Raw genomic sequence first — 144,179 nt, forward strand, 5'->3', positions numbered from 1 at the left:
AATGTGAGTTCAGTGTGATAACGGCACAGGTTGTTACGTTTCATAGCAAGTAACTGAAGAACAAAACAAATAAACCATCAGACATACTGACTTTGTGTTGTACCACTGCAGGGATAATTGTTTGAAGCTTCCCTCGCTCAGAGCCTAGAATTAAAGGGAAGGGGTTAATACACTTTGGCCTGGAGAGGAGGAGGAAATCAATGATGCTCAGGTGGAGGGGAAATCCATCCACACTCTCCTCTGTGTCCATCTAATCTGTTCAAGATGTAAGCAGTTCATTACATCCCTCATGCAGCGCGCATGGGAGGATAATTAGCATGCTTCTAGTTTGAAATAATGAATTGCTTAGTAATTAGTGCAGAGTGCATGTTTTATGGTTCTTGAAGTGATTTGTGTTTTCAGTATTGGTTCAGAAAGGACAGCCAGTGGACACAACTCTAAAGCTTAAGATAGAGGCTCACCCAAAGAAACAAATGGTCACTACATTGCAGAAAGTCAAACATTGAACATTTTGCATAGGTTAGATTTAATATGAATCATGTGAAATATTCCCAATGAAATACTGAATAAAAATGTAAAAATACATGATATCAACATTTTCACAAGACCAGGTGTTTTAATGTTTTTCAACAATAGAGACATGATTTGAGGAATCAAAATTTAAATATCTCAAACTTTTTAATTTATGTGATATGATTTGAAACACACCACAATACAACACAGCATGTGACTGTGAGGTTGGTGGAAACAGAAGAAATGAGGAATATATATCTATTCCTAACATTTCTTTCAACGATGTCTCAAAGAATTATCCGTGAATCTAAAGAAAAAAATAGCTCAAAAAACTAAAAAGAAAGTAATGTTTTGCAGCTCTCATAAGATAAAACATTTAAAGCGTTAAAATGATAGTTTTTGCTTGTGATTTATTCCGTGTTTTCTCCAAAGCGGTGGGTTGAGTGGACCACACTGTTGAGTGCCACGTGCTGACACGGAGTAGGAAACGAGAGACATCATAGGTTTGTACGGCACTTGTTGGAATGTTAAGAAGCTTAAGTCAGGCAGTAAAGTACCCACCCAATTCAAATCTGTGCAGCAGAAAAGTGTCTTTTTTTTTTAAATATTATGAAGCAAATCTGATCTTCAAATTAGATTAAAAGTTTGATGTCAGTCACTGATATCAATAGAATTCTTTTTTATTTCTTTTCTTCTTTTAATCACTCATTGCAAACTTGGTCAGCGAGACATTGGCGCACATGAAGTGAAGGCGTGTGATGAATACATGCGGTACCACCTCCCAACAGCATTAAGGTCACAGGTTTGTACCAGCCGCTCCTCAAAGTTGAAAGTGACCCATATACTGTGTGGTCTGCTCCACTTTTTAAGAGATATAGGAAATTGCACCGAGTTACATTACTGGTCTGCAGAGTAACTATTATTACCTTGGTCTATGTATGGAGGAGACTTGCCGGCACAGTCAATCCCTCTCTTTTTATCAGCTCTCATTTCCTTGTCCGTTTCCACCCCATTTATCTTCGTCACACTGCTGGGATGTCTGACATCTGCCCATCATTCATCTGGCTCCTTTAACTCTGCGACACATCATTGCATTAACACACAGTGTTCAACGTGTCTGTGCAGCAATGCCTGGCTTATCTGTTTTCTCGGGAGAGTCTCGGCTGCTCTGTCGGCGTCCCGTCTGTCATCGGAGCAACAGGCTGGACGTGTCGCCACAAAACCACTCTGTTTGCGTGTGTCTATCCTCTGTCTCTCTCTGCAGAAAGGACCGGGGCACGCTCTGCATCTGACACATGCCACACCCGGGTTGACTCTCCCTCTCTCCTTTCTTTCAGCCTCCAGAACCCTCCCGGAGGGAAGGCGTTCCGGGTGTTCGCCGTGATATGAGTGCCCCGGAGGGCGGCTTCGCCAAACAAAAAAAAGCGCACTCGGGTTGTTGAATAGGCGGCAATCAAGCCATGTTGTCAAACTCAATGACTGAGATGTTTCTGGCTTTGCTACACTTCAGGGGTTAGAGGTCGTCACCATGACAGCAGAAACCCACCAACAAAAAACTTGACACGTACACAATGAGAACCTTTCTGTGCTCACATTCATGACATTCTTGTCAGCTTAAGCAGGACATTTTATAATCTGTAAATATAACTGAATATATTGTTGTACATATTTGTTAATAGCATTACATCTCTATTATTTCTGTGCCGTTGCCTTGCCTTCAGTAAGGGTAACCTGGTTAGATGGACTTGTTTGCCTTAATATGCTACAATAATTCTTTTGTATTCAATAAATAGCACATTTCTGTTTTTTTTAAAGAGGTAAATTACTTTACCGCATGAAGTGGATCTTGTCCAGCTGATGTTGAACTTACCGGTAAATGTTATTTCTACTCAATTGCTTAACTGTGAGCAACTTGAGGCTATAGTGTCAATTTGAGCTACATTTGGTTTATTATTCGTTAAGCGCCTGCATTTTTCACAGCTATTCTGCAGATATCAAGAGCAGAAAAGAAAAACATTTCAAGATGAACAATCTTTGTTGTATATGTCAGTGTGCATATGCAACGGCAGTGTTTGAAACATTGGCCCTTGCAGTATAAACAGTAGCCAGAGATCAACCAGATGAAAGAGTTCTGTAATTTAAAGTGGTCGTAAGAATAAAGTTTTAGCTTCTATTCCTGGCAAGTGAATGCAAGAGGTCAAAAAAACCCACCAGTTTTATTTGCTGCCCACCTGCTGAGTGAGGTAAAGGCTGTTATCCCATAAGCCAGTAGTGGCTTCAGTCCTGCAGAGCGAGATCCAGTGTCCCTGCCTTCTCCTCACCACAGTCTGGAGGCTGAAGGCAGGAAAAGTTAACAACTGGAAAAATGGTTTTGGATGACATCAAAAAGACGTGTTGCTGTGTCTTCACCACACTGCTGATACATCTGACACGTTTCGAGGAGGACTTTTTTCCCCCTCTCCGGTTCCAAAGCTGCTGCTCGTGTTTGCGGATAACTCTTTAAGCTTCACGTCTCAGCTGGACAAGAGGCAAAATGCTGGATTCGGTTTGTGATTTAGATAGTAGCAGCATTTTTCGGAGGGAGCCCATTCCTGCAATTTAAAGCGTACAAATGTAATCTCTTTTCACCTTTTATGGTCCACATTTGTGTGTGCTGATCCCTGGCCACTCTCTATACTACCATAATGAGTCACTTGCTCTCTCAAGCAAACTGCCAAGAAAATACACACAGTCATCACTACTTTTAGCCTTCTGACTCAAAACTACAGCATCAATCAGGTTTGTGTGAGATTGCATCAGCTAGATATATTTTCAACTTACAAGTAAAAAGTTAAGCTGCCTTATATTATTGTGTGAAAATATCCAGCATTTATTAAAAGATAATAATACATATCATTTGTTAATATTCGTGTTAGGAAGGAAAAGATAAAGCATATTAAGGCCAACCTGTCAATATAACTTGGGTTATTTTTAACAAAAATGTATGTGTAATTATTATAGAAATCCTATAATATAACATTGTAATGGCACTTAATTCATATTTTATTGTATTAATTCTGGCACATTTTTTATTGGTGCTTTGGAGAGTGTTATTTTTTGTCATATTTTCTACTTTTGTGATGATTGGGGAAAATGGTTTGCAATTATTTTTATATGATTATGCTTTGTAACAACATGGTTTGTAAAGATTGCTGCTATATGTTTTGTGTATTTGATGAAATTTGTTTGTTTGTTTTTTTTTCCTCCACAAAAAGTTAATAGTTAGAACTCCCTGCAGGTCGGGAAGTACACTCCTCCATCATGGCTGTCGATTTCTAAACAAAGCTTGTGTGCCTTTATCATGCATTTCACTTTACCCAGGTTCCAATCCAAAGATGTTTTCATGTCCTCAATAATTATCTCCCTTTGACATTAGTAAACAAACAAGAATATGCAACAGTTTAATTTCATCCACTATGGATCTCAGTCATAGTTTTTCTTTGAAGCTACAGTTATTACAACATGCATTTAACTGTCCTGATGTCTCTTTCTTGTTGCGTCAGAATTTCATGCCTCAGGTTGTTTTTGAAATAAAACAATGACCAGAAAGTCATTTTATTGAGCATTTAGATGTCATGTTTCTCTCTTTTTAAAGTTCATTGATGCTTTGATTTCAAGCATTTATACACAATATATGTGATTAATACATAACCAATGGTTTTATAATGTTGTATAGTGTAATCTTTAAAGTTATACTATTTTACATTTTTTTTGTCAAATGTAAACTTGAATAATCTGTAAAATGACAAAACAGTCAAAACAAAATTGTTTGTGATATGTTGGCTCATGTATATATGAAACTTCCTGCAGCCTGTTTAGTCTTGCAATACAAATTTGTTCCATAAGATGGTACATTGAGTCACTCACAAGCGGAACAGCTAAAATAGCAAAGGCTGAAGGTCTTGCTATTCTACTATGGTATAGTCTCTGTGATAAGCAGTTACAGGTCTTTTACTGACTCCATCCAGTCTGGAACCAAGGCAGCTATAAGAAGAGGTTAAGTGCCAAAAATCTGAAAACCATGGAAAATATAACTGAGGTCACTTAACAGCACTTCCCAATGTAAAACGTATGCGTGACTTATATTGTTATATTGACCCTTTAATGTTATTCAAAACATTTTTAGACCTGCACTATGCTGTGACTCAAACTGACAGTCTTTGTCATCTCCTGTCATGTTTTGCTAAATTTTGCATGAAGGGCTGAATGTGCATGGGTGGCACCAATGAAATGAGATTATGTATGCTATCTATTCCAATTAATATTCTATGAAACGTGTCAGAATAGTGGTCGCATAACATATCTGCGTTGATAAATGTCAGCACACTCACAAGAAAGTGCTTACTTAGCACATGCAGAGTAGACCCTCAACATGGAGATTAATCAATGATAATGAAGCTTCAAGGGGTAATATCTGTTCTATTGTCATACACTATAAGGAAAATTCCTGTACAATATCTTTTATATTTCCTATCAAACATTCTGGCTTTCTTCCAAGCATGCTTTTATTCAAGCTCATAAAAAAATTTAACAAATTCTTAAATCCAACTTGATCATGTACAATTGGCTGAGCTGTGCAGAAGAAGGCTGTCAAGAGATTGATTGAGTGTCCATGTCCACCGGGGTCCTGTGAGGGAAGAGGGAGGCACACATCAGACCGGTGTCAGAATTCACAGCGGGGTGTGGTGATGGGTGGCATTCGGAGGCTCTGAAGACTGAAAGGTAATGGGACAAGCTGGGGAGTTAAAGGCAGACAACTGGGGACAGAAGAAAGGGCAGAGATGAACTGAAAGTACAAAAAGCATTGGGAACTTTTCTTCTTGTCTGAGCATGGCATTGGGATACTTTCTGCAGAGTTTCTTGCCTTTTTCTAACTTTCCCCCTAAGTTTATAAAACTAAAGTTGAACATAAATGGTTTCTGAATCTTATTGGTCACATTTAGTCGTTGAAAGCGTTGCTGTGTGCCTTCAAAATAAAAAAATAAATGGATCATCAGTTGTAGTGATAGATTATTGCGTGCTCTAATATGCAACTCAACGAAACTGTCCAGTGGACCCACCAGACAGAGGAGGATACATTAGGAGCGGGCTGACAGAGCGACAGCCACGGGCCCATTAGCACCAAGGAGACTCAGTGCCGCGAAGACAGATGGGATGAAAGACAAGCTTGCAGCCAGCGAGGTCTGCATGCTGCCACCCGTGTTTTCAGACTGTCGTTTAAAATAAGGAAGACCATTAATAACCTCCTCACTGTGCTCTGCTCTGCTGCAGTCTGGCCCTTCTTGCAGAGCTAAACGTGGCGCTGCATGGCAGCAGACTGGCAGACTGTGTCAAAGAAGCCACATGTACCTGAGGAAGGGGGAAGGTGAGGGGAGCGGGTAGACAACACAGCGCTATGAGTGTGTGTGTGTGTCCTGTTTGGGTAAATTGTATTATTTTTTTTCTTAACTTACTCACCAGTTTGTTTATGCATCTGTTGCGTGTGTGTCTAAGCCACTGTAGCTGGATGAGAATCAGATAGCAGCAGTGCAGCCAGAGAAGCCGTCAGCACCAAGGTGAAAAGTCACGGTTGCCAGTGGTAATGACTGTGTTCCTTCTTGTCGAACCTTTACTTTGGCAGATGAATAAAACATAACATTTGACAGCGAGTGGGCTTTTTCACCCGCTTGATCCAAAAATATTACATGTACATAACAACGTTGTGAATGAGTTTTTTGCAAAGTTAGAGTGGGTACTCTGGGGGGAAAAAAATAAGCCTTTCCTGAGTGGCAAGGTGACTCATATAATTATTGAGTTATTTTAGGATTCTGTGCTTTTCAAACAAACCTCTGACAAATCTTGGGCATTTGATTTATAATAACCGTTCATTAGCAACTGGCTCTCCGGTGACCAACCCACCCAATTACTTGACTGAACCTGGAAATTGTAAAGCAGACACTGAAGCTGGTGCCACCATCCATTCAGCTCGCGAGTTCTACTTGATGACCTGCTTTTAAATGTGTGTATCAGAGGCGAAAATGCAACGTCTGGACATGTGTAACAACGACCATCTTTCATACCGCTTCATCCAAATCAAAGCAGTGTTCACTCTGAAGGTGGTCACCAGTTCACCACAGGAAAAACACTTTTATTCAATTGTAGGAGCAATTTAGAATCACCAACTTGCCTCAAATGCATTTTTTTTTGTCTATGGAAGGAAACTGAAGAAAACCCAGGGAACATGCAAGCTCGATGGAAAAAGACCCCCAAACCCAACTCAAATTTAAATGAGAAACGATCTTCCTCTGAGGCGACACTGTGCTGCTCAAATTTGAAACATGAAACACACACAAAAGATTGTCTTATTTCCAGCTTTTAATCAAGACCTACTATATGTGGTAGCTTAGTAATGTGAGCAAACAGTGTTACACTAATGGTCCACTTTGTGTGTGCTGTGCTGCTTATTTGAATCCCAGAATAAAACGAAGCACTGGGGAGAGCTGTAGCTCCGGCAGCTACACAATGTCAACACTCAGGCTTAGCCAACGTGTTGTACCAGGTTAATTGTGGGCCGCCTTAACAGATCAAACACTCCCTCAGTCTTCAGATCCAACACAAATAAAATAAAAAAAAAGCTGTTTCCACAAGAAAAGCTCCCTTTGTTTGACAGAAAATGAGAAAATGTGAACTTGTGCTGCAGCAAGATTATTGTGCTTCATGTATACTCAGGTGAATAAGCTAAGGTGTTGAAGTTAAAGTTGTTCTGTACAGAATAACCAAAATACAGTATTGTGCATCCACACATTTACATGATGACTGTTGTGTTGTCCTCTCTCTATGCGTGCTACACTGGCATCTCTGTATCCACATAGTCATTAACATACATTCATCTTACTTTCCTCTTGACAAGGCTACAGCTATATTTTTTTTTAAATGCTTCACTGCCACAGGGAAAGGAAACTGCACACAAGATGATTTATTGTCAACAATTTGCACCCATAAGACACCAGTACTGACATTTGTTTCTGTATAACTATGTGTCAGCGAAACAGTTTTATGCTGTGAATGCAGATGTGGGCCACATGTAGGAGTCTTCCTAAAACAAGCACAGTGGAATTGGGAAAGTGTGATTACAGTGCTTCTCCAGGAGGGGCTGGCTGCCTCCCAGACTGCACTGCTGTTAGATCTGTTCCCACCAATAAATAATGACAGATCAAATCTGGCCGTTGAGAAAATAAATGAAATTATACTTATCTGGGTGGTGCAATTCATAGTTTGTGGAACCATTTTCAATTTTTTCCCCCCACTTTTCTCCAGACTCAAACAAAACGTGCTTCTACAATTCGCAAAAGCCGAGGGTTTCTATTTATTCATCAGATGTGGGTCATGTGCATCAATGAATTTGAATGAAAACGATAACAATAGACCAGGTCGGAAATGTGGCGTCAGTCTCCCAACACACAAAGTCATGGAAAATGGCAGAAATGGATTGAGATTCAAAAAGGTGCACTTATCTGAGTCTCGCTCGGCTGACCTGTGAGTAAAAACAAACAAAAAGTTGAGAAAGTGGTGCAAGGCAACATAATATGCGCTGCCAATGAAACATGGAGCAGTCGGAGAAGCCACATGGCCCGTTTGATGGTCATGGCCAAACAATAAGGCCACGCATGGCAGATGGGCACACACACTTCTTTACAGTCAGTCATAATACAAGATAAAGGAAGTGGTAGAGTCTTGAGCCAAGGCTTGGAGCGCCTGAGGGTAGAGCAAGTGGAGCGCAGCATGAGAAGTAAAAACCGAGTAAACTCATGAGAAAAAAAAAATAATTTATTATAAAGTACTTCTGAAGGAATCCAAAAATATCTTTGTTTTCAAGTTTTTCTTTTAATGCAAGTCAGCAAAAAGGAAAAAAAAGTTCTTTTTGTAGCTGCCTGCAACACATGGAACAGTCAACAAAGTGAGGAGCAGAGGGAAAGCACGGCTCTGTGACACAAGCTGTATTTATATTGGGATCATGGTCAAGGTGCACGGAGTACAACACATAAAAAACTGCAGTGAATCAGGTGATGATGATGATGATGATGGGCTGCAAAATCACAGACGGGGCCTTCCCCGGACTCTGACGTCATCCCTGACCTTTCATGTATTTATGGGGGAGGTTTGATTTCCCCACTTTTTTCCATGCTCACACATGAGCTGTTGTGAGGAGGGAGCTGGAGGTAAAAGAGAAGCTTTGTTTCGACCTGGATGGTGAACACCGGAGTCATGTGCTCCTGCCAGCCCTGAAGAAGGGCACACAGGCCCAGGCCATCGAGGAACGCACAAGGATCACCTGTTTTATATTAAATCTGTTAGATTAAATACGGAAGTCAACAGGCTGCAGGGCTTCAGGTACAGTGTAGGTCAAGTTTGACTCAATGTTTGAGCGTTGTGTTGTGCAGAAGAAATACATTTGCAAATTGAGTTTCTCTAATGAGATGCATATTGATAAAGAGCCAGTACCAACACATCACTAAGTAACTTTCCTTCAAGAGTGATTAAGTTTTCACACAGCTTTGAAATGCAAATAACTTATCACTCAATTTGTGACTGATTTTTGTATTTAAGCAGCAATAGAGGCAATCTGCAACACAGATTATGTGTTTTCTTCATCACCTCCTGGAACTGCAGCACAAGTAGGGAGATCCCATTATACACGAGGAGCATGAAGACATTTAAACAGCCATTTCAAAGCTCTCTGAGCACTGCAGACAATATTGCCCTCTACAGGGCATACACATTAGTCACGCTTGTCTATCTCTACTCATTTCTCTCTTTGTAGGAGGGCTGTGACGACTACTTGCCAACCACAGTTGCCAGTGAATGTATATTTACACAAGGTTTACAAAGCTTGAGGACCAGGAGCTGCTGCCTGGCAGGACAAGGAGCGGTATCATGATCCAACCTTCAGACCTTGAATTGTACCCTCTTGACACAAGCATCCATCTTACTGAAGCGTCCCCAGGCTTCAACAACAACAACAAAAAACTTGTCTAGATTAATGTGTGGTGCTCTGTAGTTCACCCCGATCTTTGACCTTATGAGAAAGCAAAGAGAAACAAATCTCTCCAAGAAAAAAAAAAAAACGTAATCTCCTTATTGGAGACTCTAATTTAATTGATTGACCTAAATCACTGTTAAGAGGTAATTAAATAACGGATCGGAATATTAACTACAGAGATAAGCAGATGTAATTTAATTCTCAGAGGAGAACGTTTTTTGTTTTTTTTTCTCCATCAAGAGTGTCTTAGAAGAAAAGATTATTAAAATGAATGAGGTAGACTCATGAAGCACCTTGTCAGTGATCCAAGACCAGACTCTCCTTTACTGAGAAAAAGGTGATGAACTCAGCCTCCGGTCTCCAAATTAGCTGTGCAGCACCAACCACAAAAGAAGGCAAAACAGACATGTCATCACTCTTGTGGGAGTGAATCGAGGCACCTATTTTTCCTCCTCTTGCTTCTATAAGGAGCTGAGTATGATGAACTGGGGATTCAGTCTCCCCCGTTCGTTTTCTCAGGGAAACGCCGCAGCAGCAGTATGACTGAGGCTCCAGAGATTGGGCTGGAGGTTCAGCTTCATTGTGACACAGGATGCTCCGCAATTTAGGACACAAAGAATGGGTCAAACCAGCGGGAGGTGTCTCTCTTTCCTGAAAGTGATCCATTCCTTTTTGTATTTACGTGCCCCTGCCCTTGCCTCATATACCCCTATTTCTTTTTTTAATTCTCTCTTTGGCTTCATCCACATCAGCTTGGATCCTTTGCCTCACGACCATCTCAGTTTTCTTTGTGTTTTCAATAATCCTCAGCTTCCAACATAGTTGTCATTATAAGAGCTCACCTTCAAAATTCATTGTTCGACTAATCAACTCTTTATAAAACTTTTCAAAATGCAAATGTAATACTAATTTAATACAATTTGAATGCGATAATGAGAGTAATATATAAATGAAGATCTGTTATTTTCTATCCTTGACCTTGATGAGCACCCACAAGACAGTAGGAACAGTAAATAAAGAGTTTTGAAGTGTGAAATCTGGTGAGACCTTCCTGCACAAGCTTATTGCGACACATGCATCCACACCATGGAGATGAAGTTATATCAAATTGGTTCAAATATTTATGGGATAATAAGTAATTTAAGTTGAGTTCTGACACTCAAAGGGTTTTTAAGTTATTTGTCAACCATTTTAGAGCCTTAACATTAACACTGACAATTACAATTTCTGACTGCTATCAGGTGAGAATTTAAAAAAAATTATTATTTCGGTGTTGATTCTACACAATTTAGCAACATTACATCCAAACTATGTTCTAAAAGTGTCAATAACTTCTTGATTTTATTTTCATCGTCTTGACCTCATACACTGTGATGGAGTGGTTGGGTATCAGGTTGTAATTACCTGCTCATGTACATTTCCCTGTGTGTGAATGGGTTTCCTCTTGGTACGTTTCCTGCCCCATTCATTCCTGTTAGTTATTGTTATTTATAAATTAACCATACGTGGGAGTGGTTGTGTTATACTCTCTCTCTCTCTGTCCCCCTTTATTGAACCGGTAGCCTATTCAAAGTGTATTCTGCCTTTTTCCCATCGTAACCTGGGACCAGCTCCCGCCCTACAAATGCAGCCATACATCAAAAGATTTCAAAGCCCTCAATGCTTTTGTTGCAGCTCAACTGTAATAGAGAAACCAATTCCCTTTACTCAACAAGACTTTACACCTGAGCTCAAAACTATTCAAAACCAGTTTGCTGAGTGTGGTAAGGTGTTTGATTGCTATGACAATTCCCCTAACCTGAACCCGACGGAGACTGTGGAGAAGCCAGAGTAAACAATTCAAATACTTGGAAAGCCGCTATCAAAGCAACCTGTGCTTCCTTAACTTCTCAGCAGTACAGTGGCTAATCGCCTTCACATCATTGGTGCAATGATTCATGTAACAAGAGGCCTGATCCAAGTATTGAGCGCATAAATTACTCCAGTTTTCACAGGTTTTCTTAACTAATGAGTACCTTTTTTTTTCCATTTTCAGAAATGAATTTAATTAATTGCTTTATAGTAATTGTATGCAAAAAAAAGATATATTGTCCCAAGCTTAAATGTTTCAATTAAAAATAAATACAAAAGCAAAAGTTTTCATCCATCTTCTATGAAGCTTAATTTAATTAACTTTAATTAATTGATATTTAAATAACATTGTTTAATATGTTTCACTTTAAAACAAACTCAATAATACAGCCTTGTTCAAACTAATAATTTTATATTTGTTTCAATGGACAATGGACTGCGAAGTGTCTGGACATTGAGCTGTATTTGCTCTACAGCCTGGCTGTTGTAAATGTCTGGTTTAGTTGACCTGTACTGCATGGAGAAGTCACTGTGACCTGACATCTGAAAGACAGGAGACAGACTCCTCTTGAGTGGTTAAGGGACTTACTGCATGGGTGTAAATGCCAAGAGTAGCGTGTCCCCAGTTTGATTCCTGGCCAGTTAGACCTTCACCGAGTGTCATTCCAGTGCTTATTCCTCTTCGATTTTCAAATTAATAATATGCATGTGTGTATGCTAATATCCCCTGTACTCTCAGAAGTAGATAGATATCCATTCGTAATGTTATCTTGTAATTGACATTTTCGAATTTTCGGAATCGGGGCTTATTCACACTTCTCATACTCTCATGTGTGGCAGAAGCACAAGACCCTCTTGGCGTGCCCACACACCCGATTCACCTTCTCCAGAAGGACAGACGAGCCCTCCAACCACTTCTACCGCGAACTGTTTGAGAGTAAATCACAAACATGTTATGGCCCGGTCCTCTGGGACTACACACAACCTTTTGCTGTCCTATACTGGTATGACTAACCAACGTCCTCCTTGCATGGCCAAGGACCCACTGAGCTAAGAACAACCCACATCTCTTATTCTGAGAAATTGGCTCTTTTCCCCTCTCTGCCTCTCTTTCCACACTAGCTTTTCTCCTCCAGGCATTGACATTTAATCAAACCTAAATCCCATTGTGCCTATTAACATATCAGGCTGATACGAGTTGCTGTAAAAAGCTTGAGTACAGGAACCCGGAGCAGAACATTACCATAATTCTGCCTGTGTGATCTCTATTTTCTTTCCTCCGCCTACACGTAAAAATGCTTACCTGGCAAACAACTGAGCACGAAGAAGCTTTTCTCTCTCTCCCTCTCCTCTTCTCCAACTCATTCACCCCTGCTTATCTTTTTAACATGTTAATTATTTAGCTGTTTGTGCTTGTGAATGTTTGCCAAATAGCACAGAGACAAACTAAGCATTTAATGCATTGGCTGTTTTAATATTTCACCAGAACCATCAAGCCCATCAGGGCTTCGTTTTTTGCCTCAGCAATGACTGAATAAACAATTCACAGCAGTTTTTGGGATACTTAGTGCTTTAATGGATGCTGCAAGCAGTTCAGTCTTCCTTGTATTAATCATCAGGCGTGAAGGGACTTGGATGCATGATGCAAAAAAGTGCATGAAAAATGGTGATGATTATGAGGTCAATACCTGATAAATTGCCACGTTGGACAAAGACTTGTTTTCTCCAGCTCAGCAGATATTGGCTGCTTCCCTCGTGACCTTGGTGAAAGTCTCTCCCTCTCTCGTCTCTTGAGTGGGTCTCTACACATCTGACCCTGCTGGCAGCCGTTCATGTATGTCAGGGCCATATGTTGGTTTGTGTGGCTGCCAACACGCTGAGCGCGTCGGCCTCTATACCTGAAACCAACACGAGGCCGTGCTGGTTGTTGGTCTTGTTATCGCGACATGCAATTACTTTTCCCCTCAAAAGTGGGACAGTTCCTGTTGATGACAGCCACCACAGCGCAATATTTAGGACCATGAAAAGAAAATGTGGCTGTCAGCATTGTTTTTTTCGAGAGAGGATGACAAGGCAGCGGGAATGGAATGGGGCCATGTTGTACAAAGAGGATTATGAAGACAAAACAACTTTGACAAGTCTGAAATTTGAGGACACATCCAGGGAGATATGAAGACTATCAAAGTCAAGCTGTTGTCGGAGGGGTGGCAGCTTGCTGTTGTGTGTGCCCTTGTGAATGGTGACGAACACAATGGGAAATACAGACATTGAGCCTGAGCTCTGGACTCAGGCGCTGACACTTGACAGAACAGCACTTCTCAAAGTGGCAGCCATCAATGGCATGTCTGAACAAAGCTTTCTCTCGGTGGAGGATTTTTTATTTATTTTATATATATATATATATACACACATATTTCGACGAAACGCAGAGAATAAATAAATTAGCACGAGGAACAGGATCGCTGGTGTTGCGATACAAAAGACGGGCTGATTTGGAACATTTGTGTCTGTCCTCTGTCTTCTCATTGTCAGACATGTTCGACTGTGACAATTAAATCTGACATCAGATTTCTTAAATTTTTTGCTTGAATGCAGGATTTCTTGCTGCTTTTCACAATGTAAAATAAAATTGTCAACAGACATCAAAAATATTGTTCTAAACGCACAAAGCAAAATGCTGTTGATTTGAATTATCTGTGAAATCTATTTAGATGTCTTGCAACCTTCATAGATATACCTTGTTAGATGTTTTATAACTGTAAATCATTTCAATTATAATTACAATATATTAAGATCTAAGACAAGTGTTGTCCTTCTGAAGGTCTCAGAAAGCCCCCAGGAGACTCGCAGCACATTTTCAAAATTCAATTCAATTAAACTTTATTGACACAGCACCAAATACAACACAGTGATTTCTAGGTGCTTTTAACAGAGAAAAGAGAAAAACCCAACGGATCAACGAAAAATCACTTATACATAATGTTTTTATGACCTTATTATATAAACCAATTATTTCGTTTTCATATTTTCAGCAAAACAAGTAATGGCAGCCCCCACCCATGTCAATGTATTCGCCATCTGCAGTATAATACCAAGGATTTTATTTTCTGTGGTTGCACAACCCGAACTACTCCTCCCACTACGTCCTGATCAGGATTACAGGTTTGGCAGGGATCAAAATTCGCTTCTGCTATTTTATTTTTGCCGATTTTTGATTACCAATCTGCTGCATTGTCTCCACTATGCACAAGCTGTGGGGAGTGGCTGTATGCTGAGCAGATTCTGGTTTGCTTACAATTCATTTGATCCTTCAATAGGACACTGGACAATCGAGTTTTATTATTCAGCAAATCAAACAACATCCATTCAGAGGCACCTAATAATGACAAAACACTGTGCTCGCGCACTGACAATCTCCAAACAGTGTTTCCTTATTAGTGGACTGTCTGGTGGAAAAATATGGAAATGATATTCACGCTCAGACAGGTAATAACCAAAAGGCAAAGTACAAAGTGTGTTGCAAATTAGTCTGAACACTGGGCCGAAGCTCTGTTCTATATTTGCATATTTTCTTTGAACATGTTGTTGAGGGGCGGAAAAGCGGAGGGCTGAATTTGAATAGGTGTTTCAGGTTTGTGAAGTTACCCTGAAATTCACTAAACGAGCAGCCTGATTAAGAACAATGAGCGTTAGCAAACATCAAGGGGAGCGCCTTGATCTTGAACCAGAGCACGAGCTTATGTACAAATTTAGTTCTCAAAAGGATGAATGAAGAAGGCATAAACTGGGCTAAACTAAAGAGTCTGGGTCCCTGAAGGCTGCAACCAAACAACAAAATTTACTTTTCTGGTTCACAACAGGGACGATCGGCCTTCAGGACGATGTAATATAAGGTGATTGTTGGTTCAATCTTCAGATGCAAATGCAGTACAGCTAAAACATACCCCAACTAAATAGCCCAAACCTCTTGATTTTCTGTAGACATTTTTTTTATATAATATTCTATTCATTCTTGAAACATTTATTTCAAAGTCAGAGTATTATTATTATTGTTATTAATATATAAGACAATGGTAAGCAGCAAATCCTAATATCAAGGAAGCTACAAAAACAGACTTAAATAGATTATAAGATACATTTTTTCTTAATCTGACTTATAAAACAATAACATATACGATGAAGAGAAATATAATGATATAGTCTTTCTTCATCTTAAAACCTTTTGGTGTTGAAGCGGAAGTGAATACAGATATTTGGGGTGGAAAATGCAACTAAAGGAACATCTACATTAAAATCCCATTTGTCAGAAGAGTAAAGAACATGGAAATAATACAGTGATTTGATTGGTGAAGAAAATAAATCTGATAAGTCTTTAGGATTGGATACAACAATGGTCATCATTTATTCTTTTATAAAGGTTCATTTCAATTGGAATATATAAGCTAAATAAAAAGTTTCTTTCACGCTAATTTTACATTATGTTAATTTCTTACATTGATGGTATTATTGTCCAGATCAGTTGGTTTGAATACAAATGCATTATGCTGAATTACTTAGTAGTGACTTACAATTGATGCAGGTGCATCTCAAATAATTACTATATATTGGAAAAGTGACATTTTCTAATGATTCCACTCAGTAAATAAACATGTAAACACCTATATACCTGTTATTTACACTGACATATATCAAGTATATCTTCTTCTTATGTTTGCATGTCCTCCCTCACTACATGCATGAATCTCTTCACCGATCGCCCTCGTCTGTATCGTCAGCATTGTTTTCTCTACAGAATGATCATCTCTGCCACATAACCAAAGCAAACCAATTGTTCTTCTCATGTATTCACTTTTGCTCCCAAATTACACTTTCCAGTTCAACTTCCCATTGACTGGCGAGTGCCAGTGTTTGCTGACTTTGCAACAGAGCTTCTCTTAATACTACCCTGTTGGCCTTTCCTTTCAAAATAGCTTGGACTCTTCCATCAGAGTTCAGTCTGGACACTAATTTTAGTTTTATAACTCCTCAATATCCAAAATAGAAATAGACTATGTCAATATTCATCCAACCTTAGTGTTTTAGAGCCCTGCAGACAGTCCCAGCTGGTCACAAGTGAAAAGCAGGGTACACAGTGGACAGGTTATGAGAGAAAACCCACGCTATTGCGTACTGGAAGAACATGCACACTCCACACAGAAATGCCCTCGACTTGGGTCTGTCAGGAAATTTCTGGCTGTGAGAGGAAAAGTTTTAACCTCTGCATCACCATGCATATCTCAATGTAGTAGCATATTTCATTACAAGTAGTGCTTTTCCTATTTTTTTAATCAAAGGCCATCATTATCGCACAAAGCGCTTAAAATATCAGATATTGTATGACGTGAATGTTGAAATAACACTGACAGAAAACCGACCTTTACAGCACAACTTGAATTGAGTAAAATTCCATTCAATAAATAACAAAATAAATAAATACTCAGGAAAGTTAAAGCATCCATAAACACTTGTGTTTTGTTATTTTTGCATGTGATTACAGCAACACAAACACAATAGGTTATAATTATAGCGCTTGGTCAGAATACGAATGACTAATAGAGTTAAAAATATCCGTTTCCAACGTGACTAATGCTATAATCCATCTCTCTACCTCTTGTTACAGTTTCCATTCAATCAATACAAATTACTCTCATCAGCAGCAACATGATGTATGAGAGTAATAGTAATTATAATGGGGGCAAAGTGAGTGAGTTTTGGATTGAATCTGTAGATGAATGAATGAATGAATGCATGAATGAATGAATGAATGAATGAATGAATGAATGAATGAAAGCTTCCTTGCTCCCCCACCCCACCCCCCCCTCTGTTGAGGGGATGGTGTGGTCCAGGAAGCGCCGCTGCTCTCCGGTGAATCAGCTGATGAATGGTATCTCCCTCCTCTCCCTGCGCTCGCGGATGGATCGCGCCGCTGAAGCCGGCCAGCCTGAGCGCGAGCCCACACCGGAGCAGGTCGCTCGCTCTCCTCCCCGCCGGATGCGTGACGGACCCTCAGAGGGGCTTTTCGCCGCTCCAGACTTCTGCCACTTTTGCTTTTTAATATTTTCCACACTCTTCCTCGCTCTTTAGGACAGGGAGCTCGCGCGCTCCCCCCCTCCTCCTCCTCCTCCTTCTCCTCCTCTTCCTCCTCTTCCTCCTCACCATGGCTTCTAACTTCAACGACATAGTGAAGCAGGGATACGTGAGGATACGGAGTAAGAAGCTGGGGGTGAGTACTGTTGCACTTGCTGTGGGGTGAGGGGGAGGAGGAGGAGGGGTAGTTCCAGTTGTTTTCAGTCAAGGGCAGCTGGATTAAGAAAGAGGCTTTAATTGCTCCATAGGCGGCCGTCCTGCTGCGAGCTCTTCAAGAGGAAAAACAGATTAGAGCAGCACGAGTTGCAGCCAAGTTTGTGCACGAAGACTTGAGCCCACACTGAGTTGTTGATAAATCTGCATGACTGACAGCTGCTGTCAGCAATCAGACCCCCCCTCTCCCCCTTGTTGTTCTTTCACTTTCTCCAGTTTGTAAATTATTCTCCTCATACAATGAAACAACTTTTATGACTGTGTTTGTTTTTTTTAAAAAGCGTAAACATTGCTATTTCGGCACTTTTGAAAGTGCACGCGCCTCTTCACTTTTGATTGACATGTCTGGCTGCTAATGGTTAGATCAATATTTATCTGATCTCTCACAACAATCAGATGAGAGTATAAAAATAGACCTATGTGTATTTACAAATAGAAATCAATGTTAAGCTCACTAATCATACTACAGTTTCTATCTAATTTAGGAGCTGATTGTTGGAAATGGCTGGACATTTCACCAGTCCATCACAGGGCAGACACAGTGAAATACAGTCATATTTATATTTACTCATTATGTAGTGGAAAATGAAACAAATAAATAAATACTGAAGAATGAAATACAACTTGAATGAATTAACAAGTACTTAGAGTAAAAGGAAAAACTGAACATAGAAATAAAATAGAAATAGAAATAAATAAAAATAAAACTTGGGTTTGAACCAGTGGCATTAACCAGTGGTTACTCTCATCTTAAAGATGAGAGTAACAACCTCCACGGAATCATGCCAGTGTATTTTGTACTCTAATAAAGCCAACATATACAATTGGAATACAAAAAAATAATGTAAAGTACACAAAGAAATGGGCACTGTACTAATGAGAAAAATATAGAAACGCTGGTGACCAAGCACCAACATAATGTAATCTTACATTTATAATATGCAAATTATACAGACTGTAACACGGACTACACAATGGAAGTACTGTGAATGAGGAGGATAATCAGTCAGCACAGTCTTACTGTAGTCTGCCTCAGCCTCGATGACTGAATCATGGAAATGAAAAATCTCATTCAAGTCCAGCTGATTCAGTGTGGTGGCAGCTCCTCAATGCCCTGATAATGGATTTCCATTGAGATACAGCAAGGAGGGGAAAAAAAGAGAGGCTTGGCTGCTTAAAGTGAAATGGATGATATATATTCAATTATGACCGCCTTATTGTCTGACTCATACAGCCATCTGCTTTTGTTCATACTTCCAGCTCATTACGCTAACAGAGCGGGCTCACTCCCTCTCCTCTGATGAAGTGTGATGATGGGGGCTAATGATATCTGCCTCCTCACATCATCACCTGGCTTCATCAACACTATTCTGCTATTGTTTGCTGCTGTTGAGGATGTCTGTGATCACTCGTTCACTGTAAAGGGAAATTCACTTTTCAAGTCTGTTTCAAGCGAACAAAACCCCAAAATCTGTCGCGTTGTTTACATGCGAAATTGGCTTTTTGGTACACGGCGGACTTTATGAGTTGATTTATTCCTTGCATATGTTGTCGGCTTGACGCGTCCAGGAAAAATGTGGCGAGGCCCTGACTTTGCAAAGCAAGTGGGGGTGCACGCTGTGCTGGCAGTGCTGGCTGTGCTTGAGGTATGGATGCTATATCGCTGCCAGCTCTGCATCTCATCCTGCTGTTTATGGAGAGAGAAAAAAGAAAAGAAAAGAAAAAGGCAGTTTGTGTCCTGATCGCCCACTCCCTCAGCCTTCCACAGCTTGCTGCTGTTTCATCATTGAAAAGTCATGCTGCGATAGCCTCAGAGAACCCCAGTGTGGGTAGACAAATAGCATTTATCCGTCCATGCTAGGGTTAGTTATTCCAGGACAAAATCAAATGGAGTGGAAGAACAAAAAAAAACAAAAAAAAACAACAACAAAGAAGCAAATTGAACCAATCAACAGGTGCTATTACATATCTATGATTATTAATCTATTTTGGGTAGAGGACTCGTCGTCATCATCAGTGCGAAACGTCATGATTTCAAGTCTTTTCTTTCATGTAGTTTTTTTTTTTGGAGATGAAAATCCCAAAGTGTGACAGGTGTGGGCTGACTGGAGAGATACACGTCTGGGTGGAGGGGAATGATTCATAGTTGGATAGAATACAAAAAAAAGACTTGCTTTTTCAATCCAATTGCAACATGAACCAAAACGGCCCATTCATTATATTTTATTGCTATTCAAATATATATATATTTTTAACATAGGAATCAGTTGTTTGTTTGGACTGTGGATTGTGAACTACGTACAGTAGCCTTCGTTCTGAAAAGCTGTTGAACATTTAGGACCATAAGGCCGACATAATGCTATTAGTTTCTGTAGCATAGACAAAAGAGATGCACTTGATCTTTGTTTGTTTTAAGATCCTTCCTTTATAGAAATTCAGAGAGGAATGTATAATGGATGCCTGTGCAGTGGTCCATTCTACCACTGGTTAGTTATTTCCATCTGAAGCAACCTTGTTTTTTTATTTTTTCTACTGAAGCAATACTTTTCTTCCAATTTTAGTTGGAAAAATTTACATTTCTCTTCTATATTCTTACAAAAAAAACTTTAACTTCCCCAGTGCAGCTTTACAGGGTAAGGCCCTTTTGAAAAAAATGTTTCCAGTGAAAACAGAAAACTTTCATTGCTTTTGGGAGGTTAGTTTAAAACACAACAGTAGTCGGAGCCACGGAAAATGCAACTTTTTGAAAACGACTCCCAAGGTGGAACTTGTACTATTTGCTAGAGCTGCGTCGCGGCACGAATGTCCGTGTACTCGCCCATTGTTAATGTTTATAGTATTGGTCCATAGTACTATAGTTCTATAGCTCTTTCATATTGCACGCGTGAGTGTGGTTTCAATACAGAAACAAACCTACTACTGGCCCTTTGTGGTAACTACATCATTTTCAGTGTTATTACTACTATAGGGAAATGCACATCATTTTCAAGAGGCTGCAGTGTAAACACAAAACCTTTTTGAAGTGACGTGGCAAAGACGATGCGTTTTCACTTGAAACGTTGTCATGTGGGGTCTAAGTTTAAGTTTATACAAGTAATCGAATACCCAATAATATACAGCTTACTGTCATTTAAGAGCAAAGCAAATTGGTATTTCCCTCACGTCAGACGGTTGGGATCCCAGTTTGACCATAACTATGTGATCAAATAGAAACGAGATCAGATCATAAAACGTGACAGACGTGTGATCCCAGGGTAAGATCGTGTTTCATGCTCCTGTCTTTCACGCTGCTTCAGAGAGTATTGAGGTTTGATGTCCAGCTCAGCCTGTTGCAGAAGCTCATTTCTGTGTCAACTGTCTCTGCCCTGCAGGACCTTCAGGGCCAGAAAGGTCCTTGGTGTTTTCCTTCTCATGTGATGGATATTTAATGTTGTTTTTTTCCCCCCAGAGCTTTAAAGGTCCCTCAAATATCACATACCAAGCGTTTGCATCACAGGTGACCTTCTAATGCTCTCATATCAGTCTCTATTGTAATGTTGTGCCATTTAAAATGTATTCTACATTATGTTTTATTGGAAAGTAGTACAGTCGAATGGTTCTCCTTATGTGATATGTATTAAATTGGCCACGGCAACACCGGCAGCTTTGGCTGAACTCATCAGCATCACTCACTATGATTGGCTCATTTCCAAGCCCCGTCATGTGTGAAGGTTGAGGCCATGAGGTCAGGGCTGTTTTCTGCAGAGTGATCAAAATTACCAACTGAGGCACTTTTTCACCCATTTTTTTTCCCTCCACTTTTTTTTTTTTTTTTTTTAGTTTTGACACAAATGTCAACAATTTTCTACATTAGCCAACTTCTTTGTATCTTTGTCAGCTGAAGAGACAACGGCGCAGTGTTCCTGAATGCACAAGTAGTCGGTTTTCCCTCTCCTTTCTCACGTTCCCCCGCCTTTCCCTCACCTCAAAACCCTTCTGTCACCTCTCAGCCCCCTGCATCTCACCTGTACTCCCCACACGTATCAGTGTGGCTCTCATCCCCTCCCCCTACTGCTTTCCCTCTTTATCTCTCTTCCTCTCTTCTTCCCCTTTATCAGGTTATCTCTCTCATCCCCCTTTTCTCCCTCACCTTTCTCTCCTTCACTGGTTAGTAGACAGCAGTGGGACAGAGCACAAAAGCATCCTATTCATCACCCCACGCAGCACCCTCCATAACCCCAATAGGCTATTCCCCCTGACACAATGCAATGGCACACACACACACACACACACACACAGAAACTGGCATGCTTCAACACTAAAGAATTGGCACACATGCAATCGACAAATAAGTAAACAATCTGCTGCCAGAGAACAGTGTGTGGATTCTCAATTAATTTTAATCCTGTGGCTTTGTACCATTTTTTCCCTCTTTTTTTTTTTTTACTACATGAAGACAAACTAAATGCTCACAAGAGCCAAAAACAAGTCAAATATCTCTGTGCAAAGAGGAGGTGATCCTGGCTGTGCCCAACAAACCGCCGCAGTGATATTGCCGTCATCTGTGCCGATTCTTTGTTAGCTTTCAGCAGAAACAACCGATGCTATCAGAGCGATGGACTCCTTTTGAAAGGCTGAATAACATGACCTTTGAGTAATTCGTGTGTCAGTCTCGGCCCAGGTACATGTTTCGAAGGCTTAGGATCACGGCGGTAAACAGAAAAGGTCAGCTGTTGAATATTTTCTCCCAATCCAACTTTTCTCGGAGCCTTAACAAAAATGGTCAATTTAAGTTTGCTGCGGGTGAGTTTGTCTGCTATTCTCTCCATTCACAAACATGTTTTGACACTTCAAAAGGAGCTGTGGATCAGATACGGGCTCTCAGGTAGAAATGTACTATTCCAAGAGGTTAGGTAGTGATCAATATTGACTTGGCACCCCTGATGATATGCTATTTCTCACAAAAATAAGAGATTATTTGCTTGCAGCCAGTTGACAAAACCTCCCTTGTTTACCACTGTAAGCTGCATTTATTATCAATAAATCTCATTTTCACTAAACGGCAAAGTAAAAAAAATGACTAGTAAAAATGTTTACTATTTGGAAAAGACATTCTGAAAACAGCTGCTTGGTCTGACAACCAGGGGAGAGGGTTTAAATACAAAAGTAAGGGAAGCACACAGGTGGAACATAAGGATAGGAGCACACAGAGGGACAAGGCCATTGGTTAATTGGAAACACGAGGTGCGACACACAGAGGCAGACACAGAGACCTGACAGTTACAGCCCTTGTATGTTCTCAACTTTTCACTGCTCTAACACGTCTAAAACTAATTAGTGCGTCATAAAGCTTTGCAGAAAGGCTGATAATGAACTAGTCATTACAGTCAGGGGTGATGAAATGTGCAGGATTGTGACCCCCCAAGAGAAAAAAAAATAGATATATATTTTGCACATTTAACATAGTGCCTAATTTTCTAAGCTAATGTATAAAGCAAGCTAAATTGGACACCATCAGATTGAACTTTCAGTTTGCATGCCGCTTGTGGGTGATCAAGTACAATAATAAAATCAAACCCAAATAGATGCATTTAAATTAAGTTTTCTTATGCATTAGGCCATTTGCTATGGAGTGATTAGAGGATGTGTTGAGTCCCCACAAGCACAAAATAAATTTAGGCAACAGAGTTTGACGTGCTGGTGGAAGAAATGATCAGACATATCGACCGAAATAAATCTGAATTGAGCAAAATAAACAGAAAAGAAATGTGATATGGGAGATGATCTGTCAGAAAGTCAAAACTGGGGAAGAGCAACAGACTCATTAATGCAAACACATTTTAAACAGAGGCAATAACAAACAATGCAAACACTTTTTAGAAATCTTTAAGTAAATTGCACATTTTACATTAATCTATCAGGAGAAACTCTTTAATATACCCCATGAGCATAAAACCCATCAAAACTGAAACCCATGAGCATTAGCACATGAAACCATGGGTGATTATGTTATAGTTAGACTAGCCAGCTTAGTCCAAGGGTCAACATGAACTGGTGAAGCTAAGAGATTTAGCATGGCCAAGTCCAGTTGACCTGATTAACTTTGCTTTGAGATGCCTCCTACCTGGATGCATGAACCTTCCCAATAATCCCTATTCACAAAGGTTAACACACATAATTAAGTCTATGTGTTATTTTGCTGAGTTAGATCTGATCCTCAGTGCATCGTGGTCATCGACCAGCTTCCACGTGTGTGTGCAATATCAAGTTTGTGGTCATTTTAGTACCACATTTGGAGATGTGACCACATTTGGCCCTCATTTCTTCCAAAGTCAAGCGACATTCAATGACAGTCACAGGGTACCGGTGAAAATAACTGTTTTAAGCCCTGAGATAGGTACATCTGGAGTTGAAGAATTTGTGAAAATCCCAATTTCAGCATTATTGATTGTCTTGAAATGCCCTTAAACACCCTGAGATAATATTGTTCGATATCCAAGTATTCAAATGACATCGGGTTAAACTGTCCACAAAATAATGATATTTGCTTTAGGATAACAATCACATAGTTTGTAATGTCCTCCTCTACTGCCCCTGGTTTCCTCTTGTTCCAAATACAGGAACAAATCCCCAAATTCCTATTCGAGGCCACGGTTTATTTTTTTGTCAAGTGTGTTGATTTTGCAAAACATCAGTGCACTGGAATAAATTCCGGAGATTGAGAGGCGCGGTTGGTGCAAAAAAAAAAAAAATCATCTTGATTTTGCTGGAAACTGGTCCAATGTTCTTTTTGTAATGGAGGGACAAATAAAATAAACTCCCAACAAACAAAGTTAGGTCTGAAAAGTGTGAAAATAAATTAGCTCATCATAATAGCAAAAATAAAACTGGAAAATACTTTTCTACTGCCGTCTGACTGCGTTTTTACAAGTGCCTTGGTCAAACACTAACATTAAATGTCAAAGCAGAAAACACATTAAAAATGCATTATGCTGGGTCCAGAATGAGGAGCAGTGAAAACATAATCAGCCTCAAACCCTGGATGTAAACAAATAATCTCTAAAACCAATAATCGGAGCTGCGGATGGGGCGTTTAAGCAATTTATCATTGTAACACCAACATATCATTTGCAAAAAGATGAGTACTATCCTGTTTAAAGATGTGCAGAAGTTATTTGGGGTCTCAAAAATGACTTTTTTTTCCCCTCCCAGTGACAACCATTTCACAGTCCTCTATTTGTTTTGTTGCAAAAAGACCTTTACAATTTAAGGACTTTTAAAACAACTACTGAAGCTCTCAGTGTTTTATGTTCAGCTACTTTACTCGTGCTGGGAAACATTAAGGCTATTTAACAGAAAAATATACCAGATTTCCATGTGGAGCTTTGGGAGGAATAAATACAAAAGGAATAATTTGTTATTTGAAAATATCTCATCACACGGAATCATGCCTTGCTTGGCTTTACTCAATGGTGAGACACTAATCTCTTGGTAAATGTAAGATATTTTTGTTGTCGCCTTACTGAGGAAGAAATGCGGGTTGTCAAAGCAAATACTGCTAAAGAACAATGTCTTTCAAGGATGAAACTATTAGTTACTTAATTGATTAGTCAGCCAACCGAAAATAACAATGTGACTCATTTCCCAGGTGACATGATAAATCCGTCATGGTTCCAGCTTCTTACATGTGAAACATTGGCTGTTTTATTTGTGTTTTTCTTATTTGATTTAATAGAAAACCTGTTTTTTTTATTTTTGGGAGCCGTGATCAGATAAAACCAAGCAGCCTGAAGTAATTTTTAGTCTCCGCAAAAGTATAATGAGCATTTTTGTAAACAGTTTTTCAAAGAAATATAATATTTGAGCAACAATAAGAAGATGAATTAATAACTGTGTCTGCAGTCAAATTTTTTGGGGGGTCAAAAGCTAATTTGACGTCTTCTCCAGTTATTTATTTTACCACAATCTACACAAAAGCCACAGCACTATAAGTTGAACAATTATCTGGCATAATCTCTAACGCTTGAAAGTTTCAAAGAAAAGAAAATAAACACATCATTACAAAGTCTGACAAGAAAAAGAACACAATTTCCTCCACAATGATTCCAAACTTTGGATTTTTAGAAAGCGTGGAAAACCACTAAAAATGCTAAACGACAAAGAACTTCCATAGCTCACTGTGATACTTTGCTTGCAGCACTTTGCTAAGTGATGGAAACATTAGCACCTCAAATAAAGCAGATTTTTGTCCTTTCCCTCATTAAGCACAGAGACAAAGTCAAGAGTTATTACTCCTTAAGTACTTTTCTGGATCAAGTGCGGCTCTCTTCCCTCTCTTCCCATCTGTGTACAGAAACACTCCCTATTAGCGGCGAGCCACAGTTTTAACCCTCCTTTGTCTCTCTCAGCTGTTTTGTGCTCACAAGTGGGTATTTGTGTCCAGCAGCCAGTGGCCTTTATGTGGACAGCAGGCATTGTGATGGTGTGTGGGTATGTTCCCAGGCACCCACCAAAGCAGAGGCAAAAGGAGTGCAGAACAATGTGTCTATTGTCCAAGATGGCACAGCCATTTAAGATGGGATCTTGCCACTTCCATGCACTCACTATTAACAATGACAGGCTGTCCGGAATGGTGGATGTCAGGAGATTTTCCATCGCACAGACTGTACATGTCAGTAGAGCGTGGAAAATACACACTCGGCTGTGCTCGCCTTTTAGCAGAGGAGACTTCCAAACAACATGGGTGAATGTAACTGAGGCTGTGGAAGGAAATCAGATTAAATCAATTACCGAAATCATATAGTGTTTTTAATTCAAGTTAGCTGCATTCCGCACTCCCATCACTGTGATTCCCAAATAGAAAGTGAAACCGAAGCTGGATATTTAATAAGATTAGCTTTGTTTGTGGTTTTTTTGGTGCCGAGTGGGCGCGCCCAGCCTACTTTTAGCTCCTCCCTTTGTGAGGAACGTTTTTGCACATTAATTCACACACACACACACATGCAGAGCCATACATTGTAGTCATTTCCTCTGGTTTTTCATCAGCTTCCTCCATCAGACCTGAAGACAAATCGCCGGCTCTTATTGGCCCTGATGAATTGCATCTCGAGCGGGATATGGGAACAACAGCCCAACAGTCGTTATTCATTGTGAAAAATGTCCCTCTATTATATAGTCACTTTCATAAATAAATCTCTGCCTGGATCTTGTTCATTTTGTGTCATTGATTCCTGTTGTACCTAATTATCAAAAAAGCTTTTTGTCGTCAACAGCGACAGATGTTGGTTTTAGTTGTTCGTCGTATAAAACCAAGCTGATTAAGTAATTCACCTTAAAAAGGTTTGTGGGAATTGCAGTCACGTAGTATCAACACACTGTGGCTCTTGTTGTGGATGGAGGAGAGTTTGATGGACAAACTGTTCGTCCCTTTGGCCCAGAGCGAAATACGTATTTATTTAGCACTATAGCTATATAAATTTCCATGAATATTTGTACATTTGACATTCATAGGCCACAAAGGATGGATTTACAATTTGTGGTGAGCCTCTGTTTATCATTTAGTGCCACCATGAGATTCATATTTGTGGCTTTGGGTGAAATATGACATCAATCTCCTTATTTTTTTCTTTTTAGAATTGGACAACAAATCTGAATGATGGCATGAGAGTAGAGTTTATTGATAGTGATATTGGGTAAATGTTGCGCTTTCTTAGTTTTAAATGCTACATCTCAAGCCTGTTATAACAGCTTTTTTTATTCTTATTCTTTTTGCTTCAACTCATGTAGTGATTGCATATGTTTTTTTTTATCAGTTGTTATTCATTAAATTGAGTGTAAAATGATTTCAGAGGCACATTCATGAAGCAAAATGTATAAAAAGAATTGTTAATTATGCTACAGCGCTGATTTTTAACTCATCCAAAGTAAGTAGTTCCATCTCCTCCTCTCAGATCATGTGTTGTGGCAAAAATATGTTAAATTCAGGTGGAACATTATTTTATTCAAACCTGTGACTCTTTAAGCAAAAGACAATTTGTCTTTGAGACTATTTTAATATAATACCACCATCCCACATCACTGAGATTTCCTCCGCTGGCCTCCAGTCATGAACAAATTGGATGTTCCTGCAGAATCACTCTGTGTGCTGTCACTGTTATCATAAAGTCAGGTAGCCAAGGGTATAGTTCCCTGTACTGTTTTACAAGACAATGTAGTTTTGACTGTTTGGAAAAAGAAGCATGAAATTAATTCTGGTATGTTGATGCTATGTTTTTGCACTGTATTAAAGTCACTTAGTAAATTAATTGACTCAGTAATGTTTGCAGTGTGATGAGAGGTGAGAGTCTTATTTTGCTTCATAGCCGAGATTCTCTGGTGCCCATATTTCACCTCCCTTGCCTCGCCGAGGCTTTACAGTTCTCTGTAGTATTGTTTTGCTATATAGATGCACTGGAGGCTCACCTATAAAACAACAGGCCGAGAGGAATCTATCATAGCTCCATTAACACTTCGGCTTCATCCTCCTCTCCTTGCCTTCTTCCCCTCATTAATCAACAGACCAGCCCTCGGGGCTCTGGTGTGCAGTTTGTGTGCCCATATGCGTGTGCTTATAGGTTAACGTGACTTTTTTTTTTTTTTGTGTGTGTGGTTTTTTTACACTTGTATGTGCATACATTCAGATGGGATTTCATCCATCTTAGTGTGGTGAGTAGTAGCTGTTACAAGAATCTAGTTTCATATGGCGTGAATGACTTTCATTTCTTCTTTGGTCTTTTGTCAGACCGAAATTTTGATAGAATTTGAATAATGATGTTTTTTTGTTTTTTTTTAATTCCTGAATATGAATAATGACGATATATAATTCTATAGTAAACCTCATAGATGAAGTACAACTCAAATTCCTTTTGAATAACATGCACAAACAATTGATTTCCTGGTAAGCTAAATAAACAAGCGATTTTTTTTATAGTTAACAATGAATCACAGTCAACAGAAAACTAATTAAAAGAGGATTATATAAAGCCAGTATACTTAAATAAATACAAATACAAATACATACATAAGTGATCTCTTAAAACAATTCAAGGATTTCATGTGCTTTTCGTGTGTATTTGCGCATTGGGGCATATCTGCTTACTGTCCTGAACTTGACCAGCATGTGTTGTGTTGGCTAGCCTGGAGTGTATTTCTTGTTTCTCATAGGAATACATCTTTTTTATTTCCTGTTTGGTTTTCAGTGAATTTATGACTTTAAGACAGTTTATATGAAGTGTCTCATCCTGTTAGACGTTGGACTTCATAGAAAGCTGTAGCTCAGTCGAAAGCCATTACACTTGCTTCCCAACTTATGCGAATCCTACATTTCATCTTCATCTGTTGAGCAGACCAGCTGTGTAGGATAGAAAGAGGATGAGCTGGACCATGATCACACATAAAGTCAGACAATATGAGAGTGTAAGACCATGTCGTGCTTCAAAAAAACAACAACAAACAAACAAAAAAAAACAATAAAAAGCTACAAGCAGTCACTGAAGACATACTAAAACCTGAAGACTGTCATGCCAGTGATGGTGCCTTCAGATTTGGGTGCGTGACAAGAAAGGGCGTTGGTTCTAAATCTGGACAGATAGAGAGAGAAAAAAATGAAAGCCACTACTTTTTCCGCACCTTTAGCACAACCAACGTGGACCCATTGAGTGAGCCTCCAAACCTAAACAAAACACTAAATCTAAAGAAAGTTCTAAAATGTTCTAAAGTTCAAAAGTTCTAAAATGGGTTGAAATGCAAAACATATTTTTGGAACGTTTTAAAGTTGTAGAATGTGGAAAAGTTCTAGCATTAAGAATGTGTCTGTGGCAGAGAGGTGATTAAGCCCTTGATAGGAATCAGGTGTGCTGCATCACCTCTCTGCCCATAAAAGGAGGAGACACAGGCGGGCGTGAGCAAACAGACCAGCAGAAGAGCTTGCGAGATGCAGTTCGGTCTGCGAGTTTGGTTTTGGCTTTAGTTGAACAAAAACTATGTTTGCTCGACGTCCCGACTCTGTGGGTGAACCCGGGGGTGGCGTGTACGATTGCCACAATGTCTTTCAGTGCAGCGTTTTATGTCAATTGTAGCCGATGGGCCTGATCTACTATGTATGAAATTGGGTGGAAATGAGACAAACGTGTCAAAGCTGATTTACTAGCGGGACCCACTGAGAATTGTGTCTGATAGATTCACAAAGTAGAAGACACTATTTATTTAACACTTTTGCCTTCATGAACATGGAATATTGAGCGTGTGGTCCAAGTCATACAGAACACGGGGAGAAGTTTACTTATGTTTATCTTTAGCTGTGGTGGTGAGAGACACTTCCCCAGCTGACCCCCCCACGACTTTTGTATCTGACTTTTTCGTGAGATGGTTTCTGTGTTGTACCTCAAATGTTTGACTTTGTGACTGATCACTTCCCATATTTAGTTTTTTTCTTTTTTTGCTGGAGTCAAATTTATATGCTGCCATGCTCTGATATATGTTCAATGACATCCTCTACAAACACGTGACTGCATAGTGTCACAATTCATTTCATGCTTGTTTACGCAAGCAAACAAACATGAAAGCAATACTCATTTGAATGCTCCTGTTTACGTGTGATGTGACTCATGGCGTTCTTAATCACCCACAAAAAGCACGCAAACTGAATGTGCAATCTTGTTGCACGAGTGTAAATTAGCACACCTTATGTGGGATCTTCATGAATCGGCCCGAAAGAGTTCCCTTCATTGGCAAGGCCAACAAAAGCACAGCACAATAGTTAAGAAACAAATCCCCTTTCATATTATGGTATCAGTCAGTCATCTGCATCAACGTATTCCCAAATCCATTTATTTGCGATGTGACAATGAACAATTATATCAACTAAAATCTTCTGAGATGAGCTGTCACACCAAAAAGTTATATTTATTAGAGGAGTTTCAAAAGGAAGCCAGATGAAGTTATTCTTGGAGGAAAAAAAAAAAAAAAGTCCCTCCTACCTTTTTAAATTTGAATTGTGATCTATAATGAGTTCTTCTCCTGCGGTTACCTTTCATCAGCCTACTTGCCAAGCACATTCAGTTCAATGTGCAGACAAAGATAGCCTCGGCTGTGTGTGTGGGTGTGTGTGTGTGTGTTAAGGGGCTTGTATTTGTGCCTGTTTTTAATTTAACCAACGTGGTGCATAGGTAAACATTATGATCTTCCACTACAATTAATTAGTACACACAGCCTGCTTTAGATGCAGGCAAATAGCCTTGCTGAATAATGTAAATTTGCCCAGCTGTCGACCGAACAGAGTTTATTTTTGTGTGACACTAATTGTTTGCTACTGTTATTAATGCGTTGTTTAAAAAAAAAACAAATCTTGACCTGAGAGCTTTTTTGTTTGTGGGAAAAGGGGGAAAGAAGTCAGCCGTCGGTGTGAGCGCTCTGTTTGTTTCTGTTTGTTTGAGGTTGAGCTTGTACACTCGACTCTCCTCTTCCCTCCCTCGTTCTCTCTCAGGGGAGTTCTTTTAATAGTAAGGAGGTGACAGTTTACCTCTTGCTGAGCAGTGGCGTGACAGTTTGGTACCTGCCCAGCTAAAAAAAAAAAACAAACACTACAACTGACTCGGTCATGTTCCCCACAAGAGCTGACTGCTTTTTAAGCTCTGCTCTCCATTCTAATGAGCCAAAATGACCTCATGTGCAGGCCAAGGCAATCTGATCCTCTTTCTATTAAACAGCTTCTAATATTTCCTGAAGAATTATTGTTCAGGGAATGAATTCAGGATAGGGTCTGCCAAGGGAAATGGAGCACAATTGTAGTAGCCTTGGCAGGTGAAACTTTGAGTAGATCATTTAAAGGTCATAATAGAGAAAAATAATGGCTATTAAATGTCGTAAAACAATTGAAAACATGAGGTTATGGACAAAGTTTGACAGTGACATATATAATGAGAGTAAGAGAAGGTAATTTAGGAAACTTTTGACCCAGAGTACTATATTAGAAGTATGCCAGCAGATTAAGGCTTAGCTAATTTGACAAAAAGCAGTTTGAAGTTTAAAGCAGGCAGACGGGTCAGCTCTTTTTGGTGTTACCTCCCATTCCCACTCACACACATACGGAGTTCTCCTCTCTCTCATTCCCCTCCTATGTTCCAAATTGTTCGCTGTCATTTCAGAGAAATGTCTGTTGGGCGAAGTGATAATTGCATTCCTCAAAGATTTCATGCTGGGACACAGAGTGACGCTGCATCACAGCCCACTTATTCAAAGGTAGTGTGTTCTTTGGGAGGAAATGAGACAAAAACAATCTGACAAACTCCATTCGACTCTGTTCTTTGACATAAAAAAAAAAAAAAGTGCGCTTCCACATTTCCCCTCCCTCGCACATACGTATATGTGTTTATTCCCCCAGCGTCCTCTTTGATTTGCAGACTGGATGTGGCTGAGTCAAGTTAGTTCCAGCGAGCACAAATCTCTGCTTGTGAGGGAATGGTTGTTGCAGACACAGAGCTCGCTGCTTTCCCAGCTAACCGTATCAGAGAAGCAGCCCGAACATCAGTGAGCGAGTACCTCTTAAGAATTAATCCCCAGGGGGAAAGACTGCACCAATGCATGAGGATTACTGCTTTTAGGGCTTCTGATGAAATTCAAATAACAAACGCTTGCACAAAGTGTCCTGGAAAACACTCCATGTTTTGTAATATGCTGCGAAACATGCAATCATTTTCTGGAACACTGCACAGTGGACTGTGCCTCATTCGATTTCACAGTCTTTATTGATATGATAATCAAGTGGTCAGCTAATGGTAATTAAGCCAGTCAATTGATGGAGTTGCATCGTAGTTGTGGGTAAAAGCTCCTTTCATCCTCTTTCTTTATATTCCTTTCCCACAGAGGCTTGTCGGTCACTTCTGAAGCCCTGGGTTTAGTTTCCATGCATCAACTCCTCACCTGTTGGCCCCAATTCTATTTTTTTTCTAGTCTGTACCCTGGCAGCCACGCCAGCACCAACATTCTAAAAGTGGAAAATCAAGCTTTTGCCTACATTACAGCAAGACCTGAGGAGGGTTTTGTGTATTCAGACTATACGTTCCTTCATTTATGGACTCAGTTCAGTTTAACATTCAGCCTGGCTGGAGGATGATGTGGTGAACAAGTCAATCCAGTGTTATACAAGAAAATAACACTGCACCTTATTGTTGCCCTCTGTCTGTGGTGGTCTCAGTGTGCCTGTTGGGGAGGGCATTCTGCCATAATCAAATTCTTTTTTGTCTGTGTGTTATTGTCTGTGAAAGCCTCAGCCTTGTACATGGATTAAATGGAAATTGCTCTGTGCGTGCCTGCGTGCGTGTGTGTGTGTGTGGAGATTGCTGACTAAAGCAGTAATACATAAAGAGGTTTGGATGAGGGATGGTTTAAAGAGCAGGCAATTGTCATAATGATGACTTAAAGCAAATCTGCCCCACAGTAGGGAAAAAAAAAAAAAATGTTGTACACAAGCAAGCTCAACGTCGTCTCATAGCACATCCTGATACACATGACCACAGTGAAGTTCACAAGAATATAAAATTGTATTGGTAGATTATCGGATTAGAATTGAATTGTAATCCTTTGTCCTCTTTTTCCAAGTAAAACACCGCTCTTCTCTTGGTCATATCCAGAGCACCAGAATAAAAACCATACTGTAAAACTGTTTCACACCATAGAAAAAAAAAGTCCTTCCAATACCAGAGAGAGTCACTTCAATATTGACCCACATCTCCTTCAGAATAATTTGGCTGCTATTTTTGTGCTGTTCTTAAAAAAAAAAATTGCCCCGCTACCGTAGCTGTGATGGCTCGATCCACACAGTGTGTGACATTCTAACTAATGTTATTCTGCTCAAGGCTGTGCTGCCCAGCATGGGTCAAACATCTCCCCTGTCTCCCCGCAGTAATAAGAAACAACAGTAGAAATACTTTCCATGCGCCAAACAATGCTATTTACATGAGAATTGGAAGGTTTTTCTAAGGTTGCTTTCCAGGATTTAAAAAAACAAAACAAAAAAAAAAACACAGGAGTGTAATTTGTGCAAACTTTGGAGATTCCTTTGGAGCAAAGAGCAAGTGGTAATCAGCACAATCTGTCATCAGAGCTTTGACCACAGGTTCTCCGTAAGAGCATGATTTATCATGAAGCCTAATGAATGCCTGCAGGAAGTTGCCTCAGAGGCTCTGCTCTGTTCGGCTGCTGCTCTCGCCACCTCATCATCATTTACACCTCTGCAAAACTTCCTGGAAACAAACTTTCTTTTAGCTTTCCTTTGGACCCATTATTGTTTCTGTTCTCTTTCTTGTTTTGTTAGCCTTCCCTTTCCTTTGCCCTCTCATAATGCTGTCTATTACATGGTCTTTTAATACCGCCTGCCCTTGCTTTTTCTCGCCATATTGGCCAGAGGGACCCTTTGCTCTTGGCGAGGAATCAGCTGGAGCCTGTTGTCCATCATATTTCATGCCACATTGTGACCGTAAACCGGTTTTCTGCAATGAATACTCTCCCATGAAGGTTGTGTGCGATGCCACGCAGCCACAGCCAAGGCCTTAACAAATGAAATAAGGGTTGCTAATACTATGATATTACATTTGAGGGGACATTTTGGCTCATGAATGTTTGATGAGAATGTCCAATCAAGCATAGACAGAAGAAAGAGATGAGGAATGGGAGAGGAGAAATTTATAAGACTGAGAGGGCAGAAGGCAAATCACGCTCGGAGAGAAAGAGATGGGATGGGGGGGGGTTGTGGGTATGTGTGTATTTGGTACTGGGGGGGTGATTACTTGCTGCTGAGGTAGCACTGCATTACACATGAGGATTTGGAATGGCCCAGATAAAGTAATCTATGATTAACTGGGGCGCGGCTGGCTTGCTACCCTGCCAACAGCTGTAGTCGGGGGCGAATTACAAAATTATGGGATGTCCAAAGACTTTAGATGCGGCGAGAAATTTATTTTCACACGGGAGGGGCGTGCTGGGGGAGTTGAGTTCGAAGTATAAAGGTGAAAGCCGGCGGCAAGCGATGAGAGTGACGGAGGGAGCAGCGTTGAAATTAAAACAAACTTTTTTTTTTTTTTTTTTGTAGCCCGAGCATTTGGCAGAGGATTTTTGAAATGGTGGAATAGTCTTCGGAGGTTTTTGGGAACGGGAGCCGCAGGCTGGGGTCGCGGTTGGAGGAGTGATCATTGCAATGATTGCTGTAACAACTGTCCGACGGGATAAAAAATCAAATTATAAAGATGGACACCCCAGCACAGACCCCGCTGCTGTCTGAAATTGATTGCTAGCACCAGGAGCTGATATTGCAGGGTCTGGTCTGTCATAGTCCATCAAGCGTCATCATCACCAGGGGAACACTAAACCTTATGCAGAGCTGAACGAAGAGGAAGGCGCCATCCACTGTATTGCAAGGAACTGTAAAGAACACAACAGAAAAAAATCCCCCTTTTTTTCCCAGTTTTTTGATATTTTATACATCTTTTCTGTTTTATTTAAATGTTGGGATGTCATGTCTTTATGTCAAGCAACATTGAAAACTGCTAAATATAAAACTAGCTAAATCTGGTCTGTTTCCATCACACTTGAGTATTGCGAGACTACCTTGATTGAAGTGCCCTCATGCTTTGTATTGCCTGTAAGTACAACAGCAATCATCTTTAAATCACGGCTTGTAGGATGGGAATCATCGAGAGGTTACAAAGCCGTCCCACATCTGTCCCTCCTTTCATCAAACGGCCTCGCCGAAGAATAAGAAATGCATTTGCGCCTCAGAGGTATTACGATTGTGTTTCAATGTTCACTAGTTCGCCCAATCTCGCAGACAGCTATTTTTATTCTGCCGTGTGATTAGTCATTTAGCTGAAGCGAGCTGTCATTGGAAATCATTTTCATGTCTTTAGACAGTTCCTCAGTTCATCCAAATGACGAGTGATTTTGCCTGTGGGGGGAATAGGGCCCATATTTTATTGAGAGGCGAGACAGTTCCTCGATAATGCCAGAAGTTTGATAATGTTCTGTGAAGTGAATAGACTTTGTGTTTGAGGCCACTTACAGAAAATGACTGTGACTTCAAAGATGTCTCGTAACTTCATCCTACAAAGTGTCTGCACTCTTAAATTTCCCCCAAAACCTCTCAGTCACGGTTTATCTCCTGCTGATTGGCGCATATGTTGAACTTAAAGATATTTATTGTTGCATTAAAATGTCACTACATCTTCACTCAAGCATATTTTATTAGTAGACAGATCTATTCTCAGCTTCCTTTTGAAGATTTTTTTTTGAAAGGGCAATCCGTTTCCATCTTGTTGATCATATTTTGGCTCTGAGCCTTCTTGTGGTCTTCTTGTATACGAGTGGCTGTTGAAGAACTCAAGCTGTTGCTGCTGAACTCATTGCATCTTGCCAGGTATGTCCTGAAATGTTTTTCTTGCCATAGGCAGACCTCCTGAAAAGTGGAGAGATTGCCCTTGAAACGTTCGCTCCAGCTTCATGCTATTATTGCTGTCTGCTTTTTTTTTCTATGTATCTTTGCTGTGCGCAAGGATGCAGTCATTGTTTTTGACAGCAAAGTATTAGAGAACTGAATCCATGTTTTTTGCATATATGCAGGTTTGTGTTTTCACACTGGTTGTCTAGATTGAATAGAATTCTTTTTTTTTTTGCTGACAGTGTGCTTGACATTGACAATTAGGAGTATGCTCACAGTTACTGAGATCGACTGAATCTTGTTGGCATTTGAAAAACACTTTTTCATTGATTCTGAAACGAACAAATTCAGCTATGACTAAAATTAACCGTCATTTTTCAGCCAGATCTGCTCATACTGGGAAAGTTTATTGATTTGATTTCCTGTGTTGCCACATTTTTTCTCTGGAAGAAATGTTTGGATTGATTGATATACTTCCACCTCCTGCATAAAAGATGCCCATCAATTAAAAAAAAAAAACAACAAAAAAAACAACTTATATTTGCCTTTGTTTAAAAGCAACAAATCAATCTTAAAAGTAGTTTTGCTTTAATTACACATAAATAAGATGTGTTCATTACAAGATCATAAAACACCACTTTTCTTAATGGTAGAGTATTTTCTCCCCAAAATATCCTGATTAATAAGGTAATATTCATTAGTTAATAGATAAGGTTATGAAGCTAATCGGATAGCCCCGACATGTCCTGTCCAGTAAATCCAGGCAGCTTGAGGTTATTACAACAATAAACTGCAGAAAAAGGCAGACTGGGCACTGCTGTGACTCACTACTGCCACCTAATCCACTTCCAAAGTATTGAAAGAAATCATGATATGAGTTTCAGAAGTCAGGTCCTGCTTACACGATGGTGCAAATGGAAAACATTCATTGCATTTTGGGTGTCCGTTTACAAAACAATGCTGTTCGCAGTCACTGGAAATGCAAATTTTTTTAAAGCAACTTCCAAGGTGCAACTTCTGAAAAAGCTCCAACCATGTAGACTGATGACAATACAACTTTTTTAACTGCTGCTACTGCACATGAACACCACGGCTATAGAAGGCAGTTTATCTCCACATGTGCAAGTCGATGGACAATGACAACAATGGCGGCCTCCAGAGTGTCATGACTCACAGTCCACGATCGGAATTTTTAGTAGCATTCAGAAATGGAGCTTCAGTTATGTATACCAGCGGTTCACTTGTAGTTACAAAGGCACTTCTTAGAATAAGTGTAGAAATGAGTTCATTCTGCATCAAAGCTGTAACTGAGTATAATCACAGCAAATTATAGACCAGCGTTGTTGGTCTTTCGTCATAATATGGAGATTCTAAACATTCAGATTCTGCTCAAGTAAATTGTTGACCTTATTTTCAGTCAGTCCCTCCCCATCCCCTGCACACTCATGCACACGTTTGGGCCATGCGGTGAACCTGTTAACAGGTGAATCAGCCAAATTGTGAGGCTGTTGAAGATTCATTATTGTGTTCTGAATCGTATAGAATATGATTCTATTTATTCTTCTGTGTCCTCACAGAGAGAAAAGATACAACCGATGTTAGCACCCCTGCTCTTCATGGAAGAAAGCCTGCATGGATTAGGAGCTTAGTTTGTATTTTATTTTTTTATCAATTTTTTTTCACATCTCGCATTCTGCTTGTTTATTCAACCTGAAAATTATCCTGCTACAGAAATCCCTCACTTGACTATTTTGGCACTCAAATTGGCCATTTCCGTTAGCTGTTATCCTGTTGTCCAACAGCTTATACATCTCCAATATGTTCTGGCCATTACCACTTGGTGTCTTGGATTGGTGGCACAAAATGATCCAGATATTTTATTTGAAACGGTTTAGATTTCAAAGTGATACAGAAACCTGCAGTATATTTAACTTGGTGCTTTGCAAAATGCTAATTACTAATGGTTCAATCACCCACATAGTTAAAAATGGATTATCTTCCGCTCATGCTCACAATATGCTCACGCAATCTCTAAAACATTGAATGCATAAATGCACTATGGTTTAGAATTCTTGAATTCTTTATTTGTTTTTAATTTCCAAGGAGTGCATTTGCTAAGTAATTGCAACTTGACAAAGCTGAGCGTGTTCACGGTTTTGAGAGTGAGTTGATTTGTCGTTTTGATGGAGTTGGTAGTGCATGTACTGAGAACATCTTTCAAAATCCAGACGTACGGTTCAGCCATCCATCCATCTTATATTCATCTCTACCCTGTTCAGAGCCGTGGGGCTCCTGGAGCCTCAGGTAGTAAGTGCACCCATGGGCAGGTCAACATTCTATGGAGGCCCAGATTCAAACCCACAAACTTCTCACCTTGAGCCGAGTGGCTAACCGCAATGCCTGGATACATATCTAATATATATGAATCCAAAAAGCCACCCATTTCTGCTTATTGATTTCACTAGTTTTTGTTATATGAAGTTATTCAGGGAGAACAACAAGCACATATTCATGTGAAATAGCAAGAAACTTGTTAGAAAAAAAATGATTTGTCTTTAATAAATCAGTCCAAGATTGTGTTAATGAAGTGTTAAATTTTAATGACCCAATTTTGTCTGGATTCCAGTGGCCCTGTGGGTTCATCCCACAACCCAGAATTTTAATGAATACACGATATAATGACTTTAAATCTTCTTGTAATTCTTTTTTTTTTTTTTTTTTGACTTGAGAAGCCAGGCTGTATTTTATTGTTAACTGAAAATACCGTTTTGACCATTGACTCATACAAATAATGAATGAATGTATTTTAGAAGTTTAAATACCATGGCTGTATCTGACCTGCCTGTGGCTGTTATGTGTGGAAGACTTCTCAGACTGACATTTAATGATGTGCCTCTCACCCATTAACCTGAATTTAAGACCAGGACCTGATGGAAAAAGTACAGATAAGAAATTATGTTTGAATTTGTTAGAAAAGTAGAATAGAAAATCAATCAGAACTGTAAATATCATTGGAATACAGTGCTGGTACAATTACTGTTTCCTGTGACCATCCATCCATGCAAACGGTTAATATGGGGAACAAATAATAATTCTACTCGAGCCACTATAGACAAGGGTGGAGATGGGAAAAACCAAACAAGTCCATACTCTTTATAACAAAAAAGAACCTTTTTCCCACTTGCCCATCTTGTTCTGATTTGAATATTAATTATTTGATATGACAAATAAATAAATATACTGACCTGTTGGAAAGCTGAAGATATGAAGGGATTGACACTTGTATACACAAATTCATCACATGACAGTATTGGTTGTCAGTGGGTTTCTGAAACAGAATTATTGAAGCTATGGAAATGAGTTTAGCTGCTATGATCTCAGTTGAAAGTGGTGTTTATTTTTTTGGTCCAAAAAAAAAGTTTTATTTGCCAAAATCTGTGTGGTAAGATTTTTGCCTGTTTTGTGAGAGTAACCACAGGGTGACTCAAGGCAGAACAGAGGTGGGACTGGTTTGACACGCGCATTAATCAGTAAACAACCCAGCACAAAAAAATGTTTTCATCACAAATATATTTTACTTTTTGTGTTTTTTTCACTGGAATTAGTGATTTGATTTCTAATGCGAGTCGGTGTATTCTTCACGACAATAGCACTGAAAGGAGTCACGCCAAAGCTGCAGAGTTTCTTATTCACGTGTGTGTAGTAATTACAATCAGTGTAAGAGTGTCTCTGAATAAGACCCACCAGCAGCCCGAAAACAGGACTGCCTTGACAAAGCATTGACAACTGTGGAACAGGCTAAATTAAGCCCTCTCCATTCATACCCCCTCGTTCTTATTATGCCGAAGCTATCTCACTGAGCTAGCTTTTGTGCTGGTGTAATTACTTAATCTGAGCACTCCTAGGTTGAATTACTTTGTGTGCAGCAAGCAGGCACCATTGCTTTGACTCAAGCTCCCAAAGTGGAACTGAAGCTTGCTTTAATTTTACCGTTTTATTGCTGCAAATGTAGGATTGTTCTATTGTCGAAATCAATTCAAATCTGTGTGTTTCTGTCAAAGCAGCAGTTTTCCTGATTTATTTATTTTTTTAAAGAAAAGCTCCATTATGAAAATAAAAGCTGCATGTTCAATTCAGAGTAAGATGTTATCTTTTTGTTTCTTCACTTTCTTTAAAGCATTTTATGGAGGGTGTAGTGGACGATCCACAGTGCATTAGAGAGTGTGCTGTTCACTATTTTCTGTTGTTTGCTGTTTATAATGGGCCTGTGCATCACTTAACTAGAATAGAGACCCATCAATGCAGACCGATAAGGACCGAGGGATCCACTCTAGTCAATTACTGCAAAGTGCCAAGTTCAACTCAGTGGGCCCTTTATGAAGTACACCAGCTGAGTAAACAAATTAATCGTCCAGCCATGGTTCCCCAACACAACCATGCGGCCCAGGGCAATCATACATCAGACAGAGTGATAGCCACTGTCTCCACCAGGAAATGGAGGGGTCCAACTATTAAAGATAGGCAACCACAAAGGACTCATTGGCTCTGAGCCAACACACTTATTCTGCCTCCCATCTGCCGTTTCTCTCAACACTTCTTGACACATGGTTTCAGAAATTGGACATTCGGTTTTGGAATTCTCGCTTCTGATACACTTGTGTTGGAAAAAGTCACAAACATCCACACTTCTTACTGATGTCCAAACCAGGTAACTTAAGAGGTTTGTTGCGTTTCGCCTTGCAGATCACTTGTAGTGTCATAAAGTCCAGTTTTCTGCACCAATTTCCCCTCACTTTTCCAGCACTTGCACACAAGCTTCTGACTCCAGACCATGACTATAACAGAGCACTGGCAACCAAATAACCAACCTGCCGGCTCCCCCTAAAGGCTTAGAGAGTGCTGCCTCATTTTTTGGAAACCCCATAGTGATCTGGATTGATGAGATTTAACAGCTGGGGTTGACATGGGAACCATCTGCATCACATATATGAGCTGCTTTAAAGACTTTTCAATGATTTCAAGAGGGTTGATTAAAAACATAAAATGAGCTGCTCCAAACAAAACATCTTTCCATTTGAAAACAGGGTGAAAGAATTCACCCTTTGAAGTAATTATGCAGGTTACACTTGCAGATTTAACTCAATAACAGATTTTAAAGACAAAAGTACGTGTGTATTGCGAGCAACGAGAATGGAAATTCACAAAAAAGATTACCTCAAAGTAGTTGGATCTTGTCCAGCAGTTTGCATGTTCATGGTTAGTGTGAACCCTGCTTTGTGCACAGTTTGCTTCAATAGGTTCCGGCCCCATGCAATTCTAGTCTTTGAAAAGTGGCTCTAATAAATGGATGAATAAATGAATAGTTTGTCGTCCAGCAACATGATTTTCTATCATCTCCTGCTCATTTGATTGAACCGGATTGTGTTCCGGTAATCTAAAATGATTTGGATGGGGACTGAAGTATTTATCCAAACCAAATGCAATCATTTTTATCTTATAAATTCATATCTTACATACAATAGACCATAGAGATGTTTTCGAGACAGTTTGACCATTCATGTTAGAAACGGGGATTATTTGTTCATCTCTCTGGGGGGCTTATTTAACATACAAATCATTGCATCCTTTTTAAAATCGGGGTTGTGTGCATCTGTACATTTGCGTGTGGTTTGTGTACCTTTGTGTTGTATTTGGCACTATACAAATTCAAGTTATTTCAGTGCAGCATCTTAACTGTGTTATTCAACTTTTATACTGAGTTACAAAGTTGTTGTGCTTGTCGAGCAGCCTGTACCTTGTCTAAAGCTCTTAGGGACATAACTTATCTGTTGATTTGTGATTTCTTTTTTTTTTCTCCAGTTCTTGAATAATGTTTGTGCACATAGCCTGAGAGAATTTATTGCTGTTTTCAAGCTGGCAGTTTCAGGTCATATTTGCCTTAATGGTATTAAATAAATTAACACGGTGCCATGGCACAGAAAAAAACCATAAAATTTATTATTAAATTACGATTAAAATATGTACTTCAAATAAAGTACATGAGTTGTAGGAACCTGATTCCCTGTCGAGCAAAAGGTTTTGATAAATTGGATGTCTGCTTTCTCCAAGTCCTTCATATTTTTCCCCAGCATTTGCTGTGAGGCAGTTCTTACTGGGAAAGGCATGTAGACGTTAAGATTCAGGACACAAATTGCTCGTAAAGTCTGCCATTTACAAATGCTTTCAGGGATCAAACCAAATTATTACCCAATTATAGGTCCATGTGAAGATGCAAATAAAAAGGTGGTGAGAGTCTCCTGCTTTGTTTGAGTTCAGATTAAAGCCTGAAGATTGCTCCATGCTCCACGGCGGCCTACCTTACACGTGAGCAATATATTTGTCCCCCTGTCAATTTGAACAGCTTGAATTGCAGCTCCAGCCCACAACCACCATCACTAATGAAAGGTGAATGCTGAAGACTTAATCATCATGTAGCAGTTTAAGCATCAGGGAACCATTTAAAGGACCTCCAAACATATTTTCCTCAATCCGCTTCTAAAGTTAGAAGCGCTTTGCTTATTTCACATGAAAGCTCCCTGCCTGTGCTGTTTTTACACGTGCTTTAATCCCTGCCATGAAGAGGCCTGGGCTCAGCTGGGAAAAGGTTGTGTCGCATCTGTGCACCCATCGGGATTTAGCAACATTTTAATCTGGATCTGATGACAGCTGGGGGAGAGGTTGTTGTCTCCCACTTCCAATCAGCATCAATTAAATCTGCCAACTTGCTCCACCAGGGTGAAGGTGCGGTTTCTATCAGAGGGGTTGGAAGAGCACCGTGATTCACCTATTGATCGACGTAGTCACTGACTGAGACGACTGCCATGCAAACTACTCTGCAAACAATTTGGAGTTTGGTGTCTTTCCCATACTAGGAAGTTCTCCTTCCAAATTCTCTTTAATTCCATGCAAACCATTCAAAATGTTCTTCACATACTTGTATAAAAAGGATTTTTTTTCCCATAATAAATCTTATAATCTTAGAATAAGCACTCAGTCAGTTAGATGTTTTTTTGCGCTGCTTCTCATCACTCATTCAGTTGTTAAAAAGCATAGAAAAATCTGCTCTTTCTTTAATGTAGCAGGTGCCTGAATGTCCTCTGAGCAGATAAAACATTTGCATCACAAATCCCACATATCCAATCAGGAGGAGAATAATTGAAGTTGCCCCTGACCAAAATGAAAGCTCTAGTAATTCTCAATCAGTTGGAACAGGTGCGTGAGGATATTATTCAAGTGTATGACTAACAGGATCCGGACGCAAGTTATTCAATGAAGTGAATTTTCATGTAGTATCATGGTTGTACTTCCTCCCTCTGTTTAATCTCTTAACACTCCAATTATTTGGCAATCCCGAGAAATCACTTTTTTAAGTACTTCATCCATGTATTAATCAGTTTTATCTTCTTTACGTTGGTGCTTTTCATGACTCAATTACATGAAGGAGTACTGAGGCGAACCAGTACGATTGATTGAAGAATATAAACAGGAGGTTCGCACTGCAATCGTTTACAGCAAAGGTCAACCTAAGTTTGTAGCTTTTTCCTTTCACGTGGGAGTTTGGTTGCGGTACTTTGGTTTCCTGACTTTGAATTACCCCGTAGATGTAAATGATAATGCAGTGATTGTCTCTCTCTCATGGGTCCTCATCTCTCTGGGCCGTGACAACTCAACACTTGTTTAAAGATGCAAACTTGTAATGAAGTTCTTGACAAATTTTACTTTGAATCATGCTCTTCCTGTCATCGTGAAGCAGAATGAACTGAACGTTGCATTGCTCATCCACTAATTCTGATGCTGTCTGAGTTAGACTGTCTTGAGCAGGATGATTTTAGCCATCTGATGATCTGTTGTTGCAACAGTAGTCATGCTGGAAGAACGTCTCATGGCGTTTGAGTCATGCATGCAAATGTTAACTCTCGCTTAATATTTGTATGATACTTCCTCGAGACTTGCAAGAGCCGAAGATTTATTGGCAAATTTCATGCAACAGTTGTCCAAAACAATTGAGAGTTTTTGACCATATAAACATGGGACTTGTTTCCCCATCTGCAATTATTTAGTCTTCAGCCGTCAAGCACTGTGGAGCACATAAAGAAATGCAGAATCTATACCCCACCTGGCTGACTTGCTGAATGATTGCAAAGCTTCTAATATGTTATCGTCTCAGGGCAGTAGCTGGATTTGTTTTAGTGGAGGAGGAGCTGAATTTTCCAGTTGAACTCTTCCGGGTTACATTATTGTGTGTTTACTTGGCTCTGCCTCTTTCGACAGTCTTTTTTTTTTTTTTTTTTTTTTTTTTTTTTTTCCCTGTTTCCATAGTTTATTGCTACAGTTACTGTAATCTATTTCTCCATTCCAGAGACGTTGTCTTTCTGTAACGGGAATGCCATCTTTCTCTGTTGTCAGATCTTCCGGCGGTGTTGGCTGGTGTTCAAGAAGGCCTCCAGTAAAGGGCCCCGGCGGTTAGAGAAGTACCCTGATGAAAAGGCAGCCTACTTCAGGAGCTTCCACAAGGTAAACAAATGGCTTGACTGCATCCTAATTCCACTGTTTTCATATCATCAAACATATTGAAAACATTAATCATTTATTTCATTCAGCTGGCAACTGTTGACCTATACAAATGATCCTCCTTGTGATTGATCATTTTTTTTTTAGCTTTTACCTCTGTGTTGTGACTGTTCAGAGCATCTCTTAGCTATTGAGTGCTGCCAGCACTGGAACTGATTCCCATAACAGATCCTCGGGATGTTGTACAATCAATTTTGAATATTATCTGACACGTTATAAACAGTATTTTACAGAAATGGCAGATGAAGTTATTACATCATTAGCAAAAAGTCTTTTTATTGATATTCTAGTTGTGCTTTACTGGCCATGCCTTAGCAAGCCAAGTGTTTAAATACATTTTTTATAGGATGCTGTGAGCTTGAAGTCGATCCATTTTTTGTGCAGCATATGCCACACAATAGGAAAACATTAACATTTCTCAAAGGTATGATTCTTTATAATGTTAGAACACCATGTAATGCATGTCTTTGGCGTCTCCGTGCTCCAGCACACCTGAAACTAATGACTGTGTTGTCATAACGCTCAACAGAAGCCTGATAATGACCCATTAACTTGATTAACATTGGCTACAAATGGGAGAAATCGGAGAATAGAGGGCAGAAGCTTCACACGGCTGGCCCTGAAGACTTACCGGAGTGCCACTGAAACAGAAATGGATCATATATACTGTGTGAAAGATCTTGTTGGTATACCTCGTTCTTAGAGGACCTCAGCTGGGAAGTTAGTCTCACCACACTGAGTCTTCTTGAATACCAAGAGCAGATTAAACCTGGTGACGCTCCTCGGGGAGCAGTCTCTGGCCGAGTCTAAATGCTACCGACATCGACATGCAGAGCACAATTGCCAGGCAACCGCCGAGAGTTTTCATTTTGCAATTTGGCCAACTGGTGGAATTAATTAGCTTCAGCTGATAAAACCTGACGCCAGTGGTCGCCCACTAAAAAAAAAAGAGGAATTTCATTTTGGCTTCAGATGTCTTCCCATTTGAAACACAGAAACCTTCCATTTGGTTCAGCTTTTTCACTTTGTAATAAGATTACATCACATCGACTTCTTAATGTTTGAGATCCGGTTTCTTATAGTAGGATTTTTTTTTTTTTTTTTTACTACACTGAAAAAGAAGATTAATCCTAAGGAATAAAAAAAATCTTGTGTTTAAAACAGCTTACTGCTGCTCAGTGATAAGTACTTTGTATTCATTTCCATATAAAATCCCCATCGACTGGCCGCAGATGATGGAGTTAAGAATCTATTAAGACACATTTTGCAACTTTATCGTGTCCACTGGGGGCTTTTCCTCTGTGGAAAGTAATAATCCAGAGTATAATATCTTACTTCCCACCTCTTAAGCCTTTTGAAAACTCCAATTATGGCTCATTATCATGGTGAGTGGAGAAGATGATAAAGGAGTTGCACCGTGAACAATGTTTTATCGTAATGAGAGGAGATAACGGCAGATAATAGCACCCTGTGACATCAGGTTCCTTTCACGGATGTTGTTTGAGAGACAAATCAACACTCTTTGTGCCACCCTGTGATTATGAGTCAGGTTGGGAAGTTGTCAGTTTTTTGGGTGAAAATTTCACAGATTTTTTTTTCTTTTTTTGCAGATCCTCCAATTTCCCCGAATGCTTGTACGCCCAAGCTGGGTAGATGTTGTGATCCACTTTGTTAGCTTCCCCTACAGTATCAGCCATGTATTGTGAATGAAGCGTCTTTCCACATACTACATCATGCTGTCAAACGGGCATTCTGTATGGTTGTACCCCCCCCCCCCCCCAAACCCAGAGGCATATCATACACCCAGTGCTGGAGTGAGCGATGAGAGCACGCATGCACCAGTGCACCTGGTAATGCATCGCCACAAAGATCAAGAAAGGTCCCGTCTGAGGGCTCCATTCATTGCTGCAGTGCTTTTGGGGGGGAAATAGGCTGCACTGGTGGCTGATTTACACAATCAACACAAAGGGGATTGGGTTTTTTTTTTCCCCCTTCCAGTTTTATTCTTCCTCTCTCTATTTCCTCGTTCTCTTTCTGCTTGTGCAGCATGTGAGCATCGCTGGTCCACACAGTAACAGTCACTGCACATTTTCAGCAATATTTTTAGCAACCTGAAAAGTTGTTGTCTGTGTGCGCAACAGACCTCAAGCTCTCTCTCCCGAGCTCCTGACAGAAGCAGCTCACGTGGAACACTGGTGCTGTATTGTAATGCCTCGAATGGAAATTGTACTTGTGTGTATCGGAAAATGCAATGGCGATAATAACATGAGCAAAGTACATATCGCCCAAGACCAACTGAATTGCAATAAGCATCTTTCCGTGCACCATGCGACCCGTCAGTGGGGCAATGTTGGTTTTGACCACATTTAGATTGGTCGCACAGTGGATGAGGTCAAGTGAAGGTCAGTGCCTCAACTTTCCTCATGGAGATGAAAATGCATAAAATTTTACTCACATTATGTCTTGGAGGGAAATTTCAACTCATCTCCATTGTTATGACAAATTCTCTTTAAAAAAAAAAATGTTTTAATCAAACCAATAGTATTTTTATACACGTACTTCTTTTCCCCCATGATTCATTCAAAATGACGAAAGGACAAAAAAAACATGATGAAGAGGCAATTCAACTTTTTTCCTGCTGCTGAAGCCCTCTGGAGTCCTCCAGGGGATATTTGCCCCTCCTTTTTAAAAACCGTTGGCTTAAAATGAACGAGAGCACAAACACATATCCAGAGGAGATAAGGAAGAATGTGTCTCCTGTCATCTTTATAAAGACCAAAAACATCCACACTTGCGTACCAGACACAAGCAGGGAATGATTAAAGAGGAATTCATGGCTCAAAGACTCCCATCGTTGATGCTTTATATTGTCACTTATTTTTATGAATTGCCTGCCTGAGGACAAATACACATCGTGGCTCATATTAAATATTTAGATATAATCTTTGAGGGATAAGAAATAACAAATGAAAAACATCTGCTTTCTTCTAATATTTTAGCCTCAGCTCAATTTTTTTTTTTTTTTTAAACATTATTGAAATATGACAGTGGAGGGGGAAATGTATTGCATGTAACGTTATCGAACACAAAAATCTGTAGTCCACATATGCTCTGTGTGTTATTGGGTCTGGTCTTTTAACCTTTAACTGACAGGCTTTACTATACGGGCACCGAGCCCAGCTAATTCATTCCCCACAGTCTGGCAAAGGGCCCACATTTAGCACACAATGGACTACAATAATGTAATGGGCCTTATCTACTAGGCTGAGTGAACAGAGAGAGGACTGTTGAACAAAATGGCCTGTAAATGTGGATGATATTCAATTAAATGTAATCTTCTCTCTCTCTCTCTCTCTCTCTCTCGCTGTCTTGTCTTTTTTTTTTTCTTCATTCACAATCAATCTCATGGTAAAATGATTTAGATGCTTGTGATCGCACTCCTCTCTGGAGGAGTAATAAAACAGATGCACTTGAAGGATGGACGCACCCTGTACACAGCGTGAGCATCCGATCACATTTATTCATAATACTGTTAAAAGAAATAACACTTCTCTGTTACACATACCTCTGCAGCAGGCGACAAACTGCAACAACCTGACCTTGTCTGCAAAAAGTCATGTTTCACACAGTGAGACAATCATTTTAATAACTCCTGTTATTTATTCATTCTTTAAGATCCCTCCTGTTTCAGCTTCGCTTTTACTTTACTCTTTATTTGCGCAGCTTGTAACTGCTATTACACTTTCAGCAAAGCTGTGCGCGCTGGCAATTAAGGCTGGATGCTGCCGCTGGTGGCTGCGTTCACTCAATGTAATGCGCCACTGCCACTCTCTCCTTCCTCAGATCACCGAGCTCCATAACATCAAGAACATTACCCGGATACCGCGGGAGACAAAGAAGCACGCCGTGGCCATCATCTTCGTTGATGACTCGTCCAAGACATTTGCGTGTGAATCAGGTGAGCAACTCCTTTCCCCTCTGTGCAAAGTTGAAATCAGTCAGACCCACAAACTGAAGTGGAAACAATGGGGAGGTAACGGGCACTGATTACATGTGTTTGCGTCCTTATTTAAATTCTGAGGACATGCTTCTGATCGTCCGTGTTGGATGAACTCGAGAGGTGGTGTGTGAAAAATTTTAACAGAAGTGAAGGAAGACTGAGGAGTGAGAGACTGAATATGAAAAACCGAGACTCTGACCTGAGAGCAAGACAACAGGGATGCACCTTGACTTGCTCCCGCTAACAGACAGGGATGAACATCTGTCTTTCGTCTGCCTCGGTGCACAAGAAATGGAGATACGGGGGTTTATTGAACGTCTATTCTTGAACTTTTCATTTTTACTGTTTTCCTGCCATCACCTTTCTGTCTTCTCATTCTCCTCACACCACCAGATGTTTTTATAACCCTGTGTCCACCAACCTCCTTTCGGCCTTCATTTCTACAGAATATCTGAACTCATTAACATTTAACTCCCCGGCAGCTAATGTACAGTCTGTATTTACAGGACGATCTCACTGCATTTATTTCACTGCAACGTATTATATTCAACTGTCTCATTTTACTTTCTTTCCGTGAATTTGAAGTATGCGGGTGTTTCCCGATACACATCTGCTATTTTATCTGAGCACAGACCAGGGTACAGTACGCTGGGATGCAGATATGGGAAGTTGGTGACCTGGCCACTCTTGTACTTTACACCCAATCATTCAAATTAAAATGATTTAATAATAAAAATAATAATAAACCAATAATGGGAACTATAAGAGCATTAGAACCAGATATCATCAAAAATACTCAGAATCTGAATTAAAGTCGAGAAAATAAACAATGTAACCACAACAAAAACTTGTGTTGATTAAAATCAGACATGCAATTATTACTTCACAGTAAAATAGCTGCCATGATTCCCAAAATTCTTTGTGGTGGATGTACTCAGTCACAATACGGCAAGATGAAATTTTCCTCCCTCACAACGATCAGTTTTCCATCCCTGGGGCATTGTTTAGATGAGTTATTTGAGTCATTTCAGTTTCCTTTAAGAGCCAGATGCACTGACATTTTGGTATATTGCTTTTCAGACGCTGAGCAATAAAGAAGGATTCCTGCTGAGGAAGTGCTTCTACCTGTGCATACAATTAAAGCCACAGCCACTGTGTGACAAATACACTGCTCCCGTGTGCCATGAGCTCTTAATCCACACTGCACATTCATGGACATGAAACAACTTCAATTATCAATTCATGAAAGTGTACGAGTTTCAAACTCTGTTCTGAGTTTTATGCTGCAGTTAATTGTTGCATTTAGAAGGAACTGAAGCTACACAGTGTCACCTTGTTATAATATGTTTTGACATGTTTGTTCTCACAAGCAGAGAATATTGCGAGTGTCTATTATATCAAGCTTGTCTCTTAACAGTAGACACTGCACCTTTAACTTCAGGTTTCTGCTGGAAATATGCATTAGATCCAAATCACCAAGGCAATGTTTAGTAAATATGTATTGCAGAACTGTTGCACGAGAGCCCACCTGTTTTAGACCCTTTCTTTTCATGCGCTCTCTCTATGACAGTGAAATGAGAGTCTGGATTTAAAAGCCAAATCTGGACTCAATGGACCAAAGCGTATTTGAATATATCACACACTTAATTGCCAAAAAAATTAGTGGTTGACTGGTTTCTCTAAAATAAAACAGTAATTAGACCTCAGGAAATTCACCGTACATTTATTTTATTTTAAAAATAACCTTTCGATGCCTTCATGCCAAGGCATTGAAGAAAGCTGATCTTACATTTCTGACAGTTTTACAGATGGCAGATATGGAGATGAAGAGAGATAAGAGTGTGACCTGAAGATAAGTGAATGACGTGAATACTATCGAATGTGCCAAATGCTCCAGTTTCAGAGCCGATTCAGGCCTGAGAAAATATAAATACATCCGGATATACACATTTTTTGGGGCTGAAACAGAAGAAACAAAGTAAGCTGCCTGTCTCTTGACTCGATTTTCACTCCAGTATCACCTCGTGTTTTTTTCCTCCTGCCACACACTCTTCGCTGACACAAAATGCTGCTCCAACCAATTTTTTTCTGTGCACACCTACACCTCCGCTTGGCTCCTCTGACATATCTTGACATGCGCGGCACATGGAGTAACTCGGCTGCCTCTGTGTTGATGCACTGTTTGTTTAGGCGATTTTCCACTCAGTGGCCTAAATAAAATATTTTAAAAAAGTGTGGGAGTTTAGAGGCACTTTAAGGCCGTAGTAACTCTGAATGAGAGAAAAAGCTGAATCTGGGGAGGTTTGAATGAGAGAAAAAGCTGAATCTGGGGAGGTTTGAGAAAAAGCTAAAGTGCAGAGCTGATGCTGCCTGTAAATGTGTGTGAATTTCTGAATCCTCTTGTGTGTGAATGAAGCGCTTCAGGCAGCAGCAGACCTTTCCTTCACCCTGCAAAGTAGTGTAGATCTGCCCCATCTACTGTGTTTGTCAGAGCTGATCTGACAAACAGCTTTCCCCTACTATGCCGGCGATTACACAAGATAGTCCGCAGTGAATGAAGTGAGAATACCTCTTTGCACACGTATTACACAAGCTGATGATTTTTGATTAACAGAAACACGGCTGCTTTGCCACCTTTCCACGTGTCGGCTTGCACACGAGTGGCCGTAGTTGCATATTCCCACATTTCCCCGGAGCTGGGAAGCTTCACAAAGATAAATAACTCTGTCGTTTGCCTCATTTCGCACTTCGGTGACTTCCACCAAAAGCTCAGATAAGACAATTGGAAAAAAACACTTTATTTTTGGTGAATACCAATTTTCCTCCCTGTTAAGTCATGGGGAAAAAAAAAGTGTCATACAGACTCCCAAATTTGATTCATGGATTCGTTTGTCTCCACTTAGCTTCCAATAATAGAATCCATCGTACAATGAGCGCCCTCTTTTCTTTAAGTGCATCGCAGACATAACTTGCCACACTTTTTTAAGGAGACAGTAATTGTCTTGATTTTTGTCTGATTTCCTTGAGATTATTCTTTCAGTGATTCACTTTCTTGCTAATAAGGAGACTCTCATATCATTTAAAGAAAATGCTGCTCCCAGTTAGGAGAAATCTCTCTTTCTCTCATTTTGGTTTGTGCTTGAATTCAGCGAGCAAGATACCACATGTTGGTGTTACGGCAACTGAAATGGAAGGCTGCAGGAAGCAAATATATTTTTCAGATTTGTGTGGGCAAGTTTTTTGAACAGTCGCACACAGTCATGTCCAACTAATCAAATCCATCAAACAAAAGGTAAAAGTTAATGAGTAGATTGCTGCCATGCATTTTAAAAAGAGATCAGTTTGACACTGTTCAACTTTGGCTGTAAAGTGGTGAAATGTGATTAATATTATATTTTCTTGACAGCCAGTTAACTCTTGGTATTGCAGCATGATGAAATTCCATGTAATGCAGATGGTTTTGCGAACTATTGTCATAAAATCTAACCACATCAAACCAATGCACGTTTGCAATGATTTCATAGCTGTTTACTATCATACATTAAATACAGTAAATACTATAAATAATACAGACAATAAATGTGCTCACTGTTTGTTGACAAACAAGTCATAACGAGTCAAACTGAATTGGTGCCATTATAAGCAAAAGCAAAAGTTTTCCTTTGATTAATCACCAACGGGCATGAGTAGCTACAATAAAAAAAAAAAAAGTATATGACTGATTATTGGTGGAGGTTTCGACATTCAAAGAAGAAATCTAATGCAATTGCAACATTATACTGCTTTAAACTGTGCCTCCTGCTGCAAAATCCAATAATCCTTCATTTTTGGCTTTTCTTTTTCTCTCGGAACCTCACATAATCCAAATGTAGGATATATGGCTCCCTTCAGACTGTTGTTCACGGATCTCTGCAGCCATTTGCATGTATGTTTTCACAAATCCACTTTCATCGTCTGGCTTAGCTGCTAAAACTACTTGGTGAGCAATAAGGGAGTGGATGTTTACTGCTGCATCACTGATCTTTCAGCTTCAGGTCTTGGGGTACAGCACTGTGATGTCCTTCACTCCTTTTATATCAATACATTTCCCAGTAATGGGAAAAAAGAAACCGCAGTTACTTTTATTGAGAAATCATTTAATGTATGCTTTGTTTTTTTTTTAACACTTCTGTAATGGACCTTCACAACGCTTGATTGATTGAAAATTATCTCTGCGGCTATAATTGTTTGGATGTGACCAAATTTGACTGCTGCCATCCATAAAAACTGTCACCATATGAGCAGGGTGAGTGGTGTCCTATCTTACGAGAAGAAAACATCTAATATTATGCATTTGATTGGTTTAAAGTTGTTGGTTATTTTTCTTTCATTATACCTCCTTTAATTAAACAAAGAGATTTTCCGCTTACTGTTCTGTTATTATTCCATTATATTGGGCATGAATTAGATTCTTCATAACCTTTGAAAAATCTGTCATTATAGACATGTAAACAAATGGGATGTTGGATGTTTCATGACTTATTTACAGAGTCAGCGTCACAAGCATCAAGGTGAACAGATGTCTTCGTCGACTAAACTGGTCTTTCTTTAAGCCACAGAACTACACCAAATGTTGACACTTTATGCTCTTTTTTTGATTTGAATAAAAGAAAAATAATTTGAACTTTAATTTGATATGTTGTTTATAATTAATACATCCTGGCAAGCATTTTCTTAATGGTTGAAGAAAGTGAAACTTGTAACCGTCTATTCATTCTTTTTCTAACGTGACTTTAGCCCTATTGTTCCAGCAGATCTACTTATGCTGTGTGGCCTTTGAACTCAGTATTGGCAGAAGAAGGGGAGAAACCCGGCTCTCTGCTGCCGCCGGCAGTTCTCTGAACCCTCTGCCTCTTTTAATCTGCACCAAATCGATCAGATTGATTTCGCTCGCTGCTGGTTACTGTTAGCCGGACTCGTGTCCTGTGCATGCAACGTTTTATTCAGAAATACCCTGGGCAATTTATGTGTTTGTGCATAAACAGTCGTGCAGTATAAACTGGACATTGTGTTTTATTATGTATGCAGTTGTGATGGAGGAGGAGGAGGAGGGTGTTGCACATGCCATAACTGTGTGTGTGTGTGTGTGTGTGTGTGTGTGTGTGTGTGTGTGTGTGTGTGTGTGTGTGTGTGTGTGTGTGTGTGTGTGTGTGTGTGTGTGTGTGTGTGTGTGTGTGTGTGCAGAGCTGGATGCCGAGGAATGGTGTAAGCTGCTGTGCGTGGAGTGCCTGGGCACCCGGCTCAACGACATCAGCCTGGGAGAGCCCGACCTGTTAGCAGCGGGTGTGCAGCGGGAGCAGAACGGTGAGTGCCCAATTAGTCCCTGTTAACACGGACAGCTATTCAGGGTCAATCTCTCTCACTCAGCCCGCCACCAGGCAGTCAGCCGCTGCCGTCCGGGTCTGTATGTGTTAAAGCAACTGAAACTTCAGAGGGTTAGGGGAGTGGAACAACCACTGTCCAATTAGGCCTGGCTAATAAGGGCCATTTTTTTTTTTTTGTCAATATCGGCGTCCGATTCCCCCGTTACAGTCTTTAGCTACATTAACTCGGGATGATTCAAGCTCAGACTTCTGAGGTATGTTTGGATGTGTGTGTTGAAGGAAACCTATGTGTGAGCACAGGTCAGACTGAAGCTGGGGCTCTGTTCCAGGCCTAATGAGCAGCGCTGTGCATCACTGGCTTCCCTCATAATGAAGCTTGTCATAGAGATGGATGAGATTATGGCTCCTAAAGCCATGTGAAATAAATGTGCCTCCACATATTCCACTCGCAGGAAATGGAAATGGAAGCGGAGAGGAGACAACGGGGCTCTGCTATCACACCGAAGCTCATTCTCTGTGTAATTTGTAAGCTGGCGCAGGAAATCGAAAAGGCAACAGGCAAAGGACCAGTTTAAAGTTGTAAAAGGGCGAGTAATTGAAAAGAATCTGCCATCATTTCAACCTATTTCATTTCACTGCAGCCGTCGAGCGAAATCGTACCCCTCAACATAACTCGACTTCATTTATATTAGACATCACTGCACACGCTTTTTGATTTTGACGGCGCTGGAGCGAACCAATTGAACTGTAACAGTCCAATCGCTCTCTCTCCCTTCTGTGTTTTGAAATCGAGCCGTTTGTTGTTTGTGTACAAAGGTTTGGATACGGACTGAACTCATACCTGGCTGCCGCCTCTGAGTGGATAAAACAAAACGCTTCAGCGTGCAATTTCAATTAGGAGCCCTCCCCAAACAGCACAGTCTAATAATTAGATCAGAGTTCATTTTCACTGTCCCTAAAAATACACCACGCCATGACATTGCCATTTTCTATCCACTGCAGACACGAGGCTTATTTTGAATCATTAAGCGTAATTAGTGAGAACTCATTTAGATTATAGAGAATTCCCTCTATTCCCCTCTCTGTCTCTGTCTCTCTGTCTCTCTGTCTCTCTGATTCCCTACGAAGAAAAGCTGGTTGTATAAACACAGTTTTCTGTTCAATACAGACAACTTGGGATAATTTTAACAACACAACATATAATAATTTCTAATATAACCACAGAAATGTATATTTGGATCATTAGTGTGCCAGCTGGTGGATATGTTGTGTAACTGTATAAGCAAATGCAAAAATCTGCTTTATGACTCATGGTGGCAGCAACAGTTTGAAGCCTTTCTGTTCGGAACGTACATGTTCTCCACGTGAGTTGCTTGGATTTCTCCCGATGCTAGATTATTTAAAGAGCAGCAGCTGCTTATGCTTTTATGGGGCAACGACTCCACAAACAGTCACTTTCAACATTTTCTTTTCATTATAATTTATTAACAATAACGCGTCCCTTTTCTGATAAAATTCCTAATTTGCAGGACATTATGGTGAGAGAGCAGTATTGTAAAAGCTTTTTCAAGATGCCCAGTGAGAATTTTCGTGTATTGGGAGATTTTTTTTTTCTTTCAACAACCGATATGGTTGTCTTGTCCAGTGCTACACTTTCCAAGAGCTTTTTCAGATATATTTTTTTTAATGAATTTGTTTTTTCAGGGCGTTTGAATCCTCGTAGATGAGTGTCTTCTAAAAGGTTAATTTGTCTAAACAAGGCATCCTGTGAAAGTTCAACAGCCCTAACACTTAATGATTTAGAAAAAAAGAGCAGAAAGCCTTGCTTTTAACCACAAAATGTTTTTGACTCTTAAAACAGAGCAGTGCAAAAGACTGGAATGGACAACAAAGAATTTAACAAAACCTTTTGAGAAGAAAAAATATATATTTTATTGGACCAAATTTTGGAGTACTGCTGTCACTTAATCCCTTGAAATACTGTTTCTTTGGAGCACTTTGCCACTACATTTAAGCTCCACGGCTTGAAAACTCATCTATTTAAGCTTGCACATCCGCGTCTGTGTTCTTAAAGTCCACTTTCATGTTATTTTGGGGTCTGATGTTATCTTTTGTCTTTGCCGAACACTATTTGTTGTTTATGTGCTGCATTAATCTCTGCTGTTTTTGTCTTTAAAAAACTATTCCCTGTTGATTGGAGGGGATTTGTTCTGTGAAAGGGAATCTTACCTATTCCTAGTAACAGTCAAAAATCATTTGCTATACAGAAAACATGGACTATTGACCTTTATTCCAATACTTTCTCATACAGTAAGACAATTTCCCAAAATGAATGATGGTTGATTTAAGCACATTTGGGCCAGGTATTATTGATTGATTGTTTATATTAAGGTAGATTTAAATCCACAGGTATATATATCATTTTCTGAGATGTACAATTATTCCTTTTCATTATGGAAGCGGCCCATAGTTCTCGTAAAGGTTGAGCCTCTCTGCTGCACAGGATACATACAATATTAACTGATGAGACAAGCTCAATGTCTTTTGCTTGTATTTTGCTGTAATATTATGGTTTCATAACCTCGGAAAGTAAGTAAAGTTCAACTTTTCCATCCCAAACGGTCGATATTGTGGACTCACAGAACAGAACGTAAAAAAAAAAAATATATTGACTTTTTGACAAGTCATGTGGGCGTGCAGTAACTTCTTATGTTTAATATGCAACTTCACCCTCAACTATTCATTTTATGTGGCTTACTTTTTATCAACCTTTTCACTGATGTAGAAATATGACTGAAGGCACAATTTACAACTCTCCGATGAATGATACCCCGGGATGAAAATGTAATAACTTGCCATAAATTTCAGTCGAAACTTTCAAAACTAATTCTGCATGGTTTAATACCTCTAGAGGATACTGAGGATTTGTTCTTTATAAATTAATTGAACTGTCCAGAGAGCTGCGTTGTGATTTCCCACTATGAATCCCCCCCCCTCCACCCCCCACCCCTGCAGAGCGCTTCAACGTGTACTTGATGCCCACGCCGAACCTGGACATCTACGGGGAGTGCACCATGCAGATCACCCATGAAAACATCTACCTGTGGGACATTCACAATGCCCGCCTCAAACTCGTCATGTGGCCCCTCAGCTCCCTGCGCAGATACGGCCGAGACTCCACCTGGTTCACCTTCGAATCCGGAAGGTGTGTGCGCAAACGTGGCCAGCTGCTATGCGTGTGTGTGTGTATACGTGTGTTTATATGATTGAAATGTTAGCTGTGGGAGGGGGGGGGGAAAGTTAGTCATGGAAAACTTTAACAAAGCAGTTTTGGATTTTCAAAAACATCCCAGGATATCAGCATTTGCCGCAGAGCCCTTCAGGCGACGATGTGACAGGTGTCTCTGTGAGTGTGTGTTGTTGCACAGTGCATCTACTCATGCATGTGTGTGCTTGACTTCAGTGGGCTATTATAGCAACGTGCCTTTTTCTTTTCTTTTCTTCTTCTTTTTTTTTTTTTTTTTTTTCCACGTAACTGAACATTCAACCGTTCATATTTGTAAATCAGCTATCCGAGAGTGAGCACGATCAAAGTGTGTCTCTGTGTGTGTGTTCCTGGCGCAGGATGTGTGACACAGGAGAGGGTTTGTTCACGTTCCAGACGCGGGAGGGGGAGATGATCTACCAGCGGGTCCACTCGGCCACGCTGGCCATTGCCCAGCAGCATGAGAGGATGATGGAGGAGATGGAGAAGAGCTCCCAGGTACATTTGTACATTTTCTTCTTGGAAGGTTTATCTCATATCCACAGCTGCACGTGATAAGGCCAATCACGGTGTTCTCGTACTGCCAGCATAACACCGAATAATGAGTGTCAACGTGGTGTTGTCTCACGGATAATTATTCAATACTTTCTTACTGCGGCTATTTGCATACACCCTAAAAATACTCTGTTGCCACTAATGGCAGACGATTTTAGAGAGGTGGGGAAAAAAAAGGCATCTTTAGACACACGCATAAGTACATGTTTAATTCTTGTCTTGTTTTTCTCATATTTCAGTGGTTTCTTCACCGTCTGTTTGATTTATATTGATCAAACAAGCATTTCATTGAGGCTGTTCATTGAATTATTTTTAGAAAGCAGGGAGAAGCAAAGGCAATAAATCATCATTCACACACAAACGCACAGACAACGAAATTCTCCGTTAGTATAGCTGCCTGGTCTCTTCCTTTAAAGGTCTGTTTTGGCCGAGGAGCCCTCTCATGCCCCCTCCTATGGTCTTGGCCTCTGTTCCCTCCTTCCATCACAGCTATCCACGCCTTCCTTCCTTCCTTCCTCTCCTCCTCCCTGCTATCATCTGTATTCTTTATTTATGTAGGCCTGCCTAGTGTTTGATGAGCCTTGACCATATGGCCGTGCTCCTGGACCCCACCATTTGGGAACATATCCAAATCCAGCTCAGCTCTATAAATCGTACGGGTAGCTAAACAAAATTGACCGCTCATCTCGCAGAATGGGCGGAATAGCTTGTTTATTACCTGAGAGCTTTTTTTTCCCCCTTTGTTTTTGTTTTTTTTAAGTCGATTAATGCGTTTTGTATATTTCAAGCTGTTTCCCTGGCCCTCACGCTGAGCTTTTAGTTTGCAAGTTAAGAAAAATAAATTAAAAAAATCCCGAGTGACTCCTCATCTCACCCATCAAACAGCCATTCAGAGTGGAGAGCCGCCATTCAACCCGCCGTACAGCGAGCGCCTCGCGCCCTTTGTTTACTGACATACGCCGAGCAATTTCCCCTGTTGTAAGCGAGCGGTAGTGACAGAAAAGTGAAAGACGCGACACGCTTCCGCTGCCTGTTTCAGATCCACTCCAGAGAGACGCTAACCAAGTCCATCTCGCTGCCGCGCAGCGCCTACTGGCAGCACATCACGCGTCAGACCAGCGTGGGGGATCTCTACAGCTACCAAGGTACAAACCAGAACTCGCTAATTGTCATATGTTCAGTGTCACTTCTTTTTTTATCTTCACGGGCAGAAAAAAAAAAAATGAGTGAACAAGTTGGAAAACAAAGTTGTGGAAAGACTTTTATCCACTGCTGCTAAGCTATTTTTACACCGTTTTTCATAAGTTACTAATGTATTCGAACACCAGGAATGTTTTCCTTGCATTCATTCTCTCTCTCTCGCTCTCTAGTGGTCCACATTCTGGAGGGTATTGCTCTCACATCACATCAACAATACCCCAGGTTCAATTGCAGTTCGAGGATTTCACTTTTTGTGTGACGTTTGCATTTTCTCTGTGTGTCGGTTTCCTCCTGCAGTCCATTATGTCAGGGTAATCAGTAACGCCAAGTCAAACTTGTGTGTGCTTTGCTTTCAAGTCTAGACTCCTCCAACAACTGAGAGCAGATTCTTATTTAGTTTAATCTGATTGTGACAACAAGAAATAAGTGAATCTATTGAGATAATCTAATGAATGCTCAAATGAAATATGGCCAGGTCTTAATCTAACAAGGAATTAGAAGCAAACGTAATCTATTTTTCATCTAACGCACTAATCATTGCATTGTTCATAGTACATTATTGGGACAATTGCTGTGTAACCCGCCCAGGCTAATGACATCAGCAAAAGCTAATTGGAGTCCGGAGTTTGTGAATCCGGAGTTCAATCAGTGGAGTATGATTGGCAGCATGGATTAGAGCCATTAGAGACTTATGATCGAGAGTAGTTGATTTGCATGAGGGACGTGCTGCAAAGTTATCTCCAAGAGTCTAGATAATCATCAGTCAGCAAACAAAAAGTATAAATGAAAAACTATTTTGTTCTCTGGTTTCTCCTACTGGAAAAAAAACAAAAAACTCCAAGCTGGTTGTCTCCAAAATCACAGCGCAGAATGCTCAGTGAGGGAACAAAGAGCCCCGGTGTAACAGATAAAAGATTAAAGCAGCCTGTGGAGCTGGTAACGTCAAGAGTAGGAATATGCTATTGGAGATTTATGAAGCATGCAGACAGTCTGTCTGTCTGAACCAGCATGAACCTCGGCACCTTACTGTATCTGTACGAACCACCGCAGAGCCTTTAACGCTCCACATTTACCAGTGAACGTTAATTCAGTAGTCCATGTCCCGGTCCCTGGTTGAACACTTTTCCTTCCTTGGACCACTATTAATTGATACCGAGCACAGCTTTTGAGATGTTCTCATACACTTGTTTTTAAGCTTGCCAAGTTTTCTTGTTTGAAATGCATCAACATTGAACAGAAATTGTTTACCTGCTGTCTAGTTTACCACTCCGGATGCCAAAGAGATGATTAGTTTTAATTGTGTAATTCTGAAGTAGCTCACTGAAGTCTGAAGAGCTGAAAACAAACAACACAAAAATACCAATTAACAGGTGAAGCATGGTGGAGGCAGCATCGCAATGTGAAGCTGCTTTGCTGTATGTTTGCTGGAACAGCTCCTGATCATTGTGTTTTCAAAGGGAGTATTGATTCTCAAATGACGAGCCGGGACATTATCCCGAGACGTCGTGGACATTCAAACCCTGCAAAGGTCAAAGGTCAACACCCTCCTGGAGCACAAGCCACCGACTTGTCTTCATTGGATAAGGACAACGTTTGGGTGTCAACCCAGCTGAGGCTTAAAACTGGTTGATGAAGCAGGAACACAAACATCAGACTGAATCTACTAAATGAGATAATCAGCCTTGAGTACATCCCAGCAAGAGTCACGGCACGGTAGAGTTCCTTTAAAATGACCTCGAGTTTCCAGTTCTGGAAAGAATACACGTCTATCTTTCTTAGGCATCGAATGAAAGGGACATAAAAAAGCATTTTTTGGTTGTAAAATATTCTGATTACAAGTTCGTTTGGGTTTGTTTTTTATGTGAGCCGGCAAGATGTGTGGCCTGTTTGTCCTCTACGTGTCCATTAAGTACACATACTTAAGGTATACTTAAGCTCGAGTAAGGTGTGCGTGTGCGCGTGCGTGCGTGCGTGTGTGTGTGTGTGTGTGTGTGTGTGTGTGTGTGTGTGTGTGTGTCCCGATGCAGACCAGAGGCAGAAAGGTGATTAGTGAGTTGATGCGATTATGCCCTGTCCATGGTATTAGTTGATTAGTAGACTTATCTGCGGATTACGGGCCTTTTGGCTTTCACTGATAGAGCGAAACAGAAAAGCCCAGCAGAGATGAAAGTCTCTTTGACGTCATCATTTTCTTTTGAGACTCAAATGATAATGGGCCCCAAAAAAAAATGCCTTCAATTGTGGGCTGATAAGCTTTAAAGCAAAATGCACGTCTTCTTTTCCAAATATAAACATGTTTGTTTGGGATGTTTTTTTTTACTCATATACATTAAACGGAGAAGCTTCCACTTGCGGGGGTCATCATTCATAAGCCCACCCTCCTGTAAAGTCTCCTTTTGAAACTCTTTCTCTCTAAACTCTGGTGAGCAGGGGAGCTTCTCTCTCATCCATCACCTTGGCATCTCCACTGGTCCTCCCACGCTTCCTCCGTGCGTCTGTCCGTTTGGGAACAGCACTCCACCTTCTTCCTGCTCATACACATTCAGCGCTGCCATTATCTCCCCTCCTTTCCCATGAATAAATTGAATGCATCAGTGTGTTGGGGGATGCGGCGATGGCTCTCGTCAGACAAGGAGGAGGACAAGGTGATTCTGGGGAGTGACGGGAGTTTAAGTCTTGTTGTGACACGGGATGTTTGGACTGGGAAAGGCATGTCGGAGGAGCTGAGCACACACCGGGGACCGCTGCTGCTGCTTTTAACATGCCTGCAAGCCATTTTTAGATGGACTCAGCCATACGGCATTGATTCTTCCCCGGGAGATGCTCTCCACCTTGTTGGAGGTCGTTTGCGTCTTACCTCTGGGATCCATCCTCACATCTGCTAAAACTGTATGATTGAAGTAACTTTAAGTTAATGACAGATTATTTCCCGGTGTTAAAGAGGGAACAAATCATATAGGTGAACTTCCTCTGTTTTTTTTTAAATGTGCTGCCACCCTCGCCACCTGCTGCAGGTCCTTCCTGTTCTCCGCTGTACAGCTGGAGAAGCACACACTGCAGCATAAGGCCAGGAAGCTCTCGCTTTCCAACCTATAGAAATGAATCAGCAGGAGACGAGGAACAAATGTAAAGCTCCACCGTCTGTACCTCCTCTATGGAGCACACAAACACAAAATGACAGGGATTTGCAACTGGTGGCCCGAGGACCAGCAGTGGCCGTCATCCTCATCCTTTTGAGGCAAATTTTCTCAATTTGAATACATTATTCTCCCAGCAGGTTATGATATAAGGGAAGTCATTGCAACCACATTTGAATCTCATTTCAATTATAAATGCTCTGTCATTAGTGTAAGAATGTCTAATTTTCACGAAACGAGGGGCTATTATTCATTCAGATACATTCTGGTGGTAGAAGTGCTCTGCTAAAATGTAGAGATTACATTTTTGTGGTACTCCGTGACGTGTCCGGTCTCATGCTGCCAAGCCCGACAACAGTCTACTTCCTGCACATGCAAAACAGTATACTTATGCATGAGTGCTATTGAAATAGCTCAATGTTGATTGCTAATGCTAATACCACAGAATGCATGTAAATGTAAGTCTCTGCTGGCATAAATTCTGTAAAAATGCCAGACGCATAGTTACTCTTCATTCAGAGAGTGAAGGTTTAAACTCAATGACTGGTCAGTTTGAGCAAACACGCATTAAAACTTGTGATGTTGAAACCTTCTAATCATTCATTTTAAATAATTCATTTTAAACATTTATTTCAAATATGTGTTCACTATTTTAATCCAACACACAATTGAACATTAAATTCATCTGATATTTCGGCAGTTATGTTGCTTCTAAAACCTTCTTTATGTCGTTTTATGATCATTACGAGCCAGGACAATATTGTGAGTGTGTTGAATAGAGGTGAGAAAGCAGATTTTTCGGTCCATGCTGGCTGTGTTTGCTCCCTGGCTGTATCACTGTGTGCATGATGAATATCCAATCAGCACAGTCAATTTGCTGAGTCATGCTCGGGTTGCTTTCAAATACCCCGTGGGTCCGGGGGAATAATTAAGGAACATAGTTTCCTCTCCCCGCTGAGGTTTGCTCACCTATTTGTTTATTTTGCCTCAGTTAACTGGGGACCCGGCCGTGAAGTTAAGCAACTACTCTGTTTTAAATGATTTCACATCTGCTTTTTATTTATTTATTTATTTTTTTGCTTGGGTCGAAATTTCTCCGAAAACACCTCTGAGAAATCGTGTTCGCTTTAATTGAAAATAGTAATTGTCAATATGGCTTTTTGATAAAACACCCCAAAAAAAACAAACCACTTCATCATAGTGTGGAATCCAGCTTCTCTTCAGGTTTGGAGAGACATGAAGCGCGTGCCTCCCTGCGAAGTTTGAACCTTCTTCAAGAACAGAAAGAAAATCCAAGATAGACGTTTTGATCTCCAGAAAATACCGTCTGTATTAAAACAATGCATCTTCCACCACTTCTTCTTCTGTTATTCAGTCTTTTGCATTTCATCAAAGCTGCTGTGTTCTCTGGGTTTGCTGAAATAAAGTGCACTTTAAAGTTTCTCAGTTGAGAAAGCAAGGCCTGTCGGAAATGCTTCAATTACCAGCTCTAATATTGAAACGGGGGGAAAAAAAAAAAAGAGAGACAAGGAGGCTTGTATTTCTTTTCTCTTTCCTGTACTCGTCTTTGCGTGGTTTCCTTCTTCGCCGTCTCTCACTCTGTGTTCTATTGTGCTGCACAGTTTAGTGTCGTAGCATTAGCAATTCTAATGAGATGGAGGGCTCTTCTTAGTTTGATCGGCCGGGAGTGATACGAGGAGTGTTTTTTAAACCGAGAGGGAGCTCGTATCAAAGGCCCAGAGACAAGATGACAGAAGAACAGGGTGATAACACTATCTTATCGGCAACAGGCAACATGAAGCATTGCGAGATGCAAAAAATAAATAAATAATAAAACAGCCCCATGAAAAATGTATTTCAGCCGGGTAAAACTGGCTCGGAAAGTTTTTAAAAGTGGTCGTTATTTGGCTGCAGCGTCGATGTGAAACACATGGGCTGAATCTCCCACAAGCACTCTAGACTATCCGTTTCTCTGGTTACAGCTGTTTCACATGTCCTCTGTGGAGGAGAGAAGGTGCAGACAGGTGTGTGTGTGTGTGTGTGTGTGAATAGCTGCTTGTGTATCCGGGTCCTCTTGTCTCTGGGTGTGTGAGCGCCCCGACCGGCCGTCCTGTCTGCCCCGGCCCAGCAGCTGCCACCCCGGGCCAGATAGGATGACATGACCTTCCCCGGTAATGAAAAGGCACCGACAAATCAGTCTGTTTCACACAGGGACAGCGGAGAAGGAGGGCTGATCTCTCTCTCTCTCTCTCTCTCTCTGTCTCTCTGTCAGTCTTTATTATTTTAGTGAGTGTATGTTTGCGTGGCTCTCGTCATGGGTTGTGGCTGCCGCCAGCTTCCCCCGCCTGCTTCTGCTCTTCTTCTTTGTTCCTGCCTAAATTGTCCTTGGTTGAGGAGAAGGGTTGTCTCAGCAAAGATGAAAGAACGACATGGCTGCGTCGTTTTAGTAATCTATTAGGTACAATGTGAAGGGAAGAGAAAGTTTCACTCTTTTTTCTTTTTCACCTCCGGTGCTTCTCTCTCTCTCTCTCAGAACATGTACTGAGCTGCAGTTGAAAACTTTTTTTTTTCTGGATGGTGGTGAAAGGGAAGTCTTGCAGACAGAGGTGTGTGTGTGTGTGTGTGTGTGTGTGTGTGTGTGTGTGTGTGTGTGTGTGTGTGTGTGTGTGTGTGTGTGTGTGTGTGTGTGTGTGTGTGTGTGTGTGTGTGTGTGTGTGTGTGTGTGTGTGTGTGTGTGTGTGTGTGTGTGTGTGTGTGACTCACCTGTTATGGCTGATTCTGAATTTGGTCTCATCCACACACACACACACACACACCGTGTTTCCTCCTGCAAACTGCTCCCTTAACCCTTCCTTTACCAGTGTATCATCTTTTTCTCTCCACTTTTCTTTTTTCTTTTAGAAACAAAAGCTCTGCTCTCGTTCCGCGGCTGTGACGTGGCGCGCTCTCACACAGACACTTGACATTGATTGCCAGGCTGGCTGGGGTCATGCTCTATACTCTTGAGTCGTGGTGACTTGGCCGGATCTCGAATCCCTTCGGTGGCATCATGACTGGAGCTGCTGGCTCCACGCAGACCGAGTGTGTGTGTGTGTGAGAGATCATTGCTCAATATCGTATGATTGAACTGCTTACTATCCTATTTAGGGAGAAGCATTTCAGCACAAACGACAGTATCAAAGATGATCTCTTTGCCAATGTTGCAAGCGCGGCTCTGGAAGAGAACATTCACATTTTTATTTGTTAATCAAATTTCAATTAACCTCTGCAGCGGAATCGATCGCGGGCGCCTGAATTATATCGATATGCAGCAACTTCTGCAGAGCAATGTTAGCGGGTTCCACGTGTGCTATAGTTGATTACAGTCTTGTGTTTGTTTTGTTGTTTTTTTTTTTTACACTTCCTGAAATATTGATCAGTGGCCACTTCCTCCTTGTTTGGTGCCTGATCAGCAGCCTGCCGGCCACTTTATCCTCGACCCGCCTCTGCGTGCACATCTCCAAACAGCATCCTGATGGATTATTAATGGTCTCCGAGTTGCACAACAACGGCCCTCCACCCACAAGTATCCATTACTCCCTCTCAGTGCGTTTAACCAATATGAACCGCACAACAAATTGCTCCCAATTAATTTAAATGGCGCTGGAGAGAGACTTGACGGCAGGCGGTCTCACGTGGCGAGACGATGAAAAGAAGTGGCTTACCTGAGACGAGACGCACTTCTCGTATCGCTTTTGTTGCATCCGTACCGTTTGTGGTGATTATATTTATGCTATCTGAGAACCGCCTACACCGGAGATTATTTTACCTAATTGAAAAGTGCCAGAGTTATTTTTGCACAAAGACGGTAGCTAAGCAACAGTTGTACAACCAGTATTTTATCAACAGCTTTGTCACGTTGTTTCAATGTGATTAATGTTTCAGTTGATTCATTTCAGTTTCATGTCAACGGTGTCGGGTATCAGAGAAAAAAGTAACGGAGAAATGGAGGAGAAGCAGATAATTCAACATTAGAATGCACGTTAATCTACAGCAGTTTAAACCTACAGCAGAGGAAATAGAAAATTATCCAATTCAAAGAAAAGGTTGTAAAATGTAGACTGTTTTACCTCATAAAGATTGTATTTCACATATACTGTGTTATTATGTTCTGTCACGGTGAGATCCTTTTCTCTGAGAGCGTAAAGCCAAAGAGTTTATCCTCAAACTATCATTCGCCACAAAAGATGCATTCCGCTGTGATTCTGTCCATTTCTTCAATAAAGCCGTAACTGTCTTGGTACTTTTTATTTTCCTTCTTTTTGACAGATTCATCTTCCTCTTTAGCCTGACAAGCCTCTAATTTTTCTCCCACTGCTTTCTTTGTGTATTTTGGAGACAGGATGTTCCCGTTCAACACGCCGATGTATTCGCATTACTTTAAAAATATGTTGGGTTTTTTTTCTATTACGCCTCAAAAGTTTAAATAAATGATACACTTGGTGGTTTTGTGACATGAATGCATTAAATTCTGTCTGAAATTAGCAATAATTTTCCTTATATTGAGGACAAAACCATCTGTTTCCTGCAGTGACCTTTAAAGCGTTATTCCAACATCGTCATGACGATGATCCAGTAAAAGTCACGAGCCAGACTCTCGTTCTGCTTCTGTCTGCAGGAGGTGGCCTGACCATGAGTTTCATCCCCAGAGCACAGACGTTCCCCAGCTTCCTGTCTGATGAGACCGAGCACGAGGGCAGCAGCCAGCGCCAGGAAGAAGCACCGTCGCCCTCCAGTGGCCGCGGCTCGAGTTGCAGCCGGAGACCCCTTCAATGACAGAGGACTGCTGGAGAACCACTCGGACACTTTGCCCAACCTCTGGAGAGAGGATGTAGAAATGATGTATAGTGACATGTGTAATATATGATTTCCTGAATAGTGTCAACTGTAGAGCGAGTGCTATGTTTTTATTTCCCCCCCGTACGGAGTGTGTCAGCAGAGGTAGCTTCAACGATTGCAAAACATCCTTTGAGTGTAGTTTTAAAGTGTTTTATGTTGTCATTATCCTCTTAAAGTCAGCATGACCCCCCCCCCCCCCCACACCCCCACTTCTTCTTTCAAACTGCACCGTAGGAGAAAAAACACTCACACTGAGTTCCTCCATAAAACAATGTCGAAAGAAGACTGTGATGAAATCACATCCGGTTCCCACATTGTGCAGCCTCAGCAGCCCATTCAAGAGAAACATTCCCCAGTTTTGACACATAATCTTCCCACACCTACTGCTCTCTCTCTCAAGAATGTGAAATTGATCGACGCCATCACACAGGAGCGGCGCGATGCGTACGGTAGTGGTGAATCAGCAAAAGGCCCTCAAGTCGGCTACAAAAAAAAAACAACCCCAGAGCCATTCAGAAATGTGCTCGGGAGGATATCGGAGTGGACGTCATGTCAGAAATGATCAAATGCAACCTTGCTGCAGCCTCTGCTTTAAACTGCCAGCCTTCCTTTTCACTGGAGCGATTTGGTTTTAATAGCTTCCTCCAGCCTCGCGTACAGCTCCCATCTGATAACTGCTTCATGAGCCAGAGGTGCCAGGAGAGTCGCCCTATGGAGCCCCATATGCAAAATGCAGGCAGATTTGGCACCGTGGCAATAAAAACAAAGAAAAAAGTAGCCTGATATTTTGTTTTTTTTATTATTATAATTATTTTTTATGCCCTTATCAAGTCAATCCCAAATTCAATTTTGGGAATCTATTAAAAGAGAAACAGGAAAAAGTCATGAGGAGACTCGCTTGACATTTGAAGAAATATGCTCATTTGCAATCTTGACGACAAACCTGAAACTCACTCGTGTATGTTTATGGTAGAAACTCACTCAGCTCTGCGTAAACATGTGGAGCAGTATCTGCAAAGCCACAACGTGCTAGTTTTACAGTCTGAAAACCATGATGGAACTCTATTTAAATTAGTCCAAAGTGAGGTTGGATGATTTCTGATTAGATGTAATACCCAGTTTGTCTTTATATATAGTCTGCAGTTATTAGAACGGTTTCACTTGTGATTTTGCAACAAAAGCCTATTTTTTTGTTTGTTTGTTTCAATATGAATCAAAATAATGAAATAATCTCTGATTGTATAATCGTTGCAGTGCTGGTATGGAGATTTGGATCTTCTGCTTCATCTGAATCACACTTTAGGATCAACAATCACAGATACTTTATTAGGAGTCAGACGCCAGAAAAACCTCATGTGCACACGGGGAACTTGCAAACTCCACAACACAGAGGAGGAGACAGTATGTGGGAATATTAGAACCAAACTGTACAAACACAACCATTATCATACACAAACAGTTTAGCGGTTGCTGGTTGTAATCTGAGTCTGTTGAACTTATTGTCTGATTTGGGGTTGAGTCCAAACGTGTGTGAAAAGGAGAAGCTCAACCTGGGAGAAAGTCATTCCATCCATCCATTCTGTGAACGAGTGAAACGTGTCCGTGTACACGTGGTGGCTGCGATTATCCTCCCCCCAGTAAGAAGTGCCTTCCGAGTGAGATCCCACCAAAGCCTCCACTTTGGGCTCCCGGTTTACTTCACTCTTCACTTCCAAACAGCTTGGAGGAGCCTCTCCTGTGACGTCGCAGATCCAGACGTCAAATGTCACTTCGAATATCCAACACGGCGCTCGTGACGCTCGCCAGACGCCCATACGCCTCCTAAAGCGTGTGGCCGAGGCGGCTTGACGCATCAAATTGTCCAAACGGTCTAATTTTCAACCGGAGACACGGCGGCAGCCAAATGAAAAGGTTGTTTTTTCCCCCCCCTCCGACAACAATCACTTCTCTCTTATTTCAGTGCGTCTCTTTGTTTATACGTCTAGAAATAAAGTAGGTCTCCACAAAGAAGCGCTCACTCTTGTGTTGGAGTTAGACTGTGCAGACGTCACTTTATTTGAGTATTTATTGACGGGGAACTGGACCCGTTGACGAACTGGAGCCTCTGGGGGTGAGTCGGTCTGTTTTTAGCTCGAGTGCGGTAAATAAATGTTGTCGAAGATATCCCACGTCGCTCGTCATGGAGGTTTCCGTTCGCTGTCCACCACGATCTGTGTTCTGTTCCAAGTTTATGTTCATAGCACTTTTGAGTACACGAGTGTAGGACTACAGTTTTCACTGAATGTACATATGTAATGTTTTTTGAGGATTAAAAAAAAAAAAAAGTATTAAATTGAATGTTCTATCATGTACCTGCATTTTCTTTCCGCAAACATATTTAATACAGTTAAAATATTAAAGAAAAATAAGGTCTTACTGGAGCTTTAGGAGATTGATTCACTCAATAAAAACTGAGTTGAGCTGCTGTTTCACAAGGAAACCTGACAGATTATAGTTTAATTTGTTTATTTTTAATGAGTTAATAGCCAAAGGCCAATAACATTACCAATAATTTAATAAGTTTGGGTTATTACATGATTGAAGTAACATTAAAAAAGAAACCTCTTGAATATATAATAACAGTCAATATTTCCAAGAAGCATAGTCCTATTTATGTAAAGTACTTTTTTTTTTCTTCTTCACATATTGGCAACTAAATTTGACTATCGATAAATTATTGTCTGGTTGCAACTTACTTTGGTTTTTGTTTACAAACAGTAATTGATGACCAGCACTGCAGCCATGGAACTATTCAGGTTAAATATAGAGTAAATGTAATAACTAAAGCAAAGGGAAACCATGCGAGTTGTTCAGAAGCTCCTGGACTGAAATGAGTTTGATAACCCTTTTTCCCAGATCTTCCCATAGAAATGCCAAATAAATAACAGGTTATTGGCCATTGTTATATTATTATTATTATTATTCTAATTCCCATCAATAATGTGATCATTTAGGCTTTTTTTCCAATGTAATAAAGCCAATCAAGTTATAAATTGCCAATAGTGTAATAATGTAATAAAATAATATTGATAATTGTTCACATATCAAAGTATCTTTAACAGAATGCTGTAACTTCAGTCAGTGATGGAATATATAACTAAGGCTGCACGTCTTGGATTTTTTTTTGTATTTTCCTTATAATGAATTGGTAAGTTGAAGACACAGTGGTCACATTCAATGAATACGAGCCAGAAGTGTAGATGATTTTTTTGGGGAAATGTGATTGTATTTTTCAACAGGTGGGCTTCTTAGAAATCACATTGCATTTGAAATTGTACTTATTGTTCTTTAAAACTCGTAAAACCTTCCACCCTGCTGTGAAGAGTTGAAGTGATGAACATTTTCGTTTTTCAGTAGGGTTTCTGTGAGGATTGTAACCTGAACTCCCACACAACAGGAAATCCAAACGTTCGGGGGAGGTGGGGGTGGGGGGTCTATGATGGTTTTATTTGTACCACACAGAATCGTCAACAGCCACTGACATCAGTTTCACTCTTGCAGCTCGCACACACTCTGTCGCAGGCACAGCTGCAGCTTCCAGCGTCGCTCCGGGAGCAGCAGGACGAGAAAACCGCCGCGAAAACGTGCGAATCCAAACTAAATTGTCCCTTCATGTCGCACATGTCTAGCTTGTCCACATTTGTCTTGTTTCCTAGCGGAATAGCCCGCTTATCCATTACTGCCTCTGCCACTGCCTCCACTTCTACGGAGATAAATGAAGGAGATTACAGAGCAAAACAGCTTCACAGCACCACCTTAAATATTGATTCACAAAAGAAAGGCAGTTTACAAAAGTTGATCAAATAGATGACTTTCAACATTTCTAGAGGAAAAAAAAACCCAACAACAACAACACAGAAAGCGCGAGGAGGCCTGAAGTAAAGCGGAGGATTATCTAACTGGAGGCCCAGACACGGAGCCACCAGGGGGGGAGAAGCTACAGTCTCTAGTGACGCTGCGCTGCCGAGCGGCTGCTTTTCTTCACCGTTAGATGATTAGACGCCATTGTCAAGCTCTGAATAGAAACCAGGAGGGATGAAAGTGAAAAAGAGGGGCAATTACACAGGCTTTTGTCAGCGGTTTTACTTGAGGGGGGGTTATGGGAAGTGAAAGGGATGATTAGAAGGACTTTGTTTGGTCCACGGTGTTTGACAGAAGCATCCACACGGAGGAGCAGAACAAAACGTTTCCTCGCCGGTGATTAACGCAGCACATGCTACATGGGACGAGTGGGGGACGGGGGACGGGGACGGGGACGGGGACGGGGCCCCTGACTAACCTGATGACTTCAAACAAGAGAATGCATCTGAATGTGGAATAAACTGTAACCTCGCTCTTGGTCGCCGTGTTAACTTGACACGCGCGCGTTACGTCTGGCGCGGCCTCTTGCTATGAGGTTTGGGTTTGACTGATCGCACGCTCTGCAGGTTGGCGTAGATGGGACACTTCTCTCTCTGTCTGGACTTGGATGCGATCCTGGGGCACGTCGACGCGTTGTCATAGAAGTTGGGCTGCAAGGAGGCGCTACACGTTAGTCGTTGTTAGTGAGATTGTTACGGTGTTGACGCATGCAAAACATGCAGCAGCCTGGCAACACATCCTATACGTTAAATACTAGTTGACAATAAAAAGTAAAAAAAAGGTGTATACAGTATTAATATCAGACTTATTAGTCAGGCGAGCATAAATTCCATTAAAGGGGCGGGATTACCTGGTGAAGAGGACTGCAGGATCAAGCAAGATTAATAGTCAAGTCTCACAGCTTTGTAATGAAGTGTGTGTCTGATGAGCAGGTGAGGGAGCGCCTTAAAAGTGTCCAGTGTGAAAACCAGAGTGGAGAGCAGGAATAATGCAACGCCTACCTGTCTCTGGGACGGGTGCAGTTTGACTCTGTACTCCTCCCTCTTGTTCTTCTTCCTGTCAGAGAGAAGAGAAAAAAAACACACAAACAAAAAAAAAAAAACAATTATTAAATGGATCACAATGACAAGATCGTGATGCAGTGATGGGTAAAGATTTGAATCTGATGCAGATCAAACAGGTTTGGAATAGAGACTTTCAAATATGTTTCACTGAAGATGTATTTATAGTCAAAGAGAATCATGGCAGCTGTCTTCAGTGTGGAAGGAAAGCAGCCATATGGCAGCAGCATGTGCGTTACTTTTCATCTGATTCATTCTTGACCTCACGTGGGCCCGAGACAAGCGAAGGGAAGGGCAAATGTGGACTTTTAATACATTCAGTTGTGTCGGGTGAACAACACCCAGGGAGTTCAAACAGACCCGTACCTGTGTCTCACTGCGAGGATGAGAACGACGGAGACCAGAAGGAGTCCGGCGGCTCCGGCCCCGATGTAAATGTACATCATGTATAACGACAGGCTGAATCCTCCTTCGGAGAAAACCAGAGAAAACAACGACGGATTAAAAGCCGATGTGTGAGACGTCTTCAACAAGAGTAAAACCGTAGTGTCACATCGGTCACACGTCTCACAACATAGTCAGATGAAAGCGACACACGCGGACAAACCACAGGAATTTGTGGTTTTAACATTCTTGTCATGTCGCATTTACACGAGAAGCATCGTTTACTGTATGTACTGTGATCCACCATTGAGATCTCAATCACTCTCTAGATGACTCGCTCCACGTGTGGCGAATGATTGGTGGTCTTAGCGTACCTGCAGCGGCGACGGTGAGCTGCACGGTGGTGATCTGCACCCCCGTGTCGGTGTTGAAGGTGCAGCGGTAGAAGCCGGTGTCATCCAGGCCCACGTTGGTCAGCAGCAGGCTGATGTCCAGGCTGTCCTCGCAGTGCACCCGTCCCCGGTCGCTGTAGTCCTCGCTCACCAGGCCGCCATCCACCTTCTTACACACTCCGATGATGCCCCACGGCTGGCCGCGCAGCATCCTCTCCAGAATGACCTGGTACACGCTGCCGTTGCGCCGGTGGTCACAGTTGATGGTCAGGTTGACGTTCCGCTCCGCCAGCAGCTCCGTGTCCGCCACCGTCACCTCGGGAGACGGCGGCGACTCGGCGCTGTCATCTTCGTCTTCTTCTTCTTCCGGTGGCTCGTCTGTGGACACAGGACTCCGTCGGTCAAGCGCATCTAACAGCAAGGAACTTTTTCTCCACGGGTTCTTACCCAAATCCTCCACCTGGATGGTCCTGGTCCAGGGGCCCTGAGGGAAGGTCTGGACCGAGCAGTGATACACCCCGATGTCCCGATGGGTGACGTTCCTCATGGAGATACTCCCGTCCATCGGCGTGGACTTGAGGAACTCCACTCTGTCCCGGTACAGGTGGGAGAAACTCACTCCGTACTCGGGGTGGAAAACAGCCACCGGATTCTTGTCGGGCACTTTGGTCCAGGACACCATGCTGAGGTTTCCATCCCAGGGACACGAGCAGTCCAACACCATCCCCTCCTCCAGCCGCACCGTGGCCACTTCTTTATCCTGGACAGCAACTACACACACAACTTCTGTTTGTTATCAGGCAAACACATCACAGATGAAGAGAAAAACATACTGTTTCAGCTATGTCCATTTGAATGTCATATTTTTGTATTCCTATAAACAGTGTTGGCTCTTTTTTTTTTTTCTCCATGTTTCTCTCTTAAATCTCTCCTACTTGAAGATTACCACAACCATTCATGGTTTTAAGGCCGTCCCTTAGGGAACGGTAATTAGGCTCATTTGAGCCAGTAGCTGCATACAAACACAGCTGACAATAGCAGATGATCAAGCTTCCAAGTTTTCAAAGGTTTTTTTTTTGTTTTTTTAAATCTGAGCTGAATGACAACTCATTTTCAGTCTAGTGAGGCTCCTGGGAGCTCCGGCAGGTTTGGAATAATAATGTCCAACAAAACACCCTCTTATTTAAGGCTGTAGCATCCAAAAAGGACAAAAAAATGAAGGTTTTAGTTACCGAGCATTTGCGAAAGATCACAAACTAATTAAAGTACACTATAAATGCACGTTTGCTTGTTTTCTTGCACGCAGAACCACAACACCGTAAACACGACTCACAACAGTTATTGTCAATATGACATGTCATTTCAACAAACTACAAAAACACTTAGGAAAAAAAAAAAAGTCTGCAGATCATACCTTCAAGAAAAGGAAGAAAGAGGAGTACCACGAAGTACCAGTAATCCTTTTGTACAGCCTCCATCTTGCCCCACCGAGGCAGAATGAAAGCTGCATTGATGAGACGAGTGGAGAGGCGCATGAGCTGCACTTCCTGCTCGCGCTCTGGCTACAGAGGAACACTTGAGCTACTGGGGCGCACTTCATGGTGGCTCGCAGTAAGCTCCATCCACACAGAGGGCCACTTTATCACGGGGGGCAGGGAGGAGAGGAGGGCAGGCCGATAACATAACACAACACTGCATGGACGCGTCTCAAAATACAAACTCCAACAATGTGTCATGCAAACATCCTTTATGGGACTTTTATTTTTTGAATAATTTTTGCTTCACACCACCTTCACCACAACAGCTGGGTACAAACCACAACTGGGATACCACAGGAAGAACTACACAGCGCTCACACTTAATGCATCTAAAATACTTTATTGTTCACAAAAAAAAACAACATGATCCTAAAGAGCATAAATAAAGTTCCGTTCAGGTGTTTAGGAGCTGGGAAAGGTTTTCAAGGCACTTCAGGAGGTAGCTCATTGTCGGTTCCTGCTTTTGTGAGTCTGCAGACATGAGAAGAGGAAAACAGTTGTTAAGAGTACAAGAAAAAAAAAGGCGCAGGAAAAGCCAGGGTGTGTTTGCCAGTGAGGATGCAGATACCTTTTATAGAGATGGTATATGCTTCTTCGATTCTCAATCGAACAGAAGGACACTTTAAAGTCGTCTTGGCCTTTTGAGAGGAAAGCAGAGGTAATATGACGAGATGAAGAAACATTGACCTCACATGATGTGAGTGGATAGTGAGCTATTCAACATGTGTGATTGTGTTACAATTTAAAACTGCAGCAGTTTTTTTTTAACCCTCTATATTTCCCCCATACACGAGCCTCCACAGGGAGGACTAAAACAGAGGTGCTAATGGCAGTAATGATGGGGAAAAAACTATATATTTTTAGGTATAAACATGCTTTGAAATCAGGCATTGGTTAGTTACAACTAACCCTTAAATATTACAAATCAATGTATCATTAATTATTAGCGTAAACACACAATGAATACATTTCTATGCAATCAAATGCAGGCACAAATCGACAAGCTTCCATTATTTATATCTTTAAATTAACTTCATCCACTGAAGAAATCTTTAGTGATTGTAAGTCTTATGAAGCCTTTTTGAGTTTTTATATTTACAACTTCTAAAAAAAAGAAAAGCCTCCAAAGTTAGTTTTGCATGTATGATCTTTGATTCTGGATCTTGATCCAATGAAGAGTTTAGGTTACAGTAGAATGAGGTTTAGTCAAGTAGCTGTTGCAGGCATAGAAACATAATTCTGTGTGTGTGTGTGTGTGCGTGCATGTACCCTTTGATTGTTATGGAGCAAAGCCCAGAGTGCTGAAGCTCCCATACACCGAGTTTCTGTCTCTTTACTTTCCAGACAGCCAAGTAATGCCTTCATGGCTTTACCTGGAGAGAAAAACAAACTCATTGAAAACAACAATTGCGGTACTCATTATATAGTTCTGTCTCTCAGCTATAGACGGATCCAGGTCTTCCCACCACAGTCCTCCATCTGTTAAGACCAAACTCAACGGCTTTCTAAAGTCTACAGTTCAGAATGTGCAACACACAATATCTGAACTGAGAGTCACACGTCAGGAGGAAACCTGCAGAATTGCTGGTTTTGACAGTGACACATGAATGTAGTGAAAGTAAATGTTGAATATGTTTAGTTTCGTCTGTCGCTTTCACTTTCATCCGTTGACTGTTAAGCAGTGTGATTTCTAGTTAACCGTGATTTTTATCCAGAAAACCCATGGTTGTATGAGTGGGCGCTGTCACGCTTAACTAGTTGAGACACGAGTTCGGAGAAACTCCATTATGTTCACACAGACAACTCAGAAGTGTGTCTATATCTGCAAATGAGCACTGCACTCAGAAAAAAACACATATATGTGTGTGTATCATCTGATGCCGTTTTGTTTCACGCTGGTACTACTGTGGAGATCAGACTCTAACTTTAGTTCATTTCCTGTACATCTGCCAATTGAGATCACACAATATGTTCAGGATGCACAAGAAGTGTGATCTTTCCACAGGAAACAAAGAATGTTGTGCGCCCCCGATGTCACGACTCCCACCTTGTACCCTGCACTGACGGAGGGGACGCCATCCGTCTCCTGTTGCCTCAAAGTTCCTGTGTCTTAGAAACACTCGTCCTCATTTGTGAAAAGCATTTGTCCAGTATTATTAAATGTTATTGTCATATTTGTGAAGCTGTGTATGTTTTTTAAATTTTCCTCTAAACTCGGTATGATACATTAAATGCCACTTTAGCAAAGCATTTACTATTCCCAGTTAGTGTAATTATAATACTACAAAAGTATCCATCTTAAAACATATGTCCAGTCAGGCCAGTGAGCTCTATTTACTGTCGGGTTTTTTTTGTTTAGTTTTTTTATTGTGGGCTGAAACATGAGAGTTGTGTGATTTCATCAGAGATTTGATTGTATCTGCGTATCTTCATACTGGCTTAAAAGTCAACACTGGTTTATAAAGCAGCCATTTTAAGTGCTTCAGTTCTCTGAAATCTGGTTACACAATCTGAAACTGAAGGAACTTCCCCAAGAAATGAAAAGAAAAGAAAAAAAAAAAATCACCAAGTGGAAATGTGTGGAGTGTTGTGCAGCGCTCATGACCTGAAGAATCCCAAATAATTCAAACTGACTGAAACCAGTTAAAAGTCTGGCTGTTCATTTTCAAAGGATTTACTGGCAACCCTTTGGCAACACGGCGAAGCTTCTGTTTGACTGTTAGTTTGACATACTGGTGGCCCAGAGATGAGATGAGCAAGGTTTTTAACCGCAAGGCTGGTTTGGAATAAGGAAGGATATCCTTGTGCCAAGTCAAACATGCAGATCACGTGATGTGCTCTGGCGACCCTGGAGGGGATCAGCTCAAAAAAAACATCGTAGTCATTGGCAGATTTCTTGAGCTTCAACTAAAATATTCTCTAAAAACCAATAAATGTATTGATTTAATGTGTTTGAAGCAAAATTTCAAATTGTTCAAACCTTTGTTTAAATCGTTGAACAGGTTTACCAGCTCATCTCCTAAGCTCGTGGCTCATACTCAAACACATTTTTTTTTCTGCTTGCAATATGTCTGTGCAGCAACTAAAGTTGCTGTAAAAGTAAGTTTTCTTTCCTCTATCAAAGATAAGCAGCGTGACGCTGGTTGCTGATGCTACTAATCAGTCTTAACTTTCAGCGGAAATACCAGCACACTGCACACACTGCGCCCTCATGGTCTGTGGATTTTACAGAAGCAAAACAAAAAGATTTGAAGAAGCGCTTTAGCCGTGTAAAAGGATTATTCAGGGGATCCAACAAACACGGGTGAATTTGCATTGTTTTACTTCCCCTTTTTTTTTTTTTTTTTTTTTTTTGCCACTTTGACGTCCCTGAGTGAGAGGAATAAATTCGACCCCGGCTTCCCTTCCATACCGTTGGCAACGATGTGTGACTTGTTGGCAGGCCCGAAGCAGAGGTTGTGAAGGGTGAGCAGTGCGTGCCGCCGGTGTGGCGCCAAGTCTGCCAGCAGTTCCAGGGCGCCAGTCACCCTCAGGATGCTCTGCTGGCCATCCTCCGCCGAGGAGAGACTGACCAGCAGCCTCAGCCACAGGCTCAGGAGGCTCACACCACCACCACCACCATCAGCAGCAGAAGTAGACTTGACAGCAGCCGCCTTCTGGACCGGCACTGACAGGAAGGCCTGTAGGAAGTTATTCTGAAAACACCACAACTAATTAATACAAAGGGCAAAACAAACGTGGCATCATATGAAAAGAGATGACTCGGAGCTGATTAGTGGCCGAGAGATCTTGGGACAGGGCTTATGCACTTCTCGCCTTGAGCTACAAAACAAACCTTTTGCAAGAGGCATCTACAGTCTCGGGACATGGCCAGGTTAGCCAGGAGAGAGAAGGCGAGACTGTGTATGGGGCTGTTGTCTTGAGCGAGTCCTGAGCTCAGCTTCAAGACACAGTGCATCAGAGAGCTGCCGAGGGAGCCTTTGGATCCCGGGATGACAGCAGGACCGCTGCCACACAGAGAGCTGCAAGCTGGAAACAAAAGAACAAACTGTACCTTGTTTTTTTACCCCCGGTAACCGAACAAAGGTGTATTAATAACATTGAGGACATGCTTGAGATGATAAATCATCTCAATCAATCAAATGAACATCCATATTCAAATTTAATGAATCACACTATGTTTTGTAAAGAGATCAATGCTTATTTTCAAGTATTATAGAAGGTACGTTCAGCTTTCAACAAGATCTGAATCATCCATTTGCTGATCCATTCACTGAAGGATGACTGTGTGTAGTTTGTATATCAATGACTTATTTTTTCAGCGCCACATATAAGTAAGAACATTTGAGTTTTAGCAATTAATCTGTTAGAGCTTGAAAATCTGTCCCCCCCCCCCCCCCCCCCCCCCCAAGTATGTTGTGTAAAAAAAACTAAAAAAAACAAGAGTCAACAGCACAAAAAACCCTCCCAGGAAACTCAAGTATTGTTCAGGCCTGTTTCCTGAAAGATTTGACACGTCACCTGGCTCCTCCATACCGAACTGTGATGTGAGGATCATTAGCAGGCTTTCTGCACTGCCTCATGATGATACACTTATTTAATTCAGTTTTATTGGAGCAGGAGAAATCAAACACACGGAGAGCAGTGACCCTCCAGTAACAGAATTAGACGATAGTGATTTTAAAAATTAAGATCCAGCTAATGCGGCATCATCAGACATTCTACTTCCTCCATTCATTTTACCACCAGTATTATTATGTATCCCACTGCGATTCTCTCAATGTGGAGGAAATCCAATACAAAACTGAGATACTTCAATGGACATTTATACAAGATTTTTTTTTTTTTAATTTAAAAAAATGTTCAAACAGAAGTAATTTATAGTTGTTATTATCCACAACAATCATTAGCTGTCTGTCAGTGCTCTTAACCAGTTATGAAAAGAAATCCAGTGTGAAGAAAGTGAAACGCCACTTTTCAGGCTGCTGAAGTTGCTTACTGCTGTTTATCTTGAGGCTCGCTGGCCAGCAGCACCAGAAACCACAAAAATAAAGAAGGAGCCGTTGGACTGCACGGCTGTCTGCCCACTAAACCAAAACCTCTCTGCATGGCGGCATGAGGAGCTTATTTGGAGGGGAGAGTTGTCTAGCCATGGACCAAAATCATGAAGTGAGATGGAACTCCTCTACAAAGGAGGAATATAATGACTTTTTAGAGAACGATCACAGAGGAAAAAAACGAACCAAAGCAACGCTGGAAAACAATGTTTTGGAAGCAGGAAGCTTGGCGTGTCGAATAGGACAGCATTCAAACAACTAAGAAAGTCTTTCATCTTCTAACTGGCTTTTAATCTTCATTCAGCACGAAAGACTCTGACGGATGATGACAGCCATGCTCTCCTGACTCTGGAAGGGAGGGAAATGATCAAGCCTTAGGCTATGGCTACAATTTATTCGACTACAAGGCCATTCAGAAATGTAAACCCTAATAGATATCGCATAAATGAGTGATGCAAATGAAATATCTGCTTTGGCACCACATTAACGTCAGGATAACTGACGTGACTAATTGCCGCGGCTGCAGATTACATCCAAAATACAGAAATTAACAAGCTTAAGTCAGGGAGCGTTGACAAGGCAGTCAGGCGCTGATTGATGCTGCTTATTGGACAACACGACAGCTTATTGGTTATACTAATCCTGGAATGGGAACATTCGGCAACAGGCGAATCCTGATGTCAGCCTGAGGTTATCTCGATACCTGTCAAGAAAGCTGCTGGATTTAGAATTTGATGAGAAGGTCTCCTTCATAATATATCTATTTCTTTGACATATAAAAAAAAAATATATAAAAAAAAAAAAAATTCCTCCGCCTGCTGCCTTGGATATGATCAATTACTTTACAAGTATGCAACATACAGGACAAATCATCCCACGTTAGGTGTGTGAAGAAAAAAAAGAAAAAGGAATAACAGATTCATTTGTTTTACTTTCTGTGCGTGTGTGGGAGGAAGGGTTGGAGCAGCTACAAAAATATCTGTGGAAAATCTGTGCGGCAAAGATGAAAACAACAATCTGACTTGAACTAGCAGTGCTAACAAAGCTTTGGATGAAGGTGGTAGACTGGAGATGAAAGATTGAGGAGAGATGTAGCGGTCTCGGGAGAGTGAACGGTAGCCTGAGGGTGTGTGGTGTAATACTAAGCCTGGCTGCATGCAGCCTGAACACAACCTGCTGTTCAGTTAACCTTTAGGGAAATACTGTGCCCGACTTCACTGATTTCTGGCGCTTTGCAGCTTGAGCTTATATCGGGGTCTAATGCGAGGGAGTTTAGATCAGAGTGCGTGCACGCACCTTACCGAGGAAACCCTGCCAATCAAATAGATTTCACATATAGAAAGACTCCGGCACTCTCACACACAATCTGAGATGTTGATAACTTCCTCTTGCTCTCACTGGTGTAACCCAGCCACTTCCACGTGCACGCAAGCACACTGACAGATCAAAGGGGCCGTGAGACGTTTATCAAAGTCACACCCCCCCACCTTCTGTTTCCTCCTCGTGAATCTTGCTCTTTCTCCACTCAAAAAGTTGTTTTTAGTGTCCCACATACACTTTTGTTATTTGGAATACAAATATCCCAGGCAACACAAGAGTCGCGCTGTTCCTCCTAAATAATCTCCCACTGGTCTGAAACTTGTTGCCATCCATACAATGAGACAGCCATGCCGCCTGATCTCTCACTCCTGACACTGTGCCCATTGTGACTGACAGGCAAGCAGGCGGCGGCCTTATACACTGAGAAACAATGTTGTTCAGTAGTCACTGGAGTGCACAATGGGACTCTTAGTGCAAAGTGTGTATGACTCAGTCAGAACGCAGAACTGCAGACAGATGCGACGGGCCGGCACGGGCCAGGCACAAAGCCTGTGCAAACGTATAAATATACAGACTGACAGAGCGGACACACACAAACACATACACATACAGACCCGTTGTGCAGTTGGCCGTATAGACACACAGTAGCTCCAGCGCCGCCTCCATGGTGGGGTCGTCCAGTAGGAGCCAGGGCCAAAGAGCATAGAGTGCCAGTGTTAGGCGGGCATCTGTGGCTACCACCTACACACACACACACACACACAAACGCTGATTATATCCACAGGCACACGTAACACCTCCAAGCTCACATGTGGTAATGACATCGATTAGAGATTACTTGAGTTGTCCACTAGATGGACGAAATCGACATAAAATGCCTCAATGTTTTGCTGAGTGTGGAACAGTGTAATAGCAGGGTAAATGCTGGTGTGGAGCCCTGCTGGCTTTTTAGTCCAAGGTAAACCACCGGTAAAGGGCAATTAGGGAATGAAAACTCACTAATATGTTCCGTAAGTCATGATATTACAGGATTCAAGACAGTAAACTTGCTGAGATGTTAGCAGGGCCACGCACATTTAGGCAATTCTCATTTACAGGCACAGTGCTGATACTCTGAGGTTCCATTAAAAACCAAACAGCAGTGGGAAATTAAAAGGCTGACACAGAGGCTCACTTTGCATTCATCGTTGTGGTAAAGAGCGCTCCGCAGGATCTCCACGGTCAGCTTGACTTCCTTTAAATAGCCCTCTTCCTGATGATATGGAAAACAAAACAAAGACCAACCATGTTTAATAGTACCAAGTTAAAAACGCACTGAACTGCTCTCATTAAACACTTGACAAAAAGAATAAGAGGATGCTGAGCTGAGCACTACACATTGAGAAGATTTATCCATTAACACATTGAATTTGGTTTGTTATTCTATTCAGTAGAGGGGAAAAAAAAAACATACAGCCAGTAGAGAGGTGCCGGGACTGGAAATTTCCAGCAAGTCTCCGCTCACCTTTTTCCGGTGAGAAGCTTTGCCGGGTCGGACAGACTCCAGGTGGAGATGGGAATAGGTTTGCTTCATTTGCTCCACGCAGCTGTCAATCAAACCAGCTAGAAGACAAGGAAACTAGAGATTTATGGCTGAAATGAAAAGATTCAAACCAGCTACTTCAGGATTTATTGGCTCACTGACAAGACAAACCCTCTCAATCATGATAGTTTGGTTGATTAATTTTCTGACACCGATAACAGAAAGATTTGGTGAAACTATCAAACGTTGTGGTGTCCTTCAGTTTTACGAGCTAATCTTGGTCGTTCTGCTTTTGCCGACACTGCCACAGGTAGGCAATAGAAACTGAGATTTAGATTTAAATACATTTCTCTGAAAAGCCCTGGTTAAGAGAAAAAGTCACACAAAAATGCTTTTAAAGTGAGGGTGCATGAGCTTTGTTTTATACATGTTTCAGTTCACAAGCTATGCAAGTCTGATGGATAATAATAATAATCATTATTATTCATAAACTAATGGCTGAGGTTGGTGGAAGTTACCTTTGGCTGCATAAATCTGAGCTGGATGACTGCAGGCTAACAGCGCCATCAGCGCTCTCGCTGTGTGCTTCTTCAGAGGGTCCTGAAGTGTCTTCCTCTCAAAACTCTGATAATAACACAGAGAAAAACTGATCAGTCGACATAACCACACCATAAATCTTAACAGCATTGCAACGTAAACACAGATTGACTTCGTACACATGTACTTGAAAATCTCAAACAAAACAGATTCCTTGGTAAACACTGGATGCTGCATGCATTTTCATTCAGCCAGGGATTTTATTTGAGGTTTTTACAGCTCTCGCATTTTGGGGATAGTGGTTCTAATAATATCGATAACAATAATCTCCAATGGGACCACATAGATATAACCATGTAAGTGCAGCTCGCCCACTTACCTGCAGTAACAGCTCACACAGTCGGTTGGCTGGGGAACCATTTAGGATGTCTGACAGAGAGGTGGGCGCTTTACAGTGTGAGGTTATGGCCTCTGGACTTCGGCTCTTCGTCTCCTCTGAGAAAATCGTGCAGAGGAACTGCAGAGCCACTGTCTGCAGACGAGGGTCTGCAAGCCTCTCATTCACACACACTGATAATGTTCCTGCAGTCAAACAATAAAAGAGTGAGATTGCAGCTAAATAGCTTTCTTTTAATGAATGACGCTGAAACGCGTAGTGAATCACAGTGAGGCAAAATGGCAAATCCATAGTTGAAACCTTGTGACAGCTGCGTGTTTGTTCATGACTGAGGGAGGATGCACTGGCGGGGAACACACCAATCAACTGAATGTGTATGCAGACACCCAGATCCCACAAACATGTACTCGCAAACAAAAATACACGCACAAGGGCTCAGCATTCATCTTTTACTGGACTCATCAGACTTCCCCTGCTGTGTCATTAATCACAGAGGAAGATGAGTGGGAGGAGTAGGGGTAGAATGAGGACAGGTTGTAATTATCCTATGCTAGCATCTGTTCAGTAAAGTTAATACAAACAATAATGATACAAGTAGCATGCTAAGATGATCGGATTTGTTTATACTTTACTCGACTTAAGACTGCAATTATACAGAAAATGCTAATCCTGATTATTTTGCCACTTACTGCAATCAGCATAATTACCCTCATCGTGGTTATCAGTATTTTATAATGTAAGGCTTCATTTCAAGGAAGATCTTGTGTCTTGAACCCCAGTGGGCTATTGAAGTCGATGAAATTCAGAAACGCAAGAAAAATAACAATGACTTGTTATTGCACGAAGAGAAAATTGATCCGGAACTTGCGATTCTGCAACTCTTTCTTCAATCCAAACCGAAATAATCACTTTTGTCACTTTTGCGCACTCGCAGAGCAGAGATTCTGTGTACCTGCAAATGTCCGCCAGCATTTCCCCAGCGCAGCGGAGACAGATGGGTGCGCTGCTGAGCCGTCCCTCTTCAACAGAGTAGCCAGGAGCGTAAACACGTCTGCCCAGCACACACAAACCACATCCTGGGTACCTGCATCTGAGGCGGGAGAGAGTGAGTCACAACTTCGGTGGCACAGGAAAGCCAAGAAGCCACTCTCAGATCAGGATGTGATGAGGCAAATATCCATACAAAAGCTGCTGCATGTGAAAGGTTTTCCAAAGCCATGGTTGTATAATTTAAATCAATTCATCTATCCCATTTGTTTTTGTTTTTTTCATTTCCGGGTTGCAGGTGGTCGGAGCTGTTACACCCTGGGCAGGGGGCAATTCAGAGTCACTCTCTAACCTGTGGATTGAAACCTAAGTACCACGTACATCACCATCCAGCCCTATGTGGTCCTCACTAATTATAAAAAGCAGAATTCAGCCACTTTTCATTTTCATAAAGTTCTGACCTAATCCTGTGATATCCAGCATGAGTGCAGCCACCAGAGCGGACAGCAACTGTTTGAAGAAGTCCATCTGGCCAATCAGCCCCTCGCTCACAGTCGCACATGACTGCAACAGTTTGGAGAAGCTGGACAGGAACCGGAGCGTGGTGACAAACTACAAAAGAACCACACACATAGACAGTGATTGCACTCGAATACAGGCAAGCAAAGATGTATAGAGGAGGAAAACTTGTGAAAAGCACAGTAAATAAGTCACATAAACAACGGGAAACTTTGAGGAAGCGCTTGTTAAGTATTCCACCCATGCTGAAGTCTAGAGGCGCCCTCATATCCCCTGCACAGTGCTGAACTGTGCCAGCCCACATTTTCTGTAAGTCATAATAACAAAGTTAAAAAAAATCTCCTCGTAGCTGTCTATCACTCATGCTCCTCACCTGACTCCTGATGTCCTCTCTTTCTCCAGGAAGCACAGTGGGGGTCTTTAGTTCAGTCAGACATCTCTCGATGAGCCGCACATCCACTAGACTGAGGAAAGGAAAAAAAACATGATGGGAAAAACATGTCTTTATGAGTGTTGAGCTGCAGGAGAAACGAAGGGCAATTAAAAATTATTCTCGACTGAAAAAATATGCAAATATTTATCAAAATAATCTTTCTATATGAAAAAAACAAACACACACACACACAACCAAGTGTCCAGAAACAAATTTACAGAAAACAATTAATTGGTCGTCACAACTGTGAATAATTTTCTATTGTTTAACCCTTTATTTGTGGATCTCTTTATGGGAAATTGGAATAAATAATAGAAAAATTAAAAACAAATGTGCTAAGTAATGAGACAGGTGTTGTGATTTTTGTAGTATTTGCCATAATACCATAAACACTGTTTGGGAATAGGAGAAGTTTAGGTAAATGAAAAGGACCAGTTAGTGCAGCTGATTGATGCACTCAACACAAGTATAAAGTGAAACATCTGATTGAAAATATCGATTGTATACAGAAAGACAGGATGTTTACACATACACCCAATAAGTACTTTTGATAATAACATATTGTTGAATATGACAGTAGTCTTTAAGAGGGAATAAACCAATTTTGAGAACTTTTAGAGAAGAAAAAGTGAACTACATGTGATTTTGGTCCATTTTCTAATACCTTCTAAGAGATTTAATTTGATTTAACTGACTAATCAGAGGGTGGACTGAGGTAGATGATCGTATGTTACAAGTGGAGTGGTAATCACCAGTATACTGAGTATGTGGCATCCTACCTGGCCAAGGCCTGGAGGAGCTGGTTATGTCGGATGGCGCTGAGGGTGAAATCTGGCAGGATTGCCAGCAGGTTGGTCAGGAGTCCACAGTGGGCAGTCAGCAGGTCTGGAGTTACTATGACAACGTGTTCTGTGGCCGAGGGTTCGCCCTGTCGGGAGTCCTGCGAGGCGACCGAGTTGCTGGTGTCTGTATCACTCTGACCTGGGACACACAACAATAGACTGCTAATGGAGAGATATCCCCTGCAGCTCACGCACACATAATCAAATGCATCAAACCGAGTTCAAACCCTGGAGAACAGTGGTGTTCTTTGTGGACTGTATATTCAAGGAATCAAAAAGAAATATCCAAATGCTGGGAATGTCTTTAGTTTATAATTGTCTTGACCACAGTGAGGTTTCCATTGGAAAACAATATGAATATTTATGTGGCATGAAGGACTGAACAAACAGTGTTAGTAAGGTTGTGAACGCACATGTGCACACGGTTGTATATACACACACGCAGCTCTCTTGTTTTACCTTGAGCCATCAGCCTGCTGGTGGGAGTGTTTTCCATGATGTTTAACAGCGAGGGAGCCTCCAGGCTGTGTGGCCCTGAACCTCTTATCTTTAATGAACAACATGGAGATGTGAGGATAGAGTCGACATAATGCAGCTGTTTACTGCAGCTGTTGTGCCGAAAAACAGAACGTACAATATTGCTGCTGACCACGGTGCTGGAGGTAGAGAAGGAACTGGAAGATCTGCTGGAGTCTATAAGAGGTGCTGGGGGGTCACATCTCCAAAACGGCAGAGAATCCTCAGAATCTATCCAAGTTGACACCATGTGACATAAACATGTTTATGGATTTTACTGGGGTTTTCTTTGTAATTTATGATGAAGATGTAATTGAACAGACATGCGAGTGAAATCTTACCCGCTGAAGAGCTCTCCCGTGGACTGGGGCCACGGCTCGCGCCAGCACAAGGCTGGAGGTGGAAGGCATACCTGCCACGGTAGCAGCTGGAGGCGGACTGAGCCACATGCTGGAAATAATGACAGTGGTAGAGCAGAGCCTGCAGAGCTGGAAGACCCACCAAAGACACACCAGACACCTCATCGTGGACACACGGGTGCTGGAAAAGAAGACAGTGAATGTAAAACAGAAGCAATTTCATCATCCAGTTATGATGACTGGAATTTTACTGTTGAAGTTTAAGCACTGTTAAGAGAGAAAGAAATTGGTGTTTGTTAGGTTGTGGCAGTTATATAAAACATAATTCGTTTCACAAATGTCATTTGATATCTACAGGATGACATTTTGTGTCCTAGTTTTTGATTTTTTTTTTTAACCGGGCCCTGCAGAAGCAGTCTCAAAGTTAACCTGTTTTGATTCTATCTTTTCAACCCGCCTGTTTTGTACCTTTCATCTACATCAGATTTACAAAATCACAAGCCTTCAGAAGATGGAAAAGTACTGCATGTGACATACTGCTCTGTTTTGCAGGCAATGGCATTCCACTTTAAGATGCTTCTGTTGTTTTTGAAAAAGATGTAAACCTGATTCTTCTAAATGAGAGTGCTACATGCCTACACTTCAGCGCAATTTCGACTATCGCCAGCAGCCCTCGTCTGAACCCTGCAGGGCTCAACGAGAGGGGAGAAGGGTTGGGATGGAAAAGAGGGACAGAGAGGGGATATAAACAGAAAGATGGGAGAGAGAGAGAGAAAGCGGTTCATGGTCTATAAAAGCTTTTTAACTGGCTGGCAGATCTGCTGACCTGCCAGTGGGAGTCCTTGGCCTCCTCTGTGTTGGCAGGCATTGGCATCACCAGCAAGTTCTGCAGAATAAATGCAGCCTAGACACACACACACACGCACACGCACACACACACACACACACACACACACACACACACACACACACACACACACACACACACACACACACACACACACACACACACACACACACACACACACACACACACACAGTTAAGTTACACTACATCAGCAACAGTGCCATCTGCCTGCACTTGGCTAGTAATACAAAGAAGTCCTTCCTCGTTTTCTGACCACTGATCAGATGAAAATTAAATCTGCCTTTGCTTTCACAGTTTCATATTTTCTGTATCAGTGTCAAATCCTGAAATCAATTTCAGAACAGTAAAACAACAGTAGATCACAAGTTTTGACATTTACTAGCAGATATCTGAGCTTTTGTTATTCATTTCTGTAATTTTACCAACAATTAAATATTAGGCCTTTCGCCTGGGACTCCTCAGAACAAGTTGTACATTTCTTTTAAAGCAATAAAACTAAATTAAAAAATAATATTTTTGCTTGTGAATAAAAATACTTAGTGCCACTCTTTTTGAATACCTCTCTCCGAACCATGCTGCTTTCCTGCTGATCCAGGAGGATGTTGAGCAACGTGCCCCACAGACCTCCGCTGATGTTCTGACAACTGGCACACAGAGCCTGGCACCCGCTGGGCATCGAGGACAGAGCTGCACCTAAACCCAAACTGGCAAACCTTACCTGACATGAGACGGGGCACACAGATTTGTGTGGATGGTTGAGGAGAAAAAAAAAATCAAAATCAAAAATAAAGAAATAGATTGGAGGAGAAAGATGACAGTAAAGCCCCAAGATGTGCAACATGCAGCTGCAGATTAAACTGAAGGATTTCAAAGACAACGCTGATGTCACGAGACAGAAATTTATAGTGATGCTAAAGATTAATTTGGCCACGCCGGTTGTTCATAATACTCCACGAGCATCTGAATTGATGATGGCAAAGACAGAGCCTTCACTGTCAAGGGAGCCACTTAGACTGACTTGTGAAAGAATTAAGTTTTGAAGATTGAGAGAGAATTTGGTACAACTTGCTGTCATGTACTTCTTTTTGTCAGTGAGTTCATGCACAACAGCTCCATTGTGTCCCAAAAGCCAAACATCGAAAACTTCCCCTTTATGACGGGAAGAATTGTGGGAGTGAAGCTGCAGAGTAAAGAAATAACTCTTCAATACTTAGAAAGTCATTGTGATATACTCCATATGTATGCAGTACATGTACACATTTGGACATTAGTATGGATTCAAGGCAGCAGAAAGCAAGTGGTTTTCTTTACTTCTTGATCTCTGTCCACCCATAGCGGGACAAGCCAGGCCAAACCCAACTGAGCGGGATTAGTCTCCTCAGTAGCTGTCTCGTTCCCCAAAGACCACTGAGAAATCAGGTTCTGATGGGAAAACAAATTCAGAAGAAAATTATTTTGATGTGACTTGAAAAGACTTTAAAACCATAGTCTCTCTCTACCAAAAGACAGACGTTGAGAGCGGAAGCATCCCCAGCAAATGGTTACATCAGGTGTACAAATCTGATCGAACATTTTCATGCATCACTGAACTTAGCAGAAGCAAGTTTCCACTTGCCTTGTCCTTGTTCTGGGACATCATCTCATGCGACAGGTGAAGCAAACAGATGATAGCATTCTTGGTGACGCCTTTCCCCATAAAAGACAGGGAGTTTCCGCCCCATTCAACATAAAACGAGGAAATCACCTGTGCAAATGACATAAATGCTTCAATATGTGGTCAAGAATTTTCTCATACAAAGATACATTTTGTGCCGACCTCTTGAATTTGGTAGACACCATTGGATGAAGCTACTGACTTAATGAATCATTGACTCTGGTTAAAAGCTCACTGTAAGTTCATCATTCTGCATATAGCATTCAAATCAAAGTTAAATACATCATAGGGTAATCATTTTGCTTTGTCAAGCCATTAGGATGTGAGACTGCACATTGGGGGCATATAAAGAGAAGCTCAAGGCCTGCAGAGCTTCAGACTCCTCCACTGCCAAGAATATGAGCTTGGGAGGTGAATCAGAGGGTTTAAAAGGCTAATGTGAAAGAGGTGAGTATCTGATCGTTTCCAAATGCATGGAAGAGGCCCCCATAAATCCTGACTTGAAAAGCTCAGATCTTCTTTTATTGTTATGATGATATAAACTGCACTATGAGATACTGAGAACGAACAGATATGGGTTGTGTAAACAGGACTGCCTAGTCTTTAGAGGTCTTCCTTTCCAGGCAAAAAAAAAAATAACAGTTTGGACACCTCTGTGCAGAGTACTGCTGTGCAAGCTGGTCTACACTATGTTACGCTATTGTTTTATGGACTGCTGAACAGCTGAACAGATGGAAAAGGCAAGGCTGATTAATCTCATCAGCATCTTCACAGTGTGGCATATCTAATCAATGAGATTTTTTTTTACAACTTACAATTCATGTCTCGTAACCATGTTTTCTTTCATTTTAATTAATTCCTCGGAAAGTACCATGCTCCTCAATGTATTTATTTATGTAAGCGTTCTTTATCTCTTGAGCTGGTAGGAGGTTTGCATATGCCCATTAAAACACATGAACATATGCACATATATTGTGTAGACACAACTTCACACAGACACAGACACACACCGACACAGACACACACATCCACATACACATATATACAGACAGACCTCCAATAACCCGCTGAGATACTTGGAGCAGAGGGAGCTGGGTTCCAGGTCAGGGCAGTGGGAGCTCCAGCCAGGCTGGGCAGTCAGGCAAACCATGCCCTGCAGTGTCCTCTCTAGGCTGGGAAGGCCATAGAAATGCGGGGCGTCGGACACCCGCAGGCTCTGAAGCAAACGGACTGCCAGCTGGCTCTTGAAGGGCCCTGCTAAAGCCAAGCATAGCCTGGGCAAACAGGAAAAGAGAGACCAAGTAATGAGTAAATATGAGACAAAAATCCCCCCCAAAAAAGCCAACAATTTGATTATCCAATATTTCAATCATGCTTCTAATCATATACACTGGGTACTAATACTTTAAAGAATGCTCTGTTATTCCACAAATCTGCAGTAATTGCATACAACTACAAATATGGATTGTGTCCATCTTCTAGTTTGCCTTTTCCAGCTCGGCGTGGCTGGAGCCGATCCCAGCTGACTATGAGCAAATTCAAGAAAGACCCTGGGGAGGTTGCGAGTCCACCACAAACTCACATTAACACCTGTGGGAAATTTTGAGTCACCTCAAATCCCTGTTTTTGGACTGCTTGAGAAAAAAAACAACAAAAAAAAAACTGAGAAAGCAGAATAAACCTACACACATACAGAATGAGCACCCTGGCCCAGACTCAAATCGGGGGGTAATCTCACTGTGCGAGAGCTAACACGACTAGAATTGCTCTTTTTTTTTTAAATTCAAGATAACTGAATTAACAACTCATTACAGAATAATAAATCAGCAGAACAAAAAGGCTAACTGTGTCTTTTCAGTTCACGAGCGGTAACGTGGATACATTTAAGGAGGGGATCTGTGTAACTTTTTGACCTAATAAAACAAGTAATATTATGAGTTGTGCTTAATTTAACGCTAATACATATACAAAGGTTTTCCCCCGGTTTTCTACAGGTAAAATCAGTCTACCTGTCTGTAGTGTGTGTGAGATGGAGCAGCAGGTTGCTAAAGAAGCTGGTGAGTTCTCTTTGCAGTCTCTGGCTGACGTGGTTCTTTTGCTCGTCCGACTCCCCGAGGCTCTGAGTGGAGGTCTGCGTTTCCACGCCAAGCAGTAAGTTAAGAAGAGACATGTTGTTATCCTAGAACAGTAGTGAAGGGAAACAAAAGAAATATTGGGAGTTCTGTATGCCATTATCTCCAATGATTCTATTTTTATTGCTGGTTCATATATATAAATATATATCTATATTGTAGGCAGCAAAGATCAGCAAGCATCTCCTCTTTTCCCTCACAAAAACACACACCGAGCTGCACACACACACACATACTGACTTAGTAGTTAATGCAAGAGTCTGACGCGACAGATGTTCCTGAAACAGCTCAGTAATTACAGAAAAGACGGTGCGGAGTAGCGTTGCTCACCCCTACCAGGCATTCAGTCTGAGTCTGCTTTAGCTGCCAGGGGAGGACTTATTGTTTACACACACATTAATGAGAAAGCCTAGGTGAGACTGATTAAATCCTAAAAGTTGATCTCCCTGTGAGTTGGTTTTTGTCCTCCGGTAAAAAATATAATTCAAACTTCTTCTTTTTTTTTTTAAAGAGCTCAGGAAATAATATGAGGTGGAGAGCTATGATACCACCTTTCTGTTGCTATGAGAAAACAACATGCCTGGCTTGTTTGACAGTGTGATGTGATTTATTCATGCTTTGATTGGAGGTATATAACTGCGCTGACGAGGAGAGAGTATAACAACATTACTCGCTGATGGAGAGGAATACTTGCTTATTTCCTGGCATAGACACACATCAAAGGCATTCTACAATGGTACACACATGGAAAAGATAGCTACTGTTGTACTGGGAAAACCCTGATCATATTCCAAAGACTTATGTCATGCCAGCGAATCTCTATCTGTGCTGCCAAAAAAAACAAAAACTATATAAATCATCCCTTGGAGTCCAAACCTTGAAAAGAAATGCTGCAGTATGGGAGTGAGGTTTGTCCAGGAAGTGTAAATGATGTGCACCTGGTTGAGAAGCAGCTCCAGTATCCAGCGTAGGTCCCTGTCCTCTGGGTCACACACAAACTCTGTGTGCATCTGTTTGAAGTAGGCATTCAAAAATGCAACAATGCCCACCAGCAACTTTTCATCCTCAACACAGGCAGGACACACCTGGAGAAACCTGCAGGGAAGGAGAGACAGAGACCGTGACAGCAAGAGGAGGAGAACACAGCTGAAAGACGAAAAATAGAGTCAAATTTTATGTTGATATATTCCTGTCGATACTATACAGTGAACTTTTTATCTAAACTGATGGTAAATTAAAGACTAGTGCTGCAAAGATGTATAATAAATGTTAAGTATTGTAATTCTTTGACAATTCTACTATCATAGAATAAGACCATAATTAGTCAATGTAATCATTAGAGGAGTAATGTTATATCTGATGTCCTAATAGTTCATGTATTTAATCTGAACATATTAATTCTTCTAAATATACAGATGAAAAACAAACCCATGTTGTACCAAATAAGTTTTACTATTGTTGCCGCAGATCTCAAAGAATGCAAGGATGCAACCCCACTCACAGGACTCAAACCAAACTGTGACCTCAAATATGTCCACATGGAGCAGCAGCAGCCTATGGGTTGGTGAAGTGGAAAGACACTGGTCGAATATAGACGAGTGAAAACTGTGACCTGAAATACTCCATGGTGGCTACACAGTGGCTGTTCACTGTTTTGTCGGGATGCGTCAAATGTAGAGGAAAAGTCTCACTGACTGTGGCGCTGTGTACAGATGACAAATAAAGGCATTGCTTTCTTTCTCTCGTGCCAAGTAGGAGGATTAGGTTGAATGCCAAACTTCCTGATGTGAAAAGGTGTCGGGGATCGAAACAGAATAAAGAGCATAACCTTTCTCCTGCTTGTTAGACACTTTTAGTTTCAGTTAGTTTTCAAGTTTTCACATGTACTCTGCAACTATCATACTGCAGCTTATGTTAACATATTTAGTTATCTTGACTACACAGAATTATGCTCTGAAGTGGTATTCCATTCCCAGATTTTTTTTCTGCTGCTACCTCGGAGGGAAGCCTGCCTCACACGTTGAAAACTACACCTATCGAGTGCCGAGGAAACGATAAAACAGTTTTCTTAATTCATGAGAATTAACAGAATGTATTTCGCAATTTGCATGAAACCAACAGTTTACAAATCTTCATTGAAAGCGTACACTCTATACCTGGTTATTGCTGCCTGCCAGCTGAGAGAGGAAAGGGTGCCTCTGCAGCCGTGGGTGGGAGCGTGGGGGAGAGCCATTCTGTCAATCAGCAGGTAGAAGCTGAGCCTAGAGAGGGCAGAGGCCACAGAACGGTGTCCTGCTGCTGTGACGATGGCCTGGACGCAGTCATGCAGCACAGTGGGGGGGTGCGCTGCCTGCAGAGACGAGACCTGTGCTTCCGAGAGCATTAAATCAGGATGAAATCTGTGGGGAGCAAAATGTAAATTGTTAAAAAAAAAAATATATATATATGCGAAATCAGATTGCATGACTATTGATGTGCTGACAAGTGTGTTGGATGAGCAGCGACCGCAGATGCATACTAATGGCTGCATTAACAAACATATTTGATCACCAATCCAGAGGGATGAGACATTTATGAGTCATCAGAAGAGAAACGCTGGCTGAGGATTTCTTGTAAGTGAGTTAAGCAGAGGCAGCGGTGGCCATACAAGCCAGAATCAATGCAAGAGGAATAAACTGAACTAGTAATAATATCAAAAAAGAGATGTTGGTTTTGTAGTGAAAAACAATATTTGAAATTGAGACTCTCAAGCCAAACACCAAAGACACCGCTCAATTTTCATTAAGTAATCCCAAGTCTTAAACAAGTACTCTTCTACCAATCATAGCACTCGACCAGATTTTGCTTCAGATGGATTGATAAATCCATTGTGCGTTTCAAATGTCTTTGCTGTAATCAAGCCGGTTAAAACTTTGAGAGACATTCTCATTTGTTTGAATTAGGTCACATTAAGAGTAAATTAAGACAGATGAAACACAAGATGCCAACTCTGTGAATCTAATTCTTCATTATAATTCCTCACCAGAGAGAACGTTACAAAACGCTGAGCTGTCTGAGTGAGGCGCAACATTTATACACTGATATAATTAGTGTGCGAGTCCTCCGGTTCCCAACATGAGGTTCGGGACCCTCTTTTGGGGGCACGTAAAGGCTTTGTCTTTCCTGAGACTTTGCAAACTAAAAATTACAAAGAAGAAATGAACTGCAATTTTTAACAGTAATTGTTGTTCCAGCTAAATTATTGAAACTTACAATTTAACAGCAGACCAAAGCAGACCAAATGCATGTAGTAAAATCAAATTACCTTGCCACGAGCGAAATACAGAGAAAAAAGTGATATCTAGTTAGGCAAGTAGCTTGATATTTGTGAAAATATTTACAGTGAAGGCCAAAGAATCAACATGCTTGGGCCAACAGTGAAAAAAAAAAAAAAACCTGAGGATTTGAAAAATGTTGAACATTCTTAGAATGTACTAAACCTTGCAATAAAACGAAAAGGAAAAAATGTGGAGTTGTCATTATTCATAAGTAAATCTGCTATTCATTTGCTGCTCTGGCCACATTGAGAACAGAATGTTCAGTACATGACCCCTGAAATTATTCTCACACCCAGATTACAGTCGTATAGCACATTTCAACAACTATAGTTATCTCAAATAGCTTTGCACTCATTTTCCACTCACGCACTTAAACACCAATGGCAGCTGCTGCACTCGGAGGCAGTCCCCTTTATTAGGAGAAACTTTGGGTTCAGTATCTTGACCGAAGACAATTTGACACAAGGAATAGAGCGAAATTCGAGATCAAACCACCAACATAGTGATTGGAAGATGAGCAACTCTCCCTCAGAGCCATTAAATGACTATTTATTCATTGCTGTTACAAAACAACAGGTATCATGCGTATCTAAACGTGAACTTCTCATTGCACGCTTTAAGGTAAATACAGTTAAACAAAACTCACTCTGTAACGCCACCTTTAGGACCATTCAGCTGCTCCAGGAGGTTTTCTATCCCAGAATACCATGCAGTGTTCCAGGCCACCTGAAGGGCTTGGCGGGCAGGATGGAGACTCTGGAGGTCGGATGAAGGTGCCAAGATGCAGCAGTGCGGGCTGACAGCATGATGAGCTGCTGCCTGGAAGGGAATGTTGTACCTTAAAAGTAAAATCATGCACAGATAAAAAATGATGTTAATGGGTTCAGTGAAATTCAAGAAGTTAAACTTTCCACCGGTGACATTTGTACCTTAAGTACTAGTGTTACCTGTGTATTACTGTCAGTGGTAAGGAGAACGGAGTCATCGTCAGGTCTGTGTTCGACTTCTCTGACCTGAAAACAGGATATATTAAATGGATTTGGATTAATATGGGAGGCAATGAACGCTCAAAGAAAAAAAAATGAAATAAACTCACCAGGTCTCAATGTGAGCAATTTCATCAAATAGCAGTAAACTCATCAAGACCGCAATCTCACTTCCATTACTTTTATTTTCCTTTAATATCAAGGACGCTGCAATGAAGACAGAACAGAGACAATTTTCATTATAACTCCATTCTAAAGTCTATCACTCAAGGTCGTGAATAATTTATATGGACTGTAATTGTGAAATTCCACTTAAAGCCTCATTTTAGAACTGAAGATAGGAGAGCTTACGTTCTGTCATGCATCAAAACATTTTGTATATTTTGCAGTGATTTGCCCATTTTCTAATCTAAATCAAACTAATTATATTATGCAAAAATACAAGAAGCAACCATGAAAGTGACTACATTTAAATGAAAAATACCCGAACTTAAAGAGGCTGACAGACCATTTAACAATGGCGACGTGGGTTGCTGTGAGGTAAACTGATGAACACTGTATCAGTGCACCAATGCAACAAGTTGCATCATGCTAATATGCCACTTACTACAGTGTGACAACAGGGTTAAAAAGCAACGCATCAAGAGGATGACTTGGCAATGTGCCCCCCGGGCTACACAACGCACTGCGTTTAGCTGGTACTTAATGAGTTGTCTTGCGAACGTACCCCTGAGCAGTGTCAGGAGCAGGGGGTTGTGCTGTGCCAGCCTGTGCCTCAGAGACGGATCAGCGTACACTAGCTTTCTCAGGATGCAGGCACAAGGCTCCAACAGACAATCCAAGCTCTGGGGAGAACACCAACATTCACACTTTGTGTTTAATTGCAGGAAAAACATGAACAAAACTTTTCTTTCTGCCTACCCCTGCCCTGTATATCACATTTTAATGGAATACATTTCTTTACTGTCAATACGAATAAGCCAAACTCAAATCCATCCTGCAGACACCTCATTACATACTTTTTAGCTGAGGGTAATCTTTTAGTGTATGCATCTTCCTTCACCTCAGTTTATGTAGCCATGTTGTGAAATTACTCTAGGTGTTTTGTGATTCAAGGCCTGAGAATGATCAGCAGACTGCTGTAACTAGAGGGCAAATATCACTGCTGACCAGGGCCTGTCTGACTCTATTAATACACTCTATTTCATCCTCCCATCATCCACGCCTCGGTGGGTTTCCTCCAGATCCGCTGGCAACACATGTACTCACACATTAGCACACAGGAACAAGGGCATGTATACAAATGGGAGAATGAGAATGGATAGCATTGAGGTTCCAGAGTTTCTTTAATTTGACAGCAGCGGCAGTTCATTCAGAAGCATCTCCTTATCACTTTGCGAAGGCTGTTTGGTTTTTTTTTTGTGTTTTGTTTTCTTTACCTTGTCGCCATTTACAGTCTCCATAATGAAGGAGATAACTTCATCTGTTATTCCAAGACTCTTTAGTACTGCGTGCATTGTTGTGTCTGAAGGAAAAAAAGTGAGAGAGCAATTTAGTATATGAGAATAAACATTTGCATAATCGTTGACTATTTTCTTTTCCCGTTTTGCTTAAAACATATGGTAGTGGGAGGACAGTAACACTGCAGCACTGGCTGTAAATGGTAGTTCTCTTAAAAGCAAACCTCTCGTGTATCCACACAAACTTTCAAAAGTTTTTTTTCTTGTTTTTTTTTTTTTTTAAATTGCAGTAAATGCATAAAATGTAATTTATATCTGTCAACTGGGACAAGTAAGACACATAATCAGCAATTAGACAGATGTGAATAATTAGCCATTAAATTGTGCTTGTACATTTTTCACTGGCATGATAGCCATCTCAGGGTGATGGTGGGGAAACTACAAACTAACAATAAGGACATTGAGTGGAAAAACACTGCCGGATGGTAACCTCAGTCAGTATACAGTATCTGTGTGCTCACATAAAGAAGAACCTGTAGGCAGAGACGGTGGTTTAAAAATACTGTAGTATTTAGTAGTAGTGGCTCCGAACCCGAGGGTCTCTGAATTAACATTTTGATAAAATACCATGAAGAAAGTTTACATTTTTCTTTTTTTCTTAATGGATTAAACAATACAGTTAATAACTAACGTCAGAGGAGGTGGGATTAATATTGACATTGAGAAGGAGACACAGTTGGAGGCAGGAAACAGCAAGTTGCTTGTATTTAAAGGTTGCTGCTGTTGTGTAATTGACGGGGTGTGTCAAAATGTGTTTTTTTTGGCTTTTCTGTGATGTTTATGCAAATCAGAGATTGGACATGGTGTCCACAGTCTTTCTTTAAGGCAGTCTAGAGAGGATCCCCCCCCCCCAAAAAAAAATCACTGCGCTAAAGCAAATATTTTACGTGAAAACCCACTAGAAGAGGCTATGATCCCAAGTAGTATCATTACGGTCTTATGCCGTTAACTCACCTTGTAACACAACAGACAGCTGTTCGGCCGCTGATCTTCTCAGTGAGATGTCGACAGTGCGTGAGTGCAGTATAGAAAACAGTTTCTCCACCGACTCCACCTGGTCACCAGTAAATATAATGAGTAAACCATTTCTGAGTGCAGTCTTTCCTTTTATTCATGTCGCTAGGTCCGTACCTTCAAGACAGACTTGTTTCTGGTGTCGAGTGCGATGTCGAGAGGATTCCGCAGGCAGTAGATATTAGCAAGTAAAGAAACAACTGGTTGATCCAGCTCTGGTCGGGCTTTGCTCGCAGTGTCACTGCCAGTTAAGTGAGGCAGGATTTGTTGCACTGCTGCTATTCTTACCCTGCTCATAATGAGAAAAGACAAGATTTGTGCTTTAATTTAACTAAGTGATATGGAAACTTGTGATCTGCAGTGAAACACTGACAGCGTTAAAAATGTTACAAGCTGTATTTTTTTTCTTTTTTTGCATGCAAACAACAATTAGTAGTCGGAAATAATGCCAGGTATTGGAAACAATTCAATTAGCTGCTGCCAGATTTGACCAGGGCTTCTCTGGTGTTCATTTCCAGCTTTATCAATATTCACAGAGCGAGATTGGGTGTAAGGCTGTTTTAAACAGGCCTGAAAGACTGTCACAATGACCGAATGAGCACATGATGTGACAGCAACGTATAATAGTAACAAGTCCACCGCAAATGTCAAAGGGCGCAATTGAGTAAAACAATTCCACCCAGTCGACTTAATGAACTTCACTCAAAAAGCTGAAGAAACGCATCTGACATGCAGTGGATACGTCACAGGCATCCACGGACAAGAAAGCACACATCTGTGCTGATAGGTTAACGCTCAAACAAACACAGAGAGACACGACTGCAAACAGTGACAATGGAAAGACCCGCAGCCTGGACTCACAAGGGCTGTCTGGTGAACAGAAGTCGGAGTGCAGCTTTTAGCTTGGCCGTCCTCGGAAACACGACGTCTGTCGCTACGTCCGACGTGTCACTTATCAGCAGGACGCAGTTTCCCAGTGGCTCCTCAGTACTGGTGTAACCCTGACACAGACACGCGCACAGACACACACAATTCTAATACGCGCTCTGGCAGACATTCGAGCAAACAATAGGGAATTCCAGCTTAACAGCGCAACAGTAAATAGAATATGCAACGCTTTGATTAGGAGTGGTTTCACTTCGTCTCCTGTTGACATGGTGGGCCCATATCTGAATGGCCTCCTTGAATTAAATCACACTTGACAGCCTAGTCAAAATCTCATGTTTATTCATGATGATTTTCCTGGCTTTCCACTTGCCTGAAACCGAACAATTAATGAATTTTTTTTCCACCCAAAAAAACCCCCCAAAAAAACAAAGCAATACAACACAGAATATGTAAATGACAGAATAACTAAATCCTTCTCACTGGCAGCTCAATGTGCAGTATTTGTGGTCCAAGAGTGCTAATATTGCACTTTTGATCATGGGGAACATACCACTTCCTACTCTACAAACACTTAATGTAGTATTCCAAACATGATGCCACTTAAAAGAAATGGAGTGCAGACACGAAGGAAAATACAACACCTGTAATATGGGCATGACCGGGTACAGTGCCTCATTGAGCTTGTCCCAGGTTGATCCTGTCATCATCAATCGTCCCTTGAGAAGGAAGAGCAGGATATCCTTGGCAGGGAGGTTCACCTATAGATCACAAGTAAACTGCTGAATTCACAAAGACAACACTGACAAAAACCCACTTGTATGGAAGCCCGGGGGCAGATATTTAAATGTCTAAATCAAATAACAATCTACAATAGCTTCAAAGAAAAGCACAATAAATGACATATATAGGACTCAGTGCTTGTTTGTGATGTATAAAAATGGCCTAAATGATGTTTCTTATATGTCTAAATCATTAGATTCCTCATACATGAGTAGTATAGTAAGTACATGCACCTTTTCTGAAGAATCCTGGAGTCCAAAAGTGGTTATTTCATAGAGCACCCTGTGGTGGAGAAGAAAGTTGACTCCGGCACACACTCCTGGTTCCTGTCGCGACACATTCTGGATGCCAAGGCAGTCCTAGGGGTATATATAATCACACCAGAGCACATCATAAATTATCACAATCCTCTCACTTGTGCTCGAATATGAGAGTTTTATTCCACTTTAAATGTAGCAATGCGCTCCAGACTGCGAGCCATAAAGTGAAAAGAAAGACTGATTTCAAATGTCAAGTGGGGTTTTTTACAGCACACTGTCGAGCAGCGACGGCACATCCATCTTCATTCCACATATTTACATATGAACACAGACAAAGCAGCCCATGTTACGGCTACATGAGCCGAGTGCAGTTTAGCAAATGATCCTTCACGCTCAGTCAAGCAATGACCGTTTCTATAAGATAACTTGCTCTGACCTTGACAAGGTTTAAAGTGCACTCATATGTTTCAGACTTGACAGGCAGTAAAGGATGGGCCAGGAGCTTGAGGAGGACTTTCTGGCTCTCAGTTTGGAGGAGGGGACTGGGATGATCAAACTTCCAGCTAACCAAAGAAAAGCAAACACAAACAAGCAAAAATGAGCGTGTGATGTATCTGAAAGAAGCAGAACATGAGACTGACATGGCAAAGCGACACATGAATATGATTTTTCTCTCACAGGTAAGAGCAAATCTGAACACATTCTTTGACGACGGGCAAGTGTTGGTGAAATGGGAGGCCGTCTATGGCTTGGTCTGCCAACTCCAGCAACTCCAACCAGTTATTTTGCTCCTTGAGATGGAAAAAGATTGAAGATATTACAAAAATATGCAGTGTGGGTCTCTGTGTCTCTGCCTTAACACATTTTCTGATTGGAGAAAAAAAAAAAATATATATATATATAATATATATATATATATATATATATATATATATATATATATATATATATATATGCGCTTACAAAAGATGACTGGCAGCTCGACTCGACCACAGCTTTTACCTCGGCTTGTGCTTCTTTGAGAAAGTTGCAGGTGGACTCCATCCAGAGGGAAGCTCTGGTCACTCTCCTGTAGATGTCATGGCTGTCTGAGTTCACCTGCTCTAAGTAGGCCACTGCCGTCTCTTGCATGCTGGGTATCAAAGTCCCCACTGATGTGTCCATGCATACGTGGAAAAGGGCAGTTGCTGTGCTTTCTGGGAGATTTCCACGAGCCTGAGTGTGGTTTAGAGTAACATTAACTTTCAAATAAAAATAAGCAACATAATCATGCGAGTTGGGGAAACACACACCTTCTCAGGAGGGAGGATCGTCTGCAGGAGTTTGATGGTGAATATGGAGCAGCCTATGTAGGCCATTTTATGGTGACGCTGAGAAATGTGTGGAATATTTGCTGAACAGCTCTGGTGATAGCTCAGAATATCCCCGAGTAGCTCCATGCAGCACTGCAGCTTCTCCCTCTGAAAAACACAGAGACAGAAAGGTAGACAAAAGCACACATGCCTCACAAACACACTAATATACACACACGTGCGCTGGCATGGCGTGCATGCTCACACACTCAGACGCAGCTTTTGGCTTTGAGCCAGGAGAAAAATTGTTTGTTCCAGGGGTTAGGAATTGAATGTAATCAGATTTCAGGGTTATTCTGGGACGAGATACAAATCCACCCAATCTCAGTATGAATAAATTGGAACAATCTATTCTCAGCCACTTTGTTCTGGGTGTACAAATCGAACAATGGGAGACAGACTCCAGCAGGGGGCAGTACATGTCCTCTGCATGACTGAGGTTGGCTTGAACACTTTGGCCAATTCCCACAGGAAAAACCTAGAGGTCTGGCACTCGAAAGCTGCTCTCCACATAAAGATGACAAAATAGTTCTCAGGCTGTAAGGCTCTAGGCATGTATTAAACAGCAGAGGGCCACAGGGGCCCGGACTTGACAAGTGTGTAAATCCCCCTGCAGAGGAACATACCCTTTAAACAGCCAGAGAGGATGACAAATGATTCTACAAGGTAAAAAAAAAAAAACACACCTGCTTAACAAGTCCATTTTGTGGACTTTATCCGCATAATAAATGAAGACATTCACTTACACAGTAATTTTGTTTGGATAAGCGCAGAGGTACAGACAAGTCATGCATGCATGTGCAAGATGGTCTTTGTTACCAGCGGGGAAAAAAAGCCTTTGTAACCTCGTATAATTCATTCAGCTCAATCGCCTGCCCACAGTTCTCCTTGACAGTTGAGTACCTTATGCCTGTGTGTCTTTGGCAAATTGTCTGGTGGCCAACCCAGTCCCCCCCCCCCCTTTCAGTGAAGTGTATCCATTCATCTACATAAGAGGCTGTCATGAGTTGTGTTGACTTGCCAGCTCCATCCCCACCAGGCTACGATCGTCCCAGACCAGCTCACAAACACTATCCCCAAGCAGGAGGGAAGCGTCACAGAGCAGCTCCAGAACACGATGGAACACATGGAAACCTTCTGAGAAGCAGAAGAGCACAGGAGTTCAGACAGCTAACAGTCTCGTTGATATCAGGGAACAGGTGAGGGCATGTTTCTGGAGTTTCTTAAAGAAAAATGCAAAAAATAGGCAGGAAAGACTGATTAATGGAATTAAAGATGTTATCAAAACAATAAAAGTATAAAGCAACATACCTGTCTTAAGCATTGGTATGGCATGTTCCATCGCTGAAACGCTGAACTGAGCCAAAGTGAGCTGTTGCAGCTGAAGCTCGAGGACATCTTCCACACCCAGGTCGGGAAACTCCAAATGGGCCACATCTGCAGGTGAATGGGGCGTCTGTGAGGGGGGCCGGACTGCTGCTCCACCCCTGTGTGAGCTGCCACTGATGGAATCACAGAGAAGAACGAACAACAAGAGTAAATTTGCAATCTGTTGTGAAATGACTGAAATACGAGGGGCTGACTCATCGGCTGAGTGGGGATGGTTCATAGAATTGAGTGTGCCATCACGGGGATCAAAACTGATTTTTAAGCACGACGGACCAGCCGCTAGAGGGCTCCTAGTGTCACTCCTATTGAATAAGAAGGAAAATCCTCCACAGTTTCTCTTTTACACAGTCTTATCTTCTTGTGTGGGCTGCTAGTGTCACTAACAATTTTGTCACAATCAAAGCAAAGGAAAACCCTTCTGTGCACAAATTTTCAAGCCCAAATAATAAAAAAAAAACAAAAACTGAATAATACACGACTCCATTCTAACATCTGATAAACAGAACTGGCTGCAGTGCTGAATTTATATCAACATTTTATTTGAACAACTCAGACTGAAATAATACAATTTATGCTTCAAAAGTGTGACAAAAGCTAAACTGAATAAATGACTGCTTTTACTGAAATGGCCTTTTAAATGACTACAATAGATTCATAATCTTGATTCTTACCTTTTTTCCTCCTTCAAAATGCATAGTTAAATAGCGGTCCCGACATGTACAAACCTGTTAGAAGTTACATCGCCATCTTGGCCATCCCCTCTGGCTCTCTGGCCCGTGCGTCCCACAACGGTGGGCCGGGGAGAACCCTCCCCCCCGGGGGAGGAGGCCTGTGAACGTTGGGTGGCCCGAGCCTCTTGGGCGTGAGAGAAAGACGAGTTCTGGGACACAGGGTCTACGCAGCCACGGGGAAAAGGACATCATTTTACGTTTGCGACATACTGGTAACCGGGGGGGTTCAGTCTACCGGCCGACAGCGAGGCTCTTAAACCCACTTATTGCACAGTGACTATAGAATGAACCAGATTAAATGCACTGGTGTTACAACATTTAGTCTGACAGGATTAAACAACTTCACACACACACACATATATATATATATATATATATATATATATATATGAACTGATCACCACTCATGCCATCTGAAGTCAGCTTTAAAAAAGAAAACACCAATAGAAATTTTACATATGGGCATGCTACCTTGTTTCACAGAGCAGAAGCTTGGATCTTGATGAAAGCGCAGTCTCTTCCTCAGCCCCACACAAAGCTGCCGCAGGCACGAAATCGCTGGCAAGTGGAGGTGGCTCCCCTTACCTGTACCTGCACCCAGCCTTAACAGGGACAGCAGGTTCTGAAGGCAGAAAGAGATGTTAAGGGGTTACATAACTGTGATTAGGATTAAGCATCTAAAAATATATATCAAGTATTTCATTGTAATACGGTAAACAATGTATTTTAGGCCAATAAAGAGACAAACTGAGACAAATAATGTTCAAAGCCTGTGCGTAAACAAGACATTGACAATGATAGAGAAGTCGTAATAAAGTTTGTTACATGAAAAGGGCAAGTGGAATTGAATTATTGAAGCAGCAATTTGTTCCAAGTTCAGATAGCCTGCCCTCTGTAGCTAATGATGTCAGGTCTCTAAATTCAAGTCTTTTAATTTTGCTTAATAGGTCCAGTAACTCAAAGACGGGGCAAGTGAAGCCACAAGAAGAAAAGTACTTTCCAATAATGATTCCTTTTTGATGAGGAGACTACTGGGTGACAGTATGCTAATGATGTCCTGAGACCGAAGTAATTAAAAGCACCACTTTATTAAGAAAATAGTAATGTTCACTATGGCTTGTGGGGGCAAAATGATGTCTCCTCCGACACTCCGTCCATGCCAATGAAATGAAGAGCTCAGATAACACATGCACTTTGGTGCTGACACGATGCTGGTAGATACATCAAAAAAGTGCAGCGAGTGCCTGCAGAGATGGAGCGAGAGAGCGCGTCTGATGAAAGCACAAAGTGGGAGTTCATTGCAGACTTAAGGATGATGACCCCGCTCGTCAGCTGTTGGCATTCCTCAAAAGCTGACAAGACAAGTCTGATGACTGTTCGGAGCCCGTGGACGTCGGTGTCCAGTTTAGACGGGGACTCTCAAACTGAAGGAGAAGCAAAAATGCTTCCATCAAGGACACACAGGACGCACATCAGGACCGAACGATATCCTTGCAGCTATTTAATACCTACTCGAGCAAAGTAAACCTCCAGAGGCCTCCTGCAAGATCAGGGACAGAGAATTATAAATTGATGTTTTGTTCAAGGCCACCATGTGACAGGTTATTATTTCGACAGTGACTGGAGTGACCGTCCAATAAATCCATTATGAGCGGGTTACACTAGCTGCTCAAAACAATAGATTGCATCTAATTGATGTAAATAGACAAGATAGCGGTGGAAAATACACCAACACTTGACTATTCTGCTTTCTTATTTTTAACCTCCTCTCAGCATTCCTGAATCAAGCATCACTTTAAAAATACGGGGAGTTGTGTTGAACATAAGGATGTCAGTACTGAAGTTAAGCTTCAGCAGTGGAAGCTATTATACAGTACTGCATGGTGCTGAAAGTAGAAAAATCCCCAGACATTTTTAAGAAGTAACACAAATACAGAGAATGAAAATAAAGCACTATCCATCAAAACACGCTATACCCATATTAATCAAAAAGGATCAACAGCAACTACAGCAGATCCCTGGTTGTCCCATAACCGACCTGAGGAAGATCATTGAGATACGGTATAACACAAAAGAGTGGAACAGTTGGAGATTTTTTTTGTTTCTTGGGGGGGAATATGCCTTGAGATGGCTGTGTTGTATTTGGCACTATATAAATAAAATTTTAATGAACTTTCAAATGCAACAGAAAAAGATTTACAACCGATTTAGAAACACTGATCAATTTTACAAGCATGAGTTTTGATTGTAGGAGGAAGAAGGAATACATAGACGGAACCCAGAGGCACATGGAGAACATGCAAACTGCACATGCACTTCTTGCTATGGGTTTAACCACTGAATCACTGTGCTACCTTATTTCCTTTATATTCTACTCTCGTATATTACTACAGCTGTTGTCAGAAAACAATATATTCTCTCTGGTAGAGTTATATTGGTCATTATTAAAAAAAACATACAAATGTGTGTAAATGTTCCTATTTACAGTTCGAATACTAATAGAGTCGAGACACTGCGGTACCTTTACGACATTGGGCCTTTGGAGGAAGATCTCAGCAGGAAAGTCTTGCATGATGACGTCACTCAGGAGTTCGCATGTCGTACGCACCAGATTAGGATTGCTGTTACCTAAAGAACTGGTTTCAAAGACAAACTGAACAGTTCACTAACTTTACAGCAGATTCCTTTTGTAAATTCACAGAGGTTTCGTGAAGGGGGAAATAAGTTGCTTTGCCGTAATTTTGAATGCAGACACCATCAAGGACATAATTCGACGTGGAGTCTTTCATTTTATTCTTTACAAGTGTGAAATCTTTGGAACAATTTATGCTATGTGCTCACCAAGATAAATTATAAAACTAATCAAGTGAATTGGCATTATTCATATCTGGTTTATTTATTTAAGTAGACATCTAATATATTATTGGTTATAGCATTGCATCTTACCTCTCATTAGAGGAAAGTATGTGCCGGTCTGTGTTTGTCAAGGTCAGCCATGGAAACACAGAAAACTTCAGACATCTCACAGATTCATGCACTGCACAACACAGAGTGTGAACAACAGTTTAAAAAAAACCATTAATATGCTTATTTGGACAAAGGTAATTGCTCATTTAAACCAAGGGGCACCTGATATCTTCTGAGGTGGTGCTTCTGTTTGGCCTTTCAAGCTCTGGTGGAAATAACCCATTTTACGCAAATCCTCTTCAGGTATATCATCTTCTCGGGCTGCAACAAAGACTTGTCATTCGGATAACATTCCCACACGGCAAGTATTTATCAGAGTGCTTTCAGAGTTACAACATGCATCATCTCACCCTGAATCTCTTCAGTATAGTATTGCAAACATTTAGCATCATCTAAATGACAGACACTAAGCAGAAAGAACCATTTGGCTTAAATCCTAACACCTGTTGGAGTAGTACTTGGTGGTCCATGTGAGTAGACGACTGTCTGACTGGGGAGCAGCTCAGGTAGCTGGAACAGCTGGTCCAGGGTACCATCGATGACAGCTCGCAGTCTGGGCTCCACATTCGGAGAAAGCTGGGTGAGAAATTCCACCGCCCCAACGTCTCTCAGCATCTGGGCTGCACTTGGATGCTTTGGCAACAAACACACAAAACAAATGGTCACATAATGAAAAAATATGGAGAGTGTGGTATTGGCATGAAACTGGTTAGTAATCTCTGGTCACGCATTTTGTCCCAACATTGGCATGTTTTCTGTGGTGCATGCAAGAAACAGATTGGATTTGTGTGCAGATGTAAAAATAGCACCGGTCCTTAATTCCCACTAAGCTTTTGTTACTAATTACTACCTCCTAGATTTTGTGCATTGTGTATATGGCTCCATCTTGTGTGGTAATCTAATGTTATGTGTTTTTTATTATGACATGATAAAGAAAATAAGAGTTGGTGAAATAATGGTTAGCGATCTGGGGTTCAAATACCAGCCAGGCCTTTCTGCGTGGAGTTTGCATATTCGTCCCTGTGTGTATGTTGGGGTTCCCTCCAAGTTCTTTAATTTCCTCCACAGGTCCAAAAATATGCATGTGAGGTTATGGTAACCCTAAAATGCTTCTATATGTAAAGGCAAGTGTGTGTGGTTGTCTGTTTCTATGAGGGACTGGGGACCTGTCCAGGGTAAAGCAGTATAGACGATTGATTGAAAATAACAGTCAATAAGCCAGATTGCTGAAAATCCATTGCAACACAGCATTTTGAATCCATCTTGTCCATACTAAAATAGAAATTCCATAATAAAAACTGATAACTTTTGTGACTGAGTGTAGTTCCCAGTGTGAAAACGTTATAATACCTTTGATAGGGTGAAGAGCAGTTCAAGGACCTCCTCTTTCATTGGCACTTCGGGAAAATTGAACCACTCCAGCAGATGTACAAAGAGCATCTTTTCTTGCACAATATCGTGGACAGAAATCAAGGAATGGTCCAATTTACTTAAGATGTTCTTCAAGGCTCGAACTCTGATCTCCAACAGAGAGTGACCTGAGGTTAGAGGAAAACAGTATTACACTGACAATACAGCAGAGTTCAAGGCGACTTGCTCTTTGAGTATTAAATTGACGAATACGTTTCATGGTCAGGCAGCTCCTGAGTGTTACAGCGACGTTATAGCAAAGTAAAACCATTAAAGAGGGAGAAATCAATCAATTCAACAAGGAGCCACTAGTTAACTAGCATACAAGCAGCTACAACATAAGTTTAGGAGAAGTCCGTTTCCCACCGAGCTAACAGTTCAGCTTACTCATTTTCTTTATGAGAGAGGATAACTCCATATCCGCTGTGGTGTTAGAGAAATATTAACCAATAAAACGCTTTAAACCCCGACGGCTGGTGTGTGCATTGTCTCTTAAAGCTTCACGTCAACAGCGCCTGTGAGCGGGTTTGTTTTCAACGGTCGCGCCGGCGTCACTGCACTTCCTGTGGAGGTCAGGGCACGGTGCGTTCACAGCCAGCAGCTTTGTGGGAAAGCTGAGGCACCGTATACGTAGTTCTCACCGAGGTGCGTTCAGAGGCAGCAAAAGTGTGGGAAAACTGAAAACCATCCAGTAAGCGCTCAAAACCTCATACTGGTGCGTTTATTAAAAAAAGTATAAACACAGTGGAAACGTTCATTTTCACCATAATTCAGTTAAAAGTGTGAAACGTCCTAATGTTTTAGATTTATTACACATAAACTGAAAACTGCTCTCCCTTTATTTGTAATTTTGGTGTATTTAGTGAATTTAAACTAGGGGTGGGCAACTAATTTTCCCAAAGAGCCACATTAAACGTCCGTGGAGAAAAAAAGTTGCCTCGCGTTTTGCTCAGTAAAAATAAGCTGTTTTTAAAAGCCATTCTTAACGGGATACATTTTTTTTGAGCTACTGTTGCTCTGTGTCACTTTTTCTCAGTCTGAACTTGTCTGGAAATCATTACATTTTTTCTCAAATTTGAGTTCAGTAAATAAGTAATTAAAAACTTTATGTTTTTGTCACCGTGAAACACCAATTTTACAAGGGTAAATTTGGTATCTCTGCTATCCAAGGTGCAGCTGGACACAACCAATAGTAAGATATTGGCTAATACTATGAGAGATCGCTCAGGGGGAAATGTAAACTCAAAAAAGGACCACCCCCCCGCCCCCCATAACCAGGAGTTTTCACAAAAGAAAGAAAGAAAGAAAGTTTTGTCTCTTTTGTCTTTTTTGTCTTTAAAGTATCAATCTTATTATTTCTGTCTTGCATGCAATGCATTGATGGGAACAGATAAGAAAAGAAGGTAATGCAATGATGCAAAACAGACCAAATAAATAATTTCATTCAAAAGAAAACAAAACAATACTGAATCAGAAACTTTAAAATGTCAATTTTGCAAGATAAAAAGACTTGAGTTTTTAAAAAGAAAGCGTATATATCATGAAATTGTAATGCCTTCAAAACCTTTCAGCTCTATTTGCCACAGACCTTTGGTTAGTATTTGCAAGAAATCTTGGTTCTTGGCTCTTAGGTTTTTTTTTCTCCCCATGTGACCCAGCTGATGTGCCATTTAGTGCCCCACGTCTCTCATCTGCTTTCAAAATGTTATGCAAACAGGCTGAAGCAGTTTCTCTCTCTGGTGTCATCAGGGTTTGAAGGCAAGTTTTCAGAATCTCCGATGGCTTCTGGCTTGCTGACATATTGAATAAAGTTATGACAGCAGCCGCGTTATCCTGTCACTGAATTGATCTTGTCAAACATTGATGTTTTCAAAAATCAAAGTTGATGTGCGTTGCCTCGCAACACAACTTTCACCCTCTGTGTGTAAATTAATCCACTTGCACGAGAGCTCACACGTCAGACGTGACATGGATATGATCTGCCGACAGGGTGATAATTAACAAACTTAGCAAATCATAATTTGATATAATAATAATACTATAATCAACCAGCTTTTCAGGATTCCACTGGGATTTAAGACCTTAATTAATTTAGCCACATGCTACATGTTCTGCTCTCACCATGACACTTTAAAGTGTTTGAGGAAATTCATAATTCATGATCATTTTATTGTAATAGGAGTCAGGTACTTAACTACATCATCCATCTAGTTCTCCCCATGATTCTTCAAATGGACAGAATTTCTTCCTTACAGTCACTGTCAGCCACACAGAAATCTACAGCCTGATTTCCATGGTTAGACATCTAAAAAGCAATAGCAAGTTGCAATATGACACGCAAATCTAAAAACAAATAACATACAATATCTCCAGCAATTGGCCTCGATAGTACATCACAAACATTTACAGGCATTAGTTTTATGACAACTCAAGTAAGCAAACATGAACATGGATCTGACCCTATCTTTTTAGAAGCGTAAATTTGAAACGGCTGCTATTTCCATGAAATTTTTTAAATGTCTTACATTTAACATCAGCTCATTACCAATGTTATCTTTTATATCAATATCATTTTGACAGTTCTGCAAATAATTGTATCCTGTTTAATTTACATCTTCAACAATAGTTTTATTAGGGTTTAATGCACCTCATATATTACATGATGAGTTCAATATTCCAGTCTAGCCTGAATCAAATGTATATTGATTTCCTCCTTAATTTGAGAGCGACACTTTTTTTAATCCACATGTTGTCGATGTTGTAGGACATATTTGTTGTGTTTGGAAAGCTATGCATCTGGACCAGAATTTCAAATAAAGGTTTGTGGGTTGGAACAGAGCTTGTCCGCACAACATGAGTCATATTGATGGACCTGCCAGAGGGTCCATTGACCTGCGGAGGTTAAAAATGTATTCCAGTTCTCTCACTGTCTGATACAGTATAGAGGACTGAGTTTCCATGACAGAGAGAGAGAGAGTGAGAGAGAGAGAGAGAGAGAAAGAGAGAGAGCGTACTTCCCTTCTTTACCTGGAAGGGAAGTGCATCGCCCGAGGTCAGACTAGGAGTTTGCGGTAGCAGTGGAGTTTACTTACAAAGAGTACATCAGTTCTCTGTTTGACAGCCAACGCGTGTCTTGAATTGCTTGTTAACTGGAGCTGCGGACAAGAAGCGAAGCCTAAATAAATGAAAACATGGATTGAGTCTGATTCAAGTCTGTATGCTTGCAAAAATCACTGTTTTTCTGTTGTTGTTGTTGTTTTTTAATATATCCATTCATTCAGCCATCTTCTGTACTGCTCTATCCAACTTTCAGGGCCGCAGGGGGCTGGAGCCAATCTCAACTGTCTATGGATGAAAGCAGGGGAAAACCCATAGAGACAGGCGAACATACACACTCACTTTCTCATATTCTCATTTAGAGTCACCAATTAACCTCAGATGACTCAATTTATACTGTAATAGGAAACCAGAATACCTCAAGAAACCCCGCAGGTGCACAGGGAAAACATGCAAACTCTTCAACGACCTCAAAACCGAGACTCAGGCCGAAAGTATTCTCACTGAGTGTAAACTGCTGTCCCACCCCACTGACTCCATATTTTTGAAGTGGATGAACCTATTCACTTTCTTCCTTTAATTGATGACATTTGAAGCAATTTAAAGATTTTTTATTTTTTTTTACATAAATATGAGCAATTATTCATTATGGGTAAGTTATATTATCCATAATGGGTTAAGTTATATTTCATTAGGCTTCTCATTTGTAAGAAACCATCCCAGGATGTAGACGCAGTTCTCTGGACCGTTAATGAACATTAGTGTCTGTGTTTTAAGGTAATATTCAATCTGATACAAACAAGATGTAGTACGGTGTTACAGTGGTTAGTATTTATGACTCACAGCTGAAATGTTTTGGTTCAAACTCAGTGGGTGAGTCAACCTTTAAACAGAGAGTTTGGATATTCTTCCCACGTCTCCAAAGGTTTTTTCATGACTTACTGCAACTTTTCACCAGTCTGCAGGGATAGGTTCCAACCAACATGATTATCGTGTTGATAAACAAATGTTTAGCCATTTTAATGATAGGTCCTTTTTTTTTTTTTTTTTTTTTAAAGCTGAAGACCTTTATCATTTTAAATCACCACTATACTGTTAAAAAACACACCATTCATTCAGCCCAAAAAAAATCTCCCAGTTTTTTTTGTTTCACCCTCCAGTCTTCTTTTGGGAAAAACTGCACTAAAAGCCACATTTGTGCTGTTGAATGTTTCACAGGAGCAAACTCCAGGCCGCGATAGTGTTAAATATTAGCTTCTCATGCGTGATACAAGGTCAACTCACCTAATTAACCATATCATTATTGTAATTGTCCAGAATTCAGCACCCCATATGGCAACAAAATAAAAAAGAGTTACAAGCAGAATTAATAATGTGAAATGAAGGGTGATGTTACAAGAGACCCAAAGAACTAGCGCAAGCATGGACAATTTATTCATTGTTTTAAGCAGGCAGCTGTTTGGACTGCGCTCTAAAGCTGAGTCATTACATTGTATATGGACACAGCTGGTGTAATGGTAATTAATGCAAATCTTTCAAGACCTTATACAACTTGTAGGAAGGGGAAAAGTGAACGTATAGATGGATTTAGAACTGCGGAAGCTTTGCTGTGGGGATGATTCTCTCTGTAACTGTTCAGATTGTGTTTGGAGACGAACACTTCCCATGTTATTCCACCGTCACTCCTGAAACAAAACCTCAAGTGGTCCCGCTGGCCCTGTCTCTGTCTGACATGCCTGCTGTACCCGTCTTCCGCTCCGCTGCAAGTGTTGAGGATATGAAGGTGGGCACTGAGGGGCTCCACAAAATCCCCCGTCGGCAGAGGAGTCAAGTCAAAGGCCCGAGTCAAAATGAGCCGAGTGCAGACATATTGTGCCAATAATTTATGGCTGATACAGCATTCATTTGAAATTAACATGAAACACGCGGCGCTGCCCCCTCCCCACAATGGAGGGGGTGTCTCATTAAGCAGCGTGGCTGGCCGGCGCGTGTACAATGTTCTGGCTGGACTTGTGATTCAATATTTTGATTCATGCTTTTACATAAATTCAAATTCTTTGGGAAATATTGATATGGAGAGGGAGTGAAGAGGGGTGGTCCTGAGGCACTCATATGTTGTGCCTGTTTAATAACATTGTGCGGTTACTCAGCTCCCATCAAGCTACGAGAGCAAGATTTATGTAAATTCCAAACAGCCAGCTATTAGTAACTATTTGATCTGTTTATCCTGCCTGTACTAAACAGACTGGGTTATTCCCACTGCTGAATATTTACTTGTTTTTACTGTCTGGCAACAAATCTCAACCACACTTAAACTTTGTTTGTCAGGTCTAATTTAGCTTGTGGAAACACTGCATCCTCGTTTCCCAGTGTCCTTGATGTTATATCTAAGTGCTGCCACCCCCTTCTTCTTCTTCCTCCCTCACCCGCCAGTCCACCCCCCCCCCCCCCCCCCCCCCCCCCCCCTGCCTGTGCTAACACATCAAGTGAAGGCAGCCTGATCAACCCTAATAGGGTCTGGTAATTAGCGTCTTTGCATAGAGCCAGTCTGCACGCAGCTGCCCTAAGCAGGTTGGGGAAGGACTGCCATACACTTGACAGTGTGGAAAAAAACAATGTAATGTTCAGTATATGGACCAAATTAGCCTGGCAGTGGTAAACACAGTCTACTTTAAAACAATACTGACACTAATTAGGCAGCCAATGTATCATTTCAGAGTTCAAGTTTTAGCTTCGGTATCAAATACTTGGAAATACTTTGCGAGCCAACTTGATGTTTCCCGAATACAAATTAGAAGGACCTTTCTGCATAAAGGCTAAGCACAGTCTGCATTAGAGGGGGAGATATTTCTGTTGTTATATGTCTTCTGTAGTGGAGAATAGAGGGTTGATTTTGTTGCACAGAGGGAGATTTATTTACGGTTTGATGTAAATAGCAAGCAAACTAAAGAAAGCATGTGTTCTATGAATCATTAATCATACTTTTGAGTCTGAATCTGTATCTGTTGCAGCAAAATACAATAAATGTTATCACTGTCAGTCAACAGGAATTTGATGAATAAAACAAAGTGGAGACGCATTGTGAGCAACAAACCATCAAAGCAAGACTATTTGGATGAAAGACTGGATTCTGGAACAGTAATGTAAGACAATTATAAAATGCTATTATTTACAAATCTAGTTTATTTAAAGTGAAATCTTATGTTGTGTTTGTTATGATCATTAATATAGATATATAATATATCTTGTATTGTGCATTTTGTAACAGTTATTTTACAGAATGAAACATCCAAAACAGGAAAAATTATAATCAGATATTTTTAAAGATGTTAAATATAAAATTCAGAGGTGCCATGTGGCACTGCAAGACTGTTTATTTTCCTAATAATTGTCAAAACTGTTTGTGAAATTTTGAAGAAACTTTTCTTTTTCAAAAGGTTTTTCTTTTTTTGTGGTTGTTCATTTCCATTCGTGATTCTCTTTCGACTGACCTCTATACACTAGGATTTTGAGAATACAGTCATCCATCCATCTATCTTTTATACTACGTTATCGAACTCTGAGAGGAATATGGGGGGAGCAGAAGCCATGCTGGTAATGCATGCTGGCAAAACAAAGTCCAAACAGAATAGCCCCGCAAGCCTGGGCTCAGACCAGGGAGGGCTTCATAGTAACACTAAGCACTACCCCAAATCTTTACATCTATTTGTATCCTAACCCATTAAAGCTGCTCTCAATTACTGTAGTGAAGAAAAGTGAAGGCTCTATTCATAACAGAAAATAAATATAACACATTTATAAAGGCGTCTAAGCTATTGCATTACTAAAGTAAGGACTTTGTGTGATTGTTTAACATGGTAAGCATCCTTCTATTCTATTCTATTCTATTCATTATAGAGCCAGTTATTTTAAAATTCATATTTTCAATATTCAATATTATTTTATCTTAATCTCCTCTTCATTCACTTATTTTAAAATGCATTGCTTCTGATATTGCGTTCTGTCTTGTTTTACTTTATTGCAACTATATTTAAATGTGAACTTTTGAACATGCTATTCTATTCTATTCTATTCTATTGATAATATTGGTGCAACAGAGCAGGATACTGTAACAACACATCATCAGTAGGGTAAAACTAATCAGTCACTCACAACGGTCAAATAGAAAAACAAGAAGGAAAAACAGTGCAAAATATAGCAAGTTAAATTGTCCAAGTGAGTTTAGGAATTAAAGTGTCAGAGGAAGATTGTATTAAATCGAAAAAGATCTGCATCCAGTGTTTTTTGTCTGCCTTTTTATTGTCAGATTATTCGAGAAGGAACATGTTTGTTTGTTTTTTAAATAGTACAATCGTATATATTAAATTGTATATTTGAAACAGATATAGCATGAAAAGTGTCAGATGTGGTTTTTAATTCATTCAAAACATTGGAAATATTTTTATTTATTTTACATTGGGTGGATGACAACGACATGTTGATATATGTTATGATATCAACATCAGCTTGTTATGGATTTTCCTTCTTCTCTTGTACTTACCTATATTTTTCCTGTGTTTTTGGGGTGTCTTGTGTGGATGTGAAACTTGCCGCTGCGCGTGATTCGCTGCGTCTCGCTCTGCTCCCACAATTCAACAGGCAACAAAGGAAGAAAGGAAGAGGCCGAGAGCTACACAGCTAGCCAGCCCACACTCAGAGATGTCACCTTATCCTGTCATTACCGCCCGCATGTGTGAATAGGTCCAACCGGCGGCCACTGAGACGCCGCACACGGTCGCTTTTCGCTCCGAGGCGGACGATAAAGGAGGTAAACGGGAATGTTTTCCACAGAACGAAGCTAACTGGCTCAGGTACACAGATAGCATTAGCCGAGCTAACATTAGCCAACAATCGTCCTGGAGCGACTCTTTCATTCTGAAAATCAAACCTTTGTTTCAATTTTTCGCACTAATAAACGTAGAAGTGACTAGGTAAGATGCATCGGTGTGGTGGTTTTAAAGGCGTTTACACGCAAAAACGGGAATTTAAAGTCGGAATGCTAACATGCACCCTGGCTGTTGGCTATATTTTACTAGCACACACAACTCTTTATTGTTGTATTTGAAAGCGATGTTGGGATGTACTGTGATTTATGCGTGTATTGATTCAAGCGAATATACTATTTCCGTGTTGAACACAGTGTTTTGGTGTAAAGTATTGCAGGTAAAGTTGTAAAAGTGCAAAAGGCTAATAGCTAAGCTAAAGACATGCTGTTGTGTCCGCGGGCCTTTACAGGTCAGGACAAAGCTGGGCAACTTCAATTTTACATTCACACATCGTTTGATGCTATCATGCATGTTCATGATAAGTTAAGGGGTTTGTGGCAGGTTTAGTCATGATATTAAATGACCTGACTTTGTTTTTTTTACCCCTTTGCTTCAGCATCACATGAAAGGTGCTGGAAGTGGAGCTTGACCCATACAACTGAGTCACCATTTCCCTGATCCCATGGTGAGTAATCAGATTGCAGCTGTCTTGATTATCAAGCAGCTTTATTTAGCACACGTTTCTAGATACTGCATGTCCAGATGGCTGTGTAGCCTTATTTACAAATGACAAGGCTGTTACTGTTATCTTGTATTGCTTTGTAGCTATTCACATTAGATTTTGGATGGAAAGCAAGAGTCAGGCTGGATGAGCTTTTCATCAATGCAACAAGGCAAAAATTTCAAATGTGCAAATAAATATTCCAAATATTAGCACTGACATGATAGTGGGCTCTGTTTACACTACAATGAGTTCAAGTGAAAACACAAGGCTTAAATTTTGTTTTTGAGTGTCTGTTTACATGACAGTGGTGGTCGGAGCCACTGACAATGCAGTGTTTTGAAAACGGCTCCCAAGATGGAACTTTTTGACAATGCTCTGGCTTCATCATTGTTTGCACTGTTGAAAACACAACTTGTTGAAAATGGTCAAGCTCCATCTCCATGTAGATGGTAGAGACGCTGCTACTGCACAATGTACCATGGCCCCAGTAAATGGTTCTTCTGCACATGCATGAGTAGATGGAAAATAACAATGGCGGCCCCCAGAGTGTCGTGTTTAACCATCCATACCCTCCTGAGACTTAGTAGTTTTAAAGTTGAGTCACCTGTAATAGCACTTCAACTGAGTCACTGTGCCTTTGTGTGTGTTGAATCGTTGTCTTGTAAACTAGATCTAAGACTCTGAATGGTACAATCCATTTGTGTATTTGCAAGTGTATATTTTGTGAAAATAATCTCATTCATTTCTGAGTAATGTATGAGAATTTTTTTTCTTTTTGAATCCAATTTTTTTGTCATGACGAACATAAATATACTTTTGTTTTCTTCTTGCAGGGTTTGATGTCACATCTGTCTGCATGACTCGCATTGTGTGCCCTGATGGGAGGACATTGTGGATAGTACTTTCATTGGGACACCAGGAGAGCCATCCCATGCCCCCGCTTTGGAGGGCCTGTCAGAATGAAGAAGATAAGCCTTAAGACCATCCGCAAGTCCCTCAGCATAAAGGGCAAAGAGGAGGGTGACTTCGTCATGCTCCAGCAGCCCTCGGTGACGGCAGACTTTTCCAAGGAAGAGTCACTTTTTGGGGGCTGCTACACCAAAGAGCTTGCTGGCTGTGACCTCGGTGGCGAAGAGGACAAGGGAGACCAGAACAAAGGCCGTTCAAAAAGTGAGGGCATTATGGGATCGCTAAAGAGGAGACTGTCTGCCAACAAGCAGAAGGCCAAAGTGAAAGGCGGCTCCTCGGCCATAGGCTCAGTGGATGATGACGACACCTTCTCCTCCTCTTCTGTGCCTATCAGCTTCAATGAAGTGAAAGCCCAGAGACCGCTCCGATCTGCATCCTTACGGAGTCACCACTATAGCCCCTCCCCGTGGCCTCTGCGGTCAGTCAACTCTGACGAGGCGTGCATCAAGATGGAGGTAAAAGTCAAAGCCATGGTTCACTCTTCGAGCCCAAGTCCTAACCTAAACGGTGTCCGGAAGGAATTTCATGACTTCCAAATGGAAGGGCTCTTTCAGGACCAAGCAGAGTCCTTAAAAAATCTCCAGCAGCCCCAAAACGGTGAGCTGCATCTAAATATTGATGAAAATGATGTGCCTGTGGTGCTGGGGCTGACGCCCCAGGACTACATCCAGTACACAATGCCTTTAGATGAGGGAATGTACCCAGAAGGGTCCCACTCCTTCTGCCTGGACAGCTCCTCTCCTATGGAGGTGGTGACGGAGGCTGACAGTGCATCCCTGCACACAGACCAGGGACAGGACGAACATGAACTGGTCAGTGGGATGCCTCCGGATCTCTTTATGGAAACCTCAGTTAATAGTATTCTTCTCGGTTCTGCTGGTGTGATGCTGCAAAGCTCCAGAGCGGAGGTCCCTCCACCACTCTCCCCACTCCTGCCACCCATGATGGGTAGCGGCCGTATTCCCAGGACTTTCTCGGGCTTCAGCTCTGCAGACAGCCATGTCGCCGAGCAGGTCAGACACCATCTCAACTTCGACCCAAATTCGGCTCCCGGCGTGAGTCGAGTGTACGACTCGGTCCAGAGCAGCGGGCCCATGGTGGTGACCAGCCTGACGGAGGAGCTGAAGAAGCTGGCGAGGCAGGGCTGGTACTGGGGTCCCATCACGCGCTGGGAAGCAGAGGAAAAGCTCGTCAACTTGGCTGATGGGTCCTTTTTGGTTAGAGACAGCTCGGATGACAGGTACCTGCTCAGCCTGAGTTTCAGGTCACAGAGCAAAACGCTCCACACCCGTATCGAACACTCCAACGGACGCTTCAGCTTCTACGAACAGCCCGATGTGGAGGGGCACACATCAATCGTTGACCTAATTGAACACTCTATCAAGGACTCTGAGAATGGAGCTTTTTGCTATTCAAGGTCTCGCTTACCAGGGTCTGCAACCTACCCTGTCAGACTAACAAACCCGGTGTCTCGGTTTATGCAAGTGCGCTCCCTGCAGTACCTTTGCCGCTTTGTCATTAGGCAATACACAAGGATAGACCTGATCCAGAAACTGCCCTTACCCAACAAAATGAAAGATTATCTGCAGGAGAAGCACTACTGAAGACACAGACAGGACAGTGGTAGCAATTTTGCACTTTTGTGTTCAGTTAAAGAGATTTAAACAAGGTTTACAGACAACCACAGTTTTGAGATGATTGGTTCATGTGGCTCTTGGTTTGTGTCCAGGTGATCCTGTCACTGTTCAGTCCTCCATTCCACTGTTCTGAGGCGTTTCACTCTGTTTACGGAGGCTACGACTTCCAGAAATATCAACCACCGTATAATCTTATTCAGAATCGAAAGTATACAGCCAAGTGATCTTAAGGGTGCTGACAAACGGCACTTGTGATGTATGGTAATATGTACTATACAGCTCGAGCAGATAACATTTAGATTCATATTAAAGTTGAGCCTGTAAGAAAATAACAGTCCGACATTGAGAAGTCTCTGCATTTAATCCACTTAATTGTACATGTCAGATCATTTAAAGATGGATGTTGCTACATCAGATTTTAGGATCTCTACAGACTGTCCCATTTTGATCTTGTTTTGTTTCCAGTGTTTACATGTTCAGATGGCAACATTATTCACCCACATTTGAATTGAATGTATAACTTCATTGCATTAATAATCCACGAATTTCAGATTTTTTTGTGAACCTAAAACCTTAATATGAAAGGCGGTCTCGTCTTTATTGACATTTTGCGCAACTTTTCTGCATCAGGTGTAACGTTTTTTCACAAATAACACTTCTCTCCGACCATCAGTAGACTATTCCGGTCAGGCATTCTTGTAACATCATCATTTCTCACTTTGTTTAGCCATGGAAGGATCCAAATGTGCCAGTCTGTCAGAGGTCACACACAGTTAGGACACAGAAGTAGCTTTAAATTGTACGGCTGCATGTAGCCATTGTACAGACTAAAGGTACTGATAATGCTGGATTTTACTGTTGTGCTGTTTGTAGAAATGGCCTCAAGTTGATGTATAAACCTTTTTCAAACAATGTTAATATAAATAAAGTCAATTTTCTGCATTAGGAATGTTACAAAAATCTGCACCGCAGCTCAGGCCTAACAACTTTGTCACTATCTATAGCGCTTGTATGTGCATGTAGTAAAAAGGCTTTAAGACTGTCTAGTTACTCTAAACGAGAGACGATGTCACAGTTAAGAGGGTGAGACTTGGGATGTGTTGTTAAGGTGCGACTCTTGAGTAAAAGGTTGTTAAACTGCACACTTGCATTAATGTAAAGTAGGTTATAGGTGGAGAAAATTGCCCTCGATTCCCCTGAAACGGGAAACAAAATAGATCTGTAGTCAATTGACCTAAATCTGTGCAGGAAAGTCTCTTAATGCCAGCAATGAGCTGGTCTCGGATCAGAGGAATCCCAGAAACGGTGCGAGCTCCGGTAAAGGGATTTGGGAGAGCCAGGGTTAAGTCCTTCTTGCCATGTTGGGAGCGATGCCAGGGTTCAGCGTGTGACAAAAGTCCAGTCACTGCTGCTTTGCATCATTAGTGTTACATGGGTTTTAGGAAGACGATAAAGTCAAAACAAAAAAATGTTTCCATTTGCTTCGTCACACTGTCCCCACAGAGCTGCACCACACACACACACACACACACACACACACAGATTATCTCTCTACTGGGCGGTTTGTGCCGGAGTAAAGGGAAGAGCACACAGTATGCTACGCAAGTGCTTTATATGGATACTTGACAGGGAATCGTGTTTTCACATTATGAATGAGCATCTTTTTTTGACATCAGTGTCCTTAAAAGTCTTCAGAGAAAAGAAGGAAAAAAAAAAGGTCTCGGACAACTCTGCTAGGTCGTTAGCGCATAGTTCTAGTTTTAGTTAGCTGGAAGCGTCGGTGTCTGAGGAAGTTCTCACGAAATCTAGCACAGCAGTAGATAGGAACTTTGAACGGTCTTGCATGTTTAAAGACTTAAGCATTTGAAAGCTTTGAGTTGTATAGGAATGAAGGATTTAGGTTGTGTGTTTGGCTGTGTAGAGAGATGTGTCTTCTGTCACAAACATTGGCTGGACATTCTGTGTACAACAAATGTGTTTTCCTTTGAATGAATCCTCGAGTTATGTTTTTTTTTTTTTTTTTCTTTCTCCTTATTTTGTGACATTTGCCATCTGGGGGATAGGGCTGTACAGAAAAGAATGTTTGAGGTATCCATTTCATCTGCCTGCAGACCAGTTTCAGAAAGCATGGGAAACACACACACACACAAAAAAAAAAACACATTGTCACATTATTTGCACTTGAACATTTTGAACATTTCTCACTTGACATGCTTGGATCCTCTCCTGCCAAGAGTCGTCCCTCAGATGGTGTTTTGTTTTTTTGTTTTGTTTTTGAAAAAATAACTGAAGTCACACATTGGTCTGTATGTGATCATATAACTGTTAAGTGAACTTGAGGTTTTTTTTGTGTCATATCTGTAGGATACAAAGGGTAAATGCACCAGCATCATTTCAAAGCCTCTGCTATTGCTCATCAAGGAATGGGATCACTGCAAGAATGTGGATGTAAATTTAATATTTTCTTTTGTGTGTGTATGTGTTTCAGTTAAAATGTGAAAGTAAAATGTTAGTCTCTTTTTAATACATGTTATTCAAGTGTTTTTCCATTTTAATTTGCAATTATCACTTTTTTTTCCCTCTTTTTTTTTGACAAGCAGGAGCCAGTTTCATTTGGTATGCTGCTGTGATTTCTCTGAACATTAGTTTATTATTATTAAGCGTTCTTGCCTTCAATGTTTGATTCCAGAGGTTGAAGCTTGTTGGCTAATGAGAGCTATTCAGCACTTAACAAGCTACAACTGTTGGTTTAGGTTTTTTGTTTTTTTTTGTGCATCTCGGTGAGTGAAGGTAATTGTTTACAGCATTTTGTCCGGACACCCCCCCCCCCCCCCACCCCCCTTTGTTTACCCTCACACATGAACATCTTGGTACAATTGTTTATATTTCGTTTGATGTGTTTCTACACATTCGTGCTGCTTTTGGATATGATTGCCTTTCTTGTATTGAACAATGGAGAAGTAGAATGTCACCAATGTAGACGTATGTACACATAAAGAAAAAAAAAAGACTTTGGTTATCACCTTGGGAGAGCGGAGCAGATTTGTTAACGGCTGTTGTCCGGTGGAAAACGAGAATTCGTAGCGAGTTAGTGAATCCCTCTGTAGTGTCACCAGTTCACTCCAGTTTACATTGGTTGTCAACTTCCCAAAGTAGATGGTCTTTTTGTATTTTTCTTTTGGAAAAAAAATCAGTGATTTATTGCACATTTTGGATACAGTTCAAGAGTTTTTTGTATCTGCCAACTATAAATTATAAATAAAACTATATTCTAAAAAAAAAAAAAAAAAAGTTCACTGTCTTCATATGTTGTTTGAAGTTGTTTTTAAATGATTTTTTGTTTAGTGAACAACACAACTCTGAGACCCCAGATGAGATATCAGTGATGCTGCCATAAAACATAGCAAACTACCATTAGTCTCCATGCTGTCAGGGTAAGTTTGAAAAACACCCATAATGCACCAGTAAAAAATGTTTTGTGGGAGATGGACATTTCACAGGATTTTGCACAAGAAGGTTTCATTAAAATTGGCTGTTGAGGTTGTAGAAATTGTTTTGCAAAGTTATAGACATTTCCATCACTTATACTCTGTGTCACAACAAAGAAAAACTTTAAAAGTTTCAACTTAAAGGCATTATTGCACTATTTCACTTGTCTGGCCCACTCAAAATGGAAGTTGGACTATATGAACTAAAATGTGTTTCCTGATTTGGCCCTTCAAGAATGAAGTCTCTCTTTAAAACAAAACAAAACAAAACAAAAACCCACAACATCTGTGCAGCAATAAAATGTCAGATTTCATCTGAGCTGCATATATTAGTGAGGTAAATGGGCCGACATGTCATAAAAACATTAAAGCATTTGATCTACAAGCGCATTTAGACAAATTCAGAATAACATTGAAAAGGTTTTGCTTTTTTTTGTCATTTCAACATTTGGAAACACCGAAAAGATGCCAAGCGTTCAAAATAACTGGCCTTCAAGGCAAAAAAGAAACTTTTTTTGTATTCAAACATTTTTCCAAAATGTTGTTGGCTTATCAGTTAGAATGTTAAAGCCTTGACATGTTTATGTGTTTACCTGAATGGATACCACATGAAAGAGTAAAAAAAAAAAATCAAGAAGAAATAATTTGGATATTACTAAAACACAAATGCTTAGAATTTAAAGTGGTAAGAATGTGATAAATGTGTTGGTTGTACAAACTCTGGAATAACTTCCCCTCACAATATCTTTCTGTAGTCTGCTTTTTTCAGGGTCAGATTCATCTAATCTTCTGTACACAACAGATCCCTGCTGATTGTAGGTGAAGACAGGGTATGACAGGCTCACGTGTATAAATACAGGCAATTTAGAGACAGGAATTGGCCTGAAACACATGTTGTTTTTTTTACACTCCCTGGCTTGGAAGCTGGAGTACCTGGAGAAAACCTACACATCTCCAAAGTTCAACCAGGACAGAATGAGATAAGTCAACAGTATTCACAACTACATTACATGCATTTAACATTATATGTGGTGAAGTAATTTTAATCACAATATGCTGAGGATTTCAGTTTCATACCTCTGTAAACTTGCATAAATAAATGAATATCTGAAACCAACTCGGGATTCCAAGACAACTCGAACAGACCTTTGAGCATCTTGCATGTTTAGTTTCTAATAAATCGGCTTAGATTCAACGATACACTCGATAAGAGTTGGATCATGCTCGCTAATGTGTTAATAGGGTGAAAGATTAGGGGGAGATTCCTTCCACAGTGGGTACAAATTGGTGGCTAATCGCCAGAGCTCCGGTTGCCTAATTTACAAAGACAATCCAGCCGGTCTTTAAACACAACAAAGTGAGGCGGAGACTCTGGGGAGAGATTAGCAGCCATGCTACCAGTCTGGCTTTAACTTCTCTTTATGTTTACTCTGGAGAAACCCTGTGTGAGTTGCCGTGTTGCAGAGGGAGAGGGGAGACGACGGGAGGTGGGGTAGCGGTGTCAGGTTTGGACTTGGATCTGCAGAAACATGGCTCGCATGATGATGAGGAGGTAGACTTTGTTAACTGCTGTGTCTGACAGGCCTCTCCAAGCTTCTGAGGTGAAGATACACAACTGTTTACTCTCCCTCTCTGCCCGGTTCGGGATGATTTATTCATGGCACTCGCTGGTGGCCACATGTCATACAGAGATGCCTCCATCATAAAAGGACTTGTCTGCCTTCCACTGTTCGTCGTTTTTTTTTTTTTTCCCCCCTTCTTTTTTTTAATTTGCAGATTTTGAAAATGTTTATATTCGGGATCTAGCGGGAGAGGGCCATACTTTTCCTGGAGTGTGCGTCTTGCCTTGATGTGACAAGGCATCTCAGCAGTTTTAGATTTATCTGCAGATGCAATATCCGCACCACTCACCTTGCTATCTTCTACTTTCCGATGTTTCCTGTTTCCCAGAGTTCTGCACTGTGGTTCCTCTAACGGGCGGCTATCACTTGTCATCCGTTACTGTCTCAGGAAACATTTAAATTATAAAATAACTTGACATAATAATAAAAATATGTATACATTCCATCACGTCACTTCATGTCTTCTTTTTGTAAACAGATCATGGCAAGGAATACGCAGGTTTACTGGTATGATGTAATCGAAGCCAACAGGAAGGATTATAGAGAGCCCACCCATCAATTGTCATTAATATTTAATTAGTGACATGAAAGTGTAGTGGTTAGCACTATTTTCCAGTTTGAGTCTTGGATTTCGGTTCCTTCCCATGCAGTTTACATGTTCTTTATGTGCATGAATAGGTTTTATTCCAGGCCAGGCACTCTGGGGTTAATTAGTCACAATGAATTGATTTTAGATGTAAATGTGTGTCTGTCTCTGTGTTTTCCCTGTGATGGACTGGAAACTTGTCAAAGCCGTGCAATCCTTTTGCGCCCATAGCCCTCTGTGACCCTGAGCGTGATAAAGATGGACGTGTGCAGCCGTGAAGATTGTTTTGCCATTTGAACTTGAGAAGTACATGAGGATTGCTTTCAAATACTGTCTTTAGCAGAGGAAATCAAAAGATCGACTCCTCTGTCACAATTCATCATCCTTTTTCATAGGTTACTGAAAGCTAGTTCAGATATATGTGTCTGAAATGTAGATGAAAGTCAACATACGCACAGGGGGTCGAACAGAACATCCAACTGCCCATTCATCTTTTATACCGCCTCATCCCGTTCTTGTGCTGCTGCGGATCCCAGCTCGCGAGGGACAGGGTAGACCCTGGACAGGTATCCAGTTTATTTCCGCTGAAACCTGGACAACCGCCAATTTAGGATCACCAGTTGACCTCACACTCATGTTTTTGTACTGTGGAAGGAAATCGCAGTACCTGGAGGAGACGCATGAATGGGGAGAAAAGGCAAACTCCAGATACAGATGCACATCATTCACTAATCACCATTAAGTTATCCAAGTTTTGTTTTTGGAAGGAGTGCCAAGGAAAACTCCCTACCAAAAATATTGTCTCTCCATTCTCAATGGAGGCAGTTTGATACCCATGCCACATCAATGTATTTAAGTGCCCTTGGTGGTGTGTGAGCAACAATGGCATTTGTCACCACTCATGTGTGAGTGTGAGTGTGATTGTGTTGGCAAATGGGTGAATGTGAATGATCATGTAACGTAGTACAATATATGTAAAGCTCAGGTCCCATAAAACATTGTCATAACCTGCAAATTGATCAATAATAGGGACATTAAAGCATCTTCTAAATTAGAGTTGTGTTTTCAATTTCTGAGTATCGATTCCATTTTCTCCAGATTTGTGGTGAAACATCTGGTTTTATACCATCACAGAATTCTCATATGTTCACCAGCTATTGGCTTACAGTGTAGACTCTTTTGTGTTTTGTTTATTATATTGCTTTTGCTGTGAACAGCCAAACAATGAGTAGAAACCCATTTCAAAGGTCATTAAGGCACTGATGCTGCAGATTAAGATTGACATTCTCTGAGTCATTAATGTGTTTTGATGTTTGTTTTTTCATATAAAACTCAATGCCTCAAAACTACAACTTCGACAGTTTTTGTATTTTTCAAGATTAACACTTTTTTTTTTAAAACCCAAAACTTGAGTGTGTTTTCCTTTTGTAACAGCGCATAATGTCACCACAAAAGTAGGCATTTGTGAGCAAATTTCTTCTCAGTGTGGTTCTTAGTTTGAAAGTGTTTACTCTGGAGAATCCATCCATCACATGTCGTCTGTCTCAGATTGATGATACATTCCTGCCATCTGGTGCGCTGCGTGGCGCAGCCATTTTTCACCTACAAACAGGGATGATGTTGACAGCCTGAATTAGCCAGCAAACGTATATATCGCTTTAAATTGTCATGCCAGGAAAACATCGGTGGGTCTAGCCAGTAATGATAAAGCTGAGGTTACCTGCTGGCAACAGATGTCTTTCAGCCCAGAGTGAAAGGTTCAGCTCTATTAATGCTTGTGATCTCATGCCAGCAGAGCCATATACCACTGAGACCTTCTCCTTCCCCATCTATCATAAATGAGATGCCTCTGAACCCCCAATTAGCCCCGTTAGAGACGGGACTGCCTTCATCATTAGCAGGTCCCCACAGAAACAACTGCTCATTGCGGTATTCATTGTGATCATTCTTCACAGTTTCCCATGTACTCGTGGAGAGCATGTTTGTTGAAGTTCAGCTTGGTAGCTACCACCTTGTGCCTCTTACACTGTTGTGGCGCGTGCCTCCAGATCAAAAAAACGTCTTTCATCGCGGTCCATTTCCTAAAGCGACATTTATCCCACAACAAGCAAAACTAAACATTGAGCAAACAAAAGTGGTTCGGACTCTGTGCACCGGCCCCAGTTACTCTAACAGGAAAAGAACAGGAACCCACACAATTTTGAGGAGTGAGTGTGGTTAATGACCAGAAAATGGCTGTTCCAGATGGCCTCAGCTCCAGGGTGTCAGCGGAGAAGGATCTGGCTACTTTGATATTTGATTGATAATTTGTCCAGAAAATAATTTGGTTTGTGAGAGCCTTTCGTGCTTTAAATTTTCATTCAAATATAATCTCATTTCACATATTCTGCTGTTCTTTGTGATGTAATTTGACAGCAGGTGAAATGTAAATGAGCTACCAACAAACTATCTTTCAGAAAGACAGCTTTTTAATTACCAATAACGTATGCACACAAGAATTGAATAACAATAATAAGCAGTACGTGTGTGTGTGTGTGTGTGTGTGTGTGTGTGTGTGTGTGTGTGTGTGTGTGTGTGTGTGTGTGTGTGTGTGTGTGTGTGTGTGTGTGTGTGTGTGTGTGTGTGTGTGTGGTCGTGCCGAGTGCACATCTTCAGCACAGAGCCAAGGCCAAGGGGAGTTGTAAGACGGCCATTATTATGCCATTAAAAAGAGTGACATCTGGAACTTGGGGGCCACCGAGTAACACCGAGTACCCACCTCCTTCCCTCCTTTGCCCCCTTGAGACTCTGACAATCCACTTTCATTCCCTCCAACAATCTGCCCATCCTTCATGCAGGGGCGAGGTGTGCGCATGTGGCAGTGGGGGAGGGATTGTGGGCTGGGGGTGTGTGAACAGGTGGCAGGCATCAGGAAATGGATGGGGAATGTTTTGAATGGGAAACTTGCCTCCATTCCTCACGGAGTACCTGGGTGTCTGCCCTTCACCAGCGGTCCAAGAGGCACAGCGAGGATGGGAGAGATGAAATGAGAACAGGTGGTGGTTTGTCGTTTAACGAGGAATGGCGTTCCCCTGTAGGTCTAGGAAAGCGCAGCCAACAGAACGGTATAGCACGCGCAGTCACAACACGATCCCCACCCCACTGCTCGTGGGTCTCTGTGGGATCCACGCTGTATCTGAAAACAGAGGAGCGTTAAAGTTAAAGCCCGATATGTAACCGTGCTCAGTGCTGGTTTCAAATTAGTTTGGCAGACGCTGAATGGGAAATTTACCCGGAACAAAAATGTGCACTGCTGGAAGAAATTGAACAATGTGTAATTAATGACATACCTGCCTCCAATCTGGTTTTGGTCAAGGGCCAGGCTGCTATCATTTTGTGCTTTGATTGAATTGCAGTCACACTCCCCACTCTTTGAACTGCCATTGTCCCACAAGTGCTTCACACTCCCTCAACTGAGATGTTGCATGGCAATTAACAACCAACCGCCCCCCCCCCCTCGCGCACACACACACACACACACACACACACACACACACACACACACACACACACACACACACACACACACACACACACGTGTGTGCATAGCTCACTCAGTAGGACCCTGCCCTCTGCAGCCTCTTCCCGCTAAATTCCCACCTGCATGTTCTCCCCCTCAACCCTACGGCGGTGGCCACAGTAGCTCAGGACTTTCAGCTCTTACGATGAACACATCTGCATTGTATAACATTCCTGAGCGTCATTGTGACACAATCAAATTCAACACATCCCAACAACTCCCCTTTATTTGATTTGTGCACGTTTGTTTTGATAGAATTTACCAGACGAGTTATAATTTCTCCTCCTTGATATGGTGTTTTCACCTGTCAAAGTGGAATGCATCATTTTCTCTCAAACATTTCTTCATCATATTCTCACAGCTGATGGGGCCTAATCACTGAGATATATGCTAATTGCGCTGTTTAACATCTCTGAGTGATATTTATATAAAAAAAATGAAAGCAAAATTAACTTGTTTAACTGAAAAAAAAACGCCAGAAAGGATGTTTTCAGTGATTCCCAAACACCTTTTTAATGTTATCCCAGCAATCTCTCTCGATTGTATACTATTCCCAACGTGTTTATGAGCTTCTTAATTGTTTATGCGCGCATACTTTGAATTCAGACTTTTTACATTCATTACGCTTTGATGCACCATCATCATGCTGACATTTACAACCCTAGAGGTTTGACATTTTAACAACCTTGTTAACCTTAAAACTCGATTACATTATTTCTGGTGCCATGCATAACAACCAAGGAGTACATTAAAAGCTGGATCTCTGGAAATAGTAAATGCCTGAATTAAGTGAGAATCTGATTTGTTATGGCAGCCTCGGCTTCTGCCTCAGTTCTGAAGTGTAATGTTTTTTTTTCCTTCCCTCCTAAAAAAATTATAGCATCGCAGGTGATTTGCAGTTTCCCACAGGGCACTCTTGGTGCCCTGGCACAAATTTTATAAAACACAAGATGACTCTAAAAACTTACATCAACCATGTCCAAAAAGTGGCATCCAATTTCTTTTTGACATCTTCAAATATTTACCCAACTTGATATCATATGATCCTGTGAGGTTTTTATTTTTTCTGCTTTTTTTTTCTTCCTCACTCTTTTACTTTCTTCTATTCCAGGCAGCATGACACTGGAGAGGGCGTGGGCGGTCTGTTAGTTCATCAAAAGGTCTGCGACACTGATCGAGAGTGACATAACTTAACAGCTCGTGGACACAGCCTACAGAGATTGGCAGTCCCCCAAGTGTTTTGTCCTTAATTCCCCGCTAGTAGGACAAGATTGTTTAACCAGAGTCGATGAGTCAACGCTGATCTTCACATCTTAAATCCCATTTACCTCCATATCAGAGGAGGATCAGCAAAAACTGTAGTGAGTAGATATAAGAAAAAGACTCAACTTTCTGTATGATAGGAAGTAAGTGGATATATAATGTGCTTTTTTGGGGTGATTTCAGAGCAGCGACTCTAAAAAATAGTGTTTATCCTCTGTACCTCTGTGTACACACTCGCTCCCCTCTGATGGAGGAGATCAGAGGAATAGGCACTATCTCTAATACTGATGTAAATCTGAACCAGCACACAGAGGTTGCTGGCTTGAAAGTGGGCCTGGAGGGAAGTCTTTTAACATTACATCCAAACTGCACGAATTGTGAAAAATATTGGACAGAGCCCCCACTAGATAGGCAGCAAGGGCTTATTCCTACAGATGCCTCCAGTTTATTCACATCTTGTGTTTGGTTATTGATCAATCAGATGCCACAAAAGAGCTATGCAGTAATTTTTCTAAGGGCGAGCATGCGGTTTCCGTTTACAGTACACATCTTAGAGCTCCATGGAAGGAGGGCCATCTATTACCCAATGATGCAGGTCATTTGAATTGGGCTAACTCAGTCTCCTCAGTGTTTGTATCAGCTAATCTGACTGACGTTGTCTCCGGCCGGCCATTTATTGAGTCTGTCTCTCTGTCAGCCTGTCCATCTCGTCTTCAGCGGGATCCCTGCAGCCATGTACTCACTGCTTGAAATCCTTCAATCCTTCAACGTGACGTAAGTCTTGGCCCAGCGTCTGCCCAAAACAAGTCCAATAGACAATTGTTGTCCCAAATCTGTCTACTTCCCTTCATCCAGATACAAACGGCAGGTTGGAAGAAGGACATCATTCTTAAACACCACTTCACCAGATAAAGGCGCTTAATGGAAAAAGGCGCAGTAAATGAAGAACTCATTCATAATTCAGGATTACATTTTTAATGGGTGTCTCCCAGTCCTGTAATACAGTGCTCCTTCAATTGTTTTCAGTTTGTAAATAATGTACTGCATGTTGATGAGTAAAAGTGGCCATGGGCCATGCAATAGTAATGAACTCAGGGAACAGGCTCAAGCACAACTGAAACAATTGTGTTTGAGGAGGAAGGTTAAATATCCACAGCTGTCATTAGACAAATCTACAGGGGTGTGCTCGGATAAAAGAATATGTTCCTTCACTTATTCATCTCGCAAACTGTCAAGTGCTCTAAAGACTTGGTAGTTTGTTTAACGTCAATGAAAAGAAAATGCCTGGAGTGGGGTTTGATAGGAGGCATTATTCGCTACTGGCAGGTCTGTGTACATAACTACAAAAAAAAAAAAAAATGTTTTCAGTCTTATTTTGTTTTTTCTTCTGGGTTTTGACTCAGTTCTTTTTGATCTCAGCAGCAACTCTTACATTTCAGTATACATACAATCTGATAAAAGACATATGAATATATTTCTGGGGCACAATAGCAGTGAGTTGATAGTTAATACTTAGCAGCTTCTAATATTGTAATCTTTGGAAGCCCTTCATCTATTTTACCTCTCCTCAGGTCTCAAAGGTCAAAGCAGCCTCTTCAATCAAAATCAAAACCACTGCAAGTACTGATTGAGCGTGATGAGGAAAACGAGTGTTCCTGGAAAGGGCGCCTCAGTGTTTCCTGTTTGAATGAGAGTCTTCAGAGACATCAAGTGGTCTTTGTCGCGTGTGTGATGCAATTTGTGACTAAAAAGGAGGGGAGGAAAAAATAAACGCACACACACACACACACACACACACACACACACACACACACGCACACACACAACAACCCGTGTGTTTGGTGACGCATCCCTTGACGAAGTGAACACTTACGCTCGTTCTGTGTTTATACAACCTAATTCCATGGGAGACGTCAAAAAACATTTTTCTATTTATTGACTAAGCAGCTTGTGCCCATGCATGTCTGCTCCTCCTACTGAAGTGTGCCATTCAGTTTTAAGTAGAAAAAATCCTTCCAAATCCCCTCCAGAAAAACAGCAGCTTAAGTAAGGTTAATGTTCACCATCCTTACTTCGCCTTCATGTAAGATTATAGTACAGGACGTGAATCACTTCTCCCACTCAAACTGTGAGCCGTGTGGCTGTGAGCCGAGGGGACAGCAGGTCGTGACCTATCAGTCATAATAACGGAAACCAAACATATATTTCTCTGTCTCTGGTTTACCACAGATATAGTCTGTAATAGATCTGATTAACTGGATTTCTTTTAATGGACTGAACACAGTAGAAAGGCAGGTTAATTAGGTTTGCTATAGGAAAAATAACATACATTGTTGCAAAATTCATGGTGTTTGTATTATCAGATGTGACCCATAGATGTCCTTGTTCAGCAAGTCATTCTGCTTTGTCCTCTCCTGAAAACAAGTTGTCTGTTCTGTTCTTGAGCACAAAGTGAAAGCAACATCAGAATTTTCTTCAGAATTCACAGACATAAAATCAGATGTTTATCCACAACAGTAATCTTAAACTTACTGAGTTATTCCCTCTGTTCCTGCTTCTGTTTTTCATCCTCCAAAACTATCATTTGTGTTGAAATCGGCAGATTTGTTGATGATTTAGACCTCTACAGCTTTTCCGCGTTGCCCGGATATTCTCAATAAATATGTGTTTCAGAGGGAAGCCTGTTTGGGAGCTGCAGTGCAGACTCATCTCCTCTGTAGCCCCTACCAAGATTTCTGTAATTCAGCAACAGCTACACACAATTTGATCCAAGAGAGCACCGGCAATGTTTCACTCTGATTCACACGTTATAAAGGCAAAAACAACAACAACACACATGTTTAATCATAATTCCCTGTGTCTGCGGTTTAAATAAATCAACCTGGACTCCTTGAAAGTGATTCATCTTGCAGGTATGATGAGTGCTCATGATTATTCATTACTTGCACAGAGATTCAAGCAGGCTGACCGTTAAATAAAATGTTTTTACAAACAAGATGTTCTCAACAGTTATGTGTTAATTGCATTATCTCAATTACCTCAATTACTCAAAGAGCGCCTTATAGTACAAAAGTTATTTTTAAAATTCAGAGAAAATGTCTTTTGATGGCCAAGCTTGGTGAAAAGCTGCAATTTAAATCCCCCACTCGGAAAAGATTGCAACTTGTGTCACTAATTTCTTGTCGATGCATGTGTTTTGGTGCATTTCAGAAATCGTTTGCACCCTGCAAGGATACACATTATATCTAAAAATCCTCTGCCAGCGCTGAAATGTCTGTAAATCCACATTTAGAGGAGTAAATATGCAGTATGTGAGGCTTTTGGATCTATGAATCACAAAGGTAAGAGACTGTCAGCTCTGGTGCTGCAGTGCCTGGATCTTAACGAGTGAGGAGACAAGAGGAATGTGGAGCAGACGTGGGTGGTATTTAAAACTACATATAAATAAATAAAAGGTGAAAATAAATAAATAAATTCTACCTACAAGAGATAGAGATCTGCTCAGTGATGTAAGATGAATCCAAGTAGAGCAAATGGAGGACAAGCTGTTTCCATTTTTTTGGTTTGGCCTTGAATCTTTATTTTTTTTCTGAGTTTTTATTCTACACTTGTTTAGATAATTTTTTTATTTGATACGGAAGGCTCGTCTCTATGATCAGCTTGATGAAACCAATATCAGAGGCTAGTTACTGTACATATAGTGCAATGACTGCCACCCATGCAATGAAGGAATGACTGAAGTAGCAACACCTTCCCCGAGATTTCTTTTCCTTCATCATCATAGTGAATGGGAACTATGAATGCCAACCATGAAAAGGCACTTTTCAAGTTATTATTCAAATCGAGCTTTCAAAAATATGAAAGCACCCCCAAAAGTTTGGAGTTTCAAAGTGCCTTTTGCCTGCCACTTCAACAAAAGTGTTTTCATTGTTCATTTTTCTTTCTTTCTCTAAAATGTATAACATACAATATTAGCACAGTGAGCAAGTTATTTTGCAGGTATCCATAAATATTGAAACTTTTAGTTTTCTGAAAATGTTTTATTTTACCTTGGAACACAAATATCTATCCGTTGTGCTCTTTACATTCCTTTAAATGGTTCGTAAAGTGTTTTAATCTCGTTGAAGACAATTCCTTGTTACAGTGGAAGAAGATGGTAACAGTTCACTTCAATGCGGATATTTAAATTGATCAACGTTCACCAATGATTGAACTTCAAGATTTCCTGTTTTCATTAGAAATGAGAGTCATTCCAAATGAATAATGAATAATCCATCGGTGAATTTTTATTTCTCATGAATATAGTTTAGTTCTAAACTCAAAACTGTGAAAGTTGAACTGAAATATTTCTGGGAATTACATGTCATTAAATCCTTGTTTCTTAAATAATTTACACCTCATCCCAAATTTTTAAGAAATGTGTTTGTAACTGTTGATTGAACTGCTCGAGACAGACTTGATATTTCAAGAGTAATAATGCTTGTACATGCATACACATGGCAACCTCCCACCATAACCAAAGACTCAAAATGCCTTAAATTGTTTTGTGTATAAATAATGGCAGGACATTGATTCCTCCTTTTTATTCATGTACATTTTGGAATCTGTACGGTCTTACTTTTTCTGAAGAAAAGAAGTTGACTTGTCACTTTTACTTAAAGGCTTTTGTTACACAAGTATTTGTAGTTCTACCTGAGTAAATAATAGGTGGAAGAGTATCCAGACAAAGAAGAGGCACCACACAATTCAACCACAAACATCAGCTAATAATCAACACCAAATCCCAGTTTTCTAGATGCTCTGCAGAAATTACTATAATTTCGTTTTGAATACACAGTACTTTTAAAGAAAACATTTTCACTCTCTTAATTTTACAGATTTCCCACAGGAGTGAAACAGACAGCACATGTATTTCACAGTAAGACTATCTCCAAGCTAGCTGCGTGGAGTTTGCATGTTCTTCCTCCAAGAGTGTTTTTTTTTCATTTTCTAAAGTAATAGAGCTAATCTCCACATTCCAAAGGTAATCAATATATAATTAGTCTTAATTCGGATTAATTTGGTCCATGTGGTGGGTATGGATGGATTGGATTTTGTAATTAACACCTATGTCACTGCCAACAGTACTGGGACACACCCTGTAATCCCTGAGAGAGTTCATATTAATATAACAGTGCACAGAGGCGGTGCCACATCATTTCTTTACTTTAATTGGCTTTGGTGACAACAAAGTGTATCTTTTTGTAGTGAAATGTTCACAGTGATTTTTCTAAAGGATCAAAAGATCAAATAAGTTTTTGACTGATTTCTTAAGGTAATTTTTACATTAGGGTAAAATGTATAGTAAAATATTTCGGTAAAATAGAGAATGTGATTTTTTTTTTAACAGTGTAAGTATTACAGTATGAAAGATTGGGGTGATGGAAGATAAAAATAAAGAAAAAAACCGTCAACAATAAGAAGGTGGGCCTATTTATCCCGGCCTTGTTCCCTCCCTCCTCCTTCTGTCTTTCACGGGGCCATGATGGACACAGGGGCACAGTGAAGGTCCAGACGCACATCCATCCAACATCTTGCCAACTCTGAGCTTTTAGATTTCCTTCATCCACCCCACCCCACCCCATTACCCCATCCCCCACCGCACCCTTTCGTTTTCCAACCAATCCACTCAGCACACATTGTGAATTTCATCCACATCCTTCACTGAGTCGCCCAATAAATCTTTCACTCTATTGGATACGGTGTGGTCTTATACGAAGCTGATATGGTGGAAAAAAAAAACAACAACAAAAAACAGAAGGAGGTTGTTGTATGTTGACATCCTCAACTCTCGTTTATATTTTCCGAACCTTTTGAACTACTGTTTGTCGAATACATAAAATTTTCACAAAGCAATAAAAGTTAATTTCTACCTTCTCATAATGGATCAATCAAACTTATTGTAAATGTCTGACAGCACATTTTAGCATAATTAAGTGATTCAATTAATCAGACATAATTTATTCATAAAGCACTTTTCATCCAAGCAGAATGCAACAGAAAGTGCTAAAAGCACACAAGTCCATTGAAGGTAAGGATTTCAAATCTGGAAACTGGTATGAAAAAACATTGATCTAAAAAACAAACAAACAAAAAACAACCTGAAACGGACTCTGCTACATGGTTTGTAATGTCTTTGGTTTGTAAGCCTATATGTTTATGATGTGGCTCTTTGTGGTAATATACTCATTTTTGTGGCTCTTACTTACTGACTGGTCAGCTGCTGCAGTGATGAATATGGAATCAATACACCGAAGCGTAGCTGCAGACACACTCTCTTTCCTGAGCTCTAGGAAGTGGTAGTCTAGAGGTTAGAAAAGCGAGCTTGTGTTTGGAGGTTTGCAGATTCAAATCCCACCGCATGCAGACTTGTACACATGCAGTTACAGTTAACTATGATTAGGATGGGTTTAAACAAGTAAGAAGTGGGTGGGCTGTTGAGGCGGTAACCTGCCATAAACATAAAGCGGTACAGAAGGTAGATAAATGGATGAAATTACATTAATATACATGTTTGAGATGTCTTTTTTCGCCACAACATTCTGGTCTAAAAGCTCACCAATGAAGGTAACTTGGTCCACATACAATTAATTAACAGACGCAACCAGCTGGTATAACGTCATAAATCAACAATTTCCATAAATATTGGTGGAGACCAAAAGCAAAGAGCGAAAACAAAAGGAACTACAATACCCAAGCAGCTTGAGTAATTTATAAAGAGAACATCTACTTCACTTTTAATGAATGCTAATGTTGAAAAAATATAACATTTTTGGATTTAAAAAAACAGCTTATAAAGCAACGAAATGCCAATGTGCTCCAACTGTGTCTTGTTTATAATTTCTTTATAGACAGATAGTGTAAAACGTCATCAGCTCATTCCAAAGACAATTTTTTTTTTCATCACTTCAAAAATGCACTTGTATTCCCTCTCCCTCTGCAGTTGTCTTATTTTTTTTTTTTTGGGGGAGGGGGGGGGGGGGCTGTGGCACACATAGACATAAAACTTTTGCCTTCAAGCTCCACTTGAAAGGAGGCATGTAAAATATTGATCACACTGCCATCGCTCTCCCCCAACTGGTCAAACTGACAACGTTACAACCATCCTCAGTCTCCTCTATGTCTCCCACAGGGATGTGCTTCTCGTGGTTGCCTGCTTCCTTACAACAACAGGGCAGAACACTGGGTCAGCAACACAGCAGTGCCCGCGGAGCTGGCAGAGATTCATAGTCTTGCTCAGGGACACTTCGACAGCACTCGGACCGCGACAGCATCTCGGCCCAGAGTCCCCACCCAAAGGATTACTGTCTTTGTTCACTGCAGTGAAGTGCAGGCAGTGCTGCTTCACTCACAGCAAATGAAAACACACCCTCATGATAGAAGTATTTACATTTTCTTTTGTATTAATGATCTTCTCATGCATATTTTACGTTTGTGGGAAGTCATGATAATAATATTTCTTTCACTGTCAAATAAAACTAAAGTGTAGATGCTATACTGTAGCATATACATGCATGTAGCATGTAACATGTATACTGTATATATATATATATATATAATAAAACATACTGTAACTTCCAATGACATATTTTCATATGTAGCTTATCTGTAACACTAAGTTATTGTGGCATTTTACTTTAGACACGATTACAATTGGTCTCTATTCAGTTTCGATTGAATCCCATGTGTACATAAGCAGAATATTTAAGAGTTTGAAATGTCGCCAAAAAGCTGGCATACTTCCTTTTCTTGTCGGTTAAATTGTTTGGCATGTTTTCGTCATTTTCGCCATTTTTGCTGTTCCAGCTGGTTTAGCTACTTGACTTGTCTGCTTTTCTATTTTAACCATTTCTAGCAACTGCCAGCTGCTTCTCCTTTCTCCCCTTTCTATTCCATTTCTTTTTATCTACTTGAACTATTTCAGACTTTAAAGCAGTTTTATCTTATGAAGCTGTTTTCTGCAATTTTAGCTATTTTAGCAATTACATTCCCCTTTCAAGCCTTTTTCAACCAGGAAATAAAAGTCTGATGTGCAAGTAAGATTGAAAAATTAAAAAAAATGTGCGTGTGTAATTTTCGGAGAGGTTCAGGGACACACTATCAGGTCGCAAACCTTTGTGTTAAGAGGCTGTTATCCAGACCCCAAAATAGAGAAACTTCACTGCGTGTCAGTATCCCTGCTCATGCAAAACTCAGAAAACTTCTCCCTCAAAACTCTGCGCAGTAACTTTTTATATTAAAGTCGTGATGGAAATCTTGATTTAAAAAATACAATGGGAACACTGTGAAATAATAATAATACTAATTCAGGCAATTTGGTTCATCCAGGACCCCAATTGCATCAGCTCTGGTGACACCGTATGAATTTCATCCATGACTTAATTTATGCGGGAGAAAAACCTTACCCACCTGACTGTGTCTGTGTGTCAGAGCTTCCTGGGGGGAGTGATGTGCAGAGAGTCGGTTTCTCATTTGGTCAGGTGTGGCGATAGACATCCAGTGTGTGTAGAGTTGGAGGGGGAAATAATAGGCCATATTCATCCAGCTGACATGTGGCCCCTCCGGGACAGGAGATAGTAACCTAATTATGAGAGAAGATGTAGAATGTCATGCTGTTGTTATATGTAAGCTCACTGAGTCATGACTCAGACAAGAGGATGGTATTTGCTTATAGAAAGACATAATTAGGACAAAGACTTTCCAGGGAAGTACATAAATATGTTTTGACAACATTATAATGGGCATTGACTGTGTGCACACCTTTACTTTAACGGTAAAGTAACCTTTAACAGGCCTAATCCTCACTCAATAATGCTTTTCATCTCAGGGAAAACTAGATTATGTCTTACTGAGGATAATATTATAGTTCTTAAAGGAAAAGAGGCCAGTCAAAGCACCGTCCTTATACTTCCTATTACTCATCGTTGTTACTACCAACCTTGCGAAGCCTTTGACCTGTGCAGAGCTACGTCAGTCTCTGTGCCGCAGGAATCCAAGGTATTCTCCACGGTACCAGCTGGTGCGCCACTTGTGCCTGTTTGATCCCTTGGCAGACTCCCCATCTTGTTTAAAGTATATTTTTAGGACATTAAGATAAAATGCAGAAGCGATGTTGCCCACAGTAATCGTGGTTAGATGTGTCATCTTGCTTCAGCGAGTCGTCACGTCACTTCTCATTAGTTTCTCTCCTGATTGTTGCAGAGTCTCCCCACACGGGAGGGCCAAGGGAAGGTTTTTGCGTGGTCACGCTGTGTTGTTTACTTGTGTGAAACATGTTTCAAGTTACACCTTCAGTATGGGGCCAAAAACAGCAAGCTGAAGGCAGCTGCTTGCAAGTAAATATGCAATAATTAGAAGTTAAGATTAAAGAGCGTCACAATTTTAAGCAGAAATATGAAGGTCACTTGATTTCATAGGGGTAAACACTCGGTGTGGACTTTTCTGCATGGTGTTTGCATGTGTGTTTACACTAGGCATGTGCATTTGAGGAAAATTGGTGACTCGAAAAGTACGTGTGGTTGTCTATGTCTCTGTGTTTGCCTTGTAATGGACTGACAGCCTGTCCAATGTATATGCTGCATTTGCTCATGATCATCTCTGGATTGGCCCCTGCAACCCCACATGACCCCGAATTGGGTGAAAAACAGATTAATTACATCTGCAGTTGTTAAATTTTAAGTGAAATTTACAAGTTGAGATAACTTACTACCAGTATTTCCAATATCTGGATTAATAATATAGATACAAACTTTTTGTCAGCCATTTTTGATAAGAAGAAAGAAATCAACTCTCACTTTGAGCTTGGTTTCGTAACAATGGTAATTAATTTTTTCTCATATTGATCAGACTGTGCTTGACAAATTCATATTCTTGCCGTTTCTATTCCTAGTTAATGATCGTACCGTGAAATCAGTCCGTTCTCATCATTGAAATGAGCAGAAACAAAGACACTTCCTTCTTTTTTCACCTTTTAAACTCTGACTACACACACATTATCTTCTCTGTTGAGGCTGCTCGGTTGCTCGTATCTGGAGAGCCGTGTAGAAACAGGCGCTGACAGAGAGCCGTACAGCAGCAGCTGTGTAAGTCATGCTGAACTGTTCTCTGTGGTGTTAACTGCACTGTTAGCTATGAATAAACACCCTCAGCTCTTGTCATGAAAACAATGTGACATTTATCCATTTGCAAAGCTTCAGAATTTCTTGTGTTGAATTATTGTCCGCTGTGGCGAACTCGCGACCAACATTTGTTAAGCTGTTGAAGAAGAAGAGTTTTCCAGCCAAAATGAAGAAAGAACATGTTCAAATAAAATAGGAAATAAGTGATAAGTTGTATTTGGAAGAAATACAGTTTTAGCCCAAAGAATCATTAGTATTGGCAAGTGATTATGTTATACTGCCCCAAAAAAGCCTTTGCTTTTTCACAACTCTGAACCATGAAAACATAGTATAACAATATACTCAGTTCTCCTCAAAGTGATTATATTTCTCATTACGTTGTAGTGTAATAATCTATTGTTCCTGCTCTGCATCTGTTCTGTTCTGTAATTTATTTGTGTCTTTTGTGTGATAAAATCTATTATTGACCCTTCATGCACTGGTCAGGGACAGTCCAAGGTTCACATGAGCTGTACAATGTCCATTCATGAATCAGAATTAAACTTTTTATACAACCAGGAGAGTTTAAATGCAAAGAGATCCTCACTCTGACTGGATGACGGCAGCGAGCAAAGATCTGTGCTGATTGTAACCGTGCAAACCTGCCTTGGTGGAAAAGCTTGAAACTATTGTTCAGGGAGGTTATCCTGTCAAGACTAAATGCAGGTGTGGTTGACGTTGTGGATTTGAACTGACATGATTAGCGTTGCTGCCAGTAAAAAGTGATAGAATTTGGCTTTTGAGGTTAATACATTATTTAATAGTCTCTGCAAAGGACATGCAAAGTCAGTTTGATAACACAGCTGAAGCAGTAATGGATTATTACATATGTGTAAAACATGAGGCTGCCTGGTGTCTTTCTTGCAGACAATCTTGCAGTACGTGGAAGTACATGCCAGGCGTGTGCTGTTTCATGTTAGGACAGATTTGTCAGTGAAGACTGATGGCATGTTATGTCAGTCTCTAGATTTCTGTCTCCATGTCTTTTCCACTGTCTTTACTTGCTCTCTTCAACACTGGCTCTTTTGCAATTCCTCCCTGTGTTCCTGCTGTGGTATTGTGGCACCTCATTCACATTACCGGGCGCCACAGTCTTGACTTCCCTTTCTCTTTGTTAATCGACAGTAAACAACATGGCTGTCTGGGGACCCTGCATGGTGTAAGCACATATTTTTACCCAGCCCGAAAAAACACATAAAAAAAAAGACAACAACAAAAACAGCGACAACAATAGATGATTAAAGATGATGTCGCTCACGCTCTGCTCTGTGCACGATGATAAAAGGTGCTCAGATATCCCAGTGACAGGTCAAAGCAATGCACACAGCTAATTGATGCTGTCTCAGAATCTCACCACAGCATCAGAAACATTTGGCAGTTTTCACATCGTTAGCCTGCATATTTATCCTCATGGGTGTAAACTGCAGTCTGTCTCGGTTAGGATACTTTTAGTCAAACAATCAGTTCCATTTAATACCCACCTTAAAACAATAAAAACAGGGTCAGGTATTATGTGTTAATTTCCACTTGATATTGTCACAGTTCGTACTTTCTACTTCAGCAAATATTTTGTTTTGCTCGCGGCGATGTGTGTGCAGGCTGCTTTTCGAAATGTGTCAGACCTCATTTGCAAGACATGGCTTTTTTAATTTCATGTGATTTCGACATTTGTTATCTTGATTTTTACGTCCATTCAAGGGCGCAGTCATTTATAAAGCTGGAGAAACACGCTGCGGCCACAGATTAACAACTTGAGAGACGAGGGTGTTGTATTTGAAATTCAAATGGTCCTGCTAATGATTCATGAACACAGCAGGGTCATTCAATCCTAACTGCTGAGGTAACCTCACGACCAGAGAAGGATCCAAAATTGCAGGTTAATTATTAACTGGTTACAGAACAAGACAGACACATAAGCATTCACAATCCGAATGATACATGTTGCGTGTATCTACTGTTCTCAGATACAGATCAACTCATTTTAATAGCTACCAGAATCTCATAATTCCCGCTGTCATAAAAACTAATTCCATGATAAATATTGTTCCTTGCAAGCAAACCCTTTCAGCACACCCTTAAAATGCACGTGCGCGTGTGTATGTATTTTGTGAGAGCCCTTTCAGCTGATTAAATATGTGAATATTTAAAAATGACAATTCTCAGCACAGCTGCAGATAGGCGGCAGGTCTGTTCCTCGGGGAGCCGCCAAGCTGTTCCTGCTGCATTCAGCCCCACGCGCTGCGCGGCACGAGGCGGCTCCAGTGCCTTTGGAGGGGACTCCATGTCATTTGTAGAATCTGATTTTCCCCCATAAATACAGAGCACTTGGCACGCTCCATGTATGAAAAAAAAAAAGAAGAAGGAAAAAATGAGCATGAACCCAGAGGGCTGTGGAGTGTTTGGCTTTCAATTAGCTCTTCCCTCCCTTCTCTGGCTCTGCCATTTGCCTCTGTTTGACTGTGGTGATCATGGCAGAGCCACGCTGGCCAGCTCAGCTTTGATCATTCGGGAAGGAAGACAAGCTGCTGGCCTCGTGAGCAAGTCTGCATGTAAATATGGAGTCGTGTAAGTTTAGATGGAGATGGAGGTTTTAGCAGAGTTGAGGGGAGAGGTTTTGGGCCTGTTTAGCAAAGATTCTACATAAAGTGTGCTGAATGTCACATTCATGCAGACAGATTGGGCTTTCAGTTGGTGTGTGTTTGTGGGTGATTTACGAGGAAAAACGACATGAGTGACATAATGTGCAAACTGTGTAAACTTCTGTGTGCATTAAACCCTCCTAATGTGGGAAAGATCTACTGCAATCGCTCGTGTGCATATTTGTTTGTGGTCACCAGCGATTGCATATAGCGCTAAGCCTGTTGGTGGAGGGGGTTATCAAACATATTGGAGTCGAATTGAATTCTGCAAAAAAATCTATCATACAATCTGTCAATTTTCTATTGAAAATAACCTTATCATTCATCGACAAACAAAGGTCATGGGGAGTCAGCTGAGGAAATGACTTTCATCACAATAACAGCAGCATTTCTACTGAAGGCCCAAGTGCTTTACATCCTGAAACAAACAAGAACATCAGAATTTTAGCCATTCTAAATATAATGAAGTCAATAATGTAATAACTTCCCTGTAGAGAAATAAAGCACTAAAATACTTTTTACAACCATGATTAAGAGAGACTGTTGCAGAGCGTGCATCCACAATAAATTAATCTGATATCTATCCCATCAATTACACCTTTTTTTTTGACAAACAAGTTGCATAAAACCTGAAGAACAAGCTTATTTATTTATTTATTTAATTAAAGAAATGCAGCCCTATGCACATTGTTATGACAGTATTGACTGCAGTTACTATTTAGATTTTTTTATGCTACTTATCACATTATTGTATAAATATTATTATGACCATAAATCACATCTACTATTACACTTTTGAACATTATTACACAGTAGGCTTTATTACATTTAAAAAGGCCAAGATCATTACAATACAATATTGATTGTTACACATTTGTGGTAAATGTGGTAAAAATCAGATGTAATCAATATCTACGAGCAACCTATTCAGAGGTACGAAATCACTCCAAGTATTTTACAAACTTGATTCTGATAGTCGATATTCAAAAAGGCAAATGACATTCTTCCACATGTTTGAGCACAATATCATGCTTACATCTATTATCATGGGCACAAACCTTTAGTAGATCAGAACCTGTACATGGTGCTCCAGCGGTGAGCATTCTCACCTCACAGAGAATGTTCCAGTCTGGCCTTGGCGTCCTTTCTAAGCAGGATTTGTATGTTCTCCGACAGCGTGTTGGTTTTCTATAGTTTAAAAACATGAGGTGATTTGATGATATTGAAACTTTCGACAGAATATGGATGGGTGGATAGTATATATTGTGTCAGTGTGAGAAAACAAGGACATCCAGGGACTGGTTAACTCATACCCTCTCAATTTAATTTTGTACTGCTGTAATTTCATACCTAAATAGTAATTTCATCCCTGATTGAACAGCCCATTC

At 40.9% G+C, this 144,179-nt stretch overlaps 5 protein-coding genes across 6 annotated transcripts in view; 3 read left to right on the plus strand and 2 right to left on the minus strand.

Annotated features, from left to right (window-relative positions):
* Positions 1-4,109, plus strand: part of crispld1a (cysteine-rich secretory protein LCCL domain containing 1a) — a 17,089-nt gene extending 12,980 nt beyond the window's left edge. The window contains exon 14 of the mRNA XM_080515032.1: positions 1,851-4,109. Coding sequence (XP_080371158.1) covers positions 1,851-1,902 — 52 coding nt within the window. The 3' untranslated portion in view covers positions 1,903-4,109. The remainder of the gene's footprint in view (positions 1-1,850) is intronic.
* A 13,506-nt stretch (positions 4,110-17,615) lies between these two features.
* Positions 17,616-67,303, plus strand: dok6 (docking protein 6). Its single transcript, XM_080515206.1, has 8 exons — positions 17,616-17,684; positions 44,652-44,759; positions 48,660-48,774; positions 54,040-54,159; positions 57,195-57,384; positions 57,804-57,942; positions 59,039-59,144; positions 66,994-67,303. Exons 1-8 carry the CDS (start codon positions 17,619-17,621, stop codon positions 67,149-67,151), a joined length of 1,002 nt encoding a protein of 333 aa, XP_080371332.1. The 5' UTR covers positions 17,616-17,618; the 3' UTR covers positions 67,152-67,303.
* Positions 67,304-71,620: 4,317 nt separating this feature from the next.
* cd226 (CD226 molecule) lies at positions 71,621-74,551 on the minus strand (the record flags this gene model as incomplete). The annotated part of the gene is given in 6 exon segments (XM_080515258.1): positions 71,621-71,764; positions 72,014-72,170; positions 72,542-72,644; positions 72,934-73,722; positions 74,366-74,486; positions 74,489-74,551. Coding segments are annotated over 6 exon segments (1,377 nt in total).
* A 332-nt stretch (positions 74,552-74,883) lies between these two features.
* Positions 74,884-108,664, minus strand: rttn (rotatin; the record flags this gene model as incomplete). The annotated part of the gene is made up of 48 exons (XM_080515259.1): positions 74,884-74,960; positions 75,058-75,127; positions 75,759-75,862; positions 77,902-78,184; positions 78,325-78,518; positions 81,481-81,607; positions 82,041-82,118; positions 82,371-82,468; positions 82,907-83,012; positions 83,305-83,507; positions 84,275-84,412; positions 84,771-84,921; positions 85,202-85,292; positions 86,041-86,242; positions 86,563-86,650; positions 86,753-86,850; positions 86,961-87,159; positions 87,805-87,882; positions 88,406-88,564; positions 89,158-89,268; positions 89,462-89,590; positions 90,555-90,774; positions 91,510-91,679; positions 92,571-92,727; positions 93,789-94,031; positions 95,596-95,787; positions 95,897-95,962; positions 96,046-96,142; positions 96,663-96,780; positions 97,375-97,460; positions 98,410-98,509; positions 98,587-98,758; positions 99,331-99,470; positions 99,999-100,115; positions 100,371-100,496; positions 100,834-100,960; positions 101,076-101,188; positions 101,400-101,612; positions 101,690-101,857; positions 102,771-102,886; positions 103,061-103,251; positions 103,864-104,032; positions 104,341-104,491; positions 106,391-106,505; positions 106,816-106,906; positions 107,280-107,469; positions 108,187-108,374; positions 108,634-108,664. The coding sequence occupies 48 exons, from the start codon at positions 108,662-108,664 to the stop codon at positions 74,884-74,886; spliced, it is 6,651 nt and encodes a 2,216-aa protein (XP_080371385.1).
* A 7,291-nt stretch (positions 108,665-115,955) lies between these two features.
* Positions 115,956-122,675, plus strand: socs6a (suppressor of cytokine signaling 6a). 2 transcript variants are annotated; one of them, XM_080515040.1, is made up of 3 exons: positions 115,956-116,153; positions 116,725-116,793; positions 117,666-122,675. In XM_080515040.1, the coding sequence occupies exon 3, from the start codon at positions 117,792-117,794 to the stop codon at positions 119,403-119,405; it is 1,614 nt and encodes a 537-aa protein (XP_080371166.1). In that variant the 5' UTR covers positions 115,956-116,153; positions 116,725-116,793; positions 117,666-117,791; the 3' UTR covers positions 119,406-122,675. The 2 variants fall into 2 exon arrangements, with proteins under 2 accessions (XP_080371166.1, XP_080371165.1); XM_080515039.1 differs by having other exon boundaries at positions 115,956-116,110.
* Positions 122,676-144,179: the final 21,504 nt, after the last annotated feature.

The sequence above is a fragment of the Blennius ocellaris genome, assembly GCF_963422515.1.
Source record: "Blennius ocellaris genome assembly, chromosome: 19".
NCBI classification, from domain to species: domain Eukaryota; kingdom Metazoa; phylum Chordata; class Actinopteri; order Blenniiformes; family Blenniidae; genus Blennius; species Blennius ocellaris.

What these genes read in the sequence shown, in the direction of transcription:
- dok6 (XM_080515206.1), top strand. Translation starts at nt 17,619, where the DNA reads ATGGCTTCTAACTTCAACGACATAGTGAAGCAGGGATACGTGAGGATA. An exon ending in TACGGAGTAAGAAGCTGGGG is followed by an intron (nt 17,685 to 44,651) that starts GTGAGTACTGTT and finishes CTCTGTTGTCAG; the next exon opens with ATCTTCCGGCGGTGTTGGCT. An exon ending in GGATCTCTACAGCTACCAAG is followed by an intron (nt 59,145 to 66,993) that starts GTACAAACCAGA and finishes TTCTGTCTGCAG; the next exon opens with GAGGTGGCCTGACCATGAGT.
- socs6a (XM_080515040.1), top strand. Translation starts at nt 117,792, where the DNA reads ATGAAGAAGATAAGCCTTAAGACCATCCGCAAGTCCCTCAGCATAAAG.